This window comes from Lithobates pipiens, unplaced genomic scaffold (genome assembly GCF_037356315.1).
Source record: "Lithobates pipiens isolate NorthernLeopardFrog02 unplaced genomic scaffold, aLitPip1_a1.2 Scaffold_10, whole genome shotgun sequence".
Lineage (NCBI taxonomy): Eukaryota > Metazoa > Chordata > Amphibia > Anura > Ranidae > Lithobates > Lithobates pipiens.
In genome coordinates this window covers 59,890,531-60,034,709 of record NW_027507686.1, presented here as the reverse complement: position 1 = coordinate 60,034,709, position 144,179 = coordinate 59,890,531, and the positions used below count along the sequence as shown (strand labels likewise).

Genomic DNA, 144,179 nt, shown 5'->3' with positions numbered 1-144,179 from the left:
CCCGAAGCCGATCGCTAGGTCCTCTGTCGGGTCCTGCCGTCGCCATCTTGGGTATGGGAATCAGGAAATGGAGCCTTTCGGCTTCATTTCCCGATTCCCTACTGCGCATGCGCGAATTGCGCTGCGCAATAAGGACGCTCCCCACTGCCTCTGGGAGCTGTGTGTTTCCCAGCAGGCAGCGGGGCACTTGCGGGAAGGGGCGGGCATTTGCGGAAAGGGGCGTAAGTTACGCCCCTTTCCGCAGAGAGCTGTCCCGGAAGTGGGTGCAGTTACCTGGATTATCCAGGTAACTGCACCCCCCTCCCCCCTGAAAGGTGCCGATTGTGGCACCGGAGGGGGGGAGGGTTCCAATGAGCGGAAGGTCCACTTTAGGGTGGACCTCCGCTTTAAGGATGTCCTTAAATTACTAACTCAAAAAACACACTCTCTGAGCATGCCCAGAAACATCCAAGTGCTGTTCACGCACAAAAAAAAAGCAAAGTCCCTGAGCATGCCCAGACCAACCCAAATGCAGCTAGCACAAAATAAGCCACCCCCTGTCCAAAATTAAGCGCATCATCCAGAATGTCCTCATTTAGGGTAAAGAAAAAAGGTGGAAAAAAGTACTGGACTACATCAAAAACACACTAAAAATGTATCATAAACACACTGGAAGACATCAAAAACGCACATGCAGAAAAGCATCTGGAACATATCTGGACTGCTTTTCTATGGAGTGAAATAGCCCTAACTTGGGGCATGCATCCAAAATGCTGCTTCAAAGATGTATGGCTTCAGAGAAAATGTACAAATCGACATTGAAGCTGCAAAATTTTAACACAAAACTAAAAATAGCCTGACCCCCCCCCCATTACATACAAGGCCATTTGAGTCTGTAAAGGCTTAAAATCAGAATCCCCACGTGAAAAATACCACCCCAAAATCACAAAAATATTGTGCTCCTCCCACACACTAACAAACCCCTAGCCAAACACACAGCAAGCCAGCCCGTGAAAGGGGGGTGTATGCTTGGGAGCTGGAGGGGCTAGGGTACCCCAAAAGTCAACCCCCTTGTTCCCATATTCAGGGGGACAAGGGCATCTTCCACACAACCCTAGACTGGGGTTGTGGGGGATTGCAGACAGGGGGCTTTATGGAATGTGGAAAGCCCCTTTAAATTAGTGGGTACAAGGTGCTTTGTGGTTGGCATTGGGCTAAGCCCAACATGCTCCAAAGGCAGCCAGCTATATTGAGTGCATGTGGCCTTGTATGGTTCAGGAGGGGTTTAGGCGATCGCTCTTCTCGCACCTTTCCTAGCTGGCCCTGTTTTACATTCTGAAAAAAAGATGTGGATTGGATTGGTGAAGGCATCTCACAGACTTTTGATAATGGAGTGGAGTGTGGAGTTCCCCTTTAAAAGCAAAAGCTAGCCCATGGATATCATATGAATTAGAGGGGGGAGACAAAAGCATTGGAGAATGGAGTGTGGCGTTCCCCTTTAAAAGCAAAAGCTAGCCCAACGAAATCATATGCATTAGAGGGGGAAGGTTAAATGCCCTTTTAGGATGAGCTAGAGGAGTCAGAGTCTTTTTACACAATTTTAACAAGGTGCATGTCACATGTTGGCAAAGTAACATACTAACCTAACCTGTTTGGAAATATCCTTAAAAAAATTCAATACCGGGAACCGGCGTAAAAAAAAAAATTGTGAAGTTTAGAGTTGCGCCCGTTCAACCCATGCAATTGCATTTGCATTGCTTAATATTTACTAAGATTTTGTCTGTGCAGTGAACGAACGCATTTGAACGAGCACAAGAGCCGCTTGTGCATGCGCAGTGCTTAAATTGATCTCACACAGTTCTAAACCTACTTGCAGGCACAGCAGGCTTGCTCAGAAAAAAGTTACTTTCTCATTCTATTTTGGACATATTTGTTACTTGGGCAGTTGTTACTATACTTCCTCACATCATCCCATGACATTGGCACCTCCATCTTCTGTTAATATTGAATTGAATATGCCATGCGCCATGTCCATTGTGGCACTCATATTTCATTCTCCCATGTGCTGAGAGCACTATAGTAAATTTGGATTAGCACTCTGTTACTGGTGCAAATGTTTTATAAATATGAAAATTTGCATTGCGCATCGCTGTGCGCCTGAACTCATGGTGCAAATGTTTTGTAAATCAGCCCCATAGTGTAACAACTCACGCAATAAAAAGATATTTCTTGCTCATATGTAGATCCAGTAAACCACTATGGCTTACATACTTTAACATATTAGTCTTGCATTTAGAATTAGATAGGATGTGTTTGCATTATGAAAGATTTGAAATGTTTTATTGTCTGTTTACAAACTCCTATGGGTGCAGGTGCTACTGTGCCTTGCAGTCTGCCGAGCACCCAGTCCCATTATTATTGATAGTCATCCATCTCCCATTATGGCCTGAGGAATGAGCACGTTTTTTCCCTAATGCATAGCCATGTAACACCGATCTCCCCAGAGGTCACGTCTACTTTCACATTGTACACTCCAAGCTGGTCACAGAGGTTCCATGCTGGATGACTCCATCTCTGACCCACAGCTAACAACAGCAACTTATCCATTGAGCTGGACCTATAGGACATGGGCCATAGTAGTTTATCTACAGATGAGCAAGAGATATCTTTCTATTATGTGAGTGTGCCTAATAAATCTATCGTTTTTACTACACTTAAAACAGAGTTCCATCCATAATTTAATCTTTCCTTCAATGGCTACAGTCCCGCAAGTTGAACAACATTTGGCTATTTTTTTTTCCTAGCTCTGTGTATATTGTTGTTAGGGTGTCTTCTTCCTCATTCGAGGCTGTGGCAGCGTAACGTCATTTTCTGTGTATCATAATTTCCAGGAAACAGTGGGCAGCACCATAGCCCAGAAAAGAGTCCTAGTGGGCTTCACATGCCCACAATCAAGATGGAAGTGCTCAGCAAAGAGGAAACAAAGGTTAGTTTAAAAAATAAAAACATGTAATAGAACGGCGGATTTATTAACAACATCATTTAGAGAATTTAATTAATACCAGCAGAATGGGTGCCTTAAAAAAAAAAAAAAAGAAGATGAAATATATATATATATATATATATATATATATATATATATATATATATATATATATATATATATATATATATATATATAAAATATATATGTGTGGGTGGAACTCCGCTCTAAATTGCACTCCCCTTTCTTTCTTTTATGTTTTCACTTTGCAGAGATTGCCTCTTATTCTTGGGTGCAGCTGCCATACATATTGGGGACCATCCTTGTCAACAACCACTGGAACTTTGTCTTAATTGTTGGCTTTATTTGTCTTATTAGTGGGGTTTTTATCTCTTATGGGCCATCTACTTTGTTATTATTCCTTTATGTGCCTATTACCTGTCGTGACCTTGCCTCTGTTATGACATTGCCTGAACTCTGCCTGCTTTATCCTGATGAGAAACTGCTGCCCTTACCACTTATTTACGAACTATATTTAAAGAAGTCCAGCCTGAGCTAGTTTGGCTGGGTTTCTCCTAAGGGTCACAGGAGTGCAATTTGTTTTGCACTCCTGTGACCTGTTTTCAGTAGAGAGCAGTCTGAAATCTTCTCTCTGCTGACTTCACTGTAATCAGTCCAGGCACCACATCATCACGACAATGAAGTCTGGACTGATGCCTGTCTCAGCCTCTCAGCGAGCTGCTGAGAGCCCGAGATGGCCACTAGTGATGGCCGAACGGTTCGCCCGGCGGTCATTTCGCGGCGAATTTCGGCTGTTCGCGGTCCGCCCGTTCGGCGGACTATTGGCGCTGTTCGCCCGGCGGACTTCCGTGTTTACTGTGTAAAAGAACTTTGACCTATGATGACACATCCATCATGGGGTACAGGACAGCCAATTGAGACATTACAGCACATGGACACTTGGACATTCCCCCTAACTTATAAATACACCCGATCCGGCGGCCATTTTACATTCTTTCTTCTGTTACTATAGGGAGAGGTTGCTGTGTGGAGCAGGGAGAGATTGCAGTGACCCAAATCGCTAGCTATTAGGTACACAAAAGTTATTTTCAGGACTGGTATAGGTGTTAGGTGTATATAGGTTTGCTGTGCTACTGATTGTTGCAGCAGCCTGAGTGTCTTTTGTCAGTTTAGAGAAAGGGACAGGACGGTGTGTGCTGCAGGGAGAGTCAGTTTAATCATTAGCTGTTACTATCAGGTCCACAAAAGTGCTATTCCAGTAATCAGTTATTGTTCCAGCAGCCTCTGTTTTGTCAGTTTATATAGGGACAGGCAGGAAGCAGTGTGTGAGGCAGTGAGGGTCAGTTTAATCAGTAGCTGTTACTATATTAGGTCCACAAAGGTTCTTTCAGGACTGGTATCAGTGGTATGGTAATAGGCTTGTACACGTATAATATTCTTTCTTCCAAATATAGAAAGAATATTATACTTGACTGCTGCCCTTCTGCTGCAGTCTGCTAATCATTCACAACCTACTTGTTCCACAAAGGTCCTTTATAAGGACTGGTAATAACATGGTGTAGGGTGCTATAGTACATAGGGTTGAGTGAGGTACAGTCTGCTATTCTATAAGGACTGGTATAGGTCCACAATACATAGGGTTGAAGTGCACTACTGCTGACCGCTGCCCTATACTGCAGCAGTCCTTCATCAGTATAGGGACTGACGTACAGTCTGCTAATCAGTCACACACAACCTACTTGTTCCACAAAGGTCCTTATAAGGACTGGTAACTTGGTCTGTCTAGGGTGCTACAGTACATAGGGTTGAGTGAGGTACAGTCTGCTATTCTATAAGGACTGGTATAGGTCCACAATACATAGGGTTGAGGTGCACTACTGCTGACTGACCGCTGCCCTATACTGCAGCAGTCCTTCATCGGTATAGGGAATGAGAGTTTTGTCACAGGGTCATTTAAAAAATGACAGGCAGAGGAAGAGGCAGGCCCTTCCGCAGGGGTGGTAGGGGTAGGGCAGGAGCAACAGGCTTGAGCTAAAGTGGGAAGTTGCAGAAGGTGCGTTCAATTACTTTAAAGGACGCACCAGACTTGGTTGAGTGGCTCGCTCAGCCTTACTCTTCTGCACCCTCCTCATCCTCTCGATCTGCACCCTCTTCTTCACTCTCTGCTATGTGCACCCCCAAAGACACTACCACCAACAACACCACCACCACCACATACCTTCCGCTTGAGTCACAGGAATTATTTTCCGATCCATATCAAGAGGACATTTCTGATGCGCAGCCACTCTTGGCATTGGATCAGGAAGAGGAGGTAGCAACAACCGCTACTCAGCAGTCTGACGACAGTACCCAGATCAGCCCAAGGAGGAGGTTGGTCCCCGGTGTTGCTGCCTACTCCGAGATCTCTACTTATAGTGGTGGGGAAGGTGACGTTGATGATGACGTGTCTAGTGATGTCACGTGGGTGCCCACAAGAGAGGAAGAGGAGGGGAGTTCAGAGGGAGATATGGACCAGCAGATAGGGAGGAGAAGCAGGAATAACTTACATTGCACAGGATGGACAAAGCAGACTGCAAATGAATCAGGAGCGAGTCATCGACCATGTACGGTCACATCTGGTGCTCCCAGGACACCGGCACATGGCTCTGCAGTGTGGGCTTTTTTTAACGTGTCCGCTACTGACAATAGCGTTGGCATCTGCAATCTTTGCAGTCAACGCATTAGTCGCGGTAAGCCCAACACTCACCTAGGGACGACCGCCTTAAGAAGGCACATGAGCAGCCATCACCGAGCCGAGTGGGAGGAACGGAACACACAAAGCCACACTGCAGGCTCTCACCGTCCGGCCTCGTCTTCTACTTCTCCTTCTCCTCTCTCCTCACAATTGTCCTCCACTCCACCTTCCATCACGCCAAGCTCACGTTTTTCTGCAAAAAGGCAGGCTTCCGTGGGCCTAATGTTCGAGCGTAAAAAAATGATGACGCCGGATAATCCTCTTGCCCAACGGTTGACGGCTGGCTTGTCAGAACTGATAGCCTGCCAACTACTGCCATATAAACTGGTGGACTCGGAGGCCTTTCGCAAATTTGTGGCCATTGGAACACCACAATGGAAGGTCGCAGGAAGGAAGTATTTCTCAGAGAAGGGCATCCCAGAGCTATATGGCCATGTTCAGCGGCAAGTGAATGTATCTCTGGCACACAGTGTCGGTGCCAAGATTCATCTGACCACAGGCACGTGGTCTAGCAAACACAGGCAGGGAAGGTATATCACTTTTACTGCCCACTGGGTGAACCTTCTGACGGCCGTCAAGCATGTAACCCGTGGCACCCGTGTAGATTTGGTTTTACCGCCACGGATTGCATGCAGGCCTGACTCTTCTTCTCCTCCTCCTCCTACTCCATCCTCCTCCCTCTCCTCCTCGGCTGACTCCTCGTTTTCCGCTGCTAGCGTCTCTTCTGCTGCGCCGCCCAAGCTCCCCAGAACCTATTCGACATGCCAGGTGAGACGTTGCCATGCCGTGCTGCGTCTGTTGTGCCTGGAAGCCAAGAGCCACACTGGCCCGGCACTCCTTTCAGCTTTGCGTTCACAGGCAGATCAGTGGCTAACACCGCTCAATTTGACAGTTGGTAAAGTGGTGTGTGACAACGGTGCCAATCTGCTTAGCGCATTGAAACAGGGCAAAATCATGCACGTGCCATGCATGGCACACGTCTTAAACTTGGTCGTGCAGCGATTCCTTGTCAAATACCCTGGGGTCCAGGACATCTTGCGGCAGGCAAGGAAAATCTCAGCCCATTTCAGAAGATCTTACACGGCCATGGCTCGCCTTGCTGACATTCAGCGACGACACAATCTGCCGGTCAGACGTCTTATTTGCGATTGCCCGACACGATGGAACTCAACCTTCTATATGCTTGATAGGCTCCTCCAGCAGAAATGTGCAGTTAACGTCTACCTGTATGAACTCTGCGGCAGAACCGGTTCTGGGGAGCTGGGTTTTTTTTCACCGCGCCAGTGGCTGTTCATGCGCGACGCATGCAGACTTCTGCACCCATTTGAGGAGATCACCAAACTGGTCAGTCACAGCCATGGCACCATCATGCCTTCTTTATGGAGCGTGCATTGCGTCGTGTCATTGATCAAGCTGTGGAGGAGCAGGAGCGGGAAGATGAGGAAGTCGCAATGCTGGATGAATTCCCAGGGGGGGCTACTCTATCTGAGACAAGTCAACAACAGGAGTCTGAAGAGGAGTCAGAGGAGGATGGTGCCGGGGCGGATGAGGAGGAGCAAGAAGAGCATGCTTTAAACCTTTCTGGGATCCCTGTTGTGCGTGGATGGGGAGAGGAGAATGAAGAGGACAACATTATCCTGGATGATGAGCAGGAGCCAGGCCACCACACCGCTTCCACTTTAGTGCAAATGTGGGCCTTCACGCTCCAGTGTTTTAATAGGGACCCCCGTATAAAAAGCATAAGGGTCAAGGACCAGTACTGGGTGGCAACGTACTTAGACCCCGGTACAAACACAAAATGGCGGAAATGTTACCGCCATCACAGAGGGCTGGCAGAATGGAGCACTTCCAGGCCTTGCTTCGAGAAATGCTGCATTCTGCTTTTGCGTGCGCTGGCAGAGGAGCAATTCCCACTCCCAGAAAAGGAGGTACCAATCCAACAGCGCCTGCAAGAAGAGGCCGGTTTGAAGATGTGTTGGTGACTTCGGATATGAGGTCATTCTTTCAGCCGACCCATCGACAGGTGTCATCCGGATCCAGCATCAAGGAACGCCTAGACCGGCAGGTGTCCGACTACATTGGGTTAACGGCCGATGTGGACGCTCTGAGGAGTGATGAACCCCTGGACTACTGGGTGGACAGGCTTGACCTCTGGCCAAAGCTTGCCCAATTTGCAATCGAACTGTTGGCTTGCCCCTCATCCAGTGTCCTGTCCAAAAGGACGTTCAGCGCAGCAGGGGGGATCGTGACCGATAAGCGTACTCGCCTAGCTCACGACAGTGTTAACTACCTCACATTTCTAAAAATTAATGAGGCATGGATCTCGGAGGAATTCAACACATGTGACCAGTAGACCATGTATATGTCTATAAACAATGTAATCAAGCACAGAGACCTTCTTTCTTCATTTGGCTCACTTCCTTGTCCAAAAAAAGCACACCGTACTATATGCCCGTACCCTCCTCTTTGAAGAGGTTGAGCAGTGTCATATTTCTACTGGGGCTGCTTATTATGAGGGGCTCCCACCATCCCTGTGCTATGCTGACATCCTCCTGGGGCTGCTTATTATGAGGGGCTCCCACCATCCCTGTGCTATGCTCATTATGAGGGGTTCCCACCATCCCTGTGCTATGCTCATTATGAGGGGCTCCCACCATCCCTGTGCTATGCTGACTTCCTCCTGGGGCTGCTTACGGTGCAGGTGTCAGTGCTGTATATCACGGTGCTGATGTCAGTACTCTTTATCATGGTACTGCTGTCAGTGCTGTATATCACGGTGCTGGTGTTAGTGCTTTATGTCACGCTGCTGATGTCAGTGCTCTCTATCACGGTGCTGTTGTCAGATGACTCTATCACGGTGCAGGTGTCATTGCTGTATGTCACGCTGCTGGTGATCATCTCCTGCACCCTCTTCTTTGCCTACCCTGGTCCCTGACCTTCCCTCTCCTCCATTGCCTTCATGCGCTCCACAGTCCTGAATTGTCACAACAATTTCCCATATAAAAAAAGAATGCTTGTAGTTGTCGATCCCAGATTCACCTCATACATGTGTTATGTCATTGGCCATGTGGTGGGACTATGTTTGCACAGCTATTAATTATTTTGTGGCTGCAAATTTGACCTGTAGGTTTGCGAAGTTTGCCTCCCATTGAAGTCAATGGGGCCCGCTGCGAACGTTCCGGTTCGCAAACTATCGGCCGCGTTCGCGGTCCGCGTTCGCGAAACATCCCGTCGGAAGTTCGTCCATCACTAATGGCCACTCCCTGCCCCTCCACAGTTCAGCGCCCCAGTGAGCGAAGAGGAGCAGGGAGGAGAGTTGCTGACTGATAGTCAGCAGTTCTCCTCTCTGGGATCTGTGAGAACTGAACCATTTGTGATGTTCGATGGCTCGGTTCTCAGTGCAGAGACCCCAGGGAACAGATGCAGCATCGGTCCCTTGCTGCATCTACCTAGGTAAGTATAAAAGGGGGGGGGGGGGGACACACTTCTCTTTTAAATAGCTCCTTGAAAAAATGTTTCAACAGACAAGAAAAACAGGATTTCACCAGTACCTTTTGTACTTTGTAAAACAGTGATCTGTTGTAGTCTTTGGAAGGGACAGGTGCTGATTGATATCTCCAAGCTAATTAATTTTCTCAAATGAACATCATGTGCATGACGCAGTTGTGAAAAAAATGTTACACCATTATTTTAAGAAAAAAATAAATGCCAGCAATGACTCTAAAGAATAGTTGATTGTGTTTTTTGAAGGAGCTTAAAGCACAGCTCCAGTCGTTTTTTTGTTTTATTAAAGTCAGCAGCTACAAAAACTGTAGCTGCTGACTTTTAATAAACAAACACTCACCTATCCCAAAATCCAGTGATGTGTCCACCCGAGCAGCCCCTTCCCTTGAGCTTCTCACTTGTGGAGCCGCTCTGCACATTGTGAATGGTCCTGCAGTCTTCTAGGACCTGTGACATGTCCAGAAGACTGCAGGGAGGGAGGGGGAAGAGGAGAACTTCCGGGCCGATTGTCTAGGCGAACCCAACGAAAGTGGGAGCTGTCAAAACCAGGTGTCCGCCCTCCTGCAAAAAAAGTCTTATTTGTAGAAGAGAAGGGGGGATGGAGGCCTTAAAGCGGAACTTCCCTTTTTGGGTGGAGCTCCGCTTTAAGTACCTTGCCATTTCCTACTTTGAAATGTTGTTGTTCAAAACTGCCATCAAACAAACAAGAGCAAAGTCTACAGAACACAGATGTCGTGGAGGTGATTATTACATAGGATAGCCAATGGCCTACACATTGTGGCCTTAACATGACTAAAGAGATTAGGTGACAGTAACCAATCAGAAACAATTTAATGTCTGTCAGGTACCTACAGAGACAGCCAACCAAAATTCATCAAGAAAAATTTAAATTAGATAGGTTAAAAAAAGCCCTGTCATGCTATTATTGTTTTTTTCTTGATAAGCCAGTGTCTAAGGTACCTTCAGCTTACACGTTCGTCTCTGTCCATGGACCCAATAATGATTGCCCAAGAAAACATTTTGTTTTAGGAGTCTAGAAGCAAACACAAATGTGTAAGAGGGGTTCTGGAAGATATGACTGCCCTTTATTGTCTGTGACCAACTTATGCAGGCCATACATGGTCGAATTTCAAACAAATTTTCTTTTCAAAATCAGAAAATTCGTTTTTTTTTGTGATCCGATGATGCCACCATTGATTTTCGAAATTCGGCCGACCAAGCCTTCAATTTTACCTCATGTTGCTACAGAAAAGAATTTTCTTGGCCTTCTTTTCTCTCCGTAAATTTTCTTTTATCTCCGTAAATTTTCTTTTCTTATTACATTTCTCGCACGATTCTCCCATCATTGATGAGAAAATCGTTAGTTTTTCAAAAAATTTCCAACATGTCCGATTCCTCTAATTTTATTTCTGCACGAAAATCTGCTGTTGCTGCAGCCCACTAATTGTGCGAAATTCATATGAAAATTCTTAGATACAATTTTCGTAAGAAAATTCTTTCGAAATTCGAACCGTGCATGGCCAGCATTGAGGCTGGGTTCACACTGAAGCGATGCGGGAACGCGCAAATCCGCGGCGGGTTCCCGCATCGCATGCCTCCCGCCGGCAGTTCACACTGCCCTATGCGGACTGCTGGGAGTGTCAGTGAAACCTTAATGACACCCCCAGATCTGTTCGCATATCGCAGTGCGATCTGCAAACTCGGACAGGAATCGGATTGCATGGTGTGAACACCCATGCGATCCGATTCTGCTGCGGACCAAAAAAAGGGTCCTGTGCGAGTTTGGAGCGGGTGCGATGCAAATTCAGCCATACTATCTGTATGGCTGAACTCGCATCGCACAGAGATCGGATGTGATTTGCACTGCAGTGCGGTGCAAATCACATCCGGGTCTCCTAGCCGCAGCAGTGTGAACCCAGCCTTAAGCAGAACTCATCTGAGCACACTAAAAACGCTTTATTTAAAAAAAAACAAAAAAAACGATTTCATTCATTTGTATTATTTAAAGCAAACTCACCCATCAACCCACGTCTCCATGCTTTATTTTGTTGAGAAATCAGTTTAAACCCCCCCCCCCAGCATATCTAGCCACAGCCATTTTGGGTAAGGGCAGATGATTCATGCTGCATTTACTTCCTGGAATCTATCTGCCAAATCTGCATCAGGGAGTTCTTAGCTGAGAAAGCCCCTTCTCCCCTCTTCCAAATGAAATTTAAAAAATTACCATGAAGACTTGTGGGATGCATGATATAATTTTGGCCTAGGCCAGAAGCCAGGAAGCAACTGAAGTAATGTAAAAATAAAAAAAGTTTAAAACAATAAAATATAATATACCTTTCCTATCTATTTACTAATGCTAACAGCATGAGGATTAAAAATAGTTTCACTTCTTCAGCACTGTGGTGTAGAAATAAAAGATACTTGTCACTGTTTCTTTTTGTAACCCTTCACTCAAACATTTTATATAGTAATAGTGATAGCCTCAACACTGCTTCTTGGCAAATGCTTGCTACATAGCCACAACTAGGCCATATTGTGGTTTAGGCATTATGGAACTTACTCTGACTGGAATATTTCTGAAATTTACAAGCTACAATTATTCCCAAGGGATGTGCCTTGAATAGTTGTTAATATGTGTCATTATATATGTAGGGAAAGAGACACATTGTAAATTTTTTTCCTGAGAGCTGTACTCCTTAGAAGTGGCCCTGCATATTAGGGAGGACTTCAACACGACCTGTAGGTTGAAATTAGTAGGTGAAGCACATTATAATTATAGCTCCATACCTGGGGCAACTCCATGAACCCATCAATTAGAACAACATATGGCAACTGGATAAGTAGCTAGAATTCCACTTTGAAACTTTGTACATTTGATCAAATTCATGATTGTTGAATTTTGGCACCAACCTATAATGCGTAGCACACACTTTAACCATGATGAACAGCCTTACAGCAGCCAACAATTATGAATACTGGATAACTCAGGCCCTCACCAAAAGGGAAGAGGATGAACAATATCATTCAAACTGTATGCCCTTGTGCACACGGTCGGACATTCCGACGGAAAATGTCCGATCGGAGCGTGTTGTCTGATAATCCAACCGTGTGTGTGGGCTCCATCGGACTTTTTCCGTCAGAATGTCTGACCAACAAAGTTTGAGAGCTGGATATAAAATTTTCCGACAACATGATCCGATCTGACTTTTTCCGATCGTTTGTAGAGAATTCCGATCGGACAAAGTGCCACGCATGCTCAGATCAAATTACGAGACCAAAGCTATTGACTACTAGCCTGAACGTAGTCCCTTCATAACGAACGAACATCATCACTTTCCGAGCGATCGGATTTTCCGACAACTTTGTCCGACCGTCTGTATGCAACACCAGTTTCGGACAAAATCCGTCGGAAATAATCAGACGGATTTTGTGGTCAGAATGTCCGACCGTGTTTACAAAGGCTATGAGTTCTGTGGATGGCAGTGGTGGGGTAAACTCTTTGTGTCAGCAAGCAATTAACTGTTTGGTGTTTTTTGAGCACTGAACCACTTAGTTAGAGATTGTGACATTGGATTTAGAGGTAGTAGGACTTAAGAGCCAAAGCTCTAATAAAAAAAAAAAAATCCCCTTTAACTTCTGTATCTGCATTTTGTTTTGTTGCTGCCTAAAGTAGTTCTAAGGGCATAAGGTTTTACTAGTAAGCACAGATCTGTGCATTACTATTGTACAGAGCAGGTATATATAACATGTTTGTTATTTCATTTAAAAAAAATGTTTAGATTTACAATCATTTTAAGGCTGAATCACAAAAATGAAGGCACACTAGGAGGTAATTTGAGCGAGGTGCATGGCACCTCCTGGGCTTAGCTCTATTATTTATGTCTGGCAGCTTTATAGTACTCCCAGAAAACAGGTGTTGCTGTGGTTCTAAGAGAGCGATGCCGATCCTTCTGAGCTCTGCATCCTGAACAGGAGAGTTGCTTCAGCTGCTATGCCCATCCCTCCCTTTCCTCTGCCCAATGATAGAAGCATTGGTATTATGTGAAAACACTCACAAGGGCTTCTGTGAATGGGCAGAAGTTGGAAGGCATAGCTGCTCTGTTTAGAGCTGGGCGATTTTCAAAAAAAAAAAAAAATCTGCAAATATTAAAAAAACAACTTAATTCACGATTCGAATAGAGTTATTTTTTTTTTTTTTTATGGACACCGCGCCGGTCCTGAGGAGTTGCGGGCAGGAGTTTTTAGGCGAGGCTGCGGCTTCGGCCTAGTCCGCGGTGTCCGGTTAAAAACTCCTGCCAGTAGCACCTCAGGAGTGGCGAGGTGTCAGCGCTGGTCCTGGTGAAAAAAAAAATCTAAAAAAAAAAAAATCTATTTGCTGAAATCTTGAATCGATTTGACCTCTCAACTCAATTCAAGATTTAAATCGATTTTTTCCCCAGCCCTACTCTGTGTGTTTCTTTCCTCTCAAATCCCCAAAGTGTCTTTCTAGTAGAATAAAACTGCCAAATGTTAATAATAGAAATAAGCCCAGGAGATGTCATACAGCTTCTTGGACTTGACTTATAGCATGCCTTCACTTTTTACAAACGTGACAAAATTCCTATTTTTTCAGCTTTAACCACTTGCCGCCCGCCCACTGTCAAATGATGGCGGGGCGGTGCGGCTCTTGTTCTAGTTGGATGTCATGTGACGTGTACCCGAACGGGTGCTCCCGTGCGCCCATTGGGGTGCGCAGCATGGCGATTGCATGCCCTGATTACATTAGAGCGCCACCAGTGCCAGCAACCCATGCTAACCAGTGCCAGCAACCAGTGCCAGCAATCAATGCCCACCAGTACCAACAATCAGTGCCCACCACAGCCAGAAATCAGTGCCCGTTAGTGATGCAAGTCAGCGCTGGCTTTTAGTGCTGCCTATCAGTGATGCCCCTCAATGCCCATCAGTAAAGCCCATCAATGCCCATCAGTGCCACCCATTAATGCCCAGTGACACTCAGTGCCCATCAGTACCGCTTATCCATGCAGCCTATCAGTGCCCACCAGTGTCAGCTATCAGGGCCCATCAGTCCCGCTTATCAGTGCTCATCAGTGCCACCTATCAGTGCAGAATATTAGTGCCTCCTCATCAGTACCACCAAATCATTGCCCATAAGTGCCGCCTCATCAGTGCCACCTCATCAGTGCACATCAGTGAAGGAGAAAAATTACTTATTTACAAAATTTCATGAAACTAAGAAACTTTTTTTTTTCAACATTTTTTTTTTAAATAAAAATCCCAGCAGTGATTAAATACCACTAAAAGAAAGCTCTATTCTTTGTGTGAAGAAAATTATAAAAATTTCACATAGTTACAGTGTTGTATGACCGCGCAATTGTCATTCAAAATGTGACAGCGCTAAAAGCTGAAAAATGGCTTGGGCAGGAAGGGGGTGAAAGTGTCTGGTAGATAAGTGGTTAAAGGTCCCCTACAGCATGTTTTTTTTACAAAGCATAGAAACTGTTTTTCAATCTCACAATAATCTCAAAAGAATACCTATGTAGGGATCAGCTGCCCTCTACAGTCAGCAGCTAGTATCACACTGTAAAGTTTAATTATGTCACTTCCTGACTCGGCTGTTGGAAAAAAATTCCTGGAAGGGGGAAGTGGAGGGAGAAGGTCTCATCCACATGCCCTGCCCATGCTACTAATTCCAGATCAGAGGAGACAATTATGCAATTATTTCTATGTACTAAGACCCCTTTCACACCAGGGCGTTTTGCAGGCACTATAGCGTTAGAAATAGCGCCTGCAAAACGCCCTAAAGAAGCTGCACCATTGTTTGTAGTGTGAAAGCCCCGAGGGCTTTCACACTACAGCGGTGCGCTGGCAGGACGTCAGAAAAAAGTCCTGCCAGCAGCTTCTTTGGAGCGGCGAAGGAGCGGTGTGTTTACTGCTCCTCCACCGCTGCTGCCCATTGAAATCAATGGGGCAGCGCTGTAATGCCGCCGGCAAAACGCCGCTATTGCGGCGTATTGCCGGCGGTTTTAACCCTTTCGCGGCCGCTAGCGGGGGTAAAAGCGCCCCGCTAGCGGCCGAAATCCGGCGGTAAAACGCCGCTAAAAATAGCGGCGTTTTACCGCCGACGCAAGGTGCGGTGTGGTGTGAAAGGGGTCTAATAGTTTAAGGCTGGGTTCACACTATTGCAAATTGCATCCAATTCGCATAGCAGGAGATTGTGACTGGCTATCTATGGAGCCGGTTCACACATCACTGGAGCGGCTCCAGTGCAAATTGCGTCTTTTGGTCCATTACAGGTCCGAATTCAGCCCAACATTTGGGCTGAAATCGGCCCTGAACCGTTAAATAGAGACGCACCGCGCCCCTGCTATGAGCCGCTCTGTGCTCTAGTGTGAACCCAGCCTAAAGGATCGGTTCACCTTTCACATCCTTGCTGCACTCCTTTCTCAATTTTGAACCAGTCAGTTATTTTATGTCCTGTTCTAACTGTTGCTTCTTGACTTGCATATCATTCATGGCATGCCTTAAATGTAACTGTTTTTTGAAACCATTAAATCGATGGGTTTAGTTCTGCTTTAAGTAAGATAAATATGAAATACTGCATATGAAAATGACTTAATAATTAAACATAAAACAAGAGAGGGTTCGGGACTAAATGAAACATATAAATATATATGGAAATGATTTGGTCCAATACCCCAGTGGCACCTAATCGGGTTAGGCACCTCATCCCCCAATGAGTGTTATAAAGAGTAAAGGAATAAAGGAGGGGAATTTTTTTAGCGGTGCAAAATATAACAATGGTATACACAAAATATACTAAAAATTCATGTTATTTTATTACATATACATTAAAAAGACATTGGATTTTCAATCAATCACCATTTATAATCTTTTTCATTTATCCATTTTTTAGCACTGACTTACCCCCATCTGTGTCCTCCAATAGGCCTGGGGGCCGCCTGTCCGGCCGATATGGTGCACACTATTTCATCTGTTTGCTGATCCCGAGCACTTCATGACTTGGGTGGCTGTGGGTAAGCGCCGCTTTTAATAGATCGATATGTTTGTTGGACTGATATCTACATAGCTCTTCATTTGAGTAATTAAAAATACCTTTTAATATGTTTTTTGTTGTTTTTTTTGTGCATGATCTAAACTCCCCTTTTTTTCTTTTTTCTTGAAAATTAAAATTTGTTGTCAGTTGCACGTTTCCCTTGAAGAAGCACATTGCGAAACATGTCGGGAACAAGTGCGATTATCCTGCCAACACCCACTACCGGGATCCTTTCAGCTCAGTAATCATGTGTATACAACTGTTTGCATAATTTTGTACTCCAATGTCTTTTTAATGTATATGTAATAAAATAACATGAATTTTTAGTATATTTTGTGTATACCATTGTTATATTTTGCACCGCTAAAAAAATTCCCCTCCTTTACTCTTTATAATTATATATATATATATATATATATATATATATATATATATATATATATATATATATATACACAGTGCCTTGCGAAAGTATTCGGCCCCCTTGAACTTTTCAACCTTTTGCCACATTTCAGGCTTCAAACATAAACATATAAAACTTGTATTTTTTGTGAAGAATCACCAACAAGTGGGACACAATTGTGAAGTGGAACGAAATCTATTGGATATTTTAAACTTTTTTAGCAAATAAAAAACTGAAAAGTGGTGCGTGCAAAATTATTCGGCCCCTTTATTTTCAGTGCAGCAAACTCACTCCAGAAGTTCAGCGAGGATCTCTGAATGATCCAATGTTGTCCTAAATGACTGACGGTGATAAATAGAATCCACCTGTGTGTAATCAAGTCTCTGTATAAATGCACCTGCTCTGTGATAGTCTCAGGGTTCTGTTGAAAGTGCAGAGAGCATCATGAAGACCAAGGAACACACCAGGCAGGTCCGTAATACTGTTGTGGAGAAGTTTAAAGCCGGATTTGGATACAAAAATATTTCCCAAGCTTTAAACATCCCAAGGAGCACTGTGCAAGCGATCATTTTGAAATGGAAGGAGTATCAGACCACTGCAAATCTACCAAGACCTGGCTGTCCCTCTAAACTTTCAGCTCAGCCAAGGAGAAGACTGATCAGAGATGCAGCCAAGAGGCCCATGATCACTCTGGATGAACTGCAGAGAACTACAGCTGAGGTGGGAGAGTCTGTCCATAGGACAACAATCAGTCGTACACTGCACAAATCTGGCCTTTATGGAAGAGTGGCAAGAAGAAAGCCATTTCTCAAAGATATCCATAAAAAGTCTTGTCTAAAGTTTGCCACAAGCCACCTGGGAGACACACCAAACATGTGGAAGAAGGTGCTCTGGTCAGATGAAACCAAAATCGAACTTTTTGCCCACAATGCAAAACGATATGTTTGGTGTAAAAGCAACACAGCTCATCACCCTCAACAGGGAAGATGGTTAAAATTGAGGGGAAGATGGATGCAGCCAAATACAGGACCATTCTGGATGAAAACCTGTTGGAGTCTGCAAAAGACCTGAAACTGGGACGGAGATTTATCTTCCAAAAAGACAATGATCCCAAACATACAGCAAAATCTACAAAGGAATGGTTCACAAATAAACGTATCCAGGTGTTAGAATGGCCAAGTCAAAGTCCAGACCTGAATCCAATCGAGAATCTGTGGAAAGAGCTGAAAACTGCTTTTCACAAACGCTCTCCATCCAACCTCACTGAGCTCGAGCTGTTTTGCAAGGAAGAATGGGCAAGAATTTCAGTCTCTCGATGTGCAAAACTGATAGAGACATACCCCAAGCGACTTGCAGCTGTAATCACAGCAAAAGGTGGCTCTACAAAGTATTAACGCAAGGGGGCCGAATAATTTTGCACGCCCCACTTTTCATTTTTTTATTAGTTAAAAAGGTTTCAAAAATCGAATAGATTTCGTTCCACTTCACAATTGTGTCCCACTTGTTGGTGATTCTTGTATTTTTGTATCCAAATCTGGCTTTAAACTTCTCCACAACAGTATTACGGACGTGCCTGGTGTGTTCCTTGGTCTTCGTGATGCTCTCTGCGCTTTCAACAGAACCCTGAGACTATCACAGAGCAGGTGCATTTATACAGAGACTTGATTACACACAGGTGGATTCTATTTATCACCATCAGTCATTTAGGACAACATTGGATCATTCAGAGATCCTCGCTGAACTTCTGGAGTGAGTTTGCTGCACTGAAAATAAAGGGGCCGAATAATTTTGCACGCACCACTTTTCAGTTTTTTATTTGCAAAAAAAGTTTAAAATATCCAATAGATTTCGTTCCACTTCACAATTGTGTCCCACTTGTTGGTGATTCTTCACAAAAAATAAAAATTTTATATCTTTATGTTTGAAGCCTGAAATGTGGCAAACGGTTGAAAAGTTCAAGGGGGCCGAATACTTTCGCAAGGCACTGTATATATGAGTGAATAACAAACTGTAATTTAGTAAACAAATTTATTACATGTAACCATAAATAGATTGAAACTGGTACACACATACACATGAGTATGATGTCAATGGCACACATAATGAAACTACACATGAATGCAAGGGCATAGTATTAATGGTAGATCACAGATCAATTTATAAAAGTGTGATTCATAAACAAGGTAAAATGAGGTATCTAATAGACATTAGTCAAACATATAATGATACATAACTAAATGTTGCTCTAAATAGAGAACGCATTGTTATGGCATCCGTAGCTCGACGCATTTTGTGGTTAATTACCACTCATCAGGAGCAGATGCGACCAGGGTGTCTATAAAGTATAAAGTATGAGATATGGGTATGGGAATACAAAATTGTTGAGGGGAAATGATGTAACATCTACCCATATTTACTGGCTAACCATAAAGCTCGAGTGTGGCAACAGTCACCGAAAGTGGGTCCATGTGGTAGTCTAGCATGGGAGCTGAGGCGGCACACAGGCAGGCTGACCATCAGGGAACAGGTAGGGGAATGTCCTGAAAAGATGTGACTGGGAAACCGGTTCCCAGTAGACAATCCGTGGAGATGTGAGGTTGATTATCTCAAACATCTAAAAATGAGTGTAAAAGTAAATGTCAAGTATATTAGTTGGTATTAAAATTTGATTTGGATGTCTGATAAAAGGAAGATCTGTGTATGGTCGAATGAAATAGTCAGCGAAGAGTAGGGAATAAAATGGTGGTGTGTTTGTAATAATTACATGCTGAAGCCTGTTCCACAGTTATGTATTATTCCATCTCCTGCTACTTACAGCATATCTCAACTCAAAAGCAAAAATGTATTATAATGCAGCTTACCAATTTTTAAATGTGAGGGCTGCCTTTGTTTTTTTATAATTTTTTTAGACTTTTTTTAATTTATCTTCATCTGGTGATCCAGCTAGTAAGTCTGTTATTTTTTCAACGTCATTTAACAGACCATGCTGTCCTGCAAAAGTGGTGGTTAGATTGTTAATACCAGAAAATATTACCAGAGCCACAGGTATAATTATGATAATGAAAATGATAATAAGAAATGAATTCCCCCAGACAAGCGACTTCATATGTGCTAGGGACTATATAAAAAGTGAAATCAATCAAAATAACAATCTGATCCCATTAATTGACATTAGACGTGAACCAATCCAAAATGTGATATTATATCCATTTTGTCCCAACATATTACTGTGCTCAAACAAATTTTGTCCTTGCAACAAAACATACTCTGTGCCTTCTGTGCCACTTTAAATCCACTCTGTGTTCCAAGTGTGTAACTCTTCAAACTGTGCTCCATGCCCCTTTGCCCTTGTACACACGGTCGGAGATTCCGACGAAAGGTGTCCTATCGGACCGTTTTGTCGGATAATCCGACTGTGTGTGGTCTCCATCGGACTGTTTCTGTCGGAGTATCCGACAGACCAAGTTTTCAAACTTGTCCGTAAAATTTTCCGACAAAATGCTCCGATCGGACATACTCCGATCATGTGTAGCCTACACCGATGGACAAAGTGCCACGCATGCTCAGATCAAATTCCTAGACCAAAGCTATTGGCTACTAGCCTGAATGTAGTCCCGTCATAACGAAATAACGTCATCACGTTATGTACAATCGGATTTTCCGACAACTTTGTCCGACCGTGTGTATGCAACAGTTTCGGACAAAATCCGTCAGACAAAATCTAATGGATTTGGTTGTCAGAATGTCCGACCGTGTGTACAAGGGCTTTGACTCTTTACATAAATAATGGGTCAATAGTCTCTTTATAAAAGGGCAACCACCACTCTGTATAACACTGGGACCACAGGGCTTCCACCTTGAACACCTCTCAGAGTTATGGACAAAGGAAACTGCAAGAACAGCTATCATAGTGTATCCCATTTTATTAACATTCCACCATACAATAAAAGCTTTTAAGAAAGAACTCGCATTCTTTGGTGCCAGGCAACTGTTACCCAGTGTATCCAGCAATAATGAAGTTAGGGAGCCCCCATCGCTTGGAAACCCAAAACCGGCATATGCTCCACTCACGGGAAGTGACACCTTAACATGTTTTGCCCATAGAAGGGCATCTTCAGGATGCTCCCTAACTGCATTATTGCTAGATACATGAAATTGATTTTTTTAGGCAGCAAATATAAACAAAACCTTATAAAACAATACTTATTGAGATCCAATATAAAACACCACAATAAAAACAGGGCTGATACAAAGCTGCTGTAACAAAAAAAGACCACCGATGTCATATAAACATAGTTTTCAAACAGATCTTGACCAATTGTTAAATGTGGGACCAACACATTAGCCAAGATTCAAAGATTCTGCATAGGCATGGTTGCTGGAAACTTACAGTACGGACTGGCCAAAGCGCTCTGTGATTTGAGTAATGCCTTGTACACACGATCGGACATTCCGACATCAAAATCCATCAGCTTTTTTTCGAGACAGATGTTGGCTCACACTTGTCTTGCATACACACGGTCACACAACATTGACAGAAATTCTGATCGTCAAGAACGCGGTGACCTACAACATGTACGACCGAACTATAATGAGGAAGTTCAATAGCCAGTAGCCAATAGCTTTCGTCTCATAATTTTTTCTTAACATGGATGGCACTTTGTGCGTCGGAATTGTCTACACACGATCGGAATTTATGCAATCAGATTTTGAAATTTTATATATCAAAAAAATAAGAACATATGGGAATCCCGCCTCTATTGAATGAGTAGCGCTCACTGATTAATTATCGTGGGGTGTAATCAATGATAATAGTACATCCACATCTACATAATTTTATTAGCTATATATAGCAAATTACAAGACAGCAATCTAAAATCCCCTCATCCCTTACAGATAGAACAAAAGGAAGTCCCATAGATGGAAAATGACTTCCACTAGATCTATATCCTCCCCCAAAAGACCATTAATCCAGACAATCAATATAATCCAGATCTCAAACTTTGTGTGTGGAAAAAGTCAGATGGACACGCTCCGATCGCATATCTTCCATTGGAAAGTCCGACCGTGTGTACAGAACATTAGAATCGGTCAATTGTGATAAACCCAGCAGATAAAAGGGGCATATGGTAGTGATAGATGTTAGTGACTATGAAAGAATGTGTTTAGAGATACCCAGAAATAGGGATTACCGTCCATCTCAGCAAATAGGGTCAACCAGTTCAACTTGGAGTTGTTTGATATGGTGAATAAGGCATTTCAAGCAGGAACTATTTCAAAGGATGTATGGGCATTTATGAAAATTGATCATCCTAGGATATCATACTGAAATACAGAAGTGTCAGACTCACCCTTCCAGTACTCCTATTTTCTTCTGAAAACTAAAGCCTCACGGAGAATGCCGGTAAATAAATGAATTCCTTTTTGCATTCTTTTGTTTTGAGCATTCCTTCACACATCAAGAATACAATTAATTTTCTTGAAATGATTGAGGAATTGGTAGTTCCTGAAAAAGCCCTATAAGGAACGATTAATGTTGAATTATCACATATAGTAGATTTATTACCCATTAGAAAGGCATACAGGTTGTACAGCATTTTTTTTTCCGCAAAGCAATTCTATTAAAGGTATTTGCTTCTTCTTGGAACACAATGGACTTGTGTTTTGGGGTTCGCACTTCCCTTCGGGTGGAGAGAATTGGGGACATGTTGTGCATTGTTCTGTGCCAATCTGTTTTGTCATGAGGCTGCCATCTTTACAGGTCATATTCTTACCTGAATACGCTATATCAACCATATTTTTTTGATTTGGGATGGAACAATAGATCAGCTAAAGGTAAAATGTATTAACTCCAATACTTAAAATTTGGCCTTCACCATGAGCTATGACCAAAAGCAGGTCAGTTTCTTAGATGTTGAGATTGAAGTGACTCATGATAATAGGCTCTCCAGTAACCTATATAGGAAACCCACAACATGTAACATTGCTTTAAGAGCAAAACAGACATGCAATTCATTTTATGTATTGAAATTCAGACAAAAATGTAGTTATTCAGAGATTTAGATGTATCAGAATCTCTGAAACACGATAACGAATCTCAACAAATCGTAAAATCTTAACTAAACAAATTATCCTAATTCAAATTTGAAAATGGATTTGAATTAAAAAAGGAAACATATTGCAATAAATATAGTAAGGTAAAAAGTGAAAATAAGATGATTATTCATACTTAGGCTGCTTTATAGAATAGAATGGAATAAAATAGAAAATAAAACAGAAAACAATAAAATAGAATGGAAAATAAAGGAATAGAATAAAAAAAGAAAAATAATAGAATACAATAGAATAAAACACAATGAAACAGAATAGAATGAAACAGAATAAATATATTCTATTCCTTTTTTATTCTGTTCTGTTTTATTCTATACTATTTATTTTATATTTTATTCTTTTACATTTTATTATATTAAATTTCTTTATTTTATATTCTTTATTTTATATTCTGTTCTATTCTGATTTATGCTAGCTTTTTATTTTCTATTCTATTTTATTTTGTTCCATTCTTTTGTATTCTATTCTATAAAGCAGCCTAAGTAGGAATCATAATCCTTTTTATTTTTATACCTTATTGTATTTATTGCAATATGTTTCCATTTTGAATTCAAATTCAAACTCATTTTCAAATTCAAATTCATTTTTTAATTTTCATTTCAATATATGAAATAAATCTGAATATACAAAACAAATTCTGAAAATAAATCACTCTAATGAATATAACGAAACAAAATTATTAACTTAACAAATGAATCCGAAAAGAAACAAAACACATTTTTCCTTTGTGCACATCTCTAGAGCGGACAGCTTCTATCCAGTTCAACTAATCAAATCTATACCTTATAGCCAGTATCTTAGATGAAGGCGTAACTGCTAAAATGAAAATAAATTTAAGAGGCCGTAATTGGCCTGAGATCTCAAATGTTAGAACGTGGGTACAGTAAATCTTACCTACGCAAGGCCTACCAGAGATCTGTAAAGCTATCGTGTACAGACCTAAGGTTCAAACCACTCAGGGATAATAGTAAGAATTACACAGTTCGGATTATTACCAGATTTAATGCACAGCATAATCTGGTTAGAAAATATGTTGATCATTATCTTCTATTGTCTGATTTCAGAGTTTCCACATTTATCTTCTCCAGCTACATCACTAACCTAGTCTCAAAGTATCAACAAAACCGCTCTCTTCAGTCTTCCCAAGATCTCCTACTCTCTAGCTCCCTTGTCACCTTTTCCCATGCTCACCTCCAGGACTTCTCCCGAGTTTCTCCCATTGTCTGGAACTCTCTACCCCAATCTGTCTGATTATCTCCTAATCTATCAATCTTTAGATGATCCCTGAAACCCCTTTCTTTAACCACTTTAATACTTACCCCCCTTCCTGCCCAGGACAATTTTCAGCTTTCAGCGCTTTCACACTTTCAATGATAATTGCACGGACATACAACACTGTACCCAAACTAAATTTTTATAATTTTCTTCCCACAAATAGAGCTTTCTTTTGGATCACCTCTGCGGCTTTTATTTTTTGCTAAACAAACTAAAAAAGACAGTCATTTGTTTCTGTTATAAAATTTTGTTTTCTCCTTCACTGACGGACGCTGATGAGGAGGCACTGATATGCAGCACTGATGGTCACCGATAGGTGGCACTGATATGCAGCACTGATGGGCACTGACAGGTGGCAATGATGGACACTAATAAATGGCACTGATGGGCAGCACTAATGATGAGGTACTGACAGATGTTACTGATGGGAACTGATTGGCACTGTGGTGGGCACTGATTGGCAATGTTATGGGAACTGATTGACACTTTGATGGGCACTGATTGGCGTTGTTGTGGTACATCTGATGGGGGCTGTGCTGATAATCAATGTACTGATTATTAGTGCAGACCACCCCTCTGACAGGGAGAGACGCTGATCGGCTCTCCCTGTCAGCACGGACCGAGAAAAGCCATTTACCGGCACTTTCTGGTTCACGCTGTGATTGGTCACAGCTGATCACGTGGTAAGGAGCCTCCGTCAGAGGCTCCTTACCACAATCAGAGATGCAGTGTGTCAGAGTGACATACCGCACCACCGATCGTGGTGCTCACAAATACCCAGTGAAGTGAAAAGCATCATATGATACACAGAGATGAAAGAAATCTTCCTACATAAGTTGTACCTGTTTATCTGCACTCTTCCCCTCTCTACGCCACTTCAAAAGTTCAGATCATGTTAAAAATCTTTAAAAAAAAATAGTTCAAATTTCATGACTGAGGTTTTATAACCACTTTAATAATTACTTATTTCCTTGGTACATTTTATTAGCTCATTGGCGCATTTGTTTCAGGTGTGGCATCAGTAACAATATTGGCATCACTTCCTGTGATATTCCTATCATTGGCAGCCTCAGAAACAAGAAAGACAAAGGTGGAGAAGTTCAGCTTACAGTTGATTTACATAATGTAAAATTCCACAGTATGAGATGTACGTAAGGAACTTTCTGCTGATCTATCCCTTCCCTTCTTGCATCATGTACAGTCTGTGCATCCTATAATTTGAATGAAAACCGACAAGGCATTGGGTACTCTCAGTTCCTCAGGCACTGTCTGAGACTGCAAAGGAGGCTTCTTCCAGAAGTAATGATCCACCACTCCTAACTCTGGGTCACATACAGGTTGCTGGAAAGTCAATTCAACCACAGGTTACAGTAATGGAGAAAGTGGACAATGATAGCACCATATCCCTATGGATAGGGTGGACAGGACGTGCTGACGTCATCGCATTGAGGTCTTCCAAGCGAACGGGCGTTAGCAAGCCGGCCGGCTACTCATGCTATTTTAACTCTAATATTTTGTAAGTGTAACTTTTAATTTTCTACATTAAATATTCATATCAGTATTACACTATGTGAAGTTCCCTTGTCTTTGTCTCTGAGTGATAACTGACACAATATCGTGAGTCCCTGGATTACTCCACTACCGGTCCACTGGCTGCAGGGTGTTCCAGTATCTGACACCCCGGACCTCCTTGGAAAAAGGCCCTGTTTGGGTGTTTAGCTGCAAGCTTTCATTGCGTGCCTTTTGGTAAGCGCATCATTTTTACAGTGTTCAGCACTCGGTGGTGGAAGATGGCACTTATACCAGACATCTCAGCTATTCACATCATTAGCTAAAGTGTCTATGGACTTTATTAGGTTGCTTGTTTTCTTTATATTTTTCAACTTGCACATTTGTTCTTTGTCACTTTTTTTTCAAATCTTGTCACTATATGTTCATAATTATTTTTTGTTTCAGTAACATTGTGTTATATTTTGTCACCAATCAATTTATTGGGTCACACTGATGTACCTATATTTATTATTTTTTAACACCCGTTGATCACTAGTTTCACTGTCAGCGCAACTAATTTATTTTTCTTCATTATATGTGTGTATCTCATATATTAGTTGCTGCTTCATAGTTTAGGATTTATAATTTTTTGTTAAGAGCGCGGTATTTTCCTCCTTTTCCCTATGGCCTCTTTCACACTGACGTCCCGTTCAGGCCCGCCTGTCAGTTTTTCAGGCGGACCTGAACGGGTGCTCCATAGAGGTCTATGGAGCGTCGGATGTCAGCGGTGACATGTCCGCTGACATCCGACCCGCTCCGATCCGAAAAAGTGTAACGGAGGAAAAAGCTATTTTTCCATCCGTCTGCAGATCGGATCGGGTGACGACGGGCACTGCGGTCCGTCGTCATCCGATCTCCCATAGGGGAGAGTGGCGCTGTGACAGGTCCGTCCCTGCGCAGTGTGCAGAGACGGAACTGTCATCTCCCTGCTCAGCGGGGATCGGCGGAGTGATCCCCGCTGAGCAAACGGACATCCACGGGGCGGATCAGAACTGATCCGCCCCGTGTGAAAGGACCCTATGGATAACAACACTGCATTTGATTGTTACATAGTGACATATAGTAGGTGAGGTTGAAAAAAGACACAAGTCCAACCTATGAAAGACTTGTAGACTCAATATAGAATTCTGACTTTACAACTAACTGAGAATTCCTTAAAAATTTTAAATTGTAAAGATATTTCAAACAAAAACAAAATGTCAAAATTCTAACATATTTTATGTTCAAGTTTAATCTGCTCAATAACCTGGAACAGTTAGAGAGCTGTTAATAGAGGGTGACAGCCTACACACACTCCCTTGTAATCAGTGTTTAAAACCTGGTTACTCATTCATAAAAAAAAAAAATAGTACATAGACACACAACAAAGTCCTTTTATAAAAAAAAAAAAAAAAAAAAAAAAAAAGCACTGTTGATCCACACTAAACAAATGAAATGATGCCAAGCCCCTAAAACAAAACATGCCGATATGATCCGTTCCTGACAGACTCCTCGCCACAATTGCCATTTCCTGGTCCAGCAGCTCATTGCAATGGCATGGCCATGACTGTAATGTCGCGTACACATGATCGGATTTTCCGGCGGACTTTTTGTTCCCAAAAGTCCGGCAGACCTAGAAATAAGACTGGCTTCAAATTTGTCCGACGGTCTCGGCTTTTAGTGGACAATCCGTTCGTCTGTGTGCTAGTCCGACGGGCTAAAACCAACGCTAGGGCAGCTATTGGCTACTGGCTATGAACTTCCTTATTCTGCATCATCACGTTCGAAGTCGTCTGACTTTTGGAAGGATCGTGTGTGGCCAAGTCCATTTGTTTGAAAGTCCGGCAAACTTCAGCTGCAAAGTTAGTCGGATTGTTCGCCGGACCAAGTCTGTGGGAAAGTCCGGTCGTGTGTATGCGGCTATACAGATCAGCTGTAAAGTTGAACCGTTAGGCTACTTTCACACTGCTCCATTGTAAAAGCGTAGTAAAAATGTTTTTGCCACGTTTCTGGTGCACCTGTGAAAAAAAGACCATGTGACACAAGAACCTCACCAAAGACGCAGCCACTTGCACTTTTTTTATGCGTTTTTGCTGCATTTTGTATGTATTTTTCCTTCATTTTAATGGGGAGGTGCATTTTTAGTGCAGCAAGCTGGACTTTTTAATGCAACAAGGTGGACTTTAACCACTTAAGGTCCGAGCCTCTTTCTGAGATTTGTTGTTTACAAGTTAAAAACATTTTAAATTACTTAGAACCCCAAACATTATACATTTTATTTCTAACACCCTAGAGAATAAAATGGGGGTCATTGCAATACTTTGCACAGCGGTCTTACAAGAGCACTTTTTTTGTAAAAAAAAAATACACCTTTTTGAATTAAAAAATAAGACAGCAGTAAAGTTAGCCAAATTTTTTTTATATTGTGAAAGATAATGTTATGCCAAGTAAATTGATACCCAACATGTTACGCTTCAAAATTGTGCCCGTTTGTGGAATGGCGACAAATTTTTATCCTTAAAAATCTCCATAAGGGATGTTTAAAAAAAATCTACAGGTTGCATGTTTTGAGTTACAGGGGAGGTCTAGGAATTATTGCTCTCGCTCTACTGATCGCGGTGATACCTCACATGTGTGGTTTGAACACCGTTTTCATATGTGGGGCCTGTTTACATTTTTTTTTCTTATTTATTTTACCTTCTTTTTTTATTTGTACACGGTTTTAAAAAAATTTAAAAATGTTGTCACTTTTATTCCTATTACAAGCATTGTAAACATCCCTTGTAATAGAAAAAAAGTATGACAGGACCTCTTAAATATGAGATCTGGGGTCAAAAAGACCTCAGATCTCATATTTACACTAAAATGCAATAAAAAAAAATGAATTGTCATTTAAAAAAATTATTTAAAAAAATGGCCCTTTAACCACTTCGGTACCGCGCTATTGCCAAATGACGGCATTAGCGCGGACCTACATTTCCGGGACTACGTCTATTGACGTCGTCCCGTGTACGAGCGGCCTGCACGCCCCCTGAGGGGCGCGCGCGGCGCGCTCTGTGATCGGCGAGTCCATGAGACTCGTCTGATCACCGATCCGTGCAAGGGGTCGATCCCGACCCCTTATCACGTGATCAGCTGTCAGCCAATGACAGCTGATCATGTGATAGAACGGAGCCGGTAATTGGCTATTATTCCTCCTCGCGCTGACAGCGCGAGGAGAAAAAAAAAAAGCCGATCACCGGCGGCCGTGATCGGGACATCAGTCCCGATCATGGCCAGTAATGTAAGCGCTCACCTGCCCCCTGCCAGTGCCCACCTGCCCCCTGCAGTGCCAATTTAATAAAAGTTAGTGCCCCCCGTCAGTGCCACCCAGCAGTGCCCACAGTGCCACCCAGCAGTGCCCACAGTGCCACCCAGCAGTGCCACCCACAGTGCCACCCACAGTGCCACCCAGCAGTGCCCACAATCTGCCTCAAAGGTGCTGCACCCCAGTGCCGCCCATCAGTGCCCAGCAGTGCCGCCCATCAGTGCCCAGCAGTGCCGCCCATCAGTGTCCAGCAGTGCCGCCTATCAGTGCCCATCAGTCCCATCTATCAGTGGTACCCATCCGTACCACCCATCCGTGCCACCCATCCGTGCCACCCATCCGTGCCATCTTATCTGTGCCCATCTTATCTGTGCTGCCTTATCTGTGCCCATCGGTGCCGCCTTATCTGTGCCTATTAGTGCCGCCTTAACTATGCCTATCAGTGCCCACCAGTGCAGCCTATCAGTGCCCACCAATGCAGCCTATCAGTGCCCACCAATGCAGCCCATCAGTGCCCACCAATGCAGCCCATCAGTGCCCACCAATGCAGCCCATCAGTGCCCACCAATGCAGCCTATCAGTGCCGCCTAATCAGCGCACTTCAATGAAGGAGAAAAATGACCCGTTTGCAAAATTTTAGAACAAACTATTAAAACATGATTTATTTTTTATTTTTTTTTTGCATCTTTTTTTGTTTGTTTAGCAAAAAATGAAACTCCGAGCTGTAACTAAATACCACCAAAAGAAAGCTCTATTTGTGGGAAAAAAATGATAAAAATTTCATTTGGGTACAGTGTTGTATGCCCGCGCAATTGTCATTCAAAGTGCATCAGCGCTGAAAGCTGAAAATTGGTCTGGGACTGAGGGGGGTTTAAGTGCCCAGTAAGCAAGTGGTTAAAAGCTATGGGCGGAAGTGACGTTTTGACGTCACTTTTGCCCTGCAATGTCATGGAGATGGATGGCAGCCACCTTACCCTCACTTGTCTCCATGCACAGCTAGTGAAAAGACCAGATCACCTCCACCACTGCCAACAGCTCCGGTAAGCAGCGGAGGGCACTGTAGCGCGGCAGGAGGGGGCGCCCCTCTCCCGTCGCCTGCAAAAGTGATCTTGCGGTGAATCCGCCAAAGAGACCACTTTTATCTTGTAGTTGACCACCCGTCGAATACGATGATACCGGGGTTATGGTAGCTAGCTGCTGCCATAACAACGATATCCATCCTCAAAGTTAGGATGTATATCGGCGTGCGCTGGTCGGCAAGTGGTTAATGCAAAAAGGTGTACTTTAACCACTTTAGAAGAATTTACCCTCTCCCTGACCAAGCCATTTTTTGCGATATGGCATTGCGTCGCTTTAACTGACAATTGCACAGTTGTGCGACGCTGTACCCAAACAAAATTCACTTATTTTTTTTCCCCCACAAATAGAGCTTTCTTTTGGTGGTATTTGATCAGCTCTATAAACAAAGGAAGAGTGTCAATTTTGAAAAAAACACAATATTTTTTACTTTTTGAATTTTTTATAAACATCCCCAAATTTTTAAAAAAACAAAACAAATTTTCTCATCAGTTTAGGCCGATATATATTCTTCTACATATTTTTGGTAAAAAAAATGGCAATAAGCGTATATTGATTGGTTTGCGCAAAAGTTAGTGGAGGGTGGTGTTTGTGTTTTTATTAGCCAACCAGAATTCATCTACCATTTTCTAATTTGCACCATAAGAATAAAATCTGGTGATTGGCAGCAATATTTTCTTAATTTATGTTATTATTAAAGTGTTACTAAACCCGCAATAGTAAAGACAGTCTGCATATGCAGTAAAGCATGCTTGCTATACTCACTGTGGAACCTAAGGGGTTAATCCTCAGCCTTGTGTAAAAAGGCTGTTTGATCCTGTCTTCTCTAAACCTCCCCTTCTTCTACAGTTCTCAATCCATCTCCTAAAACAGAGCCTTTGGTGTCACGCTACACATGCTCAGTTTGGTGTGATTATTTTTCTTGGGAAGGTGCATGTGATCAGCACAGGGCCAGTCAGCACTGTCCAGACAGAAGGTCGCGAGTCATACAGCCTCATAGGAATGCATGAAAACACCTCCTACAAGCTTTAACCAGACACTGATAGAAGTCATAAGACTGCTTTATACTGCTGATGAGAAAAGGTATTTAGCAGTTTGTATTTACTAAAATGTTTGCATTTCCATGTACTGTGGGAGACCAGATATAGTGAATGCAGGTTCTGGGTTTAGTAACACTTTAAAGAGGAGTTCCAGGCTTTTTATGTTTATTAAAAGTCAGTAGCTATAAAAAGTGTAGTTGCTGACTTTTAATAAACAGACACTCACCTGTTCCATGGTCCAGCGATGCGGCCGAACGGAGCGTCACTCCCCTCCTTCTTCTCCGCCGGCGCCTCCATTGCCACTCTGGGCACCCGGCCGTGACAGCTTTCGGCTTCACGGCCGGGCACGCATGGCGCATTCGCGAGTCGCCATGCGCTCCCGGAGTGGACAGGCGATCTCCTGGGACCTGTCACGTGTCCCAGGAGATCGCCTAGAGGGAGGGGCCGCCTAAGGCGAAAGGAGGAGTCCCTGGGTGGAAGGAGGAAGTGGGACAGAAATTCCCACTCCTAACGAAGCCCCCACTCCCTCCCAAAAAAAATTACATGCCAAATGTGGCATCTAAGGGGGCGAGGAGTGCTTAAAGAAGAGTGCCACCTGAGATAAAAAAATATTAAGAGTCAGCAGCTACAAATACTGCAGCTGCTGACTTTTAATAAATGGACACTTACCTGTTCCAGGGTCCAGCGATGTCGGCAGCAGATTACGAGCAATCGCTCATCTCTCAGCTGCCTCTGCCGCCATCCTATGTCAGGGAATCGGGAAGTGATTCCTACTGCGCATGCGCGAGCGCTCTGCGCGTCTTCACTGGTCCCCTCTGTGACCTGGGAACTGTGTGTTTCCCAGAACACAATGGGGGGGGGCTGGCTGCGGCTAGCTATTCCCGGAAGTGGGTGCAGATATCTGGATTATACAGGTATCTGCACTCCCCTTCCCCTGGAAAGGTGCCAATTGTGGCACTGGAGGGGGGGGGGGAGGGTTCCGATGAGCGGAACTTCCGCTTGAGGGTGGAGGTCCACTTTAAAGCGGAAGTTCCATTTTTGTGTGGAACTCCGCTTTAAGTTTAGTGAAGCGCTGTATCCCAACACAAGCCAGTTTATAAAATGTACTGCAGAGAGGTAACAGTTGTTTTTTTTCGCTTGTTGCCATAGGTTACCACACAGCTCTGTGCTTTATACTTTGGTGTTAGTTGTAGAACTTTATGAGCATCTCTGCTGACGGACTGAAATGGGACAATGGGAAGTTCATTCTGAGTGCAGCGCACAGATTTCCAATCGGTATTTTTCCCTCCCATTCTTCTTAGAAAGCATTAGTCGTCCTAAGCAGAAATAAATTCAAATTGGCTCGGGCTCCTGGAAATGTCACTTGGCTAAAGTCTGGCCAGCTGCTTCCCCATCAAGTGAACAGAGCAAATGAAGCTTGTCGGTGTGTGCCAGCCTGATCACTCGATGTTCATGTAGTGCAAACTGCCATTCCCACACAAATGCCTCCATTCCAAGCATTCAGGGGCCACTTTTTCCTGGAAAGGGTCTCCTGAGGACTCAGTTACATAAGTAGATTAACATCAAAAATAAAATATGAATACGCAGTTGAAATAAATCTATGACATCTCTTTTACTTGCCAAATATTTGAAGTTCCGTCCAGCCAGTCCTGAGATTTACACAATCCTGCCAGGCTGTACAGATGGTGAGATGACTCTTCTATTCTGACGTTCCAAGATGAAGCTTGGCCACATCCCTGCCCCTGGCCTGTGATTGGACAATGGATAAGCACAGGCAGCCCAGCAGTCTGTCACTCTGTTTTCTCCTTCTATCAGCATGTTCCTTGTTGGCACACAAGTACATAGCACATCTGATTGACTCTTAGGCTGCAGTCACACTTCAGCATTTTGAATTACAGGCAGAATTGCCGCAAATCTGCCCGCGATTTGAAAGCGGCGATGTGTGAAAGACAAATCACATGGGTCTCGCATTTGAGATGTCATTCATTAGAATGCCACCTCAAATCGCGGTATGGGTTGCCGCGATTGCAAACGAGATTTATCGCGGCACACCCGCACCTTCCCCCGCCGCCAGGCCAGTAGGAGTGAGGAGCGGAGCCTCGCGCATGTGCAGTAGGGTTCCCGGCATAAAGCCGTAAGGCTACACTGCTGGGTTCCCTTACCCGCAAACGTGCCGACATCGCTGGACTCCTGGACAGGTCTCCAATTATTAAAAGTCAGCAAGTGCTGTATTTTCCAGTATTTAAATTTTTTTAGAGCTAGGCGGATCTCCGCTTTAACAATAAAAGCAATCACTGCATAAATACAAACACATTGGTTTCGCCAGGCTGATTATCCCAGTGTTGTGCAATGCACACAAGAAACAATGAGTAACTCAAGATTTTTTGATGCAAGTTATAACAAGCATAGGATCGAGAAAATGCCACTGCCCTAATACATACACAACCAGTGCTTAAATCACACCTGCCACTCAATTAAAGTGTTACTAAACCCAGGACTCTGCATTCACTATATCTGGTCTCCCACAGCACACAGAACGTGGAAATGCAATTATTTTACAAAATATAAACGGCTAAATACCTTTTCTCATCAGCATTATATAGCAGTCTTGTGATTTCTATCAGTGTCTTGTTAAAGCTTGTAGGAGAAACTTTCCATCTTTCTCTGACTGTCCTATGAGGATGCAGGACCCGTCTGTCTGTCTGAACAGTGCTGATTGGCCCTGTGCTGATCACATGCACTCTCCCAAGAAAAAAAAAAAACTATCTAGCAATACACACCAAACTCAGCATGTGCAGCTTCTCCCCTAGCCTCTGTACTATCAGCAGATAGATTGGGGACTCTGGAAGAAGGGGAGGATCAGAGGAGACATGATCAAACGGTCTTTTTACACAATGCAGTGGATTAGCCCCTTAGGTTCCACGGTGAGTATAACAAGCATGCTTTACTGCATATACTGGCTGATTTTACTGTTGTGGGTTTAAGCGTTAGATACACGTCAAGTATTTATACATATCTAATAAATGCAAATACAAGAACATGATCCAAGTGATTTGATATACCCTTTAACATTGAAAAACCCGCAGGGACACTAAAGCCAATGGAGCTAGGCCTGCGATCTGCAACCATGGATCCCATTGGCCTGCGATCTGCAACCGTGGATCCCATAGGCCTGGGTTCTGCAAACGTGGATCCCATGGGCCTGGGTTCTGCAAACGTGGATCCCATGGGCCTGGGTTCTTCAACCGTGGATCCCATGGGCCTGGGTTCTGCAACCGTGGATCCCATGGGCCTGGGATCTGCAACCGTGGATCCCATGGGCCTGGGATCTGCAACCGTGGATCCCATGGGCCTGGGATCTGCAACCGTGGATCCCATGGGCCTGGGATCTGCAACCGTGGATCCCATGGGCCTGGGATCTGCAACCGTGGATCCCATGGGCCTGGGATCTGCAACCGTGGATCCCATGGGCCTGGGATCTGCAACCGTGGATCCCATGGGCCTGGGATCTGCAACCGTGGATCCCATGGGCCTGGGATCTGCAACCGTGGATCCCATAGGCCTGGGATCTGCAACCGTGGATCCCATAGGCCTGGGATCTGCAACCGTGGATCCCACAGGCCTGGGATCTGCAACCGTGGATCCCACTGGCCTGGGATCTGCAACCGTGGATCCCATAGGCCTGGGATCTGCAACCGTGGATCCCATAGGCCTGGGATCTGCAACCGTGGATCCCATAGGCCTGGGATCTGCAACCGTGGATCCCATAGGCCTGGGATCTGCAACCGTGGATCCCATAGGCCTGGGATCTGCAACCGTGGATCCCATAGGCCTAGGATCTGCAACCGTGGATCCCATAGGCCTGGGATCTGCAACCATGGATCCCATAGCTTTTCAAATCAGCGAGGGGTACCCCTTTGTTCAAAGTTGTGGCCCTCATAATCGCATATTTTATCAAATACATGCCACTCTCTTATTGGACAAGGGGGAGATTGTGATGTCACTTACCTGTTTTGTTAACCTTCCTTACTGTGTTTTTCTGCCTACTTGTAACATTTTCCATGAGCTCCTGAACCTCTCCTTTTCCCCTTCATGTCCGTTTCTTTATAAGCTGTGCATGTTAGTTGTGGTCAGGCTCCTCCAACAGGAAGTCAGATCACATAAGCAAAAAATAAAAGGAATTTGGAGCAGGATGAGAGCATTAGAAATGTTTTAAAGGTAAAAGAGAAGCTTGGCATTTCTTTTTTTTTTTTTATAATTTTTTTTTTTTTTTTTTAAAGAATCATACTTACCTAGGTGGATGCAGCATCAGTCCCCCAATGACTAACACTGAGAACCGAGCGATCAGCGGTCTTTTGAGTTCTCAGTGCTCTGTAAGCAGAGAGCACGGAGCTCTCCCTCCTCCCACACACTCACTGGAGTGCTGGCTTGTGGAGGGGCGGAAGCAACTGGCTCAGGCTCTCGATGGCTCGCTGAGAAGCTGGGTCGGTTCAGGGATGTGGGCAGATCGCGACCATATTGTCGCAATATTGCCCCAGCCTGGACTGGCTCTGTGACATCAGCTGACAGCGGACTTCATCCTCTGATGCACAGCAGTACAGCCAAATGAGCTTTGGCTGTACTTCTCCTATAAGCACATACCTGAACATAATTTTTTCTTTTTAAACCAAAGTTTACTGTCACTAAACTTTTTTGAGTTAAAGTTTACCCATATGCAAAATACTACATTCATGTCCACATCATATCTTCATTATTTCATGATTTCTATTCATCTGAACAACCTTGAAGTTGTAAACGTACTTTTGAAGATCTGCACGCATTTATATCCTTGAAGTCTGACATGTTATTATTATTCTCTGTAAGTAGGCACTGTCCTGTCACAAACAGCCTGCCTTCTGAACTACAGAGGTGCTGAAAGGAGAAGGAGTTTTAAGAGGCGGAGTCAGTGCATGAATCACTTCCTGCACTCAGCAATGTACCATGGGATATGTAGTCTTTAGAAACTGAAAGTAAACAGCAGAGGGGATATTACAAAGCATACAGGGAATCTAGGAAGCTGTGGAAAGAGATGGCCTAGAAGTCAGAACTCACAACATGAAAGGTGATTTTTCACATAAGATTATATCAGACTTAAATATAACTATTGATGGTTTTGTTAATACAACGCTAATGTTATAAAGTGAAAGTGTATGCTGTGAACTCCTTTAGGGCTCATTCACACAATGCATGGTTACCTGCGCTTTTCCATACAGGATAACAGCAGGTCACCACTAGCACACATACAAAACAATTTTACTGTATGTGATCCATGCATACCACAATGCTGGTGTGCAGTGTGGAAAAAAAAAAATTTCCGCAGTACACTGGATGGCACCACATGTCATCCAGCAGCAGCACACTGGGTGGCACCGCATGTCATCCAGCAGCAGCACACTGGGTGGCACCGCATGTCATCCAGCAGCAGCACACTGGGTGGCACCGCATGTCATCCAGCAGCAGCATACTGCATTGCTGTGCAGAGACATGAATGAACTATCACTATGATACTTCAAATAAAGTAAAAAAAAAGCAAGTAAGTAGTGCAATGTGCTGTAATATTTATTGCACTGCTCCCTGTGGGATCGGACACTGATGATGGCCTGCACAGTGAAACGCTGTACAGTGGAACCTTGGTTTATGAGTAACGCGAGCATTTTGAAAGACAAGCAACTTTTTTTTTAACCACTTCAGCCCCAGAAGAATTTACCCTGTTCCTGACCACAGCACTTTTTGCGATTTGGCACTGTGTCAATTTAACTGACAATTGCGTGGTCATGCGACGTTGTACCCAAGCAAAATTGACGTCCTTTTTTTCCCACAAATAGAGCTTTCTTTTGGTGGTATTTGATCTCCTCTGCGGTTTTTTTTTGCGCTATAAACAAAAAAGGAGCGACAATTTTGAAAAAAAATCAATATTTTTTTACTTTTTGCGATAATAAATACCCCCCAAAAATATATAAACAATTTTTTTCCTCAGTTTAGGCCGATATGTATTTTTTTTATTTGAATGGGTAACCTGCCGCATCTAATTCTAAAGTGTATGACCCCTTTAAAAAAAATAAAATCACTGCGGCAAAGAGCATGGCACTTTGTGGTGCCATTAACAATTAATTAATTGACATTTGCACCTGCAATTGGGATGCTCATTTTTTGTGCACTGCAGGACCAAGTATAATTTTGTATGTGTTCCTACATCACACAAACGTCAACCTAGCTTTACCTCTGTCAATGATTACCTCCTGTCACCCGTGCCAGTTGGTGTAGAGGTCTGGACATTTGAAAAACGCAGTACAACCCGGAGGCTGTGTAGCATTGTAATGCTTGCAGCGATGAGCAGGCAATGATTATGTGCGCTGACCAATGGGAACCTCTCAAAGCCCACTTTGTTCAAGGATGCGTCCTGGCAGATAGATGAGTGCGGTTTCCAAATGCCCGGACCGCTACATCGAATGGGCAGTGAAAGTTTATCATCCAAGGAGCTAAGGGACTGGTTCACACTGGAACATGCACGTCTGCATACACAGGGTCCCTAACTGTCACTCACATTCCAGCTTGGACATCTCTTTTTCTTGAATGGACTGCCAAACGCATGTGAACACATAAAACTACTTTTGCAAAATGTGCGGCACCAAACCGCATAGTACCATGCAGTTTGGTGGGCGCATATGCGGTTGCAAGCAGTGTTACTTTTGGCAGCAAATTTCGATTTAGTTTTAGTCTTAGTCTTTTGACTAAAATGGCATTTTAGTTTTAGCCCCATTTTAGTATTCTGCAATTGTTTTAGTTTTAGTCGTGTTTTTATTCGGCTAAATCTCCAGTTCATTTTAGTAGACTAAAATCATTTTAGTCATCTAAAATCTAATGGGTGTAGTTAAATTGTAAAGCATTATTTAAGCATTTCTCTGCAATTTCCAAACTCATTATATACTGCTGGAGTGAAAAATGTTATATGTTGCCCTGTTGTTTACTGCCGTTACAGTCATGTACAAGCACCTTTGTTACAAATAAGATACAAAATACAGACCAATGTTTATTTTGATGTCAAATTTCAATTTAGTTTTAGTCATACTCTTTTGACTAAAATGCTATTTTAGTTTTAGTCTTATTTAACCACTTAAGCCCCGGACCATTTGGATGGCCAAAGAACAGAGCACTTTTTGCCATTCGGCACTGCATCGATTTAACTGACAATTGCGCGGTCATGCGACGTGGCTCCCAAACAAAATCAACGTCCTTTTTTCTCCACAAATAGAGCTTTCTTTTGGTGGTATTTGATCTCCTCTGCAGTTTTTATTTTTTGCACTATAAACAAAAAAAGAGCGTCAATTTTGAAAAAAAAAAAACGCATAATCTTTAACTTTTTCCTATAATAAATATCCCCAAAAAATAGATAAAAATTTTTTTTTCCCTCAGTTTAGGCCGATACGTATTCTTCTACATAATTTTGGTAATAAATAAATAAATCTCAATAAGCGGTTGATTGGTTTGCGCAAAAGTTATAGCGTCTACAAAATAGGGGATAGTTTTATGGCATTTTTATTATTATTATTTTTTTTTACTAGTAATGGCAGCGATCTGCGATTTTTTATCATGACTGCGACATTATGGCGGACACTTGGCACAATTCTGACACATTTTTGGGACCGTTGGCATTAATACAGCGATTAGTGCGATTAAAAATGCACGGATTACTGGAAAAATGTAATTGGCAGTGAAGGGGTTGTGTCCTAGTTTGTGTTCTAACTGAAAGGGGGAATGGGGACTGTGCATGGAAGATAACAGATTGTCTGTTCATACTATGTATGAACATATGATCTGTCAGTTCTCCACTCAGAGAACCAGAAACTGTGTGTTTACACACACACATACAGTTCTGGGTGTGCCCCGCGCGATCGCGGGAGCTTGGCTGTGATCGAGACCGCCGGGCACTCGCATCGGCTCGGGGGCGATCGGGGAGTGCGCACACGCGCTCCATGATACCGACGTACCATGACGGCGATACATGCAGCCGAGCCATGATGCCACAGTATAACTGCGGTGGCTGATCGGCATATGGTTACGTCTTTTGACTAAATTGCCATTTTAGTCTTAGTCCTATTTTAGTCATATCAATTGTTTTAGTTTTCGTCTAATTTTAGTCAACGAAATTAACACTGGTTGCAAGATGCCTTTGAAGTGCCATTAACAATTAATGGCACCTGCGGGTTTCTCGCAGGGGCAGCATACTTACATGCAATGCAGGAAATGAACATGGAATGCACCTTTTCCACACTGCGTTCTAGTGTGAAGATGGGGATGACGGTGTTGTGGAGGGTGTTGTTAAAGAGGAGGTCCAGACCCCTCTATAGTGTGTACTTGTCTCATTTAGGAGTAGTAAATGTAATTTATGCTGCTTTGTTCCACTGCATGAATCACTTCTGAAAAGTTTTCCTGACACCAAGAGAAAAAAGTCAAGAGGGGAGGGAGCTCCAGCACACTGCATGTGATTGACAGCCTCAGCTCTGTTCTTATGTGCTGTGTGAAAGGGGTGTGTCCCTTCCCTCCAATCAGAGCTCTTCTCACCGAGATCTATAGAGTGTAATTTCAGCTCCATGCCCCTTTTATTCTGACAGAGCAGACAAGCTTTGTAAATGCTGAACTTTGAAGGGATGTAAAGAAGTGAAGGCTGCAGATAAACAGGTATAACTTATGCAGGAGGATTTGTTTAATCTCTGTGTATCATCTGAGGCCAATCACTTCACTGGGTATATGTAAGGGTTTACAACCATTTTAAGATTAGCTTCACAGTAGCCTGCACCGTAAAACGCAGCATTTTACTTTATAGGCCATAGTCAGTGTGATCTCTGGCAGGGAGTGGGGCAATGCAAATGTCACCTATTGCACTGCATTTATTTTATTTTTTATTTCATATAGTAACACTTCATTCATGTTTGTGCACAGCTGCGTGGTGTGCTGCCATGCAGTACTATCCAGTGCTTTAAAAAAAATGCATACCTGCATCCAAGTAGTTAAAGAGGAGCTCCAGTCTGGGCAAAAAAAATGAATACTGTAGCTGCTGACTTGTAATATAAGGACACTTATCTGTCCAGGCATCCAGTGATGTTGGCACCCCGAGCCAATTCTTCGGGTGCAGGTGCTGGCTTCTACAGGAAACCGTCAGTGAAGCTTTCAGGCCACACAGTCGGTTTCCTACTGTGCATGCGCGAGTCACGCCACGCTTTCTGAATGGTCCCATCATTGTCTTCTGGGACCTGTGTGTGTCCCAGAAGGCATCACAAAGAAAGAGGAGGGGCTGAACATACTCAGATCACCACGGTGATCTTACCTGGAAGTGGATGCGGGTACCTGTCAAAACCAGGTACTCGCTCCCCCTCCCCCCTCCCCCCAAAAAGGGCCAAATGTGGCAGTGGCCAAGATTTGAACCATGTATGGGCAGGCTTCAGAGTTTACATGGGATTTTTGCCAGCAGCTGTTATAGCATCTAGCAATAATCATAGTTTTTTTTCCTGTTGGAGGGGGTGGCTTCATCTGTACCACCACCAGCCCCCCCGACAGGACAACACAATGGCTCCACAGGAGGGATTGCCAGAAAACCGCTCCATCTATGGCCAGTCTTAGGCTGGCCATACATGAGAAAATGTATTTATTTATTTTTGTTCAAAGAAAACAAAATACCTCCATTCCCCACATCCACGCACTCGATATAGATGGGGGAATCCGTCCCGCTGTTTTCTGACAGCAGAAGGCTTCCCCGGTGTCAGAATACACTAATCAGCACCACAGGCTATAACTGGCAGCTCTGATCCAGAGAACATTTTATAACAAGCTGGTGGTACACCAGACGATCAATTGACTGGTGAACCACCAGCCTGCCAATAAATGGATCGAAATTCAGCCTGTGCCCGCTGAACCATGTATGGCCAGCTTTAGTCCACCTTTTCATTTCTTTTTTGTGAAAAGGTGAACTATCCCTTTAAGAATACATACGTGAATCTTTTTTTAGTTCTCGTTTTAGTTTAGTGACACTCTAACTGAGCAAAAAAGACTCATGTCATCTCCTATTTTTTTATTTCCAGAGTTTATCGTTTGTGAAAAGAGGAGGAGGAGGAGAGAGCACCAGGCAGGATCTCCTAGGATCATCATATAGGTAACCAAATCTTTTCTGCTGTCCTTGGAATCACAGAGGTTGTAATCAGCGGCAGCTGCACTCCTGCATTGTGGTTGTCAGCCTGCTGGCAGGAATGAACAGAGATCTCCTGGACAGGAGCTCCAATAATCCATCCCGCCTCTGACAACCCCGTCCGAGAAGTTTGTGTGTGCAAATAGAGGAGAGAAAGAGCCTGGAGAACTCCTCTATTAACATGAAATCATTGGAGTACAGATTACAAGTGGCCACTCCCTCCCTTCTCTACTCTCTGCTCTTTTATAAATAGCCTGCTAGTGTTGTGTGTGTGATTGTGTGTGTGTGTGTGTGTTTACTGTACACTCCTTGGACTTTATGCACAACTTCTGTTCCCTATACTCATTGCTCTGCCCATCTCTGCTCAGTGCCCACTGCCTGCCTGCTATGGAGCTGTCCACATCACCCTCCCTGGTGGCTTATGGCTCTGTCTGGCTCTTCTTCTTCCTCCTGGTTTTTTTCAAATTTTCCCATTCTGACATGGTCCTGACCCCGGCTCTGCTAGTGTACTTCTTCCTGCTGGTGCTGTTTGAGTGGTTCTGCCACCTGTACCTCCCCATCCTGCTAGGAATGATTCTGCTCAGTTCGGCATGCTGGTATGTTCTGAGCATCGCATCCCCCAGGAAAATGCTGCCCGTGGCCGGGAAAGCCGTGCTGATCACAGGTAAGTGCTCTACACACACTTTACTTGTTAGACTTACCATACAAATGACAATCTTTGTACAATCAACTTTAGATCTGCCAAGACTATGTCATAGGAGGACCTACCTATAATATCCAATCAATTTGTATCCAACCAGGCAGGCCCTTGTATTACACATTTGTTTGGTAGAACTAAATATTTTGTAATTCCATGGGACTTTTTAGGCAACCAATCTTGACATTATATCATTTTTATTATTATTATTATTATTATTATACTTTATTATTATAATACACTATTTATATACCGCCAACAGTTTATGCAGCGGTTTACAATGTAGAGGGGGGGACAGCACAATTACAGTACAGTTTAATACAGAAGGGACAGGAGGGCCCTGCACATTACGTAATATATCTTTTGTATCTTTTATGTTATATATTGTTTTATGATATACTGTCAAGATTGATTTGCCTAAAAAGTCCCATGGAATTACAAAGTATACATTTGGCACACTTAAGCCCCATACACACTATCAGATTTTCTGCAGATTTTTTTTTATTTTTATTTTCCCCTTCAGGTTTACCAAAACCATATAATATGAGGTCAAACCTTATGAGTAAGGATGAGCTCCGGCGTGTTTGCACACTCCACGTGCAGAGCCCGCCAGGAAGTCGGCGCAGTGCTGCGCTAATCACAGGCAGTGAGACATTGCCCCGATGCGCGTCTGCAGAGATCGAGAAATGTCTCACTGTATGTGATTAGCACAGCGCTGCGCCGACTTCCTGGCGGGCTCTGCACGTGGACCATGCAAACACGCCAGAGCTCATCCCTACTTAGGAGTTTCAATTTGTATGCAATCAGTCAGGTCCTTGCACTACATGGTTTTGGTAAAAGTCAGCAGAATATCTGATAGTGTGTATGGGGCTTAAGGTTGCATTCACACACAATCACAGGCGGAATTGCCGTGATTTCAAATGGCTGCAAAACGCAGGACAGGATATGCGATGCCGTTACTTCTAATGGCACCGCAATTGCGCCGTGATTTTGCGGCGATTGTCGCATGGAAATTTGCATTGCAATCACGACAAATCGCAAGGCACGACAATCATGACAAAATCACGGTGCAATTGGGGTGCCATTACAAGTAATGACATCTCAAACTTACCCCGCGTTTTGCAGCCATTTTCAATTGCGGGATGGAATTGCAGCAATTCCACCCGCAACCAAGTGTGCATGCAGCCTTAGAGGGATGTTGGCAGCAGTTTGCTTGTCCTTTATTTCCGATTCCTATTTTTAAACAAAATATTGTTGGTTGATCTAAAAGTGGTTGTACAATCAGATTGTAACTTGTGTGATGAGCTTTAGGCAGAAGACAAAATTCTGCACTGATGCTGGTTAACTCAACTATACTAAAATGTATTCTCTATCCTGAGCATAGGGTGACTACATAGGATTCAGATGTCATCATCCATATAGCCCATACCCTGTGTGCTTGTAGTATTCAAACCTGTCATTTCAAAATGTAATGTCACTGTAGTTTACATCAAATCCTATGTATGTACATTTAGAATGTTTGTAATTAGATTTGTCATTGATCAGCACGCTGCACGTGGCTTTGTATATATGTTTCAGCCAATCAAAAGTGGGGGTGTGACAGCCAAGTGATTCCAGCGTTATGCTTGATAGACAACTAATAGAGAGAATTGAATGGGTTGCGTTTGGCAGCTGTACTGCCCACTGAATGTGACTCGGGGGTATCGTTTTTTTGTCTTAGCCATGAAGCAAAGTATCACGATCATGGATGTGTATATTTGTAGACGTGTGTAGTAGCTGGTTGCATGTAGTTATTTAGGTGGGTGGTCAGGAAGGGGTAAGTAAAACCGCAGCTTGACCACCTGTTTTTACCACCTCCAAGGTCAAACTGAATTCAGAAGTCTGTGTATTCTAGCCCCTCCATTGAATCTAAACCCTAGATCAAAATATATGTAGTATTATGTAATATTTATGTAATATATATGACAGCTTACCATTGGAAATGAGAGCTGAATTTGTTGTCTAATTCAGTGGCTCTCAACCTCAGTCCTCAGATACCCCCAACAGGCCATGTTTTGGAACTTCCATCAGATAAAATAGCTCTTATCAATACTATGTCATTAATATTGATTTTCAGCAGCTGCGCAAAGCAAAGGAAAACCTGAAAACATGGCACGTTGGGGGTACTTGAGGACTGAGGTTGAGAACCGCTGGTCTAATTTCTGGGTTTTTAAATATATTTTCACCTGGTGATACGGCCAGTAACACACTTCCTCTGCTAGGGTGACAACACTTATGCTGCATACACACGACCGGACTTTTCGACAGCAAAGGTCCGATGGAACAAATCCGTCGGACAATTTGATCGTGTGTAGGCTCCATCGGACCTTTGCTGTCCAAAAATCTGATGGACTTTAGAAATTGAACATGTTACAAATTTTTTTGCCGGAACCCCCAGTTCCTATAGAGAAATCCGCTCGTGTGTATGCTAGTCCGAAGGACAGAAAACAACGCTAGGGCAGCTATTGGCTACTGGCTATGAAAAAGCACCAGAAATGTATAGGTGTGAATCCTTACTGTACTGTATCTGTGGAGGAGCAGTGTTGTCACCCTAAGGCTGGATTCACACCTATGCATTTTTAGTGTTTTTTGCATTTTGCAGATTTGCACTACAGAATGTGTTCCATAGGAAACCATGTTAAATGGACTGTAGTGCAAACCTGCAAAATGCAAAAAGCACTAAAAATGCATAGGTGTGAATCCAACCTAACACAGGACTTCAGATTACTCCCCCTCAACTCCATTACACAGGGGAAGGTGAGCTATCAATCATAAAAGATCGCTGGATGGCTGATAGCATTGAGATACCAGTTTTATGCAATGACACTGGATTTCTGACAGGACCAGCAGGTATATTTCTGTAAGGCCTGGTTCACACCTGTTCATTTTTTTTTTTTTTTTTTGTGTATTTTCAGTCTTGCAGAAACACACTACAGTCCATTTTTAACATGGTTTACTATGGATGTAGTTCACATCTGTGCATTTTATGGAAATGACCAGGGACTTTTTCTGGTTTTTGGTTTCATAGACTTCAGTGGATCCAAAACATGTATTGAAAAACGCAAAATGCACCCTGCATAGGTGTGAACCAGACCTTAAAGCTGAAAATGTTCTTAGACTGAAAAAAAGAAAACTAATGCAGACACCATAACTAAGGGCTGGTAAGCTGCACTATATTACATGTTTGTTCTTGGGTTTAGATATACTTTTAATATTTTGTTAATGAATTGTGGTAGTATGAAGTACGGTGAAGTGTAGAAACCCATAGCACCAATTAGAATTCAGCTTTCCTCATTTTATGTGCCTTAATAATGATGGGAAAATATGGCTGATTAGTTGTGCCATGTTCAGTGCTTTTGAATATGAGGGGAATTTATCAAAACTGGAGCAAACAGAATCTGGGATAGCTGTGCATGACAACCAGTCAGGTTTTTTATTCAGGTTTTTCAGTTAACCTCCCTGGCGGGGATCCCGAGTCTGACTCGGGTTGGGATTTTAGTTCCACGAACAATAACCCCGAGCCAGACTCGGGATCACATCGCTGGATACAGGGAGAGGTTACTTACCTTGTCCCCTGGATCCAGCGATGTCCTCCGCGCTTTGTGATTGAGCTGTCCTCCGCTCGATTCACACAGTGCCCGAGTGCCGCCGAGCTCCATTCCCTGCGACGTTACGGCGCACAGGAGCGGAGATCGGCGCCAAATTCAAAAAAGTAAAGACACACAAAACACACAGTGTTGTAATCTTACAGATTACAGTACTGTATAAAAAAAATTACACACCCCCTTTGTCCCTAGTGGTCTGTGCAGTGCCCTGCATGCACTTTTATATTATAAATACTGTTTTTTCTCCCTGGAATTTGGAGATTGTCCATAGCAACCAAAAAGTGTCCCTTTATGTCAAAAGTGATTTTACACCAGCTAGAAAACAGCAATAATAAATTATAATCACTTGCAGAATTGAGCGATAGCGATTTGTGGGGAAATTCGTCATCAAAACACTAAATCTAATGACAGCGACAATTCTGCAAATGAGCAAATTTCAGTGTTTTAGGATTTGATTATATTATTGAATAATTTTTATTATTATTTATTATATTATAAACTTTATCATACCCGGGATGTCTGCTAGACTCTGGTTTGAACAGATTTAAGAGGGTTATTCCTAAGAATTACAGGACTACAATATAAAACGCCAAATTTCCATGCAAAATAATTGTACCGCTTTCAGCACCAAAAACCAGAACTAATCATACTGCCAGGGAGGTTAATCTTTAAAATGAAAGATAGAAGCTGATTGGTTGCCATGCGCAGTTGCTCCAGATTCTGGCTTTTCCAGTTTTGATACATTTACAGTGCCTTGCAAAAGTATTCACCCCCTTGGCATTTTTCGTGTTTTGTTGCCTCACAACCTGGAATTAACATGTATTGTTTTTGAGGATTTGCATCATTTAATTTACAGAACATGCCCACAACTTTGAAGATGTGTTTTTTTTTTAATATGAAGCAAACAACAATTGTGGAGCCACCTTTTGCAGCTATCACAGCTCCAAATTGCTTTGGATAAGTCTCTATGAGCTTGCCACATCTTACCACTGGGATTTTTGCCCATTCCTTCTTGCAAAACTGCTCCAGCTCCTTCAAGTTGGATAGTTTGTGCTTGTGAACAGCAATCGTTAAGTTTGACCACAGATTTTCTATTAGATTAAGGTCTGGGCTCTGACTAGGCCATTCCATCACATTTACATGTTTCCCCTTAAAGAGGAAGTAAACCCTGATGGGTTTACTTCCTCTTTGTCTCTCTGCAAAGGTAAAGCATAATGGGCTACTATGCATCGCATAGTAGCCCATTATGTGTCACTTACCTGACACAGGAGCCAGTGATGTCACCGCTGTCCCCTGTAGTCCGGAGCATCCATCTTCTTCCGGGTATTGCTGCTCTGGCCACTCACAGCTCTGGAGCAGCGATGACGTCACTCCCTCGCATGCGCACGGGAGCCGCCACTTACGGCATATGCCACTTCTAACGGCGATAGTGCGCCTGCGTGCCGCTGTCACTGTCTTTTAGTAAATATCTCCTAAACCGTGTAGGTTTAGGAGATATTTCTTGGACCTACAGGTAAGCCTTAGTCTAGGCTTACCTGTAGGTCAAAGTGGTTTGTAAGGGTTTACAACCACTTTAAACCCCTCCAAGTGTTGCTCTAGTAGTGTGTTTGGGGTCATTGTTCTGCTGGAAGGTGAACCTCCATCCTAGCCTCAAATCACACATCAGTTTTGCTCAAGAATATCCCTATATTTAGCACCATCCATCTTTCTCTCAACCCTGACCAGTTTCCCAGTCCTGACTGCTGAAAAACATCCCCACAGCATGATGCTGCCACCACCATGTTTCACTGTGGAGATGATGTTCTTTGGGTGATGTGATGTGTTGAGTTTGCGCAAGACATAGCGTTTTCTTTGATGGCCAAAAAGTTACATTTTAGTCTTATCAGACCAGAGCACCTTCCTCCATACATTTTGGGAGTCTCCCACATGCCTTTTTGCAAACTCAAACATGCCATTTTGTTTTTTGCTGAAAGTAATGTCTTTCTTCTGGCCACTCTGCCATAAAGCCCACCTCTATGGAGCGTACAGCTTATTGTCATCCTGTGTACAGATACTCCAGTCTCTGCTCTGAAACGCTGCAGCTCCTCCAGGGTTACCTTAGGTATCTGTGCTGCCTCTGATTAATGCCCTCCTTGCCCAGTCCGTGAGTTTTGGTGTGCGCCCGTCTCTTGGCAGGTTTGCTGTTGTGCCATGTTCTTTCCATTTGGTTATGATAGATTTCATGGTGCTCCTAGGGATCATCAAAGATTTGGATAATTTTTTTTTTTATAACCTAACCCTGACTTGTACTTCTCAACAACATTGTCCCTTACTTGTTTGGAGAGTTCCTTGGTCTTTATGGCAGTGTTTGGTTAGTGGTGCCCCATTGCTTAGGTGTTGCAGCCTCTGGGGACTATCAAAAAGGTGTGTATATGTAATGACAGATCATGTGACACTTAGATTGCACAAAGGTGGGCATCATTTCACTAATTATGTGACTTCTGAAGGTAATTGGTTGCACCAGAGCTTTTTATGGGCTTCATAACAAAGGGGGTGAATACATACGCAAGTGCCAATTATCAGTTTTCTTTATTTCGGAAAAATTGTTTTTATGTATATACAGGGGTCAAGTCCTGGGGAAAAAAGTGTGGGAACTCCCACCCAAGATCCACTCACCCACCAAAAATAATAAAAAAATGATGCGCTCATACGCACGAACGATTCAAAATTGGTATTTTTCATCTAATTTTCGTATTGTGTGTATGAAGCTGAACTGTTAGTAAATAAAAAAAATCCTCAATAAACATAAATACAGTAATTCTCTGAATAATCAGCATTCATTCAATTGTGCTTCCATGCAAATGTGAACATCATGTTCTGATCTTTATTGGGGAATTTTATTTTGTATATAGAGTGTTTATGTGGTGAGTTTACACTTTTCATTGAACAAAGTTTGGATAACACAGGGTTAAACAAGTCATAAATGAACTGCACATTATCTGGACAGAATGTTTGGGGAGATAGTGAGATAGTGATTCCTGCTTAGGAGATGTATGTTAGCTTGGGGGGTTGCAAACTCTGCAGGGCTCCAACACACACTCGCTGCTATTCCAACCCTTCACATATTTCCACAGAAACTTCCCTCCTGGCATTAAACTTTGCCAGGTATTGTGCTCAGCTTACCACCCCAAACTGATGTTCCTCCCTCAGCTCACCTCTTTCCCTGCATGTCCTGTGAGCAGAATAGCTGTGCTCCTCCTCTGGGTTCTCTCATCCTATGGCACTGAAGATAGAGGAGGGGGGGATTCAGCGGGACACACAGAGCAAGTATGCAGGAGACTGGAGGGGGGAAGATGAGGAGACAGAAAATCAGAAGGGGCCGGCGGGGAGGAGCGCATCATGAGAGGTATGACTAAATACAATCTCTTAGCAGCAGGGACCTGATCTACCCATCTGCTAGCTGTGATTGACAGGTAGATCGAAGCAGAAGCTGTCATGGGCCCCCTACTGGCAATGCCTGAATGGTCAGATGTGCGGCACTTACTATTGCGAGCTGTGTTGGCAGTTGCTGGTGTAGCACATGCCACACAGCTCGAATGCTTCAAAGTCTTGCAGGACACGGCTTCTGAAGGGAACTGAGTTCCTGTTGTGGAAAAAGTACAGGAACTCCGTTCCCATACGTTCCCGCAGGACTTGAGCCCTGTGTATATATTTTTTTAATTTTACTTCACCAACTTTTATTGTTGGTGAAGTCTATTGTGTTATGATCCATCACATATAATTCAGATTAAAAAAATTAATCAGATTAAAAAAAAACATTGAACTAAAGGCTGTAATGTAACAAAATAGGTAAAAAGCCAAGGGGTGAATACTTTTGCAAGGCGCTGTATATAGTGTACAGTATGTATTGAATTCTAGTGGTGACTTATTATAAACTACTTATGCATTGCATGGATCATATTAGGACCAATTAACTAATTTGATGAACACATCCTATTAGCATGTTCTGTTTTAGTTATGTAATTAGGGATTCCTAAATATGCACAAAGTAGAAGTGGAAGCCTATCAGGAATTGGCTTTCAGTCAAATATAGTAGACACAGTAAGGGCCGGTTCACACTGCAGGCGATGCGAGGCGACACCGACTTGCCTCGCCGCGACCTGCCGCGACCTCAGCGGCAACTTGCAGATGACTTCTGTATAGAAGTCAATGCAAGTCGCCCCGAGGTCGCCCGAAAGTAGTACAGGAACCTTTTTTCTGAGTCGGAGCGACTCGAGTCGCTCCTCTCAGAACGGTTCCATTGTACAGAACGGGGGCGACTTGTAAGATAGCGGCGAGGCGAGTCGTGTCGCCTCGCATCGCCCGCAGTGTGAACCGGCCCTAATGATATATGGCTGCTCTGATTGACAGTTAACAATGGCTATTAGCATTGTATTGGTAAATAAACCTATTTATGTTTTTTATAATTATTTTTTATTTAGGTTTATCTAACACAATTATGAACTTAGCTAACCTCCATGGGTGATGAGTGCCCATGCAGCCAATGTAGCAGTCTTGGGATTTAAAATCCCTGGTCTTCTCCCTCTTTCTTCAGGGCTTCTGGGATGGATCAGAGCAATTCTGATTGGTCAGCTCCAGCACATGCAAGTACAGCAGGGACCAGTGGGATGAGGAGGGTGTAGGATTTTATTTCACTTTTTCATTTTTATTTTTTTTCTGAAAAAGTGAACGTACACCATGGAAGCCCCTATTGTTTTGTCCAATCCGCCAGGTGAAAATTTGTTGACCAAACACTTGCATCCAATCAGATGCAGTCACTGTTTGGGTATTCTGACAGCCATGAGTGCCGTCTGTCAGAATACAATAGCCTGCAGCTGGAGATGCATACATCTGCTCTGTGTAGATTCTTCTGCTCTGTGAATGAGGGAATCCGTTATTTTGTTCAGGCTACATGATAGAAATCTTAGTATATGACCAGCTTTTCCTAAACAACCCATTCAGTTTGTATCTATCCAGGCAGGCCATTGCACTGCATAGTGGTTAGTTAAGGGCTCATTTACACCCCAATCCCAAAGATCGGTGTGAGGTTACGCATACGTGCTTGTGTTTGTAGCCCATTTTTTGGCATCATTTTTTCTTCTTCTACTGGTGCGTTTGTGGATGGGTCTTCTCACCCTGCACATACGCATTCATCAATGCCTGGGACCAGGCCGGGCCACGTTCATGTGAAAGTCAAACATTATGGCAGTACCCCAGCTTAGAGATGAGCCATACACTGTGTGCAGTAGTTGAATTGAACAGAGTTCATCTGTTAAGCATGCTGTTCCATGTTACTACACACTTTTTTGCTTGATGAATGTTGCATTAGGGAAGGACACTGCTGAGCCCGTGCCCTCTCCACCAGTCTAGCGTACCTCTGCCACCTCATTCCTAGTGACAGAATGGGGTGCCACCCTGACACCTAGCGTGGGTCTCATGCGCCCTCTCACTTAACTCCTTCGCTCTCCCGCACCATGTGGCTAGGTATATGGGGTCTCCGTACCATGGGTTTGGTCTCAGATAATTTTAGGGGGACCGACTGCTAGGGAACCAGGCCACCGACCGCTTTTGCTAGTGCAGGACCTGTCACCTTCACCAGGTACCATGCCTTTTGACCGGCTGCTATACACTTCCCATCAGTTTCTGGTTACCCGTGTCAGCTAATCTCTTGCTCTGACTGTTCTGATGAGTTAACCGTTTGTAGTGACCGTGCTCCAGTACCCCATGTGTGCTTTACAGGCCCTGTTCTTCTGATACCATATTCTACCATGCACCCCTTGAATAACTTCAGACCAAGTTTAGAAAGGCGGGAAGTCAGAGAAAGGGGTGCAGGGCTTGGTACGGCATTGGCATGCTTCAGCGTTCACAACGTGGAGCTGTGCAGGCTAAAAAATGCACCATTTGCAGGTGCATTCAGCTGACGGAGGGACACAGAGCAGACAGGGGCATGTGAGTGTTGGTGACACAGGCATTCCCAAGGCACGTTTACTTAACATCAGGCTGAGCATTAATAGCAGTGGCAGTTGCTGGACTATTTGCTCAGCAGTGGGTGCATTTTTGACAGTACCTCTGCATTTGTGCTTAGCACTATGGTCAGAAGGGGAGGTACAAATGCCTCAAGAAACAAGGGCTTAAAGGGATCTCCCTCAGGCTCTGAGGACCCTGCCTCTGCATCACAATCCACCCCTGAAATGCCTAGGGAGGCTAGTCAGAGTGAACCATCGGTTTTGTCAGGGGTTGCAACTGCTTCCTACATTTCAGCCCCTGTCTATATTACTGAGGAGATTTTCTCCTCAGCCATGATTGGATTGGAGGAAAGGTTAGCGGCTTTAATCGCATCTTCCCAGAATGGGAGAAAACGCATAAGGTCCCCTTCTACCACCCAGGACCCTCAGAGGAACAGTGGGAGGGGAAGATGAATTCCCCTCAGGGGACTGTGAGGAGCCAGATGACTCCTCTTCTGAGTGATAAGGTGGGGAAGGATCATCTTCAGCTTCACAAGCTGAGAAATTGCTGGTGCAATCTCTTAAGCCCCATACACACTATCAGTTTTTCTGCTGTGTTTTTCCTTCAGGTTTACCAAAACCATGTAGTAGAAGGGCCTGCCTGATTGCATACGAATTGAAACTTCTAAGGTTTGACCTCATATTATATGGTTTTGGTAAATCTGATGGAAAAACTCAGCAGAAAAACTGATAGTGTGTATGGAGCTTAACTGAAATGGTCTGCTCCACATTTAAGCTACCTTTTAACTGAGTCGGTTGAAAAGCCCACTTTTTGTTTGGGTTCACTAAAGCCTTCTCATGCTTTACGTGCCTTTCCTGTTCATTCATTGCTGGCATACCAGAAATTGATGCTGCTTTATCCTCTGTGAATAAAAGTTTGACTTGTCCGGTTGACAATGCACAAATACTTAGGGATCCAACCGATAAAAAACTGGAATTCCTATTGAAAAACATTTTTTCTTTGGCAGGTTCGGTAGCTCAACCTACAGTGGTGGCAATTGGGGTATGTCGATCCTAGAGAGACCACTTGAAACAGGTGCTCAAGGTCATCCCTGAGCAGCAGGCCCAGGATTTAGCAGCGCTGCCAGGGGCTTTGTCTTTTGCAATTGATGCGATCAGAGATTTTATTCTTCAGACCTCTTGTTTTACGCTTGGGTTGGTGCATATGTGTAGAATCTTATGGTTGAGAAATTAGTCAGTCGAAGCACCATGCAAAAAACTCCTGGCTGGTTTTCCTTTTTGCGGGAAAGGCTGTTTGGGGATGATTTGGACAAATATATCCGAAAAATATCAAGTGGGAAAAGTACTCTTTTGCAAGTTATGAGAAGGAGTAAATGTCCCTTATTTAAACAAGCTCCTTCTCCAGGGCCAGGTTAATCAGCCTCCAGGCAGTTGCGAGGGCCTCCACCATCAGATTCAAGAGGTAAACCTCAAGGTCAACCCCAGGGACAAAAAGAAGTCCTGGGGGAGGAATCCTATAGAACACTAAAGCCTATTTATGAAGGGGTGCTCTCGCTCGCTCGAGTGGGGGGGGGGAGACTTCTGCAGTTCTCAAGGGTCTGGCAGGAAAAGTTTCGATACAGATGGGTGGTCTCCACAATAGCTCTAGGTTACAAACTAGAGTTCCGAGAATTTCCGTCTCCTCGTTTCCTCAGGTCAAACGTCCCCAAAGATCCAGAAAAAAATTCTCTCTTTCAAGCATTAGACCAACTTTTGTCTCAAAAATTAATCATGGCGGTGCCCATGAAGGAGCAGGGGTTTTATCCAAACCTTTTCACGCTGCCAAAACCAAATGGGGATGTCAGATCCATTCTAGATCTCAAGTATCTAAACCGATTCCAGAATATCCACTCTTTTCGCATGGAATCAATCCGATCTGTTGTTTCCATCCTACAAGGAGGAAAGCTTCTAGCATCATTCGACATCCAGGATGCATACCTGCATGTTCCTATTTTCCCCGCTCACCAGAAATTTCTGCGTCTTGAAGTAGAAAAACGACATTTTCAGTTTGTAGCCTTGCCTTTTGGTCTAGTTACTGCACCTTGGGTGTTTACAAAAAAAAGTATAACAATTATAGCATACCTAGATTACCTGCTCTTGATAGACCAGTCGGTAGCCCGCTTAGACCAAAGCATGGTCACCACAGTTAACTACCTGGAATACCTAGGTTGGGTCCTCAACCTAGAGAAATCTTCTTTAAATCCATTAAGAAGACTCAAGTATTTGGGTCTGGTCATAGATACAGCCCAGAAAAGGGTGTTTTTACCCCAGGCAAAGATCAGCGCAATAAAGGAGCTGGTTCACCTTTGCATGAGGTTCTTGGGGAAGATGGTGGCTTCATTCAAAGCACTTCCCTATGCTCAGTTTCATTCAAAACTGCTACAAAACAGTATCCTATCTGCTTGGAACAAGAAGGTCCATGCGCTAGATTTTCCAATGCGTCTGTTGCCGAGGCGTGCCAGAGCCTCAGTTGGTGGAGGATATCCAAGAATCTGCAGAAGGGGAAATCCTCCTTACCAATTACTTGGAAGGTGGCAACAGATGCCAGCCTGTCAGGTTGGGGAGCAGTACTGGAAGAAGTGACTGTCCAAGGGAAATGGTCCAGGATCGAAAGGACCTTGCCCATAAACATTCTAGAGATTCGGGAAGTGCACCTAGCCCTAAGGGCCTGGACATTCAGGTTGTGGAATTGTCCTGTCAGAATTCAGTCCGGCAATTCCACAGCAGTGGCTTATATCAATCACCAAGGGGGTACCAGAAGTCATGCAGCCCAGGGAGAGGTAAACCATACCCTAGCCTGGGCAGAAAAGCATGTGCATGCATATCGACAATCTTCATTCCAGGGATCGAGAATTGGCAGACAGACTACTTGAGTCGCCAGCAATTGTTCCCGGGGGAATGGTCCCTTCACCACGACGTCTTCTTGGTTAAATGCCAAAAATGGGGGGGGGATCCCGGATGTAGATCTGTTTGTGTCCAGGTTCAACAGCAAAGTCGACAACTTTGTGTCAAGAACAAGGGATCCACTTGCATGCAGTACAAATGCGTTGATGACCCAGTGGGATCAGTTCTCACTGATTTTATGCATTCCCTCCTATTCTGCTGCTACCATGGCTTCTTTGCAGGATCTAGCAAGAAAGGAAGTCAGTGGTGATTGTGGCCCAGAAGATCTTGGTATGCAGAGATTGTAAAGATGGCAGTAGGGGACCCATGGACCCTACCATGTCCAGACCTGCTTTCGCAGGGACCAGTGTTCCATCTTACCTTACAAACGCTAAATTTAATGGTTTGGATATTGAAACCCACATTTTGAAGAATTGTGGGCTTGCAGGCTCAGTGATATCTAAATTGATTAATGCAAGGAAGCCAGCTTCCAGAATCATGTATTACAGAGTCTGGAAGGCATATGTTTCCTAGTGTGAATCCAGGGGTTGGCATCCCAGAAAGTGTGTCATAGGTAAAATCCTTGCCTTTCTGCAAAAGGGGTTAGAGATGAAGCTGGCCTTGAGTGCTATCAAAGGCCAGATCTCAGCCTTATCAGTGTTTCAATGACCACTTGCTTTGCATTCTTTGGTCTGTAGCTTTATACAGGGGGTAACGTGGCTTAATCCACTGGTTAGGTCACCCCTGGACCCTTGGGACTTGAATTTAATTCTGTCGGCATTACAGAAACAACCTTTTGAGCCGATACGACATATTCCCTTGGTCCTTTTGACAAGGAAGCTAGTTTTTCTGGTAGCCATATCTTCTGCAAGAAGGGTATCAGAATTGGCTGCTCTTTCTTGTAAAGAGCCATATTTAATTATTGACAAGGATAGAGTAGTATTGCGTCCTCATCCTAGCTTTCTGCCGAAGATGGTTTCAGGTTTTCATCTAAACCAGGATATTGTTCTACCTTAATTTTTTCCAGAACCCTGTTATATGGAAGAAAAGTCGCTAAATTCTCTGGATGTAGGGAGAGCAGTCAAAATCTAATTTGGAGGCGGCTGCTCAGATTCATAAAATTGATGTTTTGTTTGTGTTGCCTGAAGGTCCTAGAAAAGGACAGGCAGCGTTGAAATTTACTATTACTAAGTGGATTCGGCAAGTAATTATTCAAGTTATGGTTTGAAGAGGAAAGTTCCACCTTTTCAAATCAAAGTGTACTCCATGGCTCAAATCTCCAAGGCCACAACTTAGTCTTCAGTCCATACATTCACCAGATTCTATCAGGTGGATGTAAGAAGGCATGAGTATATCACCTTTGGTTGCAGTGTGCGGCAGGCAGCAGTATAGTTCTGATTGTACCCTATTTTTGTTTGTGTCTCCCTCCCCTCAGATAGCATTGCTCTGGGACATCCCATACAGTAACTACTGTGGCCCTGTGTCCCATGGTGTACAATAAACATCTATTGGCTTAACATCACATCCGTACATTTTTCAACTATGGTTCTTCTAGAGGTTTACTAGGTGTTTCTTTAAGCAATGAGCAATTTCTGCCTCTCAGCTAAGTTACCACTGACACCAGTGCTCTTTTCAGCTCTCTGTAAAGTGCGGCATTCTCACTTCCCATGAATTACCAATGTAAAGGCCATTCTTCCTACTGACCACCAGTGTAATTGGGACCTTTTCCACTGACCACCAACCTAAGTGCTTCATTCTTCTTGGACCACTGATTTAACATAGAACCTCACTGACCACCAATATAAGGAGGCACTTTTCCACTGACCATCAATGGTCTGCATTGCTTCTCAGACAATTCCTTTTTTTGTTAGGATTTTTTTAGGAATAACCTTTTTAATGAAGGATATGGCACAGTGACGATAGCCAATGAGAACATTTAAACATAATACTGTAGGTATGGTGGTATACTTAATGACATGGAGTACAATCCACAGAGAGTAACAATTAGCATGAGCGAAACTTGAACAAAAAAATGTACTACTTGCAGCATTAACGGACTCAAGCGTCCACCTGGGCAGCTTCTCAAATTAGATCAATACAGGGGAAGAGGAAGGAATCCAACAGGGTATCAACGTAGTCTTAGCCCCTGTACACACGGTCGGAGATTTCCACAACCAAATCCGTCGGATTTTGCCCGTCGGATTTTGCCCGTCGGATTTTGTCCGTCGGATTTTGCCCGTCGGATTTTGTCCGTCGGATCTTGTCCGAAACTGTTGCATACACACGGTCGGACAAAGTTGGCGAAAAGTCCGATCTTTCAGAACGTGATGATGTAATTTTGTTACGATGGGACTACATTTAGGCTAGTAGCCAATAGCTTTGATGTAGTAATTCGATCTGAGCATGCGTGGCACTTGGGCCGATCAAAATTCTCTACACATGATCGGAGTATGTCCGATCGGACCAGTTGGTCGGGAAATATTTCCAACATGTTGGAAAATTGGATCCGACGGATATTCCGACGGAATCAGTCCGATGCATACCACACACAGTCGGATTATCTGACGGATTCTCCGACCGTGTGTACAAGGGCTTAATGGGAACTAGGAAAAATGCTTTATTCCGTGGAATTGAAGCTAATTTTGTAGTCTGGTTTAGTGTCATATTAAATGCCATGTTTTCCAAGGTAAAGTAGGAGAGAAAAAGATCACAAGAAGTAAAGAGGGAATGATGAGAAGAAGAAAAGGGGGGAGAGTCAGCCCAACGCGGTCTTAGGTGAGTGTTTCAAATGCCTACTGGCTTAGAAATTGCAATTAATGACTAGGGCCAGTTTGGAAGGAGACCAATTACTACTGTGTTGTAAATGTAAACTTCATGCAGATAGCAAATGTACAAACCACTTAGCCATTGTGCAGATCTGTGCTAATGGATTTTACTAGGCCAACAAAGGTGTTTATGCTAACAGGTTTGTGATATGGTAGGTTTAACATTCAGCGAGTATATTTTTATCAGGCCAACATTATCATTCTGCAGGCCCACAAGTAAGGAAACTAAGGCCAACCTTAGGTGCAGTATGGCTATATTGCTGTTGATTGAAGTGAACATGGGGGAAGGATTGGATAATTTTGATATGAAGTTATATAGTAGAATTATGAACTCCAAACTCAGATCTTCAGAATTGTGTTGTGCTGCAGCAGAGCTCAAAGCCTTTAAAAGCTCATGGCCAAAATCGAATGCTTTGCAGAAGGCATCAAGTTTTATTTAAAACTGACCACTCCAGCAGCTAAAGCTCACCTTCACTTTGGGCATCAGCTGCTCCATTAAATTCCAGGAGCTAGGGAAGAAAGTGTTGTGAAAGCTCTGTCTCATGTGGCAGCCAATCACAAAGCACCAGCACTGTCACATGAGAGAGAGGGGAGTGAGTCATGTAATCCTCCTATCTGGAAGTACCGGATATTTGCTTTCACTCCTTGCAGTGAACAAATCGGTTAAGGGAGTGAAGGGAAAGAAGGAGGGGTAGTCATTACCACGAACCTGTTACTTTGAGCTGTCATACGCATATTTGTCAGTAAATTATCTTTGTACGTAAGAGCTTTTGCTCATTATCAGCGACTCATTATCAGGTTTATTTAATAAGGCAGTACAATCACGTTGTACAAAGGGCAGTGACATGGCAAAGAATTAGATCTTATATGAAAACTGAAACCTGGTAAGTTGCTGTGAGTGGCTGTTCCCTGGGCATCAATGCTTTATTATTTAAAGTGACTCCGCCATGAGAAAAATATGGGATCTGCCTGTTGCTAGCTCTCCTTGAAAAATGCTAGTTACATGGCTGTGACTTTTGAGTCACCAAGTCCAGAACGAGCATGCTATATCTGTTCCAGGTCAGTGACTCAAAAGGCATTAAAGCCAAAGCCAGGAAACAAATACACTCAAAAGGGAGGTCAGCAATGGCAGCCCACTTGATTTACTTATGATAGAGTTGCTTGAAGAATCTTGATTTTTGTCAATAGGACACCCTATACAGCCAGCAATTCAAGGAAATTGGAAGGCAGTAACTATAGGAGGTTATAACACATGATCCGTTGCTACTCTTAAGCCCCATACACACTATCATATTTACCAAAACCATATAATATGAGGTCAAACCTTAGGAGTTTCAATGTGTATGCAATCGGGCAGGCCCTTCCACTACATGGTTTTGGTAAATATGAAGACAAAAATCAGCAGAAAATCTGATAATGTGTATGGGGCTTTAGTATGTGGGTTTTTTTTTGTTTTATACAATACAATCAAGGGAGTTTAATTCTTTCCTTAGCAATGAGAAATGGAAAAGGAGGTACATCTATACACTGTCTGACTTGCTGCACACATGATAAATGCCCTGAACCTGACCTTAGATTGTCCCAAAAATTCACTAAGCAATCCTCTGTACGGCCTCGTCAACATGTGTTCTTCTTCAATTACATACTGATCCCCAACACTTTGGCCAATATTTCTTACAATGAATGCATAAGAATGCATTCTAAAATGACTTAACTCTTTCACTAATCCTGTGTTCCATCCCAGCTCTATGTAACTTTATGAGACCCTGGTGAGCTATGTTTAGCCACCACAACAGATGAAATCTTTAGCTGCCTGGCTTTGAATAGTAAGGGGCAATGTTCCAACATCAGCTTCATACTGTAACTCTTACATAACGATCATCTCTCAAGAGAATTAAGGCCTTTTTTGTAACACATGCTGAAAAGGAAAATAGAAATAAACCATGCTATAAAAACAGAAGGCTTAGTAGACTCGGGTTTGTACAATCTTGCTTAGCTGGCCAAGGATTTTTCTATGCCCCACTGGAAATCTATGGAAAGTGAGAGGTTTGGCTGTTAAATCAAACCTCTAGAAGTTTATGCATGATGCCTGCTTTGAGCCTTTCGGTGTTTCATTAGAGTAGGCAGCGTGCTATTAAAGGTCTTTTTTAAAGGTACTTAACTTGTTATGTATGTGACTGTGATCAGCAAAATGTAAAACATTTACCATTGTCTTATAACTTGAGCAGGGTTTTATAAATCTTAGATGCAATTTGAAGTTTTACATTTAAAGCTGATGTTTTGATATGGCAATTTTTACATAGTTACATTGGTCCAGCTTTTACTGACATACGTATGTACACTATAGTGTCAAAAGTATTGGCACACCTGCCTTTACACGCACATGAAATTTAAAGTGGTTGTAAACCCTTACAACACACTTTGACCTACAGGTAAGCCTAGATTAAGGCTTACCTGTAGGTCCAAGAAATATCTCCTAAACCTACACGGTTTAGTAGATATTTGCCGAAAGACAGGCACACTGAGCGTGGCACCGCCAACGGCGAATATGCCGCGCGTGTCGGTTCCCGTGCACATGCGCGGGAGTGACATCATTGCCGACCCACGGAGAAGATGGATGCTCCGGACTACAGGGGACAGCGGTGACTTCGTTGGCTCCTGTGTCAGGTAAGTGACACATAATGGACTACTATGTGAGGCATAGTAGTCCATTATGCTTTACCTTTGCAGGGAATGAAAGAGAAAGTAAACTCATCAGGGTTTACTTCCTCTTTAATGGCATCCCAGTCTTATGCCCTGTACAAATGGTCTGACTTTCCGACGGAAAATGTGCATTTGGATCGTGTTGTCAGAAAATCCGATCGTGTGGGATCCATCAGACTTTTTCCGTTGGAATTTCCGACACACAAAGTTTGAGAGCTGGATCTAAAATTTTCCAACAACAAAATCCAAACGTTTAAATTCCGATAGTGTGTAGACAATTCTGACTGACAAAGTGCCACGCATGCTCAGAATAAATTACGGGACGAAAGCTATTGGCTACTGCCCTCTTTATAGTCCTGTTGTACTTGGTTTACATTGCCTCGTTCTGAATGATTTTCAGACAACTTTGTGCGACCGTGTGTATGCAAGACAAGTTTGGGCCAAAATCTGATGGACTTTGTCGTCGGAATGTTCGACCGTGTGTACAGGGCATTAGTCCGTAGGGTTCAATATCGAGTTGGCCCAACCTTTGCAGCTATAACAGCTTCAACTCTTCTGGGAAGGCTGTCCACAAGGTTTAGGAGTGTGTCTATGAGAATGTTTGACCATTCTACCAGAAGTGCATTTGTGAGGTCAGGCACTGGTATTGGACAAGAAGGCCTGGCTCACAGTCTGCTCTGTAATTCATCCCAAAGGTGTTCTTTCTGGTTGAGTTCAGAACTCTGTACAGGCCAGTCAAGCTCCTCCACCCCAAACTCACGCTTATACATGTCTTTATGGAGCTTGCTTTGTGCACTGGTGTAGAGTCGTGTTGGAACAGGAAGGCCAGGAATGCCATTAAAGTTCATGAGCATGTAAAGGCCGTTGTCCCAATACTTTTGACAATATAGTGTATGTGCCATACCTGTGGGATCCACTTGTAAGCTGGAAATCACTGTAGTAGGCACCACCTCACCAATTATTGATGATCGCTTCTGGGTCCTGTACCAAGCCGCTGCCATGCTGCTTACTGAACACATTCCACCCCATCCAGTTAGAGTTCTTTGGGTTTAATCATAGGATGGGAGCAGAGGAAAAATGCTTCCAACACCAGATCAGTTTTAGTTTTTTATCCACATGGACTTTTCCAAGCTAACAGAACATTGATCTTAATACTTATCCCAGTTTTCCTTTCCTGACATGCTCCGTGGCAACACACATATGGGTAGATCCTGCCCACCCCCAGCACTAATAGGATCCTTAGCCCTCGTTCACACCAGTGCAATTTGTCATGTGATTTAACAGTTCCAAATTGCATGACAAGTGGCACCCCATTGCACAAGCGGCACCCCATTGCCAGCAATGGAACCGTTCAAATTGCTGCAACTCATGTCGCAGCGACTTTGAAAAAGGTTCCTGTACTACTTTTTTTCTGATTTCATTGCGACTTGCATAAACGTCTGTTAAACAGAGTCACAATGAAATGAGAGGTGCAAATCGCCAAATTGCATTGGCCTGTGGCTTTAAAATTTGCCCTGAAGTAGTGCGAGTTCAAAGCTGCACCAGTATGATCCAGGGCTCACTCGTACATTGGAGTCTACCATAAGCCTGGTGTTATATAACTAGTTCCCTATGACTGGGAAAAGTTGTGCTGCCACACAATAGTGTGAAATAAGGGTATGGATAGAAGACAATGTAGCTGCTTGAAGATTGTTTCAGGTGAGACTTGACATGCTACTGATCAAGATGCTGAGAAACTCCTGGTGGAGTTAACTGTTACTCCCTCCAGTGCTGATAACCCCTTGAACTTGTAGGCTAACAATGTGATATTTTCTATCCAAAAGGCTATGACTCTGCTTAATCCTCTAGAGCACAGGTGGTAAACACAAGGCCCGCACAGCAGCCTCCGGCCACTACCTCTTTTTCTCTGCAAGTATCCAAAGCAACAAGGGAAAACCTCCTCCTCAGTCCCGCGAGCGATGCGGCTTTGTAGTAGCGCATGCATGGCCAGTCTCCATGACAATAAGAGTAAACATCTCCCCTCCGCTCTGTCTCCACCCCTGCCTCAGCTTTGCGTCTGCCTCCGATGCTGCTCTGTCTCTCCGCCTCCCCAGTCCCTCCAGCTAATGATTGCTGACAGCTGTTTTTTTTTGTTTTTGTTTTTTTTTCCCATCCAGCGGGCTGCATCCTGAGGGCGGACTTTTTAAGCACTTGTGTTGTTGGAGAGACCATGTTGTGCTGCTTATTTAGTACTGATACTGAACACAGAGATCCGCCCTAGAGGGAGGTACTAACTTATAGCCCAATACAAATGGAGGGAGCCGCCTATATGGGGAGGTACCAGAGCTGGCCCAGGTAGGAAGGTAGGAGAGAGTGCAGATGTGAGGAAACTTGGGGGGGCCCATGTGGAGGCAGATGTGTGCAGAGGTGGGGGGATGGGAGGAGAGTGATGGGTGCAGAGGTCAGAACCAAGGAGGAGGGGTGGAAATGAGATGTTGCATAGTACACTCCTAACCCCTCCACTCTGTACGTAGCGAAATCCTGCACTCTGCATTTGCGCAACCCTGACCTCTGTACAAAGTGCAGTCCTGACCCCCACACGCTGTACGTAGCGCAATCCTGACCCCTGCCCTACAGCTACAACCGGCCCTTTGAGCGTAACCATCCTGCCGATGCGGCCCCCCCAATGAATTTGAGTTTGACACCCCTGCTCTAGAGCCATTATTTGTTCCTGCTGGGATGATGAAGAGATGACCTGAGGATCAGATGTCAGTCGTAGCATCAACCTCAGAGTTCTGCCAACATCTCAATGGCTAATTTCCTGAATGCCTCCAATTAGGAACATAGGCTAAACTATTTTCTGCTTCATGTGAAACTTGGAAGCCACTTTAGGGAAGAATCCCAACATAGGGATCAGTGCCACCCTGTATTCCAGGAAGGTTGTGAAGTGGCGTTTATTTTACAAAACTTTTATGAAAAGAATGCAACAGTGAGGTTAGAGAGGTAAGCAAAAATGGTGTAAATAGGTTCACCGAATAGAGAATGTGGATCGGGAAATGGTCGGCAGAACTTTTTCGGTCATGCACAATCGGCTGGCTTCTGTCAGACAGGATGCAGTACACACGGTCCAAATGTTGGGCGGTTTCTATTAAACTGGCCGATTGTCACCTGACAATCGGCCTGTGTGTACTAGGCTTTAGAGTGGACTTCGATTTATGAGTGAGGATCCTATTAGTGTGCTAACATGGAGACATCAGGGAAAATATCTAACATTTGATTTGTTGGGCAGACACAAGGTAATGCTTAAAATTTGATATAAGAAACATAAATACGGCCATTGTAACCTTGTGTGTCATTTAGGTGTAAACTAGGTGATATTGCTTCTTTAGTTATGGTTTTAGCTTTGGTTTTGTTCATGGTGATCTCACGTGTAGACCGTTGTATAGCAGCGTTATCACTTGTTTATGGCATGCAATAACAACCATGTTCTTGAGTTCATTGGTCTTTCTGCCAGTGTGAACTGGAAAAAAATCAGCAGTATTTATATACAAGTTCTTTGAAAGCAATTACAGGTGGCTGTCCTTGGAGTCTATGACATTTGACACGTCTATTGAAACCGCACAATATATATTATAATATTGTCTGTTTTTATAGCAGCTGAAGAGTTTGTTGCCCTACTTGAAATATTGCCCAAAGAGCCTACAAGCCTTACAAGGGTGTGCTATGACCTACATTGTAGTTACTGAGGGTTTCAAGGTGCAGAACAGGTGGAGTCCTGGAATTGGGATACAGTTCAAGCTTCGTAGATTTAAAAGCTTGTTAAGATGTGGGAGTATTATGAATGAAGAATGAGCAGGGTGAATTTACAAAGACCGGTGCAGCAGAAAAAGGACAGTATGAGACTAGAATTAAATGTTAAATTCCATCTTTTTTTGGAATTCCCATCTCCGATAAGAAGAACAAATGCTATACTACGGTAGTTTAAAGCATATCCACACCTCACATAATCAAAAGGGAATGTCATTAGAGACTACAGAAAACATGTCTTCAGTCAACAAGCCCAAGCCAGGAAGCAGACCCTGTGCCACAAGCAAGATATGGCCATTACTTTGTACATTTTATAATTGTCAACTATATGTAGAACAAAATGTTTAAAACATTATCTTACTTTCATTGAACTAGCTGATACACTGATTTATTGCACATGTGTATCTATTGTTTCTTCAGTTTATTTATTTCTTTTTTAATATGTGTATATGTGTATATGTGTGTGTGTGTGTGTGTGTGTGTGTGTGTGTGTGTGTGTATATATGTATATGTATATGTGTGTGTGTATATATATATATATATATATATATAATGAAATTAGGTTAATGTAAGGTGTGTATACATTTAAAAAAAAAATCTATGTATATCCTGTATTTATCTATCCTTATCTGTTCATTTAATATGCAGACTTTGTATCTATCACATTGGTTTTGTTTAACTGCTCTTTCACACAATGCAAATTTATGAGCTAGCGGAGTCAGTCCAAACAATGCACTGCCTATGTGAGTCAATACTTTGTAGAACCACCTTTCGCTGTAATTATAGCCACAAGTCTTTTTGGGTATGTGTCTACTAGAGGTGCACATCTTCACTGGCCTCGAAATTCGATTTCATTACGATTATCATGTCAACGATTTGATTCTATTCGATTCCGCATGCATCACGGTTACAGCACAAGTGTGCATGGTTTTCATCAAAAAAAAATCAAACAGTCAGGAGAAATCCATTTTTTTATTTTATCTGTTCTTAAAAAAAAACAAAAAAAACACAACACTCCCTGCATGCGGCAAAGTTTAGATACAGCAGACAAAAACTTAAAGGAGCTCCAGGCTTTTCCCCAAAAGACTGCAGACATGATATAGGAGATGGTCAGAGACTGCAGGCATGATATAGAAGATGGTCAGAGACTGCAGGCATGATATAGGAGATGGTCAGAGACTGCAGGCATGATATAGGAGATGGTCAGAGACTGCAGGCATGATATAGGAGATGGTCAGAGACTGCAGGCATGATATAGGAGATGGTCAGAGACTGCAGGCATGATATAGGAGATGGTCAGAGACTGCAGGCATGATATAGGAGACGGTCAGAGGCTGCAGACCTACTACAGGAGACGGTCAGAGACTGCAGACCTACTACAGGAGACGGTCAGAGACTGCAGACCTACTACAGGAGACGGTCAGAGACTGCAGACCTACTACAGGAGACGGTCAGAGACTGCAGACCTACTACAGGAGACGGTCAGAGACTGCAGACCTACTACAGGAGACGGTCAGAGACTGCAGACCTACTACAGGAGACGGTCAGAGACTGCAGACCTACTACAGGAGACGGTCAGAGACTGCAGACCTACTACAGGAGACGGTCAGAGACTGCAGACCTACTACAGGAGACGGACCGAGACTGCAGACCTACTACAGGAGACGGACAGAGACTGCAGACCTACTACAGGAGATGGTCAGAGACTGCAGACCTACTACAGGAGACGGTCAGAGACTGCAGACATGATATAGGAGATGGTCAGCAGGTAAGTATGATAACTTTTTTATTCTAAAGAAGAATAAAAATACAGTTTAGTATAATAACTTTAACAAATCGCTTGCCCATCGGTGAGATGACTTGTGTCACTGCCCAGAGCTACAAATCTTGAGGAAGGGGAGAACGTGGGTGGGAGCAGCACTCTGAGGCTACATTATGCGACGAGGGGTTAGCGGCGCCAGGCACAGCCAGCTGGGGGGAGGGGAGAAGGGGGAGGGGCCAGAAGGACATCGTGCACAATAGCTTATACTGGTTACCGCATCTATGCTGAATCGTGAAAGGCAGCATTGCGATGCATCTATACGCCAATCATTTTCAACACCCATAGTCTCTGCCAGCTTTGCACATCTAGAGTGACATTTTAGCCCATTCTTCTTTGCAAAATAGCCAAAGCTCTATCAGAATGGCTGGAGAGCATCTGTGAACAGCAATTTTCAAGTCTTGCCACAGATTCTCAATTTGATTTAGGTCTAGACTTTGACTGGGCCATTCTAACACTTTTAATATGCTTTCATCTAAACCATTCTATTGTAGCTCGAGCTGTATGTTCAGGATCGTTGTCCTGTTGGAAGATGAACCTCCGCTCTAGTTTCGAATCTTTTGTAGACCCTAACACCTTTCCTTCTAAGATTGCCCTGTATTTGGCTCTATCGATCTTCCCATCAGCTCTTACCACCTTCCCTGCCCCTTCCGAAGAAAAGTACCCCCACAACATGATGCTGCCACCACCATGTTTCACGGTGGGGGTGGTGTGTTCAGGATGATGTGCAGTGTTAGCTTCCGCCACACATAGCCTTTTAGACCAAAAAGTTCAATTTTGATCTCATCTGACCAGAGCATCTTCTTCCACATGTTTAAAGCGGGAGTCCGCCGGGAGTTCCGCCGTTTTTTTTTTTTTTAAAGCCAGCAGCTACAAATACTGCAGCTGCTGCCTTTTAAAATAGTGACACTTACCCGCCCAGCGCGCCCGCGATGTCGGCACCCGAAGCCGATCTCTCGATCGGCTTTCGGGTGCTGCCGCCGCCATCTTGGGTATGGGAATCAGGAAGTGGAGCCTTTCGGCTTCATTTCCCGGTTCCCTACTGCGCATGCGCGAGTCGCGATGCGCAATAAGGATGGTCCCCGCTGTCTCTGGGATCCGTGTGTTTCCCAGCAGGCAGCGGGGGACTTTCGGAAAGGGGCGTGGATTCTGCGGAAAGGGCGTTCCTTTCTGCAGAATCTACGCCGGAAGTGGGTGCAGATACCTGTACTGTACAGGTACCTGCACCCCCCTCCCCCCTGAAAGGTGCCAATTGTGGCGCCGGAGGGGGGGAGGATTCCAATGAGCGGAAGGTCCACTTTAGGGTGGACCTCCGCTTTAATGTTCTTGCAAACTGGACTTTTTTATGGCTTTCTTTCAACAATGGCTTTCTTCTTCCCACTCTTCCATAAAGACCAGATTTGTGGACTGCATAACTAATAGTTGTCCTGTGGACAGATTCTCCCACCTAAGCTGTGGATCTCTGCAGCTTCTCCAGAGTTACCATGGGCCTCTTGGCTGTTTCTCTGATTTAATGCTCTCCTTGCTCTCTTTCCATTTTCAGATGGTGAGTTGAACAGTGCTCCATGAGCTGTTCAAAGATTCGGATATTTTTTATAACCTAACCCTGCATTAGATTTCTCCACAACTTTATTCCTGGCCTGTCTAGTGTGTTCCTTGGCTTTCATGATGAGGGCTTCACAGAACAGCTGTATTTATACAGAGAATCAATTACACACAGGTGGACCCTCTCTACTAATTAGGTGACTTCTGGTCAATTGGTTCCACTAGATTTTAGTTAGAGGTATCGGTGTAAAGGGAACTGAATACAAATGCACACCACACTTTTCAGATATGTATTTGTATGAAAAAAAAATTGAAAGCCATTTATCATTTTCCTTCCACTTCACAATTATGTGCCACTTTGTGTTGGTCTATCACATAAAATCCCAATAAAATAGTACGTGAAGTAGAACATAAGAAGAACATGAAAGAATAGAATCACATGATCATGGACTCCGGATGCATAAACATTGAATCACAAGAATAACATGATATAGTTGGATAAAATCTTAACAATTTATTATGCATGACGATGACCTTTGCAGATAACCCGGAACTAGACAGAGGTCAGGGAACGCAGCAGACATAAATAATCAGGAACAAGCTAGAAGGTCAGGGTAGGCAGCGGACAAGGATAACCAGTAAATGAAGCCAGAGTACACAATCAATGGACAGCAATGCAGACTGCCTAGCAGGAAAGCTCACCAGAGGAATGGCAACTAGCTAGAAATAGCACCGCTTTGGTAGCAAACCTGGAGCTGCTCTGAGTTTAAAAGTACTGCTCAGAAAGAGAAGGCCGCATCAATTGGCTGTGACCATGGAGGGGATAAGACTGTCATTATTGGAGCTGCCAATAGAGGGAGAAGCCCACCCTAATTAATGTGGCCAGCAGGGATCTGCTGGTCCAGTGAGCAGCAATTCTATTGATGAAGGATGCTGAACTAAAAGGCTTTCCTGTATCATCTGGCCCATGGCACCACTGGTATGGTCGATGTTAGATTATATCTTCATATAATCTCACTCTGTCATCTGGAGAAATTTTATGACTGTTGCTGCCTTCCTTTCAACACCCCTTATCTTTGTTAGCAGCAGGTGGACCCTTCTCTAAACAGTGTCGAAGCAGAATCCCAGATAGTAAGACTTTAGGAGACAGACTGCAAGTTGCTGTGAGTCTGTTGCTTTGAACTTGCCAGGAGAAGGGGGGCATCCTACTAGTTCACATAGGGGAACCCCTCCTGCAGAGTCATCATGTTCACCAGTTAGGGGGGCTGGGGTAGAACATAGTGATTACTGATAGCGGCTCTAATAGACACTGGCAATAATTGCATGTAAAATCCGACAGGCTGGTTGTACCCAAGTAGGACGATCGATCAACTTGGGTACAATCAGCCTGCCCATACATGGTTCGAATATTTTCTGGTCCCTGCTGAACTTGCCAAGATACAAACCATCTATGGGCAGCTTTTTTCGAAGTGCCCTGTAATCTTTTCTCTGGTAAGAGGGAACGACACCTAAACACTGGAAGCACTTATATTCGTTTGGATGCGTACATATATGCAGTGTTTGTAAATTACCATTTTGTAGAATTACTGGCACTGCAAATACATAAGTACCTGCAGTGTGACCTAAAAAAAAGCTCACATTTTTGATTTAGGAGTATGCATCTAGCTAGCCAAAATATGGCACCATTTATTAGTATAGGAGTAGCCAGGTTCTTCCAAAGTTTTTGCATTGCTATTTATCTTATTGGCTGAGAATACTCGGCACAGTGCTGGATTTATAAGGGGGCAAAAGAGGCAATTGCCCTGGGCTTCCCTACTCTGAGGGGGGTCCAGAATTCCTTTATAAAAATAAAAAATAAAAATTAAACTTATTTTCCTCCCAGACTTTAGTAGTGTATTCTTTGAGGATATTGTCCAGTTTGCAGCCTTTGCCAAACTCAGGTCATGTCTCTCTCCATCTCAACAAGCAGTTTTATTGCATGATGAAGGACTCGCTGATACCTTTGCAGATGTTAATGTAACTATAATGCTGTACACACGATCGGACTTTCCAACAACCAAACCATGGAATTTTGTTCAGTTGTTGGCTCCAAATTGTCTTGCATACACACGGTCACACAAATGTTGACCAACAGTTACGAACGTGGTGACGTACAAGATGTTCGACGAGCCGAGAAAAAGGAAGTTCAGTAGCCAGTGTGGCTCCTTCTGCTTGATTCCGAGCATGCGTGAACTTTTGTGCATCAGACTTGTGTACACACGATCAGAAATTCTGACAACAACGTTTTTTTTTTTTTTTTTTTGGTGGAAAATTTGAGAACCTGCTAGCCAACATTTGTTGGTGGAAAGTCCGACAACAAATGTTCGATGGAGCATACACACGGTCGGAGTTTCAGCCCACAAGTTCACATCCAACATTTGTTGTCGGAAAATCGGATCATGTGTACGGGGCATTAGAATATATTTGAGCGTGATGGTCACTAGTTTGGGAGAAATGTCATTCAGCAAATTAGCACTGAAAATAATTATTTGAAAAACAAAAAAGACTAAATGCTCTGTGCCTACTGGCTGTCGATCGCAGTGTCCTCAAGATGAAACAGTTTGAGTTGGTGAAAGCATCTGCAGGATGTGCAGGAAGAAATACTTTTTGTAAATATAATAATGTGATGTATAACTTACCAGTTCTATTTCCAATTACCTGTGTAATGTGTATTCTTACAGTCAATAAAATTACCGTATGTAAAAAAAAAAAATAATAGACAAGTGTCCCTTTCGGAACAAAACACATATTTTTGGAACAAATAACAAATGTGATTTATCATTCATTCAGTTCATTTTTTTTTTGTCTGAAATTAAATGATATATGTTGAGTGGCCTTTAAACTTTAAGTGCCCCCCCCCCCAGGTCTAAATCTTGCACTGCTTGGCCAGTGATGTGTACAGGGCCCACTATAGTCCACATTGAAGCCGTCAGGCAGGGGTGAAAACAAATATCAATCCCTATTGCCATCTATGGTACATATAATGACTCATATAGTGTGTCAAAGGTAGATGCCACCAATGCTAGTCGGCATGGATGGAGCATGTCTTCATACTGATAGGCAAAACAACTCCCATGGCCTTCCAGAGGCCAATGTATAATACATTCCTTTACTTTCTTTATATGCCCTTTCAGATGAATTACCACAAGTTCATTGACATTTGATTACTGACTGTAAACGTGTTTTATTGCAGGTATGACACAAGGGACTAATGGCCCTTCTGGCACAACTTTGCAGTTCTTTGGTCTTTCCTTGGATTGCTAAGCAGCTCAAGGCCAGGCTATATTTTTTTCCCCCTATATATTGAATTTCCTCTCCACCCTATGCAATAGTTGAAGTCCAACTCAAGCCAAAATGTTTTATTTTGGTTAAGACAGAGAAAGGTTTAGGGTTCCATTTTTATTACCATCTAGTTGCCCTCTATTTGGTAATATTTTTCCTCAATACTTGTCAGGACAGAAAGTGATGGCACGTGTCTCTAACAAGAACACGTTTGACCACTGAAGTCCTGGGCATCGGTTTAAATCAGCATAGGGACAGCTTTTACATTGTGTTTACACTGGAAGGGTAGTGACATAAAGAGTTGATGTCACAGCCCTTCTTCCTCATACAGAGGCTCAGAACAAGCTGATTTCAGCAGCAGATCACTGCTATTGTGACTCTGGTCTCCACTGAGCAGATTTCATGAGGAAAAAAGTGTAAAGCAATTAAACATATACAGTGGCACAAATATGTGAACACAATTGGAATTAACTGTTTTTCTGCAGTAATTTGCAATCAAATGTGATTTGATCCTCATCTAACACAATGTGCTTAAAGCCTGGTACACACGGGCCGAGTATCACTCTGGTATTAGCTGGTTCAACAGAAACCAGCTGACATTTGGCCTGTGTATACACCAGCCTGTCCAACAGAAGCGGGCCATTGGAAAATCAGCATCCAATTCATGCTGGCAGCTGACCGTTGTATTCTGGGGGGGGGGGGGGCAGTGCCCCTGTCAGAACACAATATCTCAGTGGCGAGATCGCTGTACTAACGTCAGAGCTCCCAAGCTCCTCAGTTTTTCTTTTGTTCAGCCCTCTGGGTTGAACGAAAACAAACTGATAAAGTGTAACAGGCTTAAGCTGATAATACAAAATAATCCTAATTTCTCATGTCTTTATTCAATATACCTAGCGCTGGAGGAAAAAATAAGTGAACCCTGTGCGTTTAATAGCCTAGTTGAACCGCCTTTGCAAGCAATGACTTCAAGCAGGCACTTTTGGTAACTCTGGATCAGACTTATGCTCCATACACACGGTCGGACATTCCGACCACAAAATCCGTCATATTTTTTTCCAACGGATTTTGGCCGAAACTTATGTTGCATACACACGGTCACAAAAAGTTGTCGGAAAATCCGATCGTTCTGAACGAGGTGACATCAAACACGTACGTCAGGAGTATAAACGGCCAATAGCTTTCGTCTCTTAGTTTATTCTGAGCATGCGGGGCACTTTGTCCGTCAGCATTGTCTACACACGATCAGAATTTATGCAATGGGATTTTGTTGTCGGAAAACTTTTGATCCTGCTCTCAAACTTTGTGCGTCTGAAAATCAGACGGAAAAAGTCAGATGGAGCCCACACACGGTCGGATTTTCCGTCATGATCCAATCGCACATTTTCCATTGGAAAATCCGACCGTGTGTATGGGGCATAACATTGAGGTGAAATGTTTTGACCATTCCTCTATACAAAACTGCTTTACCTCAGACAAATTTGTAGAATGTCTGGTGTGAACAGCTTTGTTGAGGTCATTCCACAGCATCTCTATGGGGTCTGGGCTCCGACTGGGCCACTCCAAAAGGCAGATTTTTATTTTTTTCTTCTGAAGCCAGTCTGTAATTTGATTTTGGCAAGCTGGGCCCTTTTTGTGCCATATAGTGCTTAGTATTCTTCCCAAACAATTCAGCAGTCTACAAAACATTTACCCAGTAGCAGTGTGGTTTGCCAAGGTGCTCTTATCTTACTGAGTATTCTACGTTGTGTCTTGGGAGTGTGCCCACTTCTAGGAAGAGTAGCCACAGTACTATACTGTCTCTCTTTTTATAGACAAATTTGTCTAGTCATGGATGCCTAAACACTTTGAGATTGCTTTGTATCCCTTTCCAGTTTTATGCTCATTAACTACTCTTGAACGTACACTATATTACTAAAAGTATTGGGACGCCTGCCTTTACACGCACATGAACTTTATTGGCATTACAGTCTTAGTCCGTAGGGTTCAATATTGAGTTGGCCCACCCTTTGCAGCTATAACAGTTTCAACTCTTTTGGGAAGGCTGTCCACAAGGTTTAGGAGTGTGTCTATGGGAATGTTTGACTATTCTTCCAGAAGTGCATTTGTCAAGCACTGATGTTCGACGAGAGAGTCTGGCTTGCAGGCTCCTCTCCAATTCATCTCAAAGGGAATCTATAGTGTTGAGCTCATGACTGTGCAGCCCAGTCAAGTTCCCCCACCCCAAACTCTCTCATCCATGTCTTTATGGACCTTGCTTTGTGCACTGGTACAAATCATTTGGTGGAGGGGGGATTATGGTGTGGGGTTGTTCAGGCATTAGGCTTGGCCTCTTAGTTCTAGTGAAGGGAACTCTTAAGGCATCAGCATATCAAGACATTTTGGGCAATTTCATGCTCCTAACTTTGTGGGAACAGTTTAAGACTAGCCCCTTCTTGTTCCAACATGACTGCGCACCAGTGCACAAACAAGGTCCATAAAGACATGGAATAGCGATTTTGGTCCTGACCTCAACCCGACATAAGACCTTTGGGGTGAATTCGAGCAGAGAGTGCGAGCCATGCCTTCTCATCCACATCAGTGCCTGACCTCACAAATGCGTTTCTGGAGGAATAGTCAAACATTCCCATAGACACACTTCTAAACTTTGTGGACAGCCCTCTCAGAAGAGTTGAAGCTGTTATAGCTGCAAAGGGTAGGCCAATTCAATATTGAACCCTACAGACTAAGACTGGGATGCCAATAAAGTTCATGTGAGTGTAAAAGCAGGCATCCCAATACTTTTGATATAGTGTATATATCTTTAGAGAGCTCCTTTTTTGCTAGGCAGGGTTCACATGATCTCAGGAAAAGCAATCTTAAAATGCTTGATTGTAATTTTATCATTCAAAGTAGCTCTAAACCACACATCCAAACTCCTTCCATTAATTGGCCTCTAGGAGTGCAAGCTACTGACTCCTGTTGGCTTTCATTGATATAATTAGTCTATGTGTTCTTTTTCTTTTTCCTCCAGCATTGTGAATGCCTAATTGGTTTGTCACTGTTCAATGATAACAAACATGAGAAATTAGAATTGTTTGTGTGTTTTCAGCTTAAAGAGGAAGTAAACCCTGATGGGTTTACTTCCTCTTTCATTCCCTGCAAAGGCAAAGCATAATGGACTACTATGCATTGCATAGTAGTCCATTACGTGTCACTTACCTGACACAGGAGCCAGCGATGTCACCGCTGTCCTCTGTAGTCCAGCGCATCCATCTTCTCGGTGGGGTCTCGCAGCCTCGCCGCTGTCATTCGCCGAAGCCGCAATTACGTCACTCCCGCGCATGCGTGTGGGAGCGAACACGCGCGCCATCTTTGTCGTTGACGATGCCGCGCTGCGCCATAGACAGCAGTGCCTGTCTTCAGGCAAATATCTCCTAAATCGTATAGGTTTAGGAGATATTTCTTGGACCTACAGGTAAGCCTTAATCTAGGCTTAACTGTAGGTCAAAGTGTGTTATAAGGGTTTACAACCACTTTAAGCACATCGTGTTTTTCTATTGCTGTCACTTAGATCAGGATCAGATCCCAAGATCAGGATCAGATGACATTTCATGGCAGAGAACCTGTTAATTCCAAGGGGTTCATATACGTGTGTGTATGTATATAATATAATATAATATAATATATAATTTTACATACGTGAATGCAATGTCATAATTTTTTTTTAGCGATTACAAACCTGTCAGGAAGTTACTTATCTTTTCTTTGCATCAAAAACCTTATTGATATGAGTTTAATTGGAGATGCATTTTAGTCCCTTCCCTACTTAAAGAACTGACAAAGATTAAATTCTATCAGTAAAAATGACAATCTAGGATAAGTGTAGCTAACGTGCTGTAACAAGGTTGTAGAATGACTGAAAGCACAGTGTGTAAAATCTGATTCAGCTGGGAATGGTAAGATGGCTTGCTTCCAAGCTGCTCTGTTTGCTGATAGTTTTGGCTCCTCTCCAAAGGGTATTCTGTCTAGGAACTAGCTGTGAGAATATAATCACTGCTGCATACAGATTCCAGGAATTGCGTTCTATTTTACAGCTGCCTTTAACCGTTACTGCCAATGGGATCCACACTATATTTATCGATTTTTGTTTCTGGCTATGAATGCACTCTACACACTATGAAGATTTAAGTGCCACTTGGCATAATCTAAAGAATGTTAGCAGTAGAAGAATAATAATTAGAGGTACAAAGAGAATCAAATTAGTAGTGGAAGCAATAAAAATACTTTCTTATCGTACAGCACCGGACACAGAGCCATAGTAATTACTATGTGGGTTATAGGCCACCTTCAGGTAATGGACACTGGCGCGCCCTAAGACAAAAAGTGCACTCCCTATATAACTACTCCCACTACTGGGAGTCCTCAGTTTTTTCGCCATTGTCTAAGGTGTTGGTCACGAGTAAAGATGTGCTTTGCTGAGCTCCACTGGAGCAATCCTTGCTGGGTCTAGCCATGCTGACCGGATCCATTCAAAGTATCTTTTCTGGCCAGATTGAATGTTAGCCGGGCCTTGTATCTGAAGAAACAAGGTTTATGCTTGTGAATGCTTCTCTTTTTAGAGAGCTGGACCCTGGGATCCAGTACTTTTTGGTAGTAAGGCCATAAAGTTTTTCCACTGTTGCAGGTCCAGGATAGTGGGTTTGCTCTAGGATCCTCTGCTCCTGAACGTTTAATGGAACCCACCGTGGAGGCTGAAGATTGGGTCTGTTGGTTTACCACAGAAAACCCTGCAGCGGGAAAGGTAAGTGGAGTTTTCTAAGATCTTTTTGAATTTTCTAATGAATGTCTCCTTTAACATAAAATGTTGTCATGCCTATGTGTCACCACTGAGGGCTGTATTGAGCACTCACCGCCTCATGCTGGAAACAGCGCTGTTCCAGAGAGCCAAAATGCATCCACATCCTCCAGCCGAACAGCAGATCCTCTGATAAGCTTAAGGGGGGGTTTGTCTCCCTGCTTATAACCCCCCCCCCCCCCCCCCCATGCTGATACTCTCCCCCTTGTGGGGTAGTAGCTCTCAGATTTTCTTTTTTGAAAAAAGGGGACAGGAAGCGTGATCAGCTCGGCGGCTTGTAACCCCCCGTGTGCCATGCTTCTTTCAGTGGGTCTGAGAGAACCTGTAGTCCGCTGTTCACGTGACAAAGCCTTCTTTTAAAATAGGGGGTGGAGCCGTAGGCAACGCGGGGGCGGTGCTTAGCGGCATCAGCGTTCTCCGACGCCAGGTGCACGAGGAGGCAAGTTTTTAAAAGCATACTTTGTGCTACTGCAGGCTGTGGAGGGACTCGAGCAAAGAGGTGGCATTATCTGGTTTGGTGACACAGGCATTTTCTTTGACACATTGTTACTAGTGCATCAGGCTGGGTATTAATAGCAGCAATTGGGCTGGACTATAGACCTAGCAGTGTATGCATTCCTTTTGGTAGTGCCTCTGCTTTGTGCAACAGGCTATGAGCAGAAAGGGGGCAAGGAACACCTCAAAGGGTTCTAGAAGATCGATTTGTTTTACAGCAACCTAAATCCATGTCTAAGAAAATGACATCCTCCTCTGAGAGTGATGCAGCCGGCCAGAGTGAGCCGTTAGGGGGGACTGGTGTAGCAGTGGCTCTGGACACTTCAGCTCCTATATTTATTACTCAGGAGTTTTTTTCTTCTACCATTTTAAGTTTCAAACAGAAGATTGATACTATGTTTGCTTCCCGCAGTTGGTTCAAGCATTGCAGATCCCTGTCCATTGCTCAGTACCCTCATACTGAGGAACAAAGGGCAGGAGATCATGAAGTTCTTTCAAAGGATCAGGAAGAGGCTGATGTCTACTCTTCTGAAGATCCTAATATGGAGGGAGCAGCCTCACAAGAGGCTGCTCCCTCCATATAATAAAATAACAAACATTTCTATATAGTTACCAATCACACTGTGTTGTGCGATGTCTCCTGAACCACCTAAATGAGGAAACCCCCTCATTTTATCCCAAGTGGGGTCAAATGAGGGGGTTTCCTTTAGAGGACTTTAGGTTCAGGAGACATCGCACAGCAGTGTGATTGGTAACTATATAGAAATGTTTATTGTTGTTTTGTTTCATCTCTGTGGTTTTTAACTATGAATTTCAATATATGCAATTATTTCTACAGTGTATAAATCCTCTGAAGAAGATCCGGTGGGGTTGAAACGCATCAGCAATATCAACACTTTAGCGCTTGATTACTGCGTACTATTGCATTCAGTTTCACTGGCATTGTTGATGTTGTTTTTATATCTCAGTTACCACTGCTCATATTTTAACAGTTAATGTCAAAGAATTTTTTGATATTATAATAAAATCTAAGTAAACTTCAATTTCATGTAGCATTTTCGATCCATGCGCTGCCTTGAAACCCCATAAGGGGGATATTCTCTTTTTGATCTGTGGGTACCTTTCCTAGCCATTCATAGCTAAAAAGCTGATGTATCCTGAGTGGGAGCACCCAGATAAAAAGTTTTTTTGTTCCTCCAAAAAAGTTTTCTATAATTTATCCTATGGAGGAGGAATTCTATAAGAAATGGGGGATTCCAGCAATTGATGCTATATCCTCTGTAAATAAAAACCTGACTTGTCCTGTAGACAATGCGCATATGTTGAAGGATCCAACAGATAAAAAGTTGGAATTTCTTTTTGGTACGTATGCGCAGAGTCCTATGGTTGAAGAATTGTTTGGCTCTTGGCCAGTTTCCCATTTCATGGTGAGCGGTTGTTTGGAGACGATCTGGATAAGTATATCCAAAGAATTTCTAATGGGAAAAGTTCTCTTTTACCAGTAAAGTTTAAACGCTTTTCCGTTTAAACATGCATCTTCAGTGCAAGCAGCATCTGCCTCCAGTCTCGATAGCCTCCACCATCGGGCTCAAGAGGAAGACCTCAGGGGCAGTCCCAGGGCCAAAAGAGGACTTGGGGCAGGAAGCCCACGAAGCAAAATACTAAAGCCTCCTTATGAAGGTTCGCTCAGGTGTGGTGAAGGCTTCTACAATTTTCAAAGATCTGGCAGGAACATTGTAACCTAGCGAAAACGAGGAAGCCACCCATCTGTCTTGACAAACTAGAGTTCTGATAATTCCAGTCTCCCCATTTTTTTAAATCAAACGTTCCCAGAGATCCAGGAAAAAGTCTCTTTCTGGCTCTGGATCATCTCTCATCTCAGAAGGTGATATCAGAGGTCCCCACAGAAGAGCAGGGATCAGGGTTTTATTCAAACCTCTTCACGGTACCAAAACCAAACTAGGAGGTAAGACCCATTTTAGATCTCAAGGATCTAAACCGGCACTTGAATATCCATTCCTTTCCCATGGAGTCAATCCAATCGGTTGTCTCCATTGTACAAGGAGAATTTTTGGCATCGATTAATATCAAAGGCGCCTATCTCCACGTGTCAATTTTTCCTGCTCATCAGAAGTTTCTACTCTTTGAGGTAGAAAATTGTAATTTTCAGTTGGTGGATCTGCCGTTTGGTCTAGCCACCGCACAACGAGTGTTCATGAAAATCCTGGCTCCTCCTTTAGCCAGATTAAGGGCTCAGGGTATAACAATTCTAGCCTACCTAGACGATCTGCTTTTAGTAGATCAGTCAGTCACCTGTCTAAACCAAATTTTAATCTCAGATGTAAGCTACCTAGAATTCCTAGGCTGGATTCTCCACCTAGAAAAATCCTCTTTAAAGCCATCAAGGAGATTACAGTACTTGGGGCTGATCATAGATGCCGTTCAAAATAAGGTATTCTTACCCCAGGGAAGGATCAGCTCCAAAAAGACCTCAGATCTCACATTTACTCTTCAAAGCAATAAAAAAAAGTGTCTTTAAGGATGGAGGGTGTACGTGCGTTTGATGTTGCTCCAGTCCTCCTAGGGCATAGAGTGGAGTGGGGGCCATCTTGCCCTCACTCGACTTCCTGCCCATCCATCCCGGGGGTCAGATAGTTTCCGCCGCTGCCGACGATTCCGGTAAGCGGTGGAGACCACCGGGACGTGGCGGGAGAGGAGGAAACTCTCCCGCTGCCCGTAAAAGTGATCTTGTGGTGAATCCGTTGCTGAGACCACTTTTATGTGAAATAAGTTAGTCAGCCGTGGATAAAAATACCAAGGTTATGGCAGCTATCTGCTGCCATAAGAATGGTATTTAACGTCAAAGTAGTGACGTATATCCACGGTGGGCGTTCCGGACATGGCTGCTTGTCTTTTAAATTCCCTTTCACTGAAAAGTTTTTTCCCTATGCTAAGGTCACCAGATACGTTCAGACTATAATGACCATCATTACTATGTCTTATTCCTGTCTCATCCTAAGTTTGTTAATAAATGTTAATTAATGTAAATGGTTTATTAAAAGACGGTGTGTTATTGGATAGTGTAAGGAAGGGTCATAACCCCTATCAGATTTTTTTTTTTTTCACAATCTGTGTCCCATTGCGGAGACTTCGCTTCACTTCCTGTACCGTAGCCAAACAGGAAGTGAGAGGAAATCCCTCCAAATTAAGGAAATTCATTGGGGCCCTCCAGGTCATCTGAACTAGTGTCCCCATTGGAAGGTTTCCACTCTATTACTTTTCTGGGGACAACCCAAAATGTGGGACTTTTAATGATAATGGTAAACAGGGCAAATGCCCCGTACACACGAGCGGACTTTTCAACATCCAAAGTCCGAAGGACCGAGTCCGTCAGACTATCCGATCGTGTGTGGGCTGCAACGGACTTTTGATTCGCCAAAGTCTGACGGACTTTAGAAATGAAGCATGCTTCAAATTTTCCCGAAGGAACTCCGCCGGACCCGGTCCCCTTCGAAAACTCCGCTCGTGTGTATGCTACTCCCACGGACTAAAACCGACGCTAGGGCAGCTATTGGCTACTGGCTATGAACTTCCTTATTCGAGTCAAGTCGTACGTCATCACGTTCGAATCCGTCGGAGTTTAGTGTGATCGTGTGTGGCCAAGTCCGTTCGGCCGAAAAGTCTGTCAGAACTCCGTCGGAACTCCGGCGGAACTCCTTTGGAAGTCTGTCGGACATAAGTCCTCTCGTGTGTACGGGGCAAAATAGAGATGGTGAATTTCCTTAACAGGGGCACGTATAGCAATAAAAAAAAAGGCAATTTATTCTTAAAGCGGGGTTCCACCCTAAAGTGGAACTTCAGCTCATTGGAACCCCCCCCCTCCGGTGTCACAGTTGGCACCTTTCAGGGGGGAGAGGGGTGCAGATACCTGTCTAATACAGATATTTGCACCCACTTCTGGGCATAGACTCCCACGGGAGTCTATGCCTCTTCCTGTCCCGCAGGGACACACACGGGTCCCAGAGACAGCGCGTACCATTCCTAGTGCGCTGCGTAACTCGCGCATGCGCAGTAGGGAACCAAAGCCGAAACGCTTTACTTCCTGATTCCCTCACCTAGAATGGCGGCAGCAGCAGCCGAGAGCCGCTGCAATATTTGTAGCTGCTGGCTTTTAATACTTTTTTTTTTTACAGTGAAATCCCTTTTTAAATATCTCTATGCAGTTGTAAATATAAATAACCAACTATATGCTGGCCATACAAAAACAATGTCTTCCTTCAAAAAAATGTAATTTTAACCGCTTGCCGACCGCCTCACGAAGATGTACAGGCAGAATCGCGTACCTGTACGTTGCCCTTTTAAGAGGCGGCCAGCTGGCGTGTCGGCGGCAAGCTCCATGAGTTGGTGTCGTGGGCCCTGCGTACTGGATTGCCGCGGGGATACCTGCGATCGCCTTACGGGGAGGAAGAATGAGGAGATGCTAATGTAAACAAGCATCTTCCCGTTCTGCCTAGTGACAGTGTCACTGATCTCTGCTCCCTGTGATCAGAGCAGAAATCAGAGACATGTCAGACACAGCCACGCCCCCCCCCCCCCCACAGTTAGAGACATGCCAATAGACGCACTTAACCCCTACACTGCCACCTAGTGGTTAACCCCTTCACTACCAGTGTCCTTTACACAGAAATCGGTGCATTTGTATAGCCCGATTGCTGTATAACTGACAATGGTCCCAAAAATGTGTCAAATGTCCGAAGTGTCCGCCATAATGTCGCAGTCGCAATAAAAATCGCTGATCAACGCCATTTACAACAATTTTTTTTACCAAAATTATGTAGAATATGTATCGGGTTAAACAGAGGAAAATTTTTTTTTTTTTTTTGGGGGGGATATTTATTATATCAAAATGTAAAAAATAAATGCGTTTTTTTTTCTAAATTGTTGCTTTTTTTGTTTATAGAGCAAAAAATAAAAAACGCAGAGGTGATCAAATACCACCAAAAGAAAGCTCTATTTGTGGGGAAAAAAGGACGTCAATTTTGTTTAGGAGCCACATCGCACAACCGCGCAATTGTCAGTTAAAGTGACCCAGTGCTGAATCGCAAAAAAATGCTCTGGTCAGGAAGGGGGTAAATTCTTCCGGGGCTGAAGTGATTAAAGTTTTTGTTTTGTTTTTTTTAGTTAAAAACAACAAACATGTTATACTTACCTGCTCTGCGCAATGGTTTTGCACAGAGCAGCCTGGATCCTCCTCTTCTGGAGTCCCCCACCGGCACTTCTGGCTCCTCCTGCCTTCAGAGTGCCCCAATAGCAAGGTAAAGGACTACATGGCCCACAAGGCATTGCCCCTCACAAATTCACAAGTTCTCAGGCAGTATGCAGGCCAACTGATCGGCTGGCCGATTAATCGATTATGAAAATAGTAATCGATTAATTTCATAATCGATTAGTTGTCGATTAATCAATTAGCTGCCTTTTTGTTTATACTTTAAGGTGCTTGTCTTGGGCTTCATTTTTACTGAGCCAACTATGTTGCCTGTCATACAGATAGCCACTAAAAAGAATTGAAAAATCAATACAAAAAATATGAAACCTAGCATATGATCAGGAAAAACACCCATACAATTATCAATATGGAATAAGACCACACCATGTGGCATGTTCTTAACCAGAGGGATCCGTACTCCATAGCTGTATAGGAACTAAATGAGAGGGCTATAGGACTGGATAAATCAATTTTAGTGTGCCAAATTACCAATTAATGAAACCAAGATATTGACATCTTTTGAAGTCATACTGAGACCTAAAATGACTTGTTTGATGATGATTTTGATCTGACAAAGGGGGTATGGGGGCATATTGGCAATCAATAGGGGGTCTATAATCATAAAAGCGTTCGGAACCTCTGCACTAAAAGGAGATATATGCCCAAAGTAGTGCATTATTATGCTTTCATCTACTGGCAATAACTGGAATGTAACAGGTAGTTTTATTCTCTTCTTCATTGTATACACTTGCATATACTGTACATTTTAAGCACATCATGTAAAAATAAAATCATAGCTTCTAGTAATTATCTCTTTAGATAGACTAGTACTAAATATTTTGCTACACAACTCTTTTTATTTTTATTTTATTTTTTTTTTTTAAACAAGACACAAATGAAATACAAATGGCTTGAAAAAATGTTTCTTCTAGAAGATTAATCATAGTATCTGAATAATTGCAATATACTAATAACTACATGTTTGGGATGGTGTCCACATTCCTATTCTTCCCAGGAAGGGAGGGATGCTCCATTTATAATTGTCATCCCAAAAGAACTCTATGTACTCTATAATTGCCTAAGCACTGTAGTTTGCTTGGGGCACAAAGCACTCTGCCAACCTTAACCTTCCGCAGGAGGTACAATTAATGAACCATCATCTGATATTAACTCGTATCAGATTAAAGACATTTTTTTTTTTTTTCAAATAACAAACGTGTTATACTTACCTGCTTTGTGCAGCAGTTTTGCACAGATCATCGAAAAAAAAAAAAAAAAAAAAATACTGTGCTAGTACTCTACAATAATATAGCAGCCAGCACAACAATGAACAAATTGTGTAATGATTGGTAAAAATAGGTGCAGAGCTAATAAGTGAAATGTACCTATGAAATGAACACGGCTCTAATGTGCAAAACTCTTGGGTGATGATACCCTAGTCAATACCACACTTATTTGCATAAGTGTATCAAATGGCAGGTAAAACTGTGTGAACTGCTAAATCAGCAGTAAAAGGTGCAAAGTGAACCAAACAGTAGAAAGTGTTTAGTGCAAACATAGTATCTCACAGAGATTGAATTTGGGGTAAGGGCCGGTTCACACTGCAGGCGATGCGAGGCGACACCGACTTGCCTCGCCGCGACCTCAGCGGCAACTTGCAGATGACTTCTGTATAGAAGTCAATGCAAGTCGCCCCGAGGTCACCCAGAAGTAGTACAGGAACCTTTTTTCTGAGTCGGAGCGACTCGAGTCGCTCCTCTCAGAACGGTTCCATTGTACAGAACGGGGGCGACTTGCCAGAGCGCGGCGAGGCGAGTCGTGTCGCCTCGCATCGCCCGCAGTGTGAACCGGCTCTTATTGTAGCCGTATTAGTGCAATTGTGACATAGAAAATTGAGTCTGTGATACTACTTTTTTTATATGCACTAACATATCATTTTTCATGGACAAGCTCTCAGGGTATGTCCCCCTTCTTCAAGGTTCACGAAGTACTGATTCACAAGTTTTAGTCGAAGGTAAAATGTTAAAACAAAACAAAAATAAGAAACTATTTGTTTTGTTTTAACATTTTACCTTCTGCTTAAACTTTTGTGAATCAGTACTGCTTGGACCTTGATGGGGACACAACCCGAAAGCTCGTCCATGAAAAATGATATGTTAGTGCAAATAAAAAAAGTATCACAGACAGTACTCACTTTTTTCTGTCACAGTGATTGAACATAATCCACCTGAAAAATCAAATGGAGAAATGTATAACAATTAAAAAAAAGTTAAATAATTAAAATGTCCAAAACATCAATAAGTGCAACGTGCAGAGGAAAAAATTTAAAAAACATGCAATGAAAAATACATGAAAAGGAAAAGTTCATATAGCGATCCAAAGAAGGAAGGGCACGGTGGGAGGCACAGTGGTGTAGTGGTTAGCACTCTCACCTAGCAGTAAAAAAGGTCACTGGTTTGAATCCCAACCATGACCCTACCTGCCTGGAGTTTGCATGTTCTCCTTGTGCCTGCGTGGGTTTCCTCTCACACTCCACAGACATGCAGGTAGGTTAATTGGATTCTGTCCAAAATTGGCCCTAGTATATGAATGGGGACCTTGGATTGTGGGCTCCTTGAGGGTAGGGACCAATGTGAATCTTTCTTTACCTCATCTAAGTGAGCGCACTTCAGCCTACAGTGGGAGGGTTTGAGCAACAGAGGCAGTGCTGTCAATCCAGAAATTAGTGGGCAGGACTAGGTGATGCTTGGTGCTGATTGGCAAGCTACAGGAATGTAACAGGGACAATGCTGATAGTCACCCCCTCCGCAACATCTTCTCATTCTATTGTGGTGCAAGCAGGCACAGATTACAAGTATATGACAATCCTACGCTCAATTTAGGAGCAGTGCAGCATCATTGCTACACCATCACAGGAAGCTGCATTGGGTGAACTTAAAGTATGTGTTACCCCAGAATTTCAGATTCCTAATATATGCCTTCTTTACTATGTACTTGTATTGCTTCCTTTTGTGTTGAATCCCCGGTGTTTCTGACAGTCCCTCTGCTTTCCTTTCGTGGTCAGTTCCCTAGTTGTGCTGGGAACTCGGCCTGCTCTCCTCCAATGATCAGACTTGTTCTGACACGCCCCCCTTGCACAGTTTTTCACTGGAAAGTACAGTGTGCTGTTGCTTCCCCTACTGGACTCTGTAGCCTGTGGATTCATTTTGGGTGGGGTTCTTTTAAAGTAGAACTATAGGCAAAACTTTTTTTTTTTTCAATAGAGTAAGGGATGGTTATAACCTCTGTCAGATTTTTTTTTTTCCGCCAACTGTGTCACATTGCGGAGATTTCTCTTCACTTTCTGTACCATAGCTAAGCAGGAAGTGAGAGGAAATGCCAGCAAGTTAAGGGAATTCCTTGGGGACCCCCTGGTCACCAGAACTAGTGTCCCCATTGGAAGATTTCCCCTTTATTACTTTTCTGGGGACAACCCAAAATTTTGGATTTTTTTTTCAAACTATTGTTATAAAATTAGACCTTTTTTTGGGGGGGATAGACAGAGACTGTAGTGAAAGAACGCATTATTGATCTTGGATTGTCAGATGCCCACAAGATAACATTTGACTAACATTTGAATAGTTTCCAATATTTTTATTGAAAATATTAAGTACAGATTGACTCCTTAGTAAACATAAATAACACAAAGAATCATTGATAACACATCCGCTACGGTAGACTGAGTTCAAGGCAAGTTAAGGACAAGTTAGGTGGGTTGAGTTTCTAGGTTTAATAATCATTCACTGGGAAAGTAGATTATGCTGTGATGTACAGTGCCAAATGACTTTTAGGCGGTAATGACTTTTAGGCAATGTGTAACTAAGAACTTTTTACTAGTAAGGGTACCCATACATGGTGTAAGGAACCCCAAGGCAGCATTGAGTGTTGTATGCTGCCTAAACTTAATTTCCTGACACCCCCTCTGTTAGACTCTGCAGTAGTTGCTATAAGAAAGTCTTTAGATTTCAAGTCTGAATTAGTTACATGTTCTACCGTTCTATATGGCCAACTTTGATCACGCAGAATTGGAAATAAGAAAAATCCTTTAGTCATGCTATGACGATTATAGTGCTATAGCATAACTTTGTAATTAAACAGAAGTAGGGATCAGAACATGATGTACCTAGCCGTTCAGTTCATGTATCAATATGTAATCATTTAATTGCTTCATTACTTAGCCCCTAGGTGGAAAAAACATAACCATAACATATTCTGCTCGACTAGTCTTGTTGAGTAACATCCACAAATCATCTTTTAATAAAATAACATCAAGCAGATAGTCATATTGGTTACGGGTTATTGCATTTTGGATGGCACTTCTGCTTTATTGAACTAGTCCACATTGAATGAACCTGGTAATACATATAGACCCTATTTGGTAAGGCAAAGAGCATTATGCTAAGTGCACAAACTCATAGCGGTCAATTGAAATTCATGTTTCATTGTGCTACTACATTTTACACACCACAGTTGTGCTTTGCATTGATTTTGTTTTTCAAAAATTGAGAACAGAAAGTTCTATATTTGAAACCTGTTCTAAAGGACTAGCAGAAGTCATATGACTTATTAATGGAAAGGCATTATTTGAAATATATATGTCTATTTTTAAAGCCCAACTCTAGCCAACATGTATTCTTTTCAATTTTGAATAGTGCGCTGTAGGGTGATGACTTATTTCAGGCTTTTGCTGTTGTCTGTGACCATTGTAGAAGTATTTCTATCCTTGATATATACAAATATTACAGCAAAGAATAAGACTTTATAAATACCTCCTTAGGTGGAATGCAGACGAAGTATTCATATATAAAATCTTAGTATTTTATTGGACATACAAAAAATATTAAAGTTGTTAAAATCATGGTATGCCACCTTCACAGACGACTCTGTATGCCAATGATGTATTACTTTTTAGATGACCTGACCACGTCCCTTGCTCAGGCCATGTCCATTTTTAAATCATATTGCCACCTTTTCGGAGCTGCGAGTCAACTGGCACAAATCTACTATTCTTCCTCTGGATAAAGATGTTTGCCAATCCACATCTTTCCAGTGGGTATCTAAGGTAAAATATTTGTGGCTAAGGCTATTTTAACACTGGGGCTGGTGGGCGTCGGTGGTAAAGCGCTGCCATTTTTAGGCTTAGGTGCTATTAAGCCCAGCTAGCGGATGAAAAAGGGCTAAAACCGCCCGCAAAGTGCCACTGCCCCATTGATTTCAATGGACAGGGGCGCTTTAGGAGCGGTGTATGCACTGCTCCTACAGCGCTGCAAAGATGCTGCTTGCAGGACTTTTTTTTTACCATCCTGCAAGCGCACCACTCCAGTGTGAAAGCACTTGGGCTTTCACACTGGAGAGACAGAAGAGGCTCTTTGCAGGCGCCATGCAGGCACTATTTTTAGCACTGTAGCGCCTGTAAAGCGCCTCAGTGTGAAAGTAGCCTAACCATTGCTAATTCGGTTTCAGATTTTATCCAGTTGAATGTAACACCTATCACAGCAATTTTTAAGCAAAAAATTGGTGCCTGGCAGAATCTTCCCCTCTGGCTGATAGGAAGGGTTAACTTACTCAAAATAAAACTGTTAACACTATTGATATATACTCTGGGAAACTCACCTGTATGGATCCCCAAAGCTATTTTTAAATCAATACATGGCTTAGTATCAGAATTTCTATGGCAATGTGCGATATCTAGACTTAAGCTATATGAAAGTAAACAAAATACTCCCAAGGGCCTATACGCATCTTGCAAGTAATAAATGTACTTGTTTTATATAAAAATATTATTTTATCTTCACTTGATCTAAGTAAAACAGCAATATCAAAAGGAGGGGCGGGAGGGGAAGGGGGCAAATGGGGAAAAAAGGGGGACAACAACAAGAGCTTTGGTGTGCACAACATTTTGCATAATAGATGTCCAATATGACATAGATACTGAACAATACACAAACAGTATGTTTGTAAATGCTACTGTTAAGGAGAACCCCATTTCAATCTAGACAACGCGTTTCAATCTAGATTTAAGCTTGGGATATTGCAAGAACCTTGGAAGGAGAGGGGCTTAGCTGTGCCAAATTTCTATAAATATTTCTTGGCATGACAACTGGTAATGGTAAACAGATGGCTTACTAGTCCATATAATGATGCTGAGGTTGCCCTTGAGGCAGCGAAAGTGGGTTCATATGAAGCGCTGGCCCACATGTTATAGAGGGTCCACGTATCCTTATGTTTTAACTACATCTATGAGGTTGGTTCTACATGCATGTATAGCTGCCCATGGGGAGGAATTTGAGGTTCATTTCTCACTTTCTCTCCGTGCTTTGTGGAGAAATCCTAATCTACCCCACTTTTTTGTTTTTGAAGATATGGTTGTCTGGATGAAATTTGGGATTAAAAAGATTAGTGATATCACCACAAATGGGCAGTTAAAATCCTTTGAACTGAAATCTCTATACTAGCTACCAAATACGATTTTTTTATCGTTATACAGTTAAGACACGCATACCAGGCGCAATTTGGACATGCTTCATTCTCAGTGTTCGCCCTCCAAATCCATGTTAAGGGAAGACTATCTCCATAAGTTCCTCTTTCCGGAGATTGATCGGCTCATGAGTGTGCATAGATCTAAGTGGGTGTCAGTAGTCCCTGATTTGGACACGGAGGATGTCTGCACCCTTCACCAGACTAATTTCAGCCTGTGACCAACTGATCCATTATAAATGTATCCACCGTATATATATGACCCCAGCAAAGATGGCAAAGATTTATGGCTCTGTCACCTCTTCTTGCTGGCGTTGTCCTGTGGGGGGAGCTGACTTCATGCATATCTTCTGGGAATGTCCCGGTATACAGAGGTATTGGAAGGATATTTTGTTGTGTGTACAGGAGGCGACTATCAATTTAAGTCTTTCTATAAGACATTGTCTGCTTGGTTTGGTGGATGATTTGGCCCCCTCCACAGCTATACGGACCTTACTTACCTTATTAATTTTTCATGCTAGGAAGCGTATAGTCCTGTCTTGGAAGAGCTCTAATCCCCCATCTGTAGAGTCCTGGCAGGTTTCGGTAAACTAAGCCCTAACATTTTATAAAGCCACATACTTGAACAGAGGGGCGCTACTAAAGTTTGATAAGGATTAAGAAATGGTGTTGCGCTCCGACTACTTAGATCTAATTAAATTAACATGTACTCAAGTGACAACCAAAACAGAAATAAACTAAAATGTGAAACTGCATGTTTAAATAAGCTCAGACAATGTGCATAAATATTAAAGTGCAATAAACCAGGTCACATTGTGCGCTTGACAAAAAACTTGATATGAAAAATCCTCTATAGATGACAGTGAGATGATATTAAGTATATATCCAAATATATAAATGATATGAAAAAAAAAAAAAATAAAAAAAAAAAAAAAAATAAAGAAAAAAAAAAAAAAATAAAAAAAAAAAAAAAAAAAAAAAAAAAAAAAAAAAAAAAAAAAACACAACTGAGTGTCGTTATAAAAGTGCAAAACAGATCAAAGAATACACAAAATACTAATAATCCATGTGTAGTGTATCACGTGTCTGAACAAAATACTAATAGTCCATAAGCAGTGAAATGTGTGTTTGAGCAAAAATTCCAAAAACAAAAATAAGGTGAACTATAGTTATATGGAGAGCATATCCATTTAGTGATAAAATGCGTCCATTTGATGATCAACAAGGCAGTATCCTGCGTGCTCCAAAAGCAGGGGGTGGATTCCACCAGTGCTCCTATGCGTATAATATCCTCACACTAGGTGCAGTAATTACCTTACCTTACTGCTGTAAGGTAAACAGCATTTCCAAAGTGACGCTTGTTGTCCAATGTAGGTTCAGTAGGTGATGTAATCCTGGACTCTCATTCACCATGGGCACGTTGTAACATGCAGAGAAAGCAAGGGGAGGGTGTATAGGGTGTTTTGCTGCAACCCCACTAGTTTTAGGACACATTGGTAGGCGCGAGAATACTTTTACTCTCAAAGTTTGATAAGGTTTTGGGGGGAAGGATGGCTTCTCCTCTGTCATTGGCTACACTTTACAACTAACAATAATTATTGACTTGCATTCAGTCGGGCCCTAAGCAAGCTATTGCATATCATTTCGATTGGTATCTAGGCTGTTTTACCCATCACACCTCTGTTTGGCAGATATCTTGCTGTTTTCATCCCCCTCCCAGTTACAGTTGGTTTTGTGTTTCATTGTCATACTTGAAAACTGTAACCTGTTCATTGTTCCTCTCTTCAATGTACCCACATGGAATGTGGAAATGCTTCAAAAGAAAAAGATTATTAAAAAAATAAAGTTATCCTTTTTATAATCTATTTCTAAATGTCTCAAATGCAAATAATTTTAGTAATGCAAACATTTCACTGACTGCCATCAGCACTATGGACAGCATTTTGTCTTACTTTTTATTTTACAATGTGCTCACTTTGTAAGGGGAACTACACTGTATCTGAGCACCATACACCAAAAAACGCTATTTATTAAGTTTTAAAATTCAGAGGAAACTAACCCATCAATCCATGTCTTTATTTTGCTAATAAATCACTTTTTTCTCAGAAATCACATCACCATCTTGAGTAAGGGCAGGTGATTCATGAAGAATTTACTTCCTGGAACTGCCACTAGCTCAGGCTGGCAGGCAGGAGGGTATGCTTAGCTGTGAAAACCCCTTCCCTTTCCTGAAGACCCCTGGGATGTAAGACATAATTTGCCTAGGCCAGAAACTAGGAAGTTACTTAAGAAATGTAAAAAAACAAGAAAAAAAAACAGTTAAAACTAGTTAATATAATATACCTTCCTGTCTATTTACTAATAAGACCCTGACGCCTGACCATTCATTTCAACATCAATCTTCCCATGTGCATCTTGGATGGAGTAGCTCCACCAGACTCAGAGCTGTCACTGAAGTCAATCTCTATGGCAATGATGGCGAACTTTGGCACCACAGATTTCCCATGGTGCTCAACTACACTGCAGAGTAGAATCATGGGAAATGTAGTTCTAAAACAACTGGGGTGCAAAGGTTCGCCATCACTGCTCTATAGTATTATCCTTCTCTCCTCCCAGCTACAGCACAACTACATAGAAGGTTAGAAAGTAACTAGAAATGCTTAGAACAGCAGGGGACTATGACGTGCAAGGAGGAGGGAGGGGGTTGAGCTAAGGACTTTTACCAAAATAGTCAAATTTACTAACAACTTTGGCGGCACAATGCAAGTCAATAAGTTGTTTATGCGAACGTCTAGCACTGCTTTACACTGATCATAGCAGGTCACTCATTGTATACTTCCTCCATTCAGAAAAGGCATTTTCAGTGAATGCAAGGCTTTCTTTGGAGGAAAGGCGATCACGACATCCATCCACCCCTCCTCCAACCAAAAGAAGCCTTGCAATCAGGAAAAAGAATACAAGGCTTTTTTTAAACAATGAGCAACCTACTATGATCAGTCTATGGCAGTCGGAACTACAAGTCTCTGCACTGGACGCTCAGAATTTACAGTACTGCGAGGGCTGAATGCAAGTAAAAGTTTTACCAAATGGAGCTGCCAAACGTGGCACACACAACCACAGGGGTAATGGCTGAAAATTGTTTTTGTCCCCAGAGTTCAGCTTTAACTTTCACTAGGATGTTGATGAGAGGAGGAGCCAGGAAAAGTAAAATATTAGCAGATGAAACTTTAGCTTTAACAATCCCAATAAAAATTGTAATTTTTCTTTTTCTGTCATACTGTGATTTTTATAGATGAATGTCTATCTTGCTTTACATTTGCTTATTATGGCTAGGCTGAGAATGACGGTACTGGAGGACAATTGACTGATGAAACATGATTTTAACTGTGAAATGTACCCAAAGAGTATTTAATACTTAATGTCATCTTTCATGGAACTTTTTTGCTTCTGTTCTCTTGGTAAATTCAATAAACATTTATTGTATTATAAAGTGTATGTAACCCCCGCCCCCCCCCCCCCCCCCCCAAAAAGCAAGCAGTTTGCTATGGGGGCACCCAAGCAGGATTCTTCTTTGTTTTCCAATGAAATTTAAAAAAAGTTTCAATCATTGCCTAATTTTGCTTTTGATTTATTTTGTGAAAGAAGTATGCAGATTGCCTCAATGCAATTGTTCTCCAAGCCATATAAAGCAGTAGTGTAATGCCGCGTACACACGATCGGAATTCTCGTCGGAAAAAGCTCTGATGGTTTTCCCGACAGAATTCGGCTTAAGCTGTCTTGCCTACACACAGTCACATCAAATTCCGATCGTTTATAACGCGGTGACATACAATACGTACGACGGGACTAGAAAAAGGAAGCTCAATAGCCAGTAGCCAATAGCTTGTCTTGTAGTTGAATCTGAGCATGCCTGATTTTTGGCGTGTCGGAATTGCATACACATGATCGGAATTACCAATAGAAAGTTTTTCCATCTGGAAAATTGAGAACATGCTATAAATTTTTGGCTGGCAGAAATTCAGACAGCTAAATTCCGATGGAGCATACACAGTCGCATTTTCCGATGAAAGGCTCTCACCTATTCTTTTTTCTGGCTGGAATTCCGATCGTGTGTACGCGGCATTATGGTAAATTCTGACACCAAGTCAGGGTTATTGGTTACCCATGCAATATGCTGTATTTCAGATTATTTAAGGTTTATCAGTATGTTTAGAGATAGAAATGAAAGGACAGACAATGGATTGTAGTATAACAATAACGCCTTTATTAAAGACTTTACAACCGAACAGAAATAATACTACATTCAAGATAAAGAACTAAACTAAAGCTAAATTAAGATTACAATATTGGTATGGATGCCATAAAATACTTGAATGTCTTGTCAAAGAAAAATTGACTAGTTACCTGTCTGGTAGGTGCCAAGTCAAATATTCAATATGGGCAGCACAGTGGATTAGTGTTTAGCACTTTATGCCTTGCAGCCCTAAGGTCCTCCGTTTGAATCCCAACCAGGACACTATGCTAAAGAAATGTGCTTGTTTGGGTTTCTTCAGGGTACCCCGATTTCCTTCCACACTCCAAAGACATGCTGGCAGGTAAACTGGCACTAAAATGTGTATGTAATGTATGCATGCGAGATAGGGACCTTATATTGTAAACTCCTTGAGGAATGTGCAATATATAAAGTGCTCAAAGTAAGATTCCAGCCAAAATGTTCTCTGGCATCTCCTCCACGGTCTGTTTCTATCCCTCTGTCACCTAAAGATCCCAGCAAATCCTCACAAAATGTTGATTGATTGGGCTTCTGAGTTGGATTCTTGCCACAGCAGAACAAACATGTAGAAGTAGTGTCAGGGTCTCTGACTAAAACATAAAAGGTAGAATACCTCTACATGGCATGTTTGAAGAAAGCATATAATGCCACAAATGTTACTACAGACTCTTTTACCTTTCATTTAGGATGCGATTCTGGATTTGGAAAGGCAGCTGCTCAGAGAATGGATGAGATGGGCTTTAAGGTGATCGCAACTGTGCTGGATCTTAGAAGCCCAGGGGCCAAAGATCTCCAGAAGAGGTGTTCAGATCGCCTGACAATCATTCAAATGGATCTGACGAAACCTGAGGACATCAAGAGAGCCCAGCAAGTGGCAAAGGAGCAGACACATGAAACTGGTATGTGAATTCCCTCTAACATCAGACATAGCACCAGAACCCCACTTAATGCAAGAATACTAATCAAAAGATTGACAAAAATGACACTAATCATTATATTCATACTTGTTGACCTACCTTCAGTTTGTAGTATTTTCTAGTATTAAACATGTGTCTCAATGGAATAGCTGGCTGGAATCTATCAACCACTTCAGTCAATGCTTATTAAAATAAAAATAAAAATAAATCCTGGAGTATGGTAATGACTTACATCCAGCTCTCAATATGTTCTGTGTTAAACAGTTCCAAATTGGAGGTGGAAAAGCAGGCAACATTTCATATTTCCCAGAAATCCCAAACATTTGCATGATCTGGTAGTCATTCGGTTCCAGCAGACAGGAATGAGAGTTACTTTTCATGGAAGATTCACTTTAAAGCAACTCTGCAGAGCATCCTCTTTGAAGACTTTCCATCAAAAACCTCCAGCCCCCCAAACCAGATTGTTTTTAAAAAGCCTTTGTTGGCAAAGCTGGTAAAGAGAAAAAATACTTACCTCAGCACCAACGCTTCACCCCATGGGAATTCTCCATAGAATTCCTCCATTGCAGGAGTGTAGTCGAGCAGGATTTTCTCTCTGATCGTCAAGGAGAGAGGCTGGATGGAGCTCTGCATATGTAAACAATGCAGAGCTCCGTCCTGACAGCAGGATGTGATGGATTTTCTTTCCCTGCAAAGCAACACACCAAAACACTGGCTAGGCACACATTTATTCCTTTGATCACCCTAGATGTTTAACCCCTTCTTAGTGTCTTTAGTACAGCGACAGTGCATATTTTAAGCACCGATCACTGTATTAGTGTCACTGGTTCCCATAAAGTGTCAAGTGTCAGATTGTCCGCCACAATATCACAGTTTCACTTCACTGATCGCCTTCATTACTGCTATAAAAAAAATTCCAGTATAATGTATATACCAGTGATGGTGAACCTTGGCACCCCAGATGTTTTGGAACTACATTTCCCATGATGCTCGTGCACTTTGCAGTGCAGTTGAGCATTATGGGAATTGTAGCTACAAAACATCTGGGGTGCCAAGGTTTGCCATCACTGGTATATACCATAGTTTGTAGACGCTATAACTTTTGCGCAAACCAATCATATGCTTATTGGGATTTTTTTCTAAAAATATTACGCACAATACATATTGGCCTAAATTTATGAAGAAATTTGATTTTTTTACACTTTTTATTGGATATGTTTTACCAGAAAGTAAAATATATATTTTTTTTTTTCCAAAATTGTTTATAGTGCAAAAAACAACAAAAAAAAACACAGTAGTGATCAAATACCACCAAAAGAAAGCTCTATTTGTGGGGGGGGGGCAAATTTCATTTGGGTACAGCGTTGCATGACTGCACAATTGCCAGTTAAAGTAACACAGTGCCGTATTGCAAAAAATGGCCTGGTCATGAAGGAGGGGTAAAATCTTCCAGAGGTCAATGCTTTTTGTAGATGATCTGATTTTGGCTGTGGGGGCTTTCTATAGAGCTTCGGATAACCTTCTGTTATCATTTTCATTCTGTTAGTCGTTACACATTGGTCATTTCAGACACTTTAATAAAGATGGACCACTGCCAGTTACCATAGCACATGATAGACATTAGATTACTTCTGCTTGGCAGGCTTCTACTGGGGCCTAGTAATCTTTCATATCATCTTCAATAATGATTTACTTTATTTTGTTTAATGTTTAAATGCAAAACATAGTGGCACAGATTTTTATCCAGAGAATACCCCTGATCTCCAAACTGGGAAATATAACCTCTCTGAGGACACACTATCTTTAATCATTAATAGAGATTCAACCTGATTATATTTTTAATTCTTTATGCTTTTTTTGTTGCATGCTACACTAACTTTCGTAAGATAATTAAACCAGAATTTGCAAGCGTGTATCCAAGATTCTTAGCATATACAGCAGCAGAAAAAAACAAATATCGAAAGCTATTTGAAGTGGAGGGGCAGCAATTTGGCTGTTAAAGTACACATTGAAATAGTCTATATATGTTATAATATTGATTTTTGTCCTTTTACCTCTGTTACAGTTGTTTGCATACTATACTACAGTAAATACATGCAAGTTAACTATTGGTTTGAAATTTTATCACCATTCTGATTTTCCTCTAAAATCGACTTTATAAAATATTTTTATTTCATATTCAAGATGGCTATCACCCAGCTAACTCTCTTCAAAAGAATCATTTTTGTATGATTCTGAATTTTTTTATGGGCAGTCTAATCTACTGTTTCGTTATGCCTTTACGAGTTTCTGACTGCTTCAGAGTATGATCGATTGTCTTTTTGGATGCTAAACAGGTTGGATAGAGAGTCTTAACATGTATGTGCATATACGTCTGTTATTACACACAATGCTTACATTTAGCCCCTGCACTGAATTGCTATGCAAGGAGGTAAGGTAAAACAATCATGGGCACTGACTGCTTTTCAAGACGAAAACTCTACCCAGTCTGGTACTTGTTTTAGATGATCTGCTAAGACATTCAAAATACTTGCACTATATTGTCAAAAGTATTGGGGCCATTCCCCTTAACACCTTCAAGTTCTACTTGGTATTCAGCACTTGATGGATCCTGATAGACCGTCTATTTTTGCGGCTCATCCCACCAAAGCCATTTTGAAGGGTATCCAGAAAAGGCAGGAACAGTTTGATACGTTTATCAATCACCGGTCAGATGTTCTGAGAGACCTCAGATTTGTTATCCCTTTCACCTTTTGGCACAGGTCCCAGCCTCATCCCCAATGCAGCCGTCTACTTAAGTTACTTTGGTTTCCTCAGACCCGGGGAAGTATCCAAAGCCAGCCGCAACGCACCGGTGCTCCTCAAAGGCAGACTCACCAGATTTCCTGATCACTTTTCGCTGCAACTTCCCAACAACAAAAACCAACAGACGGGTCAGGGTTTTGTTGTTAACTATTACAAAACTATCAATATCTGGTGTCCAGTTGATATTTTGCACCAACTCTCCTCTAAGTTTGCAGCGGCTCCCCTCGAGAGCCCATTACTCCCTTTCCCTATGTAGCCTCTTGCTCCCAAACTGTTTATTTTGCACGTCAGAATTTTGCTTGCTAATTTGGGGTTAAATCCAAAGCAATTTTCAGATGATTTCTTCAGGATTGGGCAGTGGCGGCCCGTGAACTGTGGGCATAGGGGTGTCGCTCCCCCCCCCCCCCATCCATGCGCCTGGCCCCTTTCAGGACACCAGACGCATGGATTCCTATGGCGGGGGGTGGTACTTTTGATGTGCCCGATTAGAGCCAGAGGCTCTAATAGGCTTCAAAATGGGGTGGGCTCGGGGCGCAGAGAGTGCACCCTGATCCCACCCAATTGTGTGATGATAGCGAATACATTTTTGCTATTTTCACACTAGCCTTCCTCCCCACCAATCAGGAGGCAGGGCGGCAGACCTGTTTCCTGATTGGACAAACTGCCAGACCACCCTATTGGATGCCTGGTGCTTAGGAAGAGGAGCGGAGAAGACACGCTGCGAGTGGGGGGGGGGGGGGGGGGGCGGTGGGCACAGGTGGCTGCATATGATAGGCACAAGTGGCTGCATTTGATGGGCACAGTGAGGCTGCAATTGATGGGGGGGGGGGGGTTCAGTATTTTTTAGTTTGTTTGCGCGTGCCCAAAAAGTTTGAGCACCAGCCGCCATTGGGATTGGGGCAGTGTCCTTAGCATCCAAACAAGGGTTCTCGTATTTTTTTATAAATGAGGCGTCGGCAGTCATCCTGTTATAGTCAATATATTCCAGATCCCCGTGATGAAGTTATTAGAGCTTTTGCTACTGTGCTTGATTAGTTGAATCATATGTTTTTATTAAACATTACTTTTCTATACCCACTTTGTGTATTTTTGCCCTCTTTTAAGCTTACTGTCCTACGCGACCATGGCACACCCCAGGTCGCTGTAGTTGGGCAAAGCGTATCCTCGGTATCCAGACTCTGACTACAAGATAGAAGGCTGGCCATTGGCTAGCCTGAGTCTGGGGCTTATAATCTCCCCTCCTTTCTTACACACTCGTCGGCTAGCATTTCCAGTTCCCTCCCAACCATTTTTTATTTCTCATTTCATACCCTCTTTTGAGCATACTGTCCTACTTGACCATGGCACAACTCGGGTCGCTGTAGTTAGGGAAAAGTGTATCCTTAGTATCCAGACTCTGACTATAAATTAACTTTAATGCCATCCCAGCCTTAGTCTGTAGGGTTCAATGTTGTGTTGGCCCACTCTTTGCAGCTATAACAGCTTCAGCTCTTCTGGGAAAGCTGCCCTTGAGGTTTAGGGGTGTGTCTATGGGGAATGTTTGATCATTCTTTCAGAAGCGCATCTGAAAGAATGATGTTGGACAAGAAGGCCTGGCTAACAGTCTCCACTCTCATTCATCCCAAATGTGTTCTATTGGGTTGAGGGCAGGACTCTGTGCAGGCCAGTCAATTTCCTCCATCCCAAACTTGCTCATTTGTCTTTTATGGACCTTGCTTTGTGCACTGGTCCAAATAATTTGGTGGAAGGGGGAATATAGTGTAATATTGTTTTTCAGGGGTTGGGCTTGGCCTCTTAGTTCCAGTGAAGAAAACTTTTAAAGCGTCAGCATACCAAGACATTTTGGACAATTTCATGTTCCCAACAGTGGGAACAGTTTGGGGATGACCCCTTCCTGTTCCAACATGACTGCACACCAGTGCACAAAGCAAGATCCATAAAGACACGGGTGGAGGAACTTGACTGGCCTGCACAGAGTCCTGACCTCAACCCGATAAAACACCTTTGGGGCGAATTAGAGCAGAGCCTGCTAGCCAGGTCAAACATTCCCGTAGACGTACTCCTAAACCTTGTGGACAGCCTACTCAGAGTTAAAGCTGTTATAGCTGCAAAGGGTGCTTGTATAAACTCTTTATTACCTGTGGTGGGCAATCAATGATAACAACATGATTCTGAATTCAAGGTAGCATTGTCAGCCCTCCAATCTGCATCTCCTTAGTCTTGTCAGTGCTGATGTCAACATACTGGCATCCACCCCAAGTTTGTTGTTGGATCGTAGATAGAGCTGACACAGTTACATCTTACACCGAGTAGTTGTGATAGAGGGACGTCAGTAGACACAGCCCAGACAGAGAGACAACAGATCAAGGTATAAGTAAATATTTGACATGACAAAAAAAATATTAAAATAATGCTTTTTTTTTTTTTTTTTTTTTTAAGGATTGCAAGGACTGTTCTTGCACCGTTCCCCGTTTTTTGAATGTGTATATTTGCCATCTACTTTAAATTGCCTCTAACCCAAGAAACATAATAGTATGGTTCTACTGAACACCGTTACTTGCCATGACTATTGCATGTGTGTTATTTTAAAGTCAATTATTCTCCTATGTAGATGGATTAGGATTTCCTAGTAAGTCAGAAGTGCTCATAATCACCCTCTAGCACAGCAAAGATGCCCTCAGAAACTCCAACACTGCTGGAAATGGGGACCATCTTGTGCTTTTTTTCTGAGCCCCTTCCACAGCCTAGCTGGATGTCATGAACTTCCACGTCCACTGTCCTTGGGGTAGAGGTGCATAAAAAGTCAGTAAGGTTAGTGTATTGTCGGAGATGATCATTGATTGCATCTGTCTTTAGTTTTTCAAAATAAAATGTGTCACCTAAAAGGAGATCTATTTCTATTGTTTGTGCTAAAATGTATGGCTTCATGATGCCCAACAAATCTGTTTATTGGTTAAAAAAATGAACTTCAGGAAACCTTAAGATGCTCGCTTGTAGTGGGGCTGCACCTGCACTGGTTAACTACTCATTTATGCCTAGGAAATCTGACAAGCTTTCTCTGTTCCCGAAGGATAAAAGAGCAGTTAAGCTTTGCAGCGTGGGCAAGAGAAGATTCTGAGCTTTCCTAAAGCTGGGATTTAAAATATTTCAGAATTTGCCATTTAAAATATGACTTTGACCTAAATTAAGCAATAAAAGCAATGACTTGCTTAAAGCAGGGCCATCTTTATTGCTGACTGGACCCTGGGCAAACATTTTCTTGCCCCCCCCCCCTCCCCCCTCCCCCCAATGCAATATCACTCTCCACCTGCTCTGAGACAAACAATAAATTGCAGCTAGACAGCTGGACTCAAAACCTGTTTACTGGATCAGATCAGGCAGCAATTGTGATTGGTTGCCAAAGGCTGCTGTGTATTAATACTGCTCACTGACTGGTTGCTAGAGGTTAAAGCACACATTCTGGCTCACTAGTTATTTCCTAGAGGTTATAGCACATGACTTCTGCTTGTTTGGTTGCTAGAGATTACTGTACATCAATACTGCTCACTGGTTGCTAGAGGTTACTGGACATCCTTACCATTCACCAATTGGTTGCTAGAGGTTACTGCACATTATTACTGCTCATTGATTGGTTACTATAGCTTACTGCATATCCTTACCACTCATTACAAGGTTGTAAGAGGTTAATGCACATAATTACTGCTCACTCATTGGTTGCTAAAGGTTACAGCACATCTCCTCACTGCCTGCATACCATGGACAGGAGAGGGAGGAGACCCATCAATAGCCAGAAACCTCCTAGGGATCCTAGGACTCCTGTGAACAGTGGCAATGCTGGGGGAATAGGATTAGTTAGGAGGCAGTACACTGTGGCAAATTCTGAATCATGTAGAGCAAAGCTGGAAATCTTTGGGAAGTATATAGTGGGGGATTTTACACTGACCACCAATGTAATGGGAGGTTTAGACTGACCACCAATGTGAGGGGGGATTTTACTCCACCCACCAATATAATGAGGGATTTCTACACTGACACCAATGTAATAGGAGCATTTACACCAACCACCAGTGTAAGGAGGGATATACAATGACCTCCATGTAAGGGGGAATTTTATATCAGCAACCAATGAAGGGGGATTTCTACATTTGGCCACTAATGTTAGGGGGTATTTACACTGGCCATTAATGTTAGGGGGGATTTACACTGACCATCAATATAAAGGGGAATTTACACCGACCATCAGTGTAAGGGCAATTCTGCACTTACCACCAATGTAAAGGGAAATGTACACTGATCACCAATGTAATGAAGAATTTACACTGACAACCAATGTAATGGGGGATTTTACATCAACAACCAATAAAGGGGGATTTCTACATTGGCCACCAATGTAAGGGGGGGATTTACACTCACCACCAATTTAAAGGGGGAATTTACACTCCCCACCAATTTAACCACTTGCTTACTGGGCACTTAAACCCCCCTCAGTCCCAGACCAATTTTCAGCTTTCAGGGCTGATGCACTTTGAATGACAATTGCGCAGGCATACAACACTGTACCCAAATGAAATTTTTATCATTTTTTTCCCACAAATAGAGCTTTCTTTTGGTGGTATTTAATTACAGCTCAGAGTTTTATTTTTTGCTAAACAAACAAAAAAAGATGCAAAAAAAAAAAAATCATGTTTAATAGTTTGTTATAAAATTTTGCAAACAGGTCATTTTTCTCCTTCATTGAAGTGCGCTGATGAGGCGGCACTGATAGGCTGCATTGGTGGGCACTGATAGGCTGCACTGGCGGGCACTGATAGGCATAGTTAAGGCGGCACTAATAGGCACAGATAAGGTGGCACCGATAGGCACAGATAAGGCAGTACTGATGGGCACAGATAAGGCGGCACTGATGGGCAAAGATGGGCACGGATGGGTGGCACGGATCAAAGATGGGCACGGATGGGTGGCACGGATGGGTGGCACTAAGGGGCACTGATAGGTACCACTGATAGATGGGCACTGATAGGTGGCACTGATAGGTGGCTCTGATAGGTGGCACTGCTGGGCACTGATGGGCGGCACTGATGGGCACTGGTAGATGACACTGATGGCACGGATATGTGGCACTGGGGTGCAGCACCGTTGTTGAGGCAGATTGTGGGCACTGTGGGTGGCACTGCTGGGTGGCACTGTGGGCACTGCTGGGTGGCACTGTGGGCACTGCTGGGTGGCACTGACGGGGCACTTATGTTTTATTAAGGTGGCACTGGCAGGGGGCAGGTGGGCACTGGCAGGGGGCAGGTGGGCACTGGCAGGGCTGGCCGGTGATCGGCTCTTTTTTTTTCTCCTCGCGCTGTCAGCGCGAGGAGGAATAATAGCTGATTACCGGCTCCGTTGCATCACATGATCAGCTGTCATTGGCTGACAGCTGATCACGTGATAAGGGGTCGGGATCGACCCCTTGCTCGGATCAGTGATCAGGCGAGTCTCATAGACCCGCCGATCACAGAGCGCGTCGCGCACACCCCTCAGGGGGCGCACAGGCCGCTCGTGCACGGGACGACGTCAATAGACGTAGTCCCGGCAAAGGAGGTCTGCTCTGTAGCCGTCATTCGGCTATAGCGTGGATCTCAAGTGGTTAAAGGGGGCTTCTACATGGACCACCAATGTAAGGGAGGATTCAAAACTGACCACACATGCAAGTTTGTATTATTTTTTTACCGATTACCTCTACACTGGCCACCATTGTAACAGGGATTTACACTGACCGCCAATGTAATAGGAGAATTAACAGTAACCACCAATGTAAGGAGGGATTCACACTGAACACCAATATAAGGCGCAATTTGCTTACCTTTGCAGAACAGGCTGATGTTAGGCTTAATGACTACAGTTGTAGGTAGGACTTTGAAGCATGCCCCTCTACCTCCCCAGTGGGCAGCATTCAGCAGAAGTGATGGTGGATATGACCTTGGGGGGCATGATATACAATACATATGAATGCCACCTCTATTTACATATCAATGCCATCAGTCTGCTTCTATATACATATTAATTCTGCCTCTATTTACATGTAAATAACCAGCATTGATATGTAAACACAGAGTCTGCAGGTGAGTCATCTGTAATAGTGCAGAGCTGAACAGCATTAGTAACAGAATTTCACACTGAGATATCGGGACACAGCACAAAACTAAAACTTCAAGGGACAAGGGAATTTAAACTGGTATAGTTGGCAAGTATGAGGCAGCTGCTTTGGGGCCCACAACAATGATGGGGTCCAGGGCAGCTTCCCCTTTTGCCCTGCCTTAAAGATGGCCTGGCTTAAAGGAAACTATAATCAGGAGAAAGATGGTGGCTGCCATTACTGACTGCTCATTGTGCAAATGCTTATTTTTTCAGGGCTTTTTTTTAGAAGGAACATAGTTGAATGTATGTAACAGCAATGGGTGGTGGGGTGTGCTGTAGGGTCTACTGTTGCTGGCTGCTAGGAAGTCAATTGGCCCTGGGAGTATTTGTTGGGGGGGGGGGGGGCGTCTATTGTTGCTGAGGAAGTCTATTGTTTCTGGGAGGGATCTACTGTCAAGGAAGGGGTCTGTTGGCACAGGCTGGCAAAGGATCTATTGTTACGGGGGGGGGGGGATTTTGTCTTGGGGGTTTGTTGCTGGGGGAGATCGGTTGTTGCTGTCAGCATCTAAGCATCTATTGTTGCCCTACTTATTGCCCAGCTATAGTATTGACCCTGTAATGACCCTGTCATATACTTACCTGTCAAAGCCACATATCTTGGCATCTTCATAAGCTATGACACACTTGCAGATTTATTGCATTTCTGGTGTCTCACCAACCAGGGGCCTATGACACTACTGTGCCTTCTAGTGACATAGGGGCCAGGTGGAAGAAACCACATCATTGGGGGACAAGGAATTTAACACTGGAAGTGTGTCGGATTAGTCGCACCATAGCTCTTGAAGAGAGTGAAGATTGATGGTGTGGGTGTTGGGAGGGGTAAGTATAACATCTCTTTATAGGGAAATATTTATTTCACTTTTTTTAATTTTGCGATATGTTCACTTTAGGATGACTCAAATTTCTATTTCTCTGTATACTTGTCAGTGACTTAGAAGACAATGATGCCAGGGGTTCATCATAACACCCAGGCAACTAAGCATTTTTAAGATGGAATTTATCTGTGACGTGGACTGTAGACCTATTTTTTCAGCATTATTTCCCTTTAAAAATTTGATTTCCAAGTCCCAGCATTAATGCTTTGTAGGGTACTCTGTCAGCATTTTTGAAATCTTCAGTTGCTACCAACAGAAGAAATGAGAAGTGCTGGACAAGTCCTCAAGCTGTCCTGTTCTTTATGGTTGATATGTTTTAACATGCATTTTCCCTTTCTGTTTAGGGCTGTGGGCGCTGGTCAACAATGCTGGATATTGTGTTCACTTTGGAGATGCTGAGCTGTCACTCATGTCCACCTACAGAGGCTGTATGGAAGTGAACTTCTTTGGGACACTGGAAATCACCAAAGCTTTGTTACCCATGTTACGCAGTTCTAAAGGACGAATTGTGACTATTGGCAGCCCAGCTGGTAGGTACCATTACATTATAATTATACTATATTGTATAATGTCCTTGATCCATTAAATCCATGACATTCTGCTGTAGATTTACCATGCAAACTAAAAACTTTATAGGAAACACTAATACTAGAGTCAGAGATATAACCTGTCCTTGGTAGCCATGATTTTCACTCCCATACATAACAAAACAAAAGATCCATGGCTGAGAGCTCCCAATGGAGCCTGCTGACAGCTGCAAGCCAAATTGGTGGACCTCAGCGTACCAAAGGTAGTGTGCATGTGCACAGTCCAGCCAGCGCCGTGCTACATAAAAGAGGGGAGGCGGAAAGATTTGGGGACATATCAGTTACCACGACGACGCGTTTAGGAGGTGTGGCCTCCTTTTTCAAGTCCCTGAAAAAGGAAAAATACTGAGTGACTTGAAAAAGGAGGCCATGCCTCCGAAATGTGTTGTCAAGGTAACTGTGATGTGTCCCCACGTCTTTCCACCCCTCCACTGCTCCACGGTGTCCGGGATATGTAACACGGCATTGGCTGGAATGTACACATGCACACTAGCTTCGGTACACTGAGGACCAGAGATTTGGCTTGTAGCTGCCAGAAGGCTCCATTGGGAGCCCTCAGCTGTGGATCTTACAGCGGCCATTGAAGAAAAGTGTGTGTGTGTGTGTGTGTGTGTGTGTGTGTGTGTGGACGAGTGGAGACATGTCTTATTAACCTATGGATCGGGCAGTGAAGTACCAAGAGGCACCACATCCCAATTGTGTAAGAAATAAATGTAGAGACAGAACGGGACTTTTAAGGTGCCAGAAACAACTCTTTTAGACCAAAAGGTAAGATTCAATAAAACAATTTTTGTTTATAACAGATTCAAAAATAAATAATAATAAATTAATAAAAATAGTAGTTATAAAAACCATCACAAACATCCACAGATAACAGGGGCTTCATGTTGGAAGGAAATATTCATGCTATTTATGACTGAACCAGGGGTTTAAACAAAGTATGCTTGATGTCCTACCCCCACTGGTGAGGATATACACTTGACCTGGGCTGGGACCATTAGGGGATGGTTTTCTTTTTCCTCCCTGGTGTTAAGGGTCCACTCCTCCATGCACATCATGGATATGGATATATCCCTATAAGGAACCACAGTTGACTGGCATCTACTCTATTCCAATTAAGGTATTACATTTTATACGTAGCCAAGTCCCGGGCCTCTCCAGGCCTAATGGTGACCTCCAGAGTAAGGGACAGCTGACATCAGGGGCGGACTGACAACTCATGGGGGCCCCGGGCAATAGGAGATTATGGGACCCCCAGGCAATCAGAGATAATGGGGTCACACAGTATACACAGACATGTTTCTATTGGCTAAGAAGGTACTGGAGAGGTGGGGCAGCTATAATCTCTGGATTTTTAGACCAAAAGGATGTTGGTAAGTGACATTTCATAGACAGATGTAAAAAAAAGAGATTTTTACATACTGTCCCTGGTTTTACTGAGGCTGGCAACCCTGATGGGGGGCCCCCTAGTGGCCCGGGGCCCTCGGGCAGTGCCCGAGTTGGTGAATGGTCAGTCCGCCCCTGGCTGACATCCTATGTAAAGTGGGTTAAGAGGCATGGTGGATGCAATGCTAGGTAGATTAATTGGTGCCAGACACTTCTTGAATGTAAAGTGATTTATTGTCTCTTAAACAGAACTGTAGGAGAGAGGGTTGGGGCCAGGACACCCTTTAGTTAATTGGCAGATTCTGAGATCTCTACAGGTAGACAGCCATGCAGGGAAAGGCATCCAGCAAGACACCACCTCTGTACAAGTAGGATCGCTGTTTCCTATGGCAACAGTCAGTTTCTAACACAAGTTGTAATGAACTCATTTACTTCCTCTACAATCTCCTCTTGTAGATCTTCACTCAACTGAGCTCCCAGTCTCTCTCTCACTAGACTTGCTGATCCACTGCCACTGGATTCCCTAAACTCTTCCAATTTTCTCACACAGTATCTTCCTCAAGTTTCACCCCCGCTTTCCTGCTGGGTCCCTAGTTTGCCACTCACAGATACTCCTCAAGTGTCACCCCTCTGGCCTGCTCAGTTCCTGGTGTTGCCTTATGAGTTTATTTGAAATCTCCATTAACAGCTGTAAAATATTGCAATTAGGAATATATTTCATTTAGCTTGTGTCTATGCAGGCCAGAACATATTATCTTCACATATATCTCTGGTAAGACCAGACAAGTCGGTGCTTTTGTATACAAGCCTCATTGTTTTACACATACTCACTTCAAAGGATCCCATGCTGGGATATGCAATGAAGGGAGGCCAACCTGGAATCAATACTTAACTTCCTGGGAACATTCAAGTTAATCTCCTGCTCAGAATAGTCACAAGGATTTGCATTAAAGGGGGCTGATTTATGCAAAGTATAGGGATTGGGGAGGTAGCCAGTCGTTAACCAGCAATAGGGAAGCTCACCAATCAGAAGCCTGTAATGATATCCACAGACTAGATGGGAGGGAGAAACAAACTTGATGGGAGAGCAGCCATCAGAATGGAACCTTGGTGAAAAGGGTAATTATGGGAAAGGTCTGCATTTTGCTTGTAACTAAATATTTTTGCAGATTAATGGTTTAAGGAATATACTCTGTATTCCTTCATGTAATTCTCTTATTTTAACCTAATATTTTCTTCTTTGGTGTAGACTATAGATAGATGGTTGTGTATTAGATAGACTTTCAACTACTTACCAATAAATGTTATTGTGTTAAAGCTTTCACTCTTGGTCAAAGAACTCTAATTTAACCCAAATCATATCTGAGAGATATTAAATCTTAACTATAGTACACTGGTAAAAATTGGTGACCACTGAAGTTGAGTACAAGACTGAAAGTATTTAATATAATACCATGATTTGTGTAATGCAGATTAGGGTTATTGGGAGGAATTTGATTTAAGGTCACAACAAGTTTATCTTAGGAAAAATATAGGTAAATGTTTTTGTTTAATTAGTGGGTATTAGATTAACTCTAAAAAGGAGGGAGGATACGTCACATATTATTATTTAATTTTTTTAACATCCTGTAAATATAGTTGAAAAAGTACTTTGGAAGTACCATTATAAAGTAGACGGGTAACACTGGCTTGACACACAATACTGCTCTGCAAGTCACTTCCACTGGCTGGGTCCCTGGCTTGGAATCTGCTGAAGTTTCCCAATTCTTCACCATCCCTGGTGGGTGAGATAACTACTCTGGTACTTGCTTCAGCTAGTCAGTGGTCCCTGGTAACAAGGTGGTTGGTCCCTTAGTGGTGACAGCTTCCCCTCTACCTTCGACCACAACAGGTTCTCCGGCCGGCAGAACTGTCACTTCTGGTTGGACTGCAAACCGCAGTCCCAACCTTTACCTGCTCTCTTGCTTCTGGATAGGCCCCTCAGAAAGCCTAACAGCCTGATGCCCCCAGGATAGGCCTCAGGCTCTGGACTAACAGTCTGGGGCAGTACAACATAAGTCCACCCAGACAGCTATACAGGTGGCACAGAACCCCAATTACCTGACTCCACACAAATAAATAGGTTCTCCCAGCAGGCCAAGGGAACCAGGGAATCCCTGCCCATTGGCTGAAACACCCCATTATTCCTAATCTGTCCTTGCAATGCCCTTGCCTTATCTAATGTCACCAGATACCAGGCCACCTAGTGACAGAAGAGAGAAGTGCAGCAATTCCAGAGTTAGGGCGAAATCAATTGACCTCCTAGCAATCAGCAAAGGCTACTATCAATTGGCAAATAAATTTAACAGTAACCCTGCCTAAACATCAGGGTGCTACATATCTCTCCTGTGGTCACAATATACCTAATGGCTCTGGTTCTTCTTTGGAAAATCTGGCATCTATTTGAGTCAGCACTTCTAACTTCTTGAGCACTATGTATCAGCACTTTGCAGCACTCATAAGACTCCTGAGGAAGCCTCTAGGGTGAAACATGTAGAGCGGAAGCTGCTGTTTTGAAAGCATAGTTTGATGGTTTTTATAACTACTAATTTTAATCTGTTATAAAAAAAATTATGTTTTATTGAATCTTACCTTTTGGTCTAAAAGAGTGGTTTCTGGCACCTTAAAAGTCCTGTTCTGTTTCTACATTTGTTTCATGCCTTATTAACCTGTTTACATGTGAGTGAATCTATGGTGGTTTTGCACGTTTACATTTTTATCAATAAACTGTATTGCACTAGGCCAGTCATGCACTCTCTTCCGTTGTATGATTTTTTACTCCCCAGTGGATGTGAGAAATCATGTCTTCCAAAAGACAGGAGAAATCCACATAGAAGTACAGTTCTTCTGTGCATGCCAGGCAGCAAGAAGAACAGGATCTGCCAGAGGTACACATGGCAGATGGACAATGTATCATATGGAGCTTTGGAGGGTAACTTGCGGAGATCAGCTCAGTGGTAGATGACAAAATTCAGAAAAGATTAAATATTTCAGAAAAATGTTTTGAAGGTTGTCTTACCCTTTAAAGCACATTTTCTGCTGGTTAAGAATATGCATATACTTTAATGTCCATAGTTTATGTTAGAGACATAGAGATTCAATACACACCAGACTTTAGTAGTGAAGAGTGGATGAACAAAATACTAAACTTTCATACAGTTGCAAAAAAAAGTATGTGAACCCTTTTGGAATGATATGGATTTCGGCACAAATTGGTCATAAAATGTGATCTGATCTTCATCTAAGTCACAACAATATACAATCCCAGTCTGCTTAAACTAATAACACACAAAGAATTAAATGTTACCATGTTTTTATTGAACACACCATGTAAACATTCACAGTGCAGGTGGAAAAAGTATGTGAACACCTAGACCAGTGATGGCGAACCTTGGCACCCCAGATGTTTTGGAACTACATTTCCCATGATGCTCAGCTATACTGTAGAGTGCATGAGCATCATGGGAAATGTAGTTCCAAAACATCTGGGGTGCCAAGGTTCGCCATCACTGACCTAGACTAATGAGATCTCCAAGAGCTAATTGGATTGAGGCGTCAGCCAACTGGAATCCAATCAATGAGATTGGAAGTGTTGGTTACAGCTGCCCTGCCCTATAAAAAACACATACCAGTTCTGGGTTTGCTTTTCACAAGAAGCATTGCCTGATGTGAATGATGCCTCGCACAAAAGAACTCTCAGAAGACCTACGATTAAGAATTGTTGACTTGCATAAAGCTGAAAAGGGTTATAAAAGTATCTCCAAAAGCCTTGCTGTTCATCAGTCCACGATAAGACAAATTGTCTATAAATGGAGAAAGTTCAGTACTGCTGCTACTCTCCCTAGGAGTGGGCGTCCTGTAAAGATGACTGCAAGAGCACAACATAGACTGCTCAATGAGGTGGCCAGCTAAAGACTTACAAAAGTCTCTGGCATATGCTAACATCCCTGTTAGCAAATCTACGATACGTAAAACACTAAAAAATAATGGATTTCATGGGAGTATACCACAGAGGAAGCCACTGCTGTCCAAAAAAAAATTGCTGCAGGCTTACAGTTTGCACAAGAGCACCTGGATGTTGCACAGCAGTACTGGCAAAATATTCTGTGGACAGATTAAATTAAAGTTGAATTGTTTGGAAGAAACACACAACACTGTGTGGATAAAAAGAAGCACAGCACATCAAAACCTCATCCCAACTGTGAAGTATGGTGGTGGGGGCATCATGGTTTGGAGCTGCTTTGCTGTGTCAGGACCTGGACGGATTGCTATCATCAAAGGAAAAATTAATTCCCAAGTTTATGAAGACATTTTGCAGGAGAACTGTCCACCAGCTGAAGCTCAACAGAAGATGGGTGTTGCAACAGGACAACAACCCAAAGCATAGTAAATCAACAACAGAATGGCTTAAACAGAAGAAAATACGCCTTCTGGAGTGGCCCAGTCAGAGTCCTGACCTCAACCACATTGAGATGCTGTGGCATGACCTCAAGAAAGCGATTCACACCAGACATCCCAAGAATATTGCTGAACTGAAACAGTTCTGTAAAGAGGAATGGTCAAGAATTACTCCTGACCGCTGTGCACGTCTGATCTGCAACTACAAGAAACGTTTGGTTGAAGTTATTGCTGACAAAGAAGGTTCAACCAGTTAATAAACCAGTTATTAAATCCAAGGGTTCACATACTTTTTCCACCTGCACTGTGAATGTTTACATGGTGTGTTCAATAAAAACATGGTAACATTTAATTATTTTGTGTTATTAGTTTAAGCAGACTGTGATTGTCTATTGTTGTGACTTGCATGATGATCAGATCACATTTTATGACTGATTTGTGCAGAAATCCATATCATTCCAAAAGGGATCACATACTTTTTTTTGCAACTGTGTATGTATGTGTGTGTGTGTGTATATATGTTTGTGTGTGTGTGTGTGTGTGTGTGTGTATATATGTTTGTGTGTGTGTGTGTATATATATATATATAGTACCAGGACAGGTTTGCCCAGGGTAAGGATCAGTGTTGCCAACTTACCAGATTCAATTTTACTGATACTACACCCAAAACTTACTGGCACAGCAAAGTTTTTAATGGCATTTACAAAATTAGTTTTAAGTGCAAATTTCAGTATTTAGGCTACAAACAAGTACAGTATGCAATTAGAACTGTGTTTAAGGTAGATATTAAGGCAAAAAACATATTTCAATTTTTATTTTCGAAATAGTAAGTAGCTCAGGGACAGGACAAGAAATTAGAATGGGAAGGCACACACACATGAAATTGACTCACAGGGACAGACAGCAGCACAGATGACACCTCACCAACACAACGTGTCCCCTCCTGAGTCACAGTGACAGTCTATCTTCATGCCAGGTGATCCCTTCTGTCCACTCCAGTCCAAGAAGCACTGACAGTCCTGCTCCCAGCTTACCTTGCTCCCGTACAGCATACCCATACACGAGGCTCTGGCCACTCCCCTCGGCCTCCTTGCATCACACAACATGCTCAGGCACTGCCTCCACCAGACTTGCAGGCGCCACCCAAACACACTGTAGCATGCACTCAGATGGTCTCAACTGGCTCCAAACCAGAACTGTGCATGCGCAGTGCTGAGTGTCACAACCATATTTTTAAATGGTAATCCTTTCCTTTTACTGGCAAGAGAAAAATGGCTGTTTTTTGCTGTCTGCCTGTAAAAATAATGGCGGTTGGCAGCACTGGTAATGATACGTAACTGCGCCACCCTCCCCAATGCCAAACGCATGCTGTAGAATCGGTGTACGGTCCATCCATTCTTTATCCCCTCGCTCTGGCTGCTCATGGATGGCATGGAGTGCGCACTGCACACGTGTGGCCAATTGCTTGCTTTCTAGCAGCTTGAAGTTGGTTGCGCATGCATGATGTTTTTTTCAAGTCGGCTGTGTGCAAACGGGATGAAGAATGGAAATAATGGAGCAGTAGCCGCTGACTGATAGTTACTTCTTTGAAGGAGTCATGCTGGAGGAGCCCCCCCGCCGCTCTTCCTTACCTTTGTGCCCAGCGCAGCTGCCCCACCTGCCCACACATTGTCCTGGCCCTGTATGACAGTACAGATCAAACCAGTGGCGGCCCGTCCATAGGGGGCGCCCGGGCGCCGCCCCCCCTTCTGTGTAGTCACAAAAAAATAAATAAATAAATAAATAAAAAAAAATAAAAATAAAAGTTTAAAACTGCTCCTTTAAAAAAAAAAAAGTTCTTTAAGGAAGTGCACTGTGTTCGAGCGCCGGACACAGTGCACTATGGGAAACGCCACGTCAATGCAATCATGAGATTGCAGACGTGGCGCTTCATTTGCGGGCGCTTAGCCCGCCTTGGGGCGCTTTCTGAAGCGCTGAGTAGCTTCCGCCCGGCGCTGTAGTTTGTATCACTACGGCTGGGCTGTTTGATTGACATCTGAGTTGACTCAGATGTCACTTCCTGTCTTCTCTCTCCCATTGCACATGAGAGAGGAAACAGGAAGTAAGAGCAATAAAGCACACCGCAGGAGAGGAGCGGAGAACACCGGAGAGGAGCACACAGTCCACAGGTAAGTGCTGTATCTCTACTCTAATCTCCAGCGTAAGTATGAAATAATGTATCAGCCACACTCCTTTCATAAAAAAAAAATAGTTTGCTATTAAAAGTATTTTATCTGCACCTGGCATGAATCTTCTTGTGCTACTATCATCCAGACACCTTACAGAAAGTCACTGACACCCGTCAGAAGATAGAAGCCGTTTTCGAGCCATAAAATAAATTTAAAAAAATGTGAATATTACATACAGAAGGCTTCAAACATTGTTAATGTAAGATACGTGCAATAATTTCTTCAGATATTTAAATTTAGTGATTTGGAATAATTCACTAAATAGCAAATAATCTAATACAGCATGGGAGTCTGATCCTGTGCTCCCATAGAGAAGGGGGGTGGAGGGGGAGGCCATGCATTAAATAGGAGGAATATTTCCATTAACATACATTATTTTCATTAATTTATGTTATATAGAAGGAAGGGAAGTGTTTGTACAAGAAAGCCTTTTTTTTTTCTTCTTCATTTTTAAGGTTAAAGTAATAGCTCCATACCAACTGCACAGATCCTGACTTAAAAAAAAAAAGATTTTCTCATTAGGACAAAAAGCAACATGTGAGTCCTCCATCCATGTGTGAGGGGGAGACTAGCTGGAAATCAAACTGTAGGTTGCTAATTAACATTAAGCGCTCAGGCTGCCATGAAGTAAGGTATGGTTACCAGGGACAATAACTGATGCTGTATGGTTACCAGGGGCAATAACTGATGCTGTGTGCTGTGTGGTTACCAGGGACAATAACTGATGCTGTGTGGTTACCAGGGACAATAACTGATGCTGTGTGGTTACCAGGGACAATAACTGATGCTGTGTGGTTACCAGGGACAATAACTGATGCTGTGTGGTTACCAGGGACAATAACTGATGCTGTGTGGTTACCAGGGACAATAACTGATGCTGTGTGGTTACCAGGGACAATAACTGATGCTGTATGGTTACCAGGGTCAATAACTGATGCTGTATGGTTACCAGGGGCAATAACTGATGCTGTGTGGTTACCAGGGGCAATAACTGATGCTGTGTGGTTACCAGGGGCAATAACTGATGCTGTGTGCTGTGTGGTTATCAGGGACAATAACTGATGCTGTATGGTTACCAGGGACAATAACTGATGCTGTGTGGTTACCAGGGACAATAACTGATGCTGTGTGGTTACCAGGGACAATAACTGATGCTGTATGGTTACCAGGGACAATAACTGATGCTGTATGGTTACCAGGGACAATAACTGATGCTGTGTGGTTACCAGGGACAATAACTGATGCTGTGTGGTTACCAGGGACAATAACTGATGCTGTGTGGTTACCAGGGACAATAACTGATGCTGTATGGTTACCAGGGACAATAACTGATGCTGTATGGTTACCAGGGACAATAACTGATGCTGTGTGGTTACCAGGGGCAATAACTGATGCTGTGTGCTGTGTGGTTACCAGGGACAATAACTGATGCTGTATGGTTACCAGGGGCAATAACTGATGCTGTATGGTTACCAGGGGCAATAACTGATGCTGTGTGGTTACCAGGGGCAATAACTGATGCTGTGTGGTTACCAGGGGCAATAACTGATGCTGTGTGCTGTGTGGTTACCAGGGACAATAACTGATGCTGTATGGTTACCAGGGACAATAACTGATGCTGTGTGGTTACCAGGGACAATAACTGATGCTGTATGGTTACCAGGGACAATAACTGATGCTGTATGGTTACCAGGGACAATAACTGATGCTGTGTGGTTACCAGGGACAATAACTGATGCTGTATGGTTACCAGGGACAGTAACTGATGCTGTATGGTTACCAGGGACAATAACTGATGCTGTGTGGTTACCAGGGGCAATTACTGATGCTGTGTGCTGTGTGGTTACCAGGGACAATAACTGGTGCTGTGTGGTTACCAGGGACAATAACTGATGCTGTGTGGTTACCAGGGACAATAACTGATGCTGTGTGGTTACCAGGGACAATAACTGATGCTGTGTGGTTACCAGGGACAATAACTGATGCTGTGTGGTTACCAGGGACAATAACTGATGCTGTGTGGTTACCAGGGACAATAACTGATGCTGTATGGTTACCAGGGGCAATAACTGATGCTGTGTGCTGTGTGGTTACCAGGGACAATAACTGATGCTGTGTGCTGTGTGGTTACCAGGGACAATAACTGATGCTGTGTGGTTACCAGGGACAATAACTGATGCTTTATGGTTACCAGGGACAATAACTGATGCTGTATGGTTACCAGGGGCAATAACTGATGCTGTGTGGTTACCAGGGACAATAAATGATGCTGTATGGTTACCAGGGGCAATATCTGATGCTGAATGAATACTAGGGGCAATAACTGATGCTGTGTGGTTACCAGGGACAATAACTGATGCTGTGTGGTTACCAGGAACAATAACTGATGCTGTATGGTTACCAGGGGCAATACCTGATGCTGAATGAATACTAGGGACAATAACTGATGCTGAACGATGACTAGGGTCAGTAACGGATGCTGAATGATGAGCAGGGGCAATGCCTGATGCTGTATGGTTACCAGGGGTAGGGACTATGCTTTTATTTTTTTATTTTTATGGGTTACAACTGATGTTGCGTGATCCCTAGAAACAGTGGATACTGAATGTTTGTTTGTTCTTAGGGGTAAAAACTGATCACAATGGTGGTCTTGAGATATTAATTGACGCACAATGGCTTATAGGGGTAACCACTGTCTGATGGGTTTTATATTTAGGGGTAGCAGCCACTTAGTGAATAGTAGGATTATTATTCAGGATTTATATGGCGCCACCAGTTTGCCAACTGATTTTCTCAATAATCTGATTACAGAATGGTCCTTATGGGGTAACAACATTTTTTACTCATGGATTAGCAGAAATTCCTCCCCCCCCCCCCCCCCCCTTTTTTTTTTTTTCCCTTTTAGAACGATTACATGAATAATTATACAGTTTGTGGTGGGTATGTTACTGTTATTAATTAAATTATTAAATATATCTTATATCGGATGTATGATGGTGGCATTGCAATAATAATAATTTATCGCGATGGTCATGTAATGCTGCCATAATCTTATTATCCTTTATTTATAGATTCCGCTCTTATAGCGATAAATGTATATGTCCCCAGCAATTTATTTTCTATAAAATGTTCTGAATGTTCCGTATAATCTGGGCTGAGGCCGATATACATTGAAGACAATGATAATTGCACATTTATGTACAAAATATAATAATCTCCGCTCTTGTCCAACATTGTACATGTATAGCTATTTGCTACAGTATAAGGTAATGCGTGCAAGTACATCATCACTATACAAAATATAGTATATTTTTTATTAAATACCGCAGTGTTTAAATACACATCTAATATGTGTGTGTGAGATTAGTATATATCGGCTCCTATCACTGTCTGCATGTGTTTATAAGACTTATAATGTTATACCTGTGGCCCATGATCATAGTATGATCTCATACTACTACACAGAATGTGCAGAGCCCTGTGTATATGATGTGCAGAGCCTGGTGTATAATGTGCAGCCTGGTATGTGATTTGCAGAGCCCGGTGTATAATGTGCAGCCTTTTATGTGATGTGCAGAGCCCGGTGTATATAATGTGCAGCCTGGTATATGATGTCCAGAGCCCTGTGTATAATGTGCAGCCTGGTATATGATGTGCAGAGCTCTGTGTATAATGTGCAGAGCCCGGTGTATAATGTGCAGCCTGGTATATGATGTGGATTATATAAGGGGTGTGGCTTATGAGAAGTGGGGTGGGCCAACTGTGGAGGGGCGTGGCCTTGCGCCCCCCCATCCTAAAACTTCACCAGCCGCCACTGGATCAAACCCACACTTGAACTGTAACACCTAATTCGGTTACTGGAAAACCCGCTTATCCTCTATTCAAGGTGTCATTATCTCAGATGTTAAAAAAACAATTTTATTAGCAACATTAACATTTAAATTATGTGTTAAATAAAGAAAAAAGCAATTAAACCTGTTGGTTAAATAAGACTACCTTGACTATCATGACACGGATGCAGATCTCATCACATTTTATGAATCATTCATCTAGAAACAGAGTTCCCAAATGTTTTCTCCCAAGTATATACTTAAACCATTTTTGTCATCACACCCTTTTAAGCTTTTCCTTTCAGCTGTCACAGTACCTGCCTAGTGATTGTTACAAGCTATGAAAATGCTTGTTTAAAGAGCAATCATTGTGTCTGTTCACCAACAGTGTCATGGTTTCCAGGCTGTGCAGTTGGTCTCATGAATTTGTGTAGAGTGATAAATATATGTGGTTTGATAAAATAAAAAAAAGAGTGCCCATAAATGGCCAGAGATACCCAACAACACTGAGAAGCATTACTTGGTTTCATGATGCTTTTATAAGACAAGCACTTGTATGAAAGAAGCAGGTATTGTTTTTTTTAACTGCTGTATTTCAGCATGATGGAAAAATAATAATGCTTTTTTTAACTTCGTAAAGCATGTTTATGGTGTTCATTTGAATCTGTAGTAGGTCTTGTGTATGTAGCGCTACCCCCCAGGAGCCGCTGGTGAATTTTGGTTATCTCCCACCCTGTACAGCCAGGCACATTCATTTCTCGATCATTCCTGAGACGAGAAGCAGTCCTTGCAGTTTTTGTGTTTTTTATTTTTATTTATTTATTTAGGGGAATTGAACTTGGATGGAGAAGGGTAAATATAGGGAATGCCCACTTGATCAGTAGAAGCTCTTCAGGGACAAATTATATACATCCGGTAAATACACACGCCTCTTCTACCTCCAGCATGCACTTGCTTGTTGGACTACAACTCCCAGGACCAGCTAACACTTTGAGGATGGTCTGATAAGGGTGTACTCAGACCATAGCAAATGCCCTTTGCAGGCAGGGCCCCTTTTGGTGTAGCAAAAATAGAGGTCTTTGGTGCTAGCTGTCCTTTCCTGTTGCTATTGCTCCCAGTACTACCTCCTCAGGCACTGCCAGCCCACCTGACTGCCCCTTTCACTAGCCCTCCTGACTACTTTTCCACAGTCCTCCTAGACTGCTTGCACCCAGTCCCTTCAGGCATGCCTCTCAATCCTCTGACTGCAGCACTCACTAGCCCACGTGGTTGTCTTTCTCCCTAGAGATTTGCCCAGCAGTGTCCTCCTGCTGTCTTCTCCTTGCTCCCGTACCTCCTGTGTCATGAAGTGAAGAGGGCTCCCTTCTGCACCTGAGCCCAGGCCTGAGTCCACCCCCCCTACTATCAAAAACCTAGACCATGGGTCTTCAAACTATGGCCCTCCAGTTGTTCATGAACTACAATTCCCATCATGCCTAGTCATGTCTGTGAATGTCAGAGTTTTACAATGCCACACCTCATGGGATGTGTAGTTTTTTGCACAGCTGGAGGACCGTAGTTTGAGGATCCCTGGCCTAGACAGCCTAACACTCCATCTCCATCTTCCAGCCAAACCCCACACTACCCCTGCTGGGCTGGCCTTGAGTATTTGAGGGGGCCTGCTCCCTGCCAACCCTTCTGTTGGGGATTGGTCAGGACCCTCAGGACACTCTAGCCAGCTCCTCCTAGACCCCTCCCAACTGCTTCTGAAATCTTCTCCCAGGTTTCAGATAGAAGGGGGAGTCACCAGAGGACCTGCTGATGAGTCATCCAGCCTACCTGAGCCACTCACCCGACCCGGAAAAACACAGCCAAGCCTGAAAATGTACCTACACTATCACAAACAAAAATCCTATCACTAGCAATGTTAGGAGATGCTACATGCATAAAAGGGTAAAAAAGAGCTTTGTCAAGAAGCAACCCATAGTTCTTTTGAACCTGCATCAGTAAAATTATAGCTACCGTAGGATCTGTTTGGTTAATCTATGCAAAACCTACTTTTATTTAACCCAATGTTTATACTTGCAGTAACCATTTGTTAAATAAAACATGATCTGCTTTTTGACAGGTGAGCATCCATTCCCATTCTTGGCTGCGTATGGTTCCTCCAAAGCTGCTCTAGGCCGAGTAATGGACATATTCCGCCATGAGTTGATGCCTTGGGGAGTTAAAGTCAGCATGATACAGCCAGGATCCTACAAGACTGGTTTGTAATAACTAGAATTTTATAACCTATTGTGTTTCAAATGCTTATACATGCAAAGACATTCCTTCTTAGACCCAGCCTGGCTGGACACAATGGTCAGTTGCTGACTTGGCGTAATTCATAGGTAGCTTAACTCTAAAATAAGACAGAAACTGAATCATTTTACTTCAGTGCAGTACAGAGGACATTTTTATAGACTTTTACAATGATATTCATGATATTCACAATGAAACCATGAGAAAAGCAGGGAAGGTCAGCTAGGACTGTACTAACATAAAGCAAGAGGGGAAATGAAAGGGAAAGTATTGCATAATAAATCATTTGTACTGGCACAGCACCAACACATCAGTATCCATGAGTATCAATAACATAATGCTAAAAACAGATAAATACATAATAGTTGGGACAGAGCACAATAACTTCTTCCACATGCCACACTATAAATTGGTATGCCAGAAGCTGGTGGTTCTTCTTCCCTGGGCCCAGCACAGAAGTGGCATTTCGGTTCTTCACTGGCTTCATGAGTGATATAAACACACATATTACACATATACACAACGCACATATTCAGTCAGACCTTATGTAAAGCGATGAAAGAAATATGAAGGCTGTCAAATGGAACAACTTCTAAAGATTACAGGTTGCCTGGTTACCTCTGGATTGAGTCATTGGTGTCACTGACTTGGAACAAGCATGCAGATTTGAAAATTGGAGTGAAGTCAAGAAGCAGAATAACCAGGCAGATAGCATCTCCAATAGGAAGTCAACAATGACAGACTTCACATTTTCTCAGTATAACTTTCCTTTAAGTAAGAACACAATTGTTTTTCTAAAATGATTAAACAACTCTTCTCTTCATATATTACTGATTTTTTTTTTTTATTTGAAAACCTGTCTAATCTACATAGGTCTCGGTTTCAACTGTGTGATATAAAGATTTTTTGCATTTTGATAATCTAATACCAAACTAATATATCCTACAAATTATTGTATTGAATATTTAACAGCAGGAACAAAAACAAGTCCATTGTATAGTCTCATGGGGGTCTGATTACTCTTAAACAATAAAAATACATTATTAAAAGCCCGCAGTAAAGTCGGGATCCACCCAGATGCCTGGATCGGCAGCTGGAATAAGCCTCTCAGCAAGCCGCAGGGAGACTGAGCCAGCTACTCCTGCCCCTTCACAGCCCAGCATTCCAGTGAGAGCTGGAGGGGCAGAGCAGAGCTGAGCTGGTGACTGACAATCACTGCTCTTTAATTCTCTAATCAGAGTGGAAGGGAGAACTCTGCAATCAGCAGTGTTTGTTCGCTCAGTTCTTAGTATAGTGCAGAGCTGGGGGGGGGGGGGGGGGGGGGGTGGAGAGATGCAGCATATGGTCGATACTGCATAAACCTAGGTGAGCATAAATGTTTTTTTTTTCTTCGTAACCTCATGCTTCTCTTTTTAATAACCCTTCCTTATTCTTTCCAAAGCTAAAGAAAAGCAAAATATGATGTTTTTTTTTACAACATAAGATTACCTGTGACAGCTCTAGCGTTGGCTGCATCCACTCATACACTGGTCTTCCATCTTGTTGGTTGGGTTGACCCAAAAAAACATTTGAAATGTATTGTAAAGACCATCATTTGGAGTTTTTATCCATTTGAGATCCTCAGCAGTTTAGTTTCTGCATACATCTCACAAGGGTCATTACTGCACTTAGATAACCTTAACATCCAAAACAAGAAGCTGACAAACTGTCCAGACAACATAATTGGTCTGGTAGACCACAAAGAATCAACGTGATCTAAACATATGAGAGCAAGGTGAAATGTCCATCTTCCATTTGGCTTTCATTCATTAGACCTAGTTATTAAAAACTGAGTTTGTTCTGACCAATGTTTTTTATCATGAGCAACACAATTGACATTTAATTATTGTTACTAGCCAGCAGACAATTTCCTGTTCTTAAGCTTTTTCTTTTATCAGTAAAATCATCTGATATATCAGTTTTTATCATTTGGCTTTCCCAAATTATTACTGTTCATCTGCTAGTAGTAAGAGCTTGTTGTCATTCTAAAACACTTATATTTTAATTTGAATATATGTAGTGTATATGAGGGCATCATTTAAGCTTAAGACAATTTTCACATACATTTCTAGTTATTTTGAAATACCGTAATGTTTGCTGTATTAAAATGAAATTACGGTAATTAGATTTCAGTATTAACAAAGCATATGTATCCAATAGACTTAACCAGAATGTCCAGCATTTTATGAACATCGGTACAAAGAAAATTCCTATCACTGTCAATATAAAACCATAAAATTGGCTATGGCACCAGGAAAATAAAACTGTGTTTATGATGTCTGTCAGTTGGAAAGACAGCTCACCCAACCAGGGGATCCACCAACAGTTAGTGTGCAGGATCCATGTGCTCTGAGTATATTCCAAGCAGACTATGAGGCAGTCGTCAAAAGTATTATATCTAAGGCCAAAACGTTTTCTAGTTTTGGATGCAGTAGAAATGAAAATTCTCTTAAGTTGTAACTAAAACACGTGTGCCCACTGGAAGGCCTTTCCTCTTTACTGCTCCAGTGACTGCTGAGCTGCAGTAAACCGAAATTAATGAAATGCAATTTTGTGTTACGAAAAAAAAAGTAAAAATGTGCCTTGTGTTGTAAAAATGCAGGCACTGCCCCCCCCCCCCCCCCCCCAAACCCTACAGCATGGACACCACACAGGAAAATGTTTTCGTTTTTTTTTCGTTTTTGGGTAGTTCAAACAAGTCCTACAACAAAAGGTGAGCTCAGGTCCACCTTTGCCCACATCCTGCCTATGCAGATATGGGATGTCTGTAGAGGGGAACAAACTGTGCAGCTTTGACTAAAAAGTTAAATAATGCCCTTGATATAGGTGTAGGCCATTTATGTATCCCATGAAGCCTCACCTGAAAAAGCCCAGGAGGCTGCTAGGGCATTGCTAAGAGAGGCTCAGTTATTACTGTTCATTTCCATCACAAGGGTGTGCTCTTTCTCTGATTCAAACCTTCTCACAAGCACGCTCTCCCCCCTGATGTAGTAGAGTTTGAGAGCTCACTCATGTGTTGCTGAACATAAAAGAGTAACAGCTGGGCCTCTCTTAAAAACTTTATAGCGGGGTCCGGGGAATTTTCAGGAAAGGCTTCACCAGGGACATAAATGGCCTACACCTATAGCAAGGGCAATATTCAACATTATTTAAAGCTGCACAGTTAGTTTTTATCTACAGACACCCCTTATCTGCATAGAGAGTTTTTCTTTATCGTACGTCACGGGATACAGATCACCATAATAATGGGTTATATGCCACCTATAGGTGATTGGACACTGGCAACCAATAGACAGAATTTCTCCCCATAAGCCCTCCCATACAGGAAGCACCAGAATATTTTTCGCCAGTGTCTTGAAGATGATGGTCATGGCTGTTTTATAGCTCTTCAAAACTTAATGATGTCCCAGTAAAGGGCATTATGATTGGATCCATTCGGATGGCATGAAGGCTAAAATGGATGGTACCCCGAGCCTCATGGGAAGGAGAGAAGATTCCTTGAGGTTTTGCCTTTAATGCAGCCTTATGGCGCTGGACCCTGCGTAATGGAAACCTGTGCAGTGTTTATTCTGACCAAGATGCTTTCCTGCAGGTCCAGGGTTGTGGACCCCAGATTAAGGGGGATCCAGTCTCTGAAGGTCTTTTATGACAAAGCTCGCCGTGATGGGTGAAGATTGGACTTCTGTTATGTTTAGAGTACTGCAGCAGGAATAGTAATGGTCTGCATTTGTTTGCAGAGAAAGAGCGGGAATCTGACTGTATGTTCTCCCAGTGGCCACTGGGAGCAGTGTGCCGTTTAATCATGCTATGTACTCTTATTCATGTGGCTGCGGTTTCTCCTCAAGCCACTAGAGGGCGCAGGAAGGGGGAAGGGCCTTCACATAGTTCTCCCATAGTAAGTACTCACACTTTGTTAGTAATTTTAGGCTGCTGCTATGTCTCCAGAAGCCTACTGAACCCGTTGCCACATGGCATAGCCACCCTTCCCCTTCCTACCTATATAGTATATATAGGGGAGGTGTACCACATTCTGTCCGGGACAGTACAAGTGCTGTCTCCATTGCCAATTCATACCCCAGGTATAGAATAGTGGCAAAGGGAACTCTGCAGGGGATCTACTAGATTTCAAGTTCTACAACAGTTGGGACAGGTGTGTTTGAGACAAAGTCCCACTGCCAATGGTGGTACATGTACTGGTAGCACCTTAAGGTCTGGTTCTCCCTTATTTGGCACTTTTTTCCCTTTTTCAGATTCTGCCACATCTTTTGTGAAGAATCCATAAGGTGGTAACACTAATATTAGCACTGGCCGAATTAGCCCAGTGGGGCTTGGTACTCAGACATAGTGGATCTTGCGGGGGCTATGCCTTTTGGACACTCCCAGTCCAGAGGGACCTGGTGGTTTTGAGTCCTGTATCTCAGCTTTGTTGAGCCCTTGGAAGCCAGCTTCAGGGAACTTCAATTACAGGACTTGAAAATATGTATTTTTTTTTGCCTGGCATGAAGCCAGGAAGTTGCACCCAGAGAAATATGTGGGTGGAGGGTTTTCTCTTTCTTTCTCCAATCAGTAGAAAGGAGTTTGGCCTTAAGTACCGTTAAGGGTCAGGGTTTGTCCCTATCCATTTTTTTCCAAGGGTCGTTTCTCACTCCTTTTTTTTTTTCTTACCTCATACAGCAGGTAACTTGGACAGTCCCACCTGTCAGGCCATTCTTGTGTCCTTGGGACTTGAGTTAAGTCTGGTCGTGTGTATGTGACATTAGACTATCAGAAGACTAGGTCCGGCTGAATCAGTCTTTCGGACAATCCGATCGTGTGTGGGCTAATCCGATAATTTTTCGTTTAAAAAATCTGACGGACCTAGAAATAGAACATGTTTCAAATCTGTTCGACGAACTCAATTCCCATCGATAAAACCATTCATTTGTATGCTGGTCCGACGGACAAAATACGACGCAAGGGAAGCTATTGGCTACTGGCTATTGAACTTCCTTTTTTAGTCCCGTCTTCACATTCAAAACGAATGGACTTTCAAAAGAACTTAGTCCGTTTGTGTGGGGCCAAGTCCCATTGTTCGCAAAGTCCGTTGGAACTAGTCTGCCAGAAAGTCCGGTCGTGTGTACGAGGCATTAGACTGTCCTTGCAGAGGCCACTTTTTGAATCAATCAGGGGATTCTGTTGGTCCTTTTATCGCAGATGGTGGCTTTAGTTGCTATCACTTCACAAAGTGGAGTGTCAGTATTGGTGGCTCTTTCGTGCAAGGAGTCATTCTTGGTCTCACATCACAAGGTAATGCTGCGTCCTCTTCCATTTTTCTTGCTTAAAGTGGATTTCCACCCCAAAAAAAAAATATTAATGTGCTTAAAAAAAAATAGGATTTTTGTACTCACCTTCAGGAGAGGACTAGGCAGAACATGTTCTACATGTGAAAAAACAGAACTTTACAGTTCCTCCCAAGGGTAGGTCCCTCCAGTAACATCCCCTCAGCCTGCCTCCTTCATCTCAGTACGTCAACAAGCAGTATAACGTAAACCAATAGGAGGGGAGGGTGCTGTGTCAGTCAGTGAACTTTAGAGAAAAGGATTTTATGGGGAGTACAAAAATCCTATTTTCTCTTTCGTTCACTTACTGACACAGCTCCATTAATCTTGACCATAGGGACGTCCCCAAGCAGTCTCATAACGAGGGGTGGGAACAGCATAAAAAAACTTCACCCACAACCAGAAGTGCTCCCTAACAAGGGAGTCACCACATTTATCTAGCCACATCAGAACTTGCGGTCAACAGTGCAACGGTGCATCATACTCAAAAGTAACTGTATTTTCTTTAAACAGAAAAAATAGTGCAGAATTGCAACATTACACGGCCACCTGCAAAGCAGGCATCAGACAATGCGCTTACATCCACTTTGTAGAATTTGGTAAAAGTGTGAACAGATGACCAAGTTAGGATGTGTCAGTTTAGGACACAGAGATGGTAACACAATGTCTTCATTGATGTGAAATGCCAAAACCACCTTCTGCAGAAAAGAAGGTTTCGAACGCAATACCATCTTATCCTTATGGATAACCAGGTAGGGCGACTTGCAAGACAAGGACGCCAGTTCCGAAACCCTCCTGGCCAAAGTAATGGCCACTAGGACGACCACTTTCTGAGAAAGAGTCAACAAAGGAATTTTCCTGATGTTCTCCAATGGCGGTTTCTGAAGCACCGATAGCACTAGGTTCAGATCCCACGGGGGTAAAGGTGAACGCACCGGAGGGACTACATGCCAGACCCCTTGAATAAAAGTGCTCACTAGAAAGTGAGACGCTTGGGGTCATCTGGGGAAAAAAAAAACAGCCAAGGCTGATATTTGTCCCTCAATGGTGCTTAAGACCAATTTATGGTCTGCTCCTGGCTGTAGGAACAGCAGGATCCTGGAAACTGAATATGTGCGCGGACACCACCCCAACTCCTCACACATGGAGATGTAGGCCTTCCAGGTACGATGGTATATCTTCCGAGAAGAAGATTTCCGAGCACTCAACATAGTTTAAATCACCGAGCCCGACAGGCCCCCGGTTCCTTAGCACCTGGCTCTCAACAACCATGGTGTTAAAACCAGCGATGGTAAATCAGGATGGAGAATCGGACCTTGACACAGAAGGTCCTCTCACAACGGTAGTCGTCAGGGAGCATCCGCAACCTACTAGGTCGGCGTGCCAGGGACGCGAAGGCTAATTGGGACAATCGGTATTACTGGAATCCCCTCGGCCTCCACTCTGCAGAGCAGATGTGGTAGTAGTTTTAGCGGAGGAAAGGCGTAGATCAGTTGGTACTGATCCCATGGAGCCACCAGCGCGACTGACACGTCTGCCCAAGGATCTCTTGTCCTGGATACGAATCTCGACACCTTCCTATTGAGAAGGGAGGCCAGAAGATCCATGTCTGGTGTGGCTCACCGCAGGCATAGTAGCCTGAACACCTTAGGATGCAACGCCCATTCTCCTGGGTCCAGCATCTGGCGACTTAGGCAGTCCGCCTGCCAGTTTTCTACTCCCGGGATGTAAATGGTCGACAAGGCCGGTACATGTCAATCTGTCCACTGAAGGATGTTAGTGACCTCCCGTGCTGCAGCCAAGCTTCTTGTTCCTCCTTGATAGCTGACATATGCAACCGTCCTGGTATTGTCTGACTGGATCCTGATCGGACGCCCTCGTAGTCTCCTCGATCATGTGGAGAGGCATAGCCTGATCACTCTGAGTTTGAGCACATTGATCGGCAACTTGGATTCCTCCCCCGACCAGAGGCCCTAGGTCGACTGTACTCTGAGTACTCTACCCCAGCCTGAGAGGCTGGTGTCTGTTGTGATCACAGTCCAATGTAGAGGTAGGAACGACTTCCCGGACCGAAGTGTCGGGGACCTCAGCCTCCAGAGCAGGGAGTCCCTGACTGACTGGCCCACCCGAATCCGCCGATCCAGGGATAATGGAGATTTGCCCATTTTGTCAATATCTCCTTCTGCAAGACTCTGGTATGAAACTGGGTGTACGGTACCGCCTCTAAGGAAGCCACCATGAGACCCCTGCGGTTCATCAATAGTTTTACCGTGGCTCAGAGAGTCTGCAGCTTGTCTGAACGGAGAAAAACTCTCGCTTCCATGGAGTCCAGCAGTAAGCCTAGGTACTCCAATCGCTGAGTCGGTATGGGAACCGACTTTTTATAGGTTTAACAGACACCCAAAGTCCTGCAGGGTTTGCATGGTGATCGCCACATCCTCCTTTAATTCTGAGGTGGAAGCTGCTCTCAGAAGGAGATCGTCCAGGTAACTTAGGATTGCAATCCCGCGTTGTCGCAACAATGCCAAAATTGGAGCCAATACCTAAGTAAAGACTCAGGGTGCTGAAGCCAAGCCCAAAAGGGAGAGCCACAAACTGGTAGTGGGCTTCCTCAACTGCAAATCGCAGAACTCTCTGATGCCTGAGGCATATGGGTATGTGCAGGTACACATTCTGGATGTCCAAAGACGCAAGGGAGTCCCCTTGCTGGAGTGCAGTGACTATACTCCTGGGATGTACAAAGCGTCCAAAGGCACTGCACTGTTTGCAGATGAGCCGGTTGCAATTGCAGGGAGTTCAGGGGAAGAAACATCAGTTTTTGAAGCCATGCTGATCCACCCTGTCTGCCACCCTTAGGGACTTAGGACAGGTGCACAGTCCCACCCTCCTAGCTGCTGTAGATTGAGGGGCCCCCACCGCAGGACTCGCTACCCTGACCGAGTTCTGCACCATTCAGCTACAAGTGCCTACATCCTGTGTCAGCTTCCAGGTGTCCTGAGTGAGAAACCGTGCTGTTCTGAGCAGTAGGGACCAGCACTGAGCATAAAACTGTGCTGAGCTGCAACAAATTGGCCGCCGGCCACCCAGTATAAAGGGACATAATCACAGGGAAAATGGCCGCCGAACTACAGCAAAATGGCCCCTGACCATGCTTTCCACTGAGGCACACCAAAAATGGCTGACAACTGTACACAGAGAAAGGACAGTAAAAATGGCGGCAGAACAGCGCTATGGCGATCAGCACATGCAGACACCCAGCGGGGAGACCACAGACACCCAGCGCAGCCCCCAATCTAAGCCCCCCAGGGACCCGTGGCTACAGGCACACACACCGCTTAGCAGCCCATCATGCAGCATCCCCCACGGGGGGAGATAGGGACAGGGAGAGAAGAGAGGGAGGAGAGGGACCCCCGAATCGACCTCCCAGGGAATGCCCAGCTGCTCAACCCCGCCGAGGCAGGGAGAGCTGTATTTACCATCCAGACGAGCTGGGGATATCCCATCACAGACCAACTCTCCGATCAGTATGGGGTGGATGCTGGCCACGGCACACTGTGACACAGACATCAGTAGCCCTGTCATATGTGTGCCCCGGAGCATTGCACTCACCGGCCTCCCCTGGAGCCTGAGGGGCATGTCGTGGCCGACCCAGCGCGTAGCTATGGTCTGCACATGCTCGATGACCAGGCTGAGGAGACTAAAAGGTAAAGGGTATCCAGCCTGAGACCCAGCTGGCTGTTGATGGCAGATCACAGGATCCAAAAATCTTGCGCAAAGGGTAAACTTCTGCAAAAAAATCCCAGTACCGATGGTCCCACAGGGTTCCTAGGTCCATCTCCTTCACTAGGCAGAAAACAACTGAGCTGCAGGAGGCAGACTGAGGGGATGTTACTGGAGGGACCACCCCTCACTGTAAAGTTCTGTTTTTTGTATAACATGTTCTTCCTTGTCCTCTCCTGAAGGTGGCGTAACAACCCTATGGTCAAGATTAATGGAGGTGTGTCAGTCAGTGAACGAAAGAGAAAAAACATTTGGAGAAAAATATTTTTTTTTTACCCACCTCTAAATGCCTGTTGCTAGGGGGCCCTTTGTAGTTTGCGTCCTTCGGCGTCTGGGCCTCTGACGTCACTTCCCTTGGCGCAGGAAGGGCGATCGCCTTTCCCCCTCCCTCTTGTCAATCATCTTGGACACGTGACCAGTCTCCAATGATTGCGTGGCTCGCGCATGTGCAGTGGGTGCCCGGCTCTGAAGCCACAGCCGGGCGCCCACAGTTAAAATGCCGGCGCCGCAGAGTGGAGTGGGCAACGAGCAGGGCTTCAATCCCCCACATCTCTGGACCCTGGGACAGGTAAGTATCCAATTATTAAAAGTCAGCAGTATGCAGTATTTGTAGCTGCTGACTTTTATTTTATTTTTAGTGGGAACTCCACTTTAAGTGGTTTCTAGTTTTTCACTTGAATCAGGACGGTGTCTTGCCTTTCATTTTTCTCCTAATCCACAGTCGGTAGGAGAAAGATTGCTACCTACCCTAGAGGTAGTTCAGACGTTCAGGGTCTACTTGAGTTGTCGTCACAAGTCAGGAATCCTGTTTGTGTTGCCAGAAGAGTCCAGGAAGGGCAAGCGGCATCCAGGTCAAATATTTAGCAGTGGATCTGCCAGTTTATTAATGATGCCTATGGTTTAAAGGGCAAAAAACTTTTTTTTTCTGGGGAGAGATTCTCTACCAGGTGTGCGAGTATCGTCAGATGTCGGTGTTACAAGACCACTATTTGGTCTTTGGTTTATCCATCTAGTGGGTTTTTACCAGGTCTATGTCAATCACATAGAAAATACTCCCTTTGGCCTCAACGTATTACAAATAACGGAGTAAGTCTTCCTTTGGTGGCAGTTTCTATAATAGTGTCTCCCTCCCCTCAGGAGCATTGCTTTAGAAAATCCCAGATAGTCATTATTATGGTGCTCTGTGGCCCCGATGTACAGTACAATAAAGACAAATGTATTTTTCCTACAGCTTATCTGTAAAATCCTTTTCTTGGAGTACAACACGGAACACAGAGGTCCCTCCCCTCTTTTATGGGCTCTTCATTGCTTGCTACAAAAACGGAGGTACTTCCTGCATGGGAGGGGTTATATGGGGGGGAACTTTCTGTCTATTGGTTGCCAGTGTCCAATCACCTATAGGTGGCATGTAACCCAGATAGTCATTATTATGTGTTCTGTGTCCTGTGATGTACTCCAAGAAAGGGATTTTACAGGTAAGCTGTAGGAAAAATAATTTTTTAGTAAAAGTGAACTAACCCTTCAAACTTGCAAATGAATAAGGGAAAGCTTTTTTTTTTTTAGAGAATGCATTGAATGTACTAAACACACTTTGTGTGTTTGTTTTACCTAGATATAGCTACTGCTTTTTGTTTGTAACTAATTAGGGATTATAGTAACCAGTTAATTAAAGCAGTTGTATACTCCGCTTGCACATTTTGACCTAGAGGTAAGCCTATAGAGCACACGTGCCGCTAACATCAGCGGCTGCATACAAGGTGAATATCTCCTAAACTCTACAGGTTTAGGAGATATTCATTTTACCTAGAGGTAAGTCTATAATAAGGCTTACCTCTAGGTAAAATGAATATCTCCTAAACCTGTAGAGTTTAGGAGATATCAGCGGCTGCACACAAGGTGAATGTTAGCGGCGTGTGTGCTCTGAAGGTCCGGCAGATAGTGTGGCACCTTGCCGGAACAGAGGACTCCTGCGTGCATTATATATAACTTAATTTTTAAACCTATTTGTTTGGTTTTTGTATGTATGGATTGCAAGAGTTGTTCCCGACATTTGGTGAAAATTTTATGTCAATAGCACCTTTAGAAATATATTTACCTAAAAAAAAAAATGGTGACGCATTCAATACTTGTTTTACCCGCTGTATATGTTGACTTTTGTGTGACTACTTTTTTTGTTTGACACCAGGTGCACATGATGACAGAAACCATTGGGAGAATCAGCACAAGAAACTGATCTCCAGTTTACCCAGCGAACTTCTCCAAGAGTATGGTGAGGAATATATCTGTGAAACCCAAAACCTTTTTCTCGAATACGGGAAGACAGCACCCACTGACTTCAGTCCTGTCTTAGACAGTATAACTGATGCCATCTTATCTGAGAACCCTAAAGTGAAATATTATGCTGGCAAGCAGTTATGGATCCTTTATTTCATTGGAATATATTTACCTCATAGCCTCAGTGACAGCTTCTTCAAGAGCCTATTCCTGAAGAGCAAAGTCGGTCCCAGAGCTTTGCGAAAACAGAAGAACAAAGAGTAGGAGTTATATCATCAAGCCATGCAATTTGTATATTGAACCATGACCAACTTTTTTCTCTGGGAGCCACTTTGGCTGCGTTTCATACAAAGCAAAATAATATAAAAAAGCACTGGCTATGACCCCAATGGAATGGAGATAACATCTGCGTCATATTAAAGTGGAACTAAATTCTCCTTTCCTTTACAGCTCATGATGACAGCATATTAGCCTTTATTTAGATCTGCAATTATCGCGTGCTGCACATGTGATCAGCTATGACACCAGCCATTTGAGGGAAGCATACAAGTACCTGTGACACTTATCACCAGACGTGTACTTTGAATTTAACTGTTTTGGGAAACCGTTAAAACTATGGGTTTAGTTCTGCTTTAAGTTAGATAAATGACTTTCATCTAATCTGAGCCATCACTTTGGAAACAGGTGTACAATGGCATAACCATACAAATGCACTGTCAATTTTCTTTCTCCTTTGTAATGGTAAAAGTGCCTTCTAGGCCTGTCTAAGGAAAATCTCCATCACTTTAAGGGACTCACACTGGGAAATTAGAAGCTCCATCCAATAAACCTAGAAAACTCTTACCCAGTTATTTTATATGATTAACAATCCAATGCCTACTGTAAGCGAAGCAGGATACAGGAAAGTTATGCACTTTGCCTTTGATTTATCATTTATCTCCCTTGAAGGGATAGTCCACTTTTTATTAATTGGAAAGGATACAGTCCCTCAGAGCCTTAAAACATGCAACCCAAAAGCACTAGGACCAAGTTGGGTTTCTTTGGCTTAGAAGAAGTCTGACCAAGAACATGCTATGGAAAATCTAAATTAAACTTTGCATTGATGGGATTTCTTTATTGTGATTGTTGTTATCTTTGAATATCTTTACATGTATGCATATAAATGAAAAGCACATCACACAGAGGTTTATGATGCTGAGAGCAACGACCCGTAGTAGATCAACCAGCTTCATTGTTTCATCAGCAGTGGCGGCAGCTCCATTAGGGGCGCTGCCCCCAATCCATTTTTCTCTTTTTTGAAGCACATGATTAGAGCCTGAGGCTCTAATTGGGTTCAAAAAAGGGTGGGCCTGGGGCACAGAGCACTGCACCCTGAGCCCACCCAGTTGTGTGACACTTGCGAATTAATATTCGCTAATGTCTTCCTGCTTCTCCTCCTGGCCAATGAAGAAGCGGGTTCTAAGACCCAATTGGCCAGGAAGTATTAGGACTCCCAGCCAATTGGGTCTGAAGACCACTTCCTGCTCAGCCGGGAGGAGAGGCAACGGCCCAGCTCTTACCTCAGCAAGTTACAACAGGTGGAAAGACAGCTTCCAGTAGCCCTACCCTGGATCCAGCACCACCTCCTAAGGTAAAGACATGGATGACCGCCTTCCCATCCAGAGCAGGTAAGTATAACGTTTGTTATTTTTAAACAAAAAAAAAACAAACTAGTCTTTAAACCCCCAACTATACTATGCCAAACCGTACTGCCCCCAAGAGTTTACTTATTCATTATGACAGCAGCCTTCCATGTTGCATATATCCTGGCTGGTAAAAATCTAGTGCCTATGTCTGCACAATAATGCCCTGTACACTTGAATGGGACTTACCTGTACTACTGGAGCACTGCCCTATTCAAGTCTATAGGATGTTTCGGCACATATGTCTCTAGATTTTTTCCTCCCAGGATGTAAGGAAACTGGGACGTTGCCCCATTGAAGGTAACATTGTATTTAGTTTAGTTTAAACATACTTCTGACTCCATTCTAACTACCTTGTAAAGGAAAGATGTCTATACTTACTAATGCTGAGATTCTTTGGTCTGGTCACCTTGATCAGCTCCCAGTGCCGGCTTTAGTATGGAAAAGGGACAGCTGACAGCGGATGCTTAATAGTAAGCCTATGGGTGACATTACCACCTCATCAATAAAGCTGGCAGCAGGAGAGTTCGTATGACTGGACCGGAGCACCCTCGGTATAGGTACAAATAAGCATCTTTCCTTTACAGGGTAGTTAAAATAGGCTTGGAACAGGGTGGGGCAGGTTTAAGTACAGTTAGGATTTGCCTGAACTTCAACTTTAATTTGTAAAGCAACAATTTGTTATTTTTAATATAGGCCTTTTCCATCTATTAATGGGCCAACTAGTGGAACGCCAGATCAAAGCTAATTACACAGTTGCAATACACATATGTATGTTTTACCTTTCTAAGGATTTGTATTTCTCTACCGACAATCTTTTGGTTTACACATTTGCCTTACTGTACAGTCCATAAGATCACTCTGCTACTTCCTAGTTCAGCTTTACTTCTCCTCAATTACCTTCCTGCTAATTGGACAGAGGTGATGATGTCACTTTATTGCCCAATTAACAGTTTGAATGTGAAAAGTAACACAGAAAGCCAGGTTAGGACAGGAAACACGTCAAACTGACCTTTTTATAGTAGAAATGTCTCCTGTAGACTAAAGAGAGTTTGCCTAAAAGGGGGAATTTTTACAGGTGAATTGTAATATGGTATTTAAAGTGGAATTGAGGTACAAATATATAAGCTTAGTTCCAGCAGTCTGATGCTCGCGAGGTCCCACGCCAGTGCCAGCATCTTCTCCCTAGGTTTTTCTGGGTGCAGGTCTTCGGCTGTTTTAGTTGGCTGGTGCAGGATAGTGGTCTGTTGGAGTGTAACCTCAGCTGCACATGCGCATCTCAGTGTACATTCCACATGGAACTGCAAACAGGTAGTTAACTGTACTTTACTGCAGAAGAAACATTGCATGTCTCTTCAATAAAAAGCCTGCCTGTTTTATTTTTTACATTCAGTTCTGCTTTAATGAGCTGAATAAGATGAATGATACTCTATAAAAAGTTTATAAACTCATTTTTAAATAAAATGCTACGTAAAATACAATGCCATAATTTCAAATAGACCTGATCATTCAGCTTCCTTTACTAAGTTAGAACACCGCATTTCCTAGCATTGACTTTCTTTTGCGGCTCTCTGCATTTAATCACAAAACATCTCAGATCTCCAAGGTTGATGTTGGAAGACTTTCCTCTCTGAGGCTGTGTGATTGTAGATCTGAACAGGGAGCAGATAGCTATAAAATTTCCACTGTCAATGACTGTAGGTCTTGCTTTGATTGAGGACTGAATGGGAGAGCATCTCCACTAAGGGTCTATCCAGCTTAACCACTTTGCATCCAGGCCAATTCTGACATTTCTCTCCTACATCTAAAATTACATAGAAATTACAAGAAAATTACATAGAACACCCAAACATTATATATATATATATATATATATATATATATATATATATATATATATATATATATATATAATATTTTTTTTTTTTTAGCAAAGACCCTAGAGAATACAATGGCGGTCATTGCAACTTTTTATATCGCACAGTATTTGCGCAGTCAGTAGTTTCTTGCTTTAAGAAAAACAAAACAAAGTTAGCCCAATTGTTTTGCATAATGTGAATGATGAATTTACGCCAAGTAAATCGATATCTAACATGTCACGCTTCAAAATTGCACACGCTCGTGGAATGACGCCAAACTTCGGTACCTAAAAATTCCCATAGGCGAAGCTTTCAATTTTTTTACTGGTTACATATTTTGAGTTACAGAGGAAGTCTAGGTCTAAAATTATTGCTCTTGCTCGAACGTTACCGGCGATGCCTCTCGTGTGGTTTGAACAGTTTATGTGGACTGGACTTACATATGCGTTCTCTTCTGCGTGCTAACACACAGGAACAGGGGCGCTTTAAAAAAAACATTTTTTATTGTTAATTTTATTTTATTTTGACACTTTAAAAAAAATAAAAAAATTTGATCACTTTTATTCCTATTACAAGGAATGTAAACATCCCTTGTAATAGGAATATGGCATGATCGGTCCTCTTTACTGTGAGATATGGGGTCAGTAAGACCTCACATCTCACCTCTAGGCTGGGAAGCCCAAAATAAAAAAAATTAACGATCTCGACTTCCCACTCAAGGCACCGATCATAGAGACTCCGGCGACCACCGGAAATCTCTATGATCACCATCCGGGGCCGGCAGATCCTGTTTCCAACTCACTGATGGAAGCGGTGAGTCAGTAGAAGCAACCGGAGGGCGGTGGGAGCATCCCCTCCGCCTTTAAGAATGATCAAGTGGCGGACCAGATGCTATGATTATTCTTATGGTGTAGGGAATCGCCGGCACTAAATGATGATATCTGAATGATGTCTGTAGCTGCAGGCATCATTCAGATATACCCCCACAATGTCAAGGACGTCCCTGGGCGTACCTTGGGCACAAAGTGGTTTTAACATACAATTCCCTATAAAAAGCTTTTTTTTTTTGCCTATCCAAGAAATATTCTGTGTTACCTGCCTGACTGTGAAGGGTGGCGGGTGAATGCAAATCATAAAATGGGCTAAATTACAAATCTTTTGGCAGGTAAAAAAGTATGTATTTTGTTCATATTTGTCCAGCTGCAAGTAAATATTCTTGATATTTTTCAAGTAAAAATGTTATGGTGTGATGGTACCCTTAAAAAATAAAAAAGTTCTGATCTCTGTATAAAAGCATACATAGCAATGGAGCCAATAAAGAGATCTTTGCATCTGAGTAGGTTCTTAAAAGCAATCAACGTCTCCATCTACCCTACCTTCCTGTCTCTAATGGGATTATCTCCAATTAATACGGGCACATAAATCTAGTATTACTGAGCTAGACATGTTGTATACTTTTGCTTTATACTTTAAGGTATTGTAAATGGAAAACAGAGCTTGATGCATAAGAGGTATTAGACTACCCTGATTTATCCTGTAGAGTATCTCCATATACACCATGGGTGTTATTTACGAAAAGGAAAATCAACTTTGCACTACAAGTGCACTTGGAAGTGAAGTCTCTGTAAACCCGTGGGGACATGCAAGGAAAATATAAAACAGCATTTTTGCTTGCATGTACTTGGATGATAAAATCAGCAGAGCTTCCCCTCATTTCAGATCTACCCCTCAGATTTACAGCGACTGCACTTCCAAGTGCACTTGGAGTGCAAGGTTGATTTTCCTTTCGTAAATAACCCCCATGTTTATTTGGTGTTCTCTTAGTTCTGACATATTACACATTGCCTTGACACAGAGCACATCTACATCTACATATGAAATCAATGGTGATATTATAATTCCTATCAATAATTTTAGTTTTTAACTTCAAAATCAAGGCTGCTGTATTAAATATCTAGCTAAATATGAATTTTAGAATCATACTTGTGTGAAAATGTATGAAGATTTGGTTATGTTACAATTATTGCGCTTTAAAAAAAAAATCAAATTATTTTTCTAAGGCATAAAAGTGCTTTCGCCTTTCAATTCTTGTTTAGTTTTTAGAAAAGAAAAAGTTTTTATTTTTACATAAAACCACATTAAATCTTGTGATAAAAACATATAAAGTATGAAGTGTCTGTGTGGTTAATTTCATGATTAAAAAAGAGCCATAATCGTTAAAATTTTGCTCCAAAACAGACTGGCTATGGGTAGAACTGAGGCTATAAGCATGATCAACTGGAATGAATCTTAAGATAGAGATGACTAACTTGATCCACTGGTTTTAGGACTTATCCACTGCAAATTTGAGACAATCTGCTGTTTTTAAAAAAAAAAATTTAAGTTATCTCTTTTTTAAAAAGTGATGAGCCTGAAAAACCAAGAAAACAAGTGTGCCATACCAACAATTGTCCAAAGACAACTATCCAGTGTGTGTATGGGGTGAGGGATGTTTCCCCTACACTGGAACTTATAAACTGTCTCCTTTATTCAAAGCTCGTTATACCAAAACTTTGGTAACGAAGCCAGTTGATATGTTTATTCCAGAGTTGACTTACATTCTGTATATACATCTTTTGGCTTAAATTCTATTTTGAAACATATACCTAGACAAAGTAAAATGTCTTACGGGTTTTATTATCTAACCATAAGCCTCTTGGACATTCTTTCCCATTTTCTTCTAAAGCTCAGAAACTTTGACATAGGATTATGCATGCTTCTCTGGTCAATCACTAAAGTGAAACGTAACCCTTTTGATAGCTGATCAAACACCAAAGTATGCCATATTTACTGCAAATCACAAATGTCCATCTTCTCCTTCTTTAGGCCCAGTTCACACTGGTGTGGCATACGTGACTTGTGCTCTGAGGGTCTTGAAGGGAAACCCTACGCCAATTTTTATTTTTAAAACGGCGTGGGGGTGCCTCCTCCAAGACCATAACAGACGCTTCGGTCTGGTATGGATTTTAAGGGGAACCCAACCGCCAAAATAAAGACGACGTGGGTCCCCCCAAAATCCATGCCAGACCCTTATCCAAGCATGCAGCAAGGCAGGAAAGAGGGAGGGAGGGACGAGCATGTGCCCCCCCTGAACCATACCAGGCCACATGACCTCCACATGGGGGGTGGGTGCTTTGGAGCAGGGAGCTCTGCTGTTGTGTTAGCATCCGGCGTGTGTCATTACTTATATAACCATGGGGTGTGGCCATCTAGTGACATCATTCAGAGATCCCACCCCTTGTGATATCAGAAGAACAGTGTGGGGGGAACCAGCTTTCCAAAGCCAGTTTTTTTTTTTTTTTTTTTTTTTTTTTTTTAACAACTAGTCCTTTTTATTTCCTCTATCTAGGGTTCCCTGGGAATGGTATGTTGTAACCAGTTAATTTAACAAGGCACCAGGTGATTGGGTATACACTACAAGCTGCATTTACTTGCTTGCAGACATGGATCTCTTAACATCCCTCCCAGCTGATACCAGTCCTAGACATAATGACAAGGTATTCCTTTTTGGCTCCAGATAAGCAATATCCACAAAACAGCGGTATGAATAGGACTTCCACAGGTCATTTCCGATTAGATATTTTTAAAAAGTTGTCATTTGGTTTGCTAATTTTAACAATTGACATGCTATTGTAATTAAAGTGGACCGTCTCCCTTCAAAACAAGTTTGTTCCTCTCTATCCCACACCACCTCAGTGCTCCCAGGGATATGTGCCAGCCACAGGGAGCACTAAAGTCATTCCATCCACTAAATGGTAGGGGGGGGGGGGGGGGGGTCAGGCCTAGGGGCACATTGTCGGGAGGCTGAACCGAACTCAAAAGAACCGGCAGCTTCCCAATGACATCACAGGAGAACATGGCGGTGAGGGACCTGAGCAGTGGCTGCAGACAAGAGGATTTCACCAGGACAATGCTGGATCTGCTGAGTTTGCGGGTGGGTGGGTGAGTATCTGACTTGAGGACAATCAAGCATCAGTTAAGCAGGAAAATAAATTAATAGGGGGAGGGTGAAGTTCCTCGTCATCACCCTTTAACTCATAAAAAAACAAAAACTGTGATTTAGATAAGGCCAACTCTCTTGCATACTGTATGTCAGCCTACTTGCAGAATTACATGTACCCAAGTGTTCATTTATTTTAAGGGGAACTCTGGGTTTAATTCCCACAGAATCAACATTAAAAGTTTTTTTGGTCATGCCCTAATTGGTCCATGTTGTGCTTAATTTACCAAATGGATACACTAGAACTAAGGATTCTTATTTGTTTTCAAAGTCATCTTTATTGTCAGCTGAGTCATTAAGATTTTAAATTATAGTCAAGTGGTTGAAAATTAAGATCCTTATGCTTCTGTAACTATTTTGTGACTTTAGCATGTTGTCTATATTAAATATCTAACTAATGACCCTGCCATACAGCTATTCCACATCACACTGCTTTCACAAAAAGAGAACAAAGATCACTGCATTAAATACAGCTAAGGCCTGCATCCAGGCACTTTGAAAGCAGTCATGCAAAGTAAGCTGAGAGTCCATACCCCCAGATTCAATACTAAAAGGACAGAGCTAATGCCCCCCATCCAACTTTCCTTCATCTACTTAATCCTATATCAAGGGTTATCTTCCTCTCCTGCAGTCATTTGTCTTCTATAGTAGTCTACCACATGTTTTTAATCTACCCAAATGCTTTCTGTTCTTCAGTAGTAAGAAGAGCCGGCAACACTGTAATCCTTGAAGTGTTGTTTATTGGTACATCAGAGTGACAATAAAACAATAACTTGATGCGTTTCGGCAATAGCCTTAGTTCTTCACTCTATAGAAGTGGTTTCCAAACTGTGGCCTGTGGGGTGGATGTGGCCCTTTGCTTGCCTGTATACGGCCCTTGGGGCACTGTAACTCACTGATACAAGGTCCTATTCCTCACACTGACACCCATGATAAGACACTATTCCTTTCACTCATACCAATGATGAGGCACTATTACTCCCACTGACACCAATAATAGAGAATAGTTCCTTCCACTGATGTAAATGATCAGGCACTATTCATCCCACTAATGCCAAAGATGGGCGCTATTTTTCTACTCCCACTGACCACCAGGCCTGAGATTTTGCCCACTGATACGGGGGAAATTTCTACCCCCCCCCCCCCAGGTTGGAAGGACAGTAAACTGGCCCTTTTTACAAGAAATTAGCTTGTAGCTGTAGTTTATAGCTACTTTGATTGATAAAAGACACCTAAACATTTGAGGATCGCAGCTTGTAAGAAGCATTTGCTGATGTGAACCATGCCACGCTAAAAAGGAGCTCTCTAGATACATATGATCAAGAGTAGTTGATCTGCATAAGGCTGTAAAGGGATACAAAACAATATTAAAGTGTTTAGGCAGTCAACAGATGAACAAATTGTCTATAAATGGAGACAGTTAAGTACTGTGCCTACTCTTCCTAGAAGTGGGTGCCCAGCCAAAATGACTCCCAAGGCACAATGCAGAAGCCGCAATAAAGAGGAACCCATGAGTAACAGCTGAAGGCTTGAAGACATTACTGGAACTGGCAAACATCTCTGTTCAGGAGTTTACCATACATAAGTCTTTTAACAAGCAGGATGTCCATGGAGGAATCCGCTGCTCTCCAAAAAAAAAAAAAAAAAAACACTGCTGCATGCCTGAAGTTTGCCAAAGAACATGTTGGCAAACCACAACACTCTTGGGGAAATGTTTTGTGGACTGATGAAACAAAAGTTGAATTGTTCAGGAAGAATACTCAGCACTATGTATGACGCAGAAAGGGCACAGCCTACTATAGGATATTCTATCAGACTTACATATAAAAAATATAGGTTTAATATATAAAAATACATATAAAATGTATATACTGTATAGGTTGACACACATGGTTGACCAGACAAACTGCATTTTACACATCGGAAGGAAGGAGATCAGATTCTTTACTCTTTTAATTCTAAGTATATGGTAAATAAACTTAGACATTCATAGGGTACTTGTTTATGTTAAATAGATTTTGAAGGGGGTAACTTGTTTACCTTTGTCAAAGAATGTGTTAAAGAATGTAGTTGCCATAAACAATACAAGAAATATCTAAGTAACTTTAAATGAAATGTATGCATGCAGCTGTTCAAGGCCAAGAACCATTGATTGTCACAGGTAAGATCAAAGATGCTGGTAAAACCAACCAGATTGCACTACATTCTATTCAATGGGGACAAGGTGTATATTAGAGAGGGTTAGTTTGGCTGAGGAGAGAGGGGAATTTGATACTCTGAAGGCTTCTGGTTCATTATTTTAATTTTATAAGTACCCTGTTGCATCTGTTCTGGGATCCAATAAATAAATCAATCTCTGGTAAAGAACCTAATAGCTGAGGATATTCATTCACATCGGAGGAGTTTGCATTCTATACTGGTTGCCGCACTGTTTCTACAACACCACTAATTACTACAATAATTACTAGTCATCATTCACTATTTTCAACACTTACCAAAATCAAAACTTCCCATCGGTGAAGTATGATGGAGGGAACATCATAAATTGAGCTTGCTTCACTGCCTCAGAGCCTGGACCATTTGTCATCATTGAGGGGAAAATAAATTCCTAAATTCACCAAAATATCCTACAGAATAATGTCAGGGTGGCTGTCCACCAGCTGAACCTTAGTAGAAGTTACAGAATACTTTATTAATCCCAAAGGGAATTGGGGAATTATTTAGACACAGACAAGTTGGATGTTGCAGCAAGACAATGACCCTAAGCATCAAAGAAAATCCACCACAGACTGGCTTCAGAAAAACAAAATGTACCTTCTATAGTGGCCCAGTCAGAGCTCATAACTTAATCTTATAGAAATGATGTGGGATGATCTCACGAGGGCCCTTCATACCAGACATCCTACAAATATATCAGAGCTGAGGCATTTTTGTAAAGAGGAATGGTCAAAAAAACTCCTCCTGAACATTGTGCAGGTCTGATCCAGATCTACCAAAAGTGCTTGCTTGAAGTCATTGCTGCCAATAGAGGTTCGATCAGCTATTAACTCCTATGGTTCCCTTAGGCCGACCATACAGGGTTCAAATCTTGGCCATTTCAGCAGGAACTAGCCGATATTCCAACCGTTAATGGGCAGGCTGACTGTACCAAGTTGATCATTCAACTTGGATACAAACAGTATGCTGGATTCTCTTGTGATTATTGCTAGCGGCTGCTATAGCTGCCGGCGATAATCAGTCTTCTAGCAAGGATGGCTTCTTCTGCCTGCCCCCCACCGGGAGAAGACAATGGCCCTGGCAGGTAGGGCACCATTTGATCAGAGGATTTATACTGCTGCCTGCAGTACACTGCACCCAGAGGCGACATCCTCATGTCTTTTTACATCCGCCAGATAGAATCTGGTAAATGTATGGACTGAAGACCAAGTTGCGGCCGTGCAGAATTGAGCCTTGGAGACTTGGTGATGCACTGCCCACGAGGCACTAACAGCCCTAGAGGAGTGGGTTTTGATTTGAGGGTAGAACTACCATAAGCTTGAACGGTTACAAAATCTACTGTCCTCTTTTAGGACCTTCGGGCAACACAAACAAAACATCCAAATCTGAGCAATCACCGAATATTCCGAATTTGAGCAATCACATTTAAGTAGACATTGACTGCTCTCACCACATCGAGAATGTAGTGATTTTACTTCCAAAGAATGGGGTTCTGGAAAAAAGAAGGTAGAACAATATCCTGGTTTAGATAAAAACCTGATACTACCTTTGGTAAAAAGTTAGGATGAGGACGCAATACTACCTTATCCTTGTGAACAATAAAAATATGTCTCTTTACAAGAAACGGGGCGGTCTGGATACTATCTCTTAATATGATACAACTCCATCCCTATAATACAGAACGAATTAGCCCATGGGACTTTAAATGAGTTGTTCATAGAGGTCATAACAAATAAATGAAATATTGAAAAAGATTTTATTTGTGTTTCACAAACATAGTCGTAAATCAATAAAAACCATCATGAACCATAGCTTAACCATAAACATGTTTGTTATAATACTAAAGGTTATGGCAAACAGCGATGATTGTATTAAAGAATAAGCATGTGGCCTCCAAGAGGCACTCCATACTCACATTATGGTCAGTTGGTCCAATGGATTGATCTCCAAGGGTAAAAGCAGTAGCCATATCTTACCGATACTTAATGTCTTTTTAGATACCCCACATATACATCTACTCTTGAGGAAGCGAGTAGAGCTCGCGAAACGCGTTGAGTATACAAGCTGTATATGTATACTATGTACTTTTAGTATTATTTTTTTTATTTTTTATTTTTTTTATTTTTTTTTGTTTACAAACGATTTTTATTTGGTACATAGAGAAAGTACAGGGAGTAAGCATAGATATAATATAATAAATGCAATGTATATCAAAACAAACAGAAAATCACCATAGATACAAACATTTTTTACAAGATACCGTGCATATATATTGCAAAATTTGTGTTTTCATTTGGTAAGGTGATAGGCTAGAGCCATAATAGTGCAGTAAACCGTAGATAATCATGTATAAGAGACCCAATTTCAGGGAGTATTAAAAAAGGAGGTAGAGTGGTTAAACCAGGGATCCCATTTCTTCCTATATAAATGTGTGGAATTCTGTGTGGTATGGAATATCTTTTCCATCAGATTAATGTTATTAATTCTGATTTTGAGGTGATCCAAGGGGACGGAATGCGACTTTTAGTATTATAACAAACATGGTCTATGGTTAAGCTATGGTTCATGATGGTTTTTATTGATTTACGACTATGTTTGTGAAACGCAAATAAAATCTTTTTCAATATTTCATTTATTTGTTATGACCTCTATGAACAACTCATTTAAAGTCCCATGGGCTAATTCGTTCTGTATTATTTTTACAAGAAAGAGCAGCCAATACTGATACCCTTCTTGCAGCAGATATGGTTACCAGAAAAAATAGCTTCCTTGTCAAAAAAGGACCAAAGGAATAGGTCGTATTGGCCCAAAAAAAAGGCTGTTTTGTAATGCCGGCAAAACTAAATTCAAGTCCCAAGGGTTCAGGGGTTACCTAACCGGAGATTAAACCATGTTACCCCCTGAATAAAGTTATGAACCAAAGAATGCGAAGCAAGTGGTCATTGAAATAATACCGATAAGGCTATGATCTATCCTTAGAAAGCACTCAAGGCCAGCTTTCTCACCCCATCTGCAGAAAAGTCAAGGACTCTACCTTGACTTATTTTCTAGGGTACAGCTCCTGGTTTCACACCAGGAGACATCCATTTCCCAGACTCCATAATATATAACCACGGAGGCCGGCTCCCTTGCATTAACCAAGGTAGAAAACTACCAAACCTGACAGCCCACACTTCTTCAGAGTGTGGGTCTCAATAGCCAAACTGTTAAATTTAGCGTTTGTAAAGTAGTATGGAACTCTGAACCTTGCGAGAGAAGGTCTGCCCATGATGGTAGGGTCCATGGGTCCCCTACTGCCATCTCTACGATCTCTGCATACCAAGATTTCCTGGACCCCGCTGGGGATCACAAGAATCAATGACTTCCCTTCCTGCTTGATCCTGTGAAGAAGTCGTGGATGCAGGCAGAATAGGAGGGAATGCCTAAATCAGTGAGATCCGATTCCACGGGAATAGCAAGGCATCTGTTCCGCATGCTAGCGGATCCTTTGTTCTTGACACAAATTTATCGATTTCTTTGTTGAACCTGGACGCTAGCAGATCTATGTCTGGGTCCCCCATCCTTGACATATTGACAGGAAGATATTGGGGTGAAGGAACCATTCTCCCGGAAACAACTGTTGGCGACTCAAGTAGTCCGCCTGCCAATTTTCTATTCCTGCCGATAGGCAAAGTGTACATTGTTTTCTGCCAAGATAGGATAAAATTCACCCTTTCTCTGGGCTGCACAACTTCTTGTGCCCCCTTGGTGATTAATATACAGTAGGCCATTGCTGTGGCATAGACGGATTGAATCGTGGCAGGACAATACCTTGAACTGAATGTTCAGGCCGTTAGGACCAAGTGTTCTGCTTGAATTTTTAAAACGTTAATGCTTTCTTAGGGATCCAACAGATAAAAGGTTGGAATTCCTATAAGTATTTGAGTATTATCTGCCTGAGAAGTCAAACTTTCTCTCAAAGGATATAGTAGCTTTATTTGCTGGTATACCCTACTTAGTGAATTTTCTCTACCATAGGATAAAATGTGAAAATTTAGAAAGGAAAATAATCAGCGGCGTAACTAGAACCTTCAGGGCCCCGATGCAGGAAACCATGGCGGCCCCCCCCCCCCCCCGACCTCCGGACAGGGCTCTTTTCTCCGAGCCCGATGGTGGAACACCAGGGCCCAGTCCCAAGTGGGTGGCTGCATATAAAGGAACCGATTTAAAAAACATCAATTACAGCCACTGTGCCCATCAAACGCCACCACTGTACCATCTAATGCCACCACTGTACCATCAAATGTCACTACTGTGCCCATCAAACTCTGCCGCTGTGCCCATCAAATGCCACCGCTGTGCCCATCAAATGCTGCCAGTGTACCCATCAAATGCTGCTACTGTGCCCATCAAATGCTGCCACTGTGAATCCCCACCGCCCGTTCACTGTCTGCCCGCCACTTACCCTGTCTTGGTGGGGCAGCGGGTAACGGCCATGAGCGGGGTCCTCCATGCAGCTACTGCCATCCTCATCTCCCGTCCTCTCCTCCTGATGGGCGTCCAATAGCTGCACCTATCGTTTCAGCCAATCTGGTGATGGGTAAAAGATCCGCACACCTGATTGGTGGAGAGGTGGTTCAGTGTTAGGAAAGTGAATATTAATTCACTTTTCTGACACACCTGGGTAGACTGTGAGCGTCAAGCATGGCGCTCACAGTTCACCTATTTTGAAGCCTATTAGAGCCCATGGCTCTAATCAGGTGCTGCAAAAACACCCCCCGCCGCTGTAATTCAGGCACCCGGCACCCCAAAAGGGACCAGACACCTAAATATGGGGGTGGCAGCGGTGGCCATGGATAGATTCCTGCTATGCTATGCATGAATCTATCCATTGGTCATAGAGGGGGTGGAACCTGTGAACCCTTTTGGATGCACCGCCACTGATAAACACATGCACACACACATGCATATATGAACACACACACACATACATACAAGCATGCTCACACACACAAGCATGCTCACACACACACACGAGCATGCTCACACACACACACACAAGCATGCTCACACACACAAGCATGCTCACACACACACACACATACATGCATGCTCACACATAGGGATGAGCTTCGTGTTCGAGTCGAACGTACGTTCGACTCGAACATTGGCTGTTCGGCCGTTCGGCGAATTCCGAACGTTTTGGCCGTTCGCGTCAAAATTCGAGTGACGCGCGCGGACCACAATGCACTGCGTTGGCGCAGTGCATTGCTGCCCGATGATTGGCCAAGCATGCACTGTGACCCCGCATGCTTGGCCAATCGCAGCGCCGGCAGCGAGGAGAGCCATGATTGGCCACAGGCATCCTGCCTGTGGCCAATCATAGCTCAGGCTGTGTAGTGCACGCCCCACACTATATAAGGCCGCCTTTAAGGCGGCCTCCTGTAGTGTGTTACTTTGCATCTGAAGCAGTGGGTGTTCTGTGTACCTTCAACACAGTACACACCAATCGTTTTTGGCTGATTTCCTATCTTGCTGCTGTGTAGTGGTTGTTTGTGCCCTGACTGCAGTATACACCACTATATTCACCTCACCTA

At 42.9% G+C, this 144,179-nt stretch overlaps 1 protein-coding gene across 1 annotated transcript; it reads left to right on the top strand.

Annotated features, from left to right (window-relative positions):
- Positions 1 to 41,280: 41,280 nt before the first annotated feature.
- On the top strand, positions 41,281 to 134,515 carry HSD11B2 (hydroxysteroid 11-beta dehydrogenase 2). The gene is made up of 5 exons (XM_077455720.1): positions 41,281 to 41,901; positions 92,554 to 92,766; positions 102,992 to 103,177; positions 117,223 to 117,360; positions 128,718 to 134,515. The coding sequence occupies exons 1-5, from the start codon at positions 41,556 to 41,558 to the stop codon at positions 129,068 to 129,070; spliced, it is 1,236 nt and encodes a 411-aa protein (XP_077311846.1). The 5' UTR covers positions 41,281 to 41,555; the 3' UTR covers positions 129,071 to 134,515.
- The last annotated feature ends 9,664 nt before the right edge of the window (positions 134,516 to 144,179 follow it).

Bases quoted from the DNA above. Each gene is read 5' to 3' on its own strand.
- HSD11B2 (XM_077455720.1), top strand. From the start codon at position 41,556: ATGCACAACTTCTGTTCCCTATACTCATTGCTCTGCCCATCTCTGCTC. The intron at 92,767-102,991 runs GTATGTGAATTC...CTTTCTGTTTAG, and splicing joins GGAGCAGACACATGAAACTG to GGCTGTGGGCGCTGGTCAAC. The intron at 117,361-128,717 runs GTTTGTAATAAC...GTTTGACACCAG, and splicing joins GCCAGGATCCTACAAGACTG to GTGCACATGATGACAGAAAC.